At 35.5% G+C, this 144,179-nt stretch overlaps 3 protein-coding genes across 15 annotated transcripts in view; 1 reads left to right on the top strand and 2 right to left on the bottom strand.

Moving 5' to 3' along the window:
- Positions 1-5,273, top strand: part of LOC131438488 (probable cytochrome P450 49a1) — a 33,164-nt gene extending 27,891 nt beyond the window's left edge. For all 5 annotated transcript variants that reach the window (XM_058608555.1, XM_058608553.1, XM_058608552.1 and 2 more), the window contains exons 3-11: positions 1,267-1,513; positions 1,826-1,942; positions 2,285-2,361; positions 2,464-2,659; positions 2,935-3,100; positions 3,419-3,588; positions 4,478-4,556; positions 4,654-4,887; positions 4,950-5,273. In XM_058608555.1, coding sequence (XP_058464538.1) covers positions 1,267-1,513; positions 1,826-1,942; positions 2,285-2,361; positions 2,464-2,659; positions 2,935-3,100; positions 3,419-3,588; positions 4,478-4,556; positions 4,654-4,887; positions 4,950-5,063 — 1,400 coding nt within the window. In that variant the 3' untranslated portion in view covers positions 5,064-5,273. The remainder of the gene's footprint in view (positions 1-1,266; positions 1,514-1,825; positions 1,943-2,284; positions 2,362-2,463; positions 2,660-2,934; positions 3,101-3,418; positions 3,589-4,477; positions 4,557-4,653; positions 4,888-4,949) is intronic.
- LOC131438489 (G protein alpha o subunit) overlaps positions 1-74,585 on the bottom strand; it is a 146,905-nt gene extending 72,320 nt beyond the window's left edge. The window contains exons 1-5 of one of the 9 annotated variants that reach the window (XM_058608561.1): positions 74,302-74,585; positions 73,111-73,641; positions 24,318-24,360; positions 13,437-13,578; positions 5,383-5,543 (exon numbers count right to left, since the gene is read on the bottom strand). In XM_058608561.1, the coding sequence (XP_058464544.1) occupies positions 5,383-5,543; positions 13,437-13,578; positions 24,318-24,360; positions 73,111-73,228 (464 nt within the window). In that variant the 5' untranslated portion in view covers positions 73,229-73,641; positions 74,302-74,585. The other 8 variants (XM_058608562.1, XM_058608564.1, XM_058608558.1 and 5 more) reach the window with 8 other exon arrangements.
- An 11,724-nt stretch (positions 74,586-86,309) lies between these two features.
- Positions 86,310-142,286, bottom strand: LOC131434063 (ran-binding protein 9). The gene is made up of 9 exons (XM_058600713.1): positions 141,406-142,286; positions 101,672-102,030; positions 101,304-101,601; positions 98,888-99,042; positions 98,694-98,821; positions 98,451-98,632; positions 98,229-98,392; positions 88,310-88,421; positions 86,310-88,226 (listed from the first exon to the last, which is right to left on the bottom strand). Exons 1-9 carry the CDS (start codon positions 141,701-141,703, stop codon positions 88,081-88,083), a joined length of 1,842 nt encoding a protein of 613 aa, XP_058456696.1. The 5' UTR covers positions 141,704-142,286; the 3' UTR covers positions 86,310-88,080.
- Positions 142,287-144,179: the final 1,893 nt, after the last annotated feature.

Here is a 144,179-nt window from a genome sequence, read left to right as displayed (position 1 = left end):
AAAAATACTGAACATAGGCGATTTGGGCTTGTTCTAAAAACCGGGAATTTTTTGTTTCGCGCACCGGGAAAACCGGGAAAAAACCGGGAAATTGAAATCGGCAATTCACTTGCCACCCTGTGATTTTCATATGAGAATTTTATAAGATTATGTGCAATATATAATATGCAATATATAATATGGGACAATTATGCGTAGAGCGGTTATGCGACCGTCCAAAACAGTATACACACACTAAGATTTAATTCCTTTGTTCGGTAATATTTTTGACGAGATCTTTCGGTAATCTATAGAAATAACCGATATTTCGGTACATGGGTTTTATTTTACAACAATTATGCAAATTTTCACCGAACGATCAGTTTAACGTAAATTTTCATTACAGAATTCTGTATTAGATATACAATTGATACGGTAAACCTGAATAGTCGCCGAATACGGTAAAAATCGTACTGTCCGTTTGGTAAAGTTATCTTCCAATAACCGAACTTCTGTGAAAACTGATTGTCATGAAACTAACTGTCAAACAGTTATTAAAATATTCAGTGAGTGTCTTTTTATTAACCAAACGGAAAAAATGTTGAAGGGTTCATCGAATGGATTGAGGTACAGGTGATAAAAGTTTTTAAGACATTAGAGCCACTAACAGCTTTTTGTTTACTTATAGGCAGAAACTAATTTTGTATCACTTGTTCACTTGCTGCCAACACAAATCGTTCAAGGGTAATTTTTGTTGAACTCGACGGATTGTGCAGTGTTTTGGAAGGCGCTAATAATTCCGGACATCTGACACTTTTGAAATTTCTCGTGGAATAAAACCATTTTCTCCATTCGTTTTTGTGAATATGTGTTGTTTTTTGAAATCCGAAAATCCAGAATTTTAACCAAAGGAAATCAAACAAGCAAAAATTACCGAACAATCTGTTAGATTGATTTGGTTTACAGTTTACGGTAGTTGTTTGACAGTTCAGCAATTACCGAACGATCGGTAATCAATTCAATTACCGAACTGATTACCGAACGTTCAGCTGTTGAAAATTCGGTAAAAAATTACCGAATACTGCGAAATTTTCTATGTGTGTAGAGTCCATTATTATGAAAATGATTATTATGAAAGAAAATTTTACATATTTTTTACATCAGTGCACTATTTCATAATCTTTCTCTGAACGAAATAAGTAAAGTGTAGTGCTTTGGTTCCTATGAAGTAATGTTTTTTTTTATCAACTTTCTTTAATATTTCCTCTTTCCGTGACTCTTTTTCAGGCCAGTACCGCATCGAAGACCTGGACAAGGTGATGTGTGATCTTCATCGACACTTTGGTAAAATCGCTAAAGTCGGCGGTCTGATCGGACACCCGGATTTGCTGTTTGTATTCGACGCCGATCTGATTCGCGACACCTTCAAGAAGGAGGAAATTCAACCGCATCGTCCGGCCATGCCATCGCTGCGGAACTACAAATCGAAACTGCGGAAAGATTTTTTTGGCGACAACATGGGACTGATCGGAGTGTGAGAAGTTTCGAAATGTTAATGTATCTTTTTATATCGTTGAAGCAAGAAACGGCTCTTAAACTGGTTTTGTTGAATGTGTTTTGCTTTGTTTTGTTTCTGTCGTTCGCCACGAATGGCCTGAGATAGTCAAAAACTTGTATCGGTTACGTTGCGAACTTTCAGTCTCGGCCTTGAACTTCATTCACTATGGACATCACGCGTGTCTTACTTCAACAATTGATTCTCTAACCGTTTACGACCAAGTGACGGCTATTATTTAATGTTACGGCATTCAAAAAAGATTTTTTTTTCATTTCTCTATTCTCATAGCCATGGCGAGAAGTGGGACGCTTTTCGTGCTCAGGTACAACAGGTGATGCTGCAGCCGTCGACAGCAAAAAAATACATTACCCCACTAGATGAAATCTCCACAGACTTTATGGCCAGGTAGCTGCAATCGCATTCGTCACCTCATCATGTTTCACAACCCAGCACTCATTTCATCGACATTATTATGCGATTACGGAGAGGAGGGTTGTTGTAGTGTGTAAGCGCTGTAATTCGCCGATTTTCATCTCGTATTCCTAGTAGAACTAAAATCAGAACGTGGTTGGCGTCAGTACTACGATCTTTTCTCAAAACGTTATTGGCTATAGCGCAACCCATCCTCGCACAATCATCCACTCCATACTGCACTAACCAATTCAACTCTCACCAACTAACATAAATCGGTTTAATTAATCTTTTTCTCCTTTCATTTGTGTATTTCCTTCCGATTGCACTATCTAGAATACATGATATGCGGGACGAGAACAATGAACTGCCGGGCGATTTTCTTCATGAACTCTACAAATGGGCGCTCGAGTGTAAATAGCCTGCGAAAAGCATACCATTTTGATTAAACGTTACCCAATTTTTGACCATACCGATTTTCCTTTATACCATTGCATGCTTTACCAAAACTACAGCTATAGGACGTGTGGCGCTCGACACCCGATTGGGATGTGTGTCGGAAACGGGCAACGAGGAATCGAAGCGAATCATTGATTCAATCAACACTTTCTTTTGGACTGTTGCCGAGGTGGAGCTTCGGATGCCCATATGGAGGATATACCAGACGAGTGCTTATAAAAAGTATATTGGAGCACTGGACACATTTCGCGAGTATGTATATTCGATAAACTTCTGTCGTTCGAATGTTTTTGTTAAATTTTTGTATTGGAATTTTACTGAAATCTCAGCGAGTTGTTATGTCCGATTGAGAGGATAACTCTTCTCTTTGAAATTTAGGGATAAAGTACTGTTCAGAAATTTTTTCAAAAATTTCAATGCGCAATTTCAGATTCAATTTTATGTTTCTGTTGAGACATGATACCTATATTAATCTTTTTTGGTTTTACATTATGTATAGGCTGTTTTAACAATTTTTCTCCTTACAGTCTTTGCATGCGTCATATCAACATTGCGATGGATAAAATGAATAATAGCACTGAAGTGAAAAGCGAGGAACATATTTCGATAGTCGAGCGTATCCTGCAGAAAACTAACAACCCGAAGATAGCGGCTGTGTTGGCGTTGGATTTGATTATGGTTGGCGTTGATACGGTATGAATCAACTAACATTGTAGTGTTGTGTACATGTTCTCCACTAGTTATTTTCTCCTAATTTTGTTGCATCAAAAGGCTCGGCACAGATCGCATGTTGCAGGTTTGCGCCGTCGCTATATTGATTTTTACTGTTTGTGATCACGTGTCGCGTCGCTTAGATGTGTAGTCTTCATGTCACTATGATAATATGATAGATTGATTCATTTTGAATATTGGGTTTAAATGCTACATTTTTAAATAAATAAAATAAATTAATTAGTGAAAGCAACAAAATCTTTGTCATTTGTAGTAATGTTTCTTTTTTTCATTTTCCAGACGTCAGTTGCTGCCACCTCGACTATTTACCAACTTAGTCAGAATCCAGACAAACAGGAAATTTTATTCAATGAAATCAAGCGCAGTCTTCCATCTACAGACACGAAATTCACCATTTCCATGCTAGAAACGATGCCATATTTACGAGCTTGTATAAAAGAAACGTTGAGGTGAGTTAGAGTTCGCTATACACGCAAATAGTTGAGAGTTGTATCATTGAGTTGGTTTCTCAATTCGTGACATCCCAGAGTGGTTTATTGGCCGAACAATTATACGGATTTGTGAAGGCGGCATGTTCGACTCCAGTTTATGCAGTGATACTGCTTCGTAAATGCTAATGTTCACTATTCCATAGCTTATATTATCTGGCTTCTAGCGATTGTCTCTTGTTGGATTACGATTTTCATTGAAACTCCTTAATTGTTCGAAAAATTTATTGAAGTGAATTGCGCTCTGTTAGAAAAATGATCGTGGAGACTTCAACCCTCACATGCAGTTTTTATTGCAAAACATCTAGTGTCAGATATCATTTCGTGAAGAGTGGTTGTTTGGCTATTTTAAGAGCAAACTTGATGAACACATAGTTTGTTATACGGACGGTTCTCTGTCGGATGTGTGAAGTGAAGTGACATAAAAACAGTCTCATTCAATAGCTGGATACTGTACAGTTTTCCAAGCAGAAATTTCCGCGATTTGGTGTGGTATACAATCAGCTTTTCAGTAGAGAATCTGTAGTAAACTTTTTTTCCCGCCAGTTTCCAGACACTCAAATCGAAGTTTTCTGCATTATAAATGCTGCTTACTCGTTATGGGTACCCAGTCATTCTTGCATTTTACCAAGCATTATTGCACTATGAGCTGGTCGATACCAAACTGCTTCACATTGCTCATATAATCACCACTATAACCGAAACAAAAAAGTTCATAGAACAACAATACCATAGAGCATTGAGTGATTTACGGCTCTATTTGGTTTAAAACTTTAATTTAATAAGCATTTCTCATTAAAAACATCTCTGGAAAATTGCAAATTCACCGCAATTTTTTTTTTTTTTACAGAATGTATCCGGTAGTAATCGGTAACGGAAGGAGTCTCCAGTCAGACGCTGTTATCGGAGGATACCACATTCCCAAAGGGGTAATACACCGAACCGTGCCTACTCGTTGGCCACGAGCTCGGAAAACGGAAACGCTTCTCTATTCCATCCATTATTCATACCGACTTTTGCTTTCAGACCCATGTCATATTCCCACATTTGGTCGTTTCCAATTTGGAAGAGTACTTCCCAGAACCGGATCGATTCTTACCAGAGCGATGGCTCAAACGGGGTGAGCTGAAAGAGTACGCCGGATGTCCACACGCGGGTCAAAAAATTCATCCTTATGTCAGCTTACCATTCGGATATGGTCGACGTACTTGCATTGGGCGGCGATTCGCCGAGTGTGAGCTACAAATCCTATTGTCAAAAGTAAGTACAGTGCTGTCAATTAATTATTTTGGTTTACCTCCATTTTTTGTTTATCTTTACAGCTTTTCCGACGGTACCATGTCGAGTATAATTATGACAAACTAACCTACAAAGTCAACCCAACTTATATTCCTGACAATCCACTAAAATTTAAACTAACAGAACGCAGGAACTGACTGCAGTGGTTATCCGAACGTAACCGTTCCTTAGATACAAGAATAGCGGTGATAAAAATAGTGTAACGTAGAAAGATGCGCACTCTAATAGGAAATAGAAGTTGTTACCGCTAGGCGAAGGAAATTCGCTTACTGAGAATATACGGGAGATGTAATAAAGTATTTATGTAAATAACTGTATGGAATAAAATAAGATAACATTATTTAGTAGATGAGATTTTGACGTCATGTTGCCCTGAAATATATACAATGTGGAATCCTCGTTTGTATTTCTTGTTATGTATCCCTACTGGGATTCTAGTGAAAGTTGTTTACTCACTATTTAGCAGAATCGTTTAGCTGGTACTCATTGCTGCGGCAAAAGCATTCTTGCACACCGGAGTCCGACCACAGTCTTTTCATTGCTAACAGTAGATCTTCCGAAAATGGTTCTGTATCGTGCATTCGCTGTACCACGTCGAACACCATTTTTGCGTCGCACTGGAAATTATTTAAAGGTATATCAGAACTATAACAATCATCAGTGAATTATAAGTTTCTTAAAAGTCTAGGCTTCGATTGGTTGTTAGTATTAATACGCGATTTTGAAATTATTGCAACTCAGCGTGTGTACGCGGCTCTTGATTTTCTCAAACATAAATGAATTGACTTTTACAAAGCTGAATTTAAATAAAAGGTCTTAAGATTTAAAAAAAATGCAATTTCGTCAGGATATGACTTCCGATTCCGGCATATAGTGATACTTGTTAAACATTGAAAATAATGTCACTCAATTTACTCCAAGATGGCTAAAATTCAAATGAATGGAATGGAATTAACATTGGTTTTTCAGAGATGGATGAACTGATTGTCCCAAACTCAGATTTAAAGACTCTACAATCATCTTGACTATAATGGAATTTTCAAATCGTCATAGAAGAGAAGGCATAAAAAAGGTACGAAACGTTAAAAAATTGATCTCAAAGTTATTCAAATGGGATCATTTCGGCGAATACCTTTTCGCTGAAAGTTTTTGAGCCGATTGACTTGTCACTGAAAGTCGTTTCGCCGAAAAGGTAATTTCGACGAAAGGGTTATTTCGCAGAAAGGATCGTTTCGTCGAAAAGGTAATTCCGCAAAAAGCGGCGGCCTCCCGCATACAAACCTGCAATAGTCTCGTTTGCCTGGTCTATTCAAAATTAGGTTTCTTTACTTCAGTTAGGTCCGAACAAGGGATAGCAAGGTTGGACAAACCATGAACAAGCACACGAGTGAAGCCGCATTAGATATTTTTCATTTGCACTCAGTTATCGGAAAATACCGCAAACATATGCCTGGTAGAGACACTAAAGCAAATGCGTTGATGTTTAGTAACTAATAAAGTCAACAAGTTTTCTTGGGAAGTCCGCTCTGACGATCATGAATCAATCTATAAAATTATAAGTCTTTATGGATTATTTCAGGAGTAGGATTGCAGGTCATCAAAATGACCATATACCAATCGATTCAGCTCGACGAACAGAGCAAATGTCCGTGTGTGTATGTGTGTTGTCAACTAAGAGGTCGAGATCTCAGAGATGGCTGGACCGATTTTGATCAAACAAGTCGCAAATGAAAGGTCTTCCCGTCACCCAGAACGCTATTGAATGGTTTTGAGATCGGATATTTACTTTTTGAGTTATGCGAAGTTTTATGTCAAAATTTTTAGTTTTTTGACAGTATCTGTCACACTTGACCTTGAAAACAGAATATATTTTCAGACTTAGATTTCGCACGGTAATACCTATCCAACAAGCCATAGATTGTTAAAATCCGTCCATTTTTAACGGAGATATCGAAATTTTGGTGTAAGCGACTTTCATCCCTATTCCAGCAGTTGGAGTTTTGTGCATAGTATGAAAAAGCAATGCTTGGTAGCAACGTGAAACACGAATTTTTACACTGTTACATACAATTGTTTCTAAGTTTAAAAAAGACTGTGTACAGCATCCTTTGTCATGATATTTTGCTTCGGTCAGATTTTAGCAAGCTTCGTTTTTGGCAACATAATCGTTCGAATATATCATATGATGAACCAGATGATGTCAGCATTTTCGAGTTGAAAGCAATTACATAATTATATTGTTTTAAACTACTTACAGCAATAAATGCTGGAAGAACATAACACCCATATACCATTTGAATCAGTTCGTCGAGATCAGCAGATGCGTGTGTGACAAATAATTTCACTCAATTTTCTCGGAGATGGCTCAACCGTTTTCTACAAATTCAGATTCATATGAAAAGTCGCATGTTCCTAAACAAGGTTTCTGAATTATGTTTGGTTCCGACCTCTGGTTCCGGAACTACAGGATTATATGTGAAACGATTAACGATTAAAACTGTGTAATTCATTTTTATCGTAGATGGCTGAACCGATCTAAGATTCATATAAAATCTAAGAATCATCTAGGATTAAAATGAAAAGTTCTAAGATCCCATAAAACATTTTGCTTTTCAGTCAGGTCCAATTTCCGGTTTCGGGGATACAGGGTGATTAGTATAAAAATGTCCATTTCACATAAATTAATCAGGATTATCGGATTAGCAGATTTGGATAATCGATAACCAAATGAACTTATTTTAGTTTTAGTGGTATTCAGTTTTCGATTCGGAAGGCACCCAAAAATTTTATTCGCACTACGATTTCTCAAAGATGTCTACACTGATTTGCAAACATTTTGAAACAAATGTAAACTATACAGCTACTCAGGTGAATTTGTCTGACTTCGGCTACACCGAAACCAATCAAAAAAATCAAATTTTATCCAATTCTGACTTCCGATTCTGGAATTGTAGGATAATGAATTTTTAAAATTCAAAGCGATATAGAAGATGACAATCCCGAAAAGCTTTAAAGTTGGACTCAAAAATATTGCAATTTATTCGTCATATGGCCATACGAATCGGTTTGGGTTATGCTGGTTCCTGAATACCGGCTCTGGGAGTACTTTAAATTACCCTAAACTCTAAAGTGGAAATCACTTCGACATATCATGGAATGTTTAATCGATTGTTACACTTTTAGATTCAAATTCGATCTGATTTGCAGTTTCGACATTGCAGAGTAATGAGTGAATAAAAACTCAAATTGCCACTTAAAACGACGGACATAAGAATAATGTCATGAAAACTGAAACAGCGAAGAATATTCATGCAAAGAACACATGCGTATTGATAAAAAAATCTTCTTACTGCTAGGTGGATTAAGCACGTTTTTTTTTAAATTAATTCATTCGGCGAACTGACCCTTTGGCGAAATGTCATACGGTGAAATGATGGCTTTCGGCGAAATAACCCTGACGCATTCAAATTTATTTATTTATTTTATTGAGTTCACTACAGTCATCACGATCTTCCTTTTTCGGTTTTGGCATAGTCGATTTCTTATAAATGAGACAGGCATCGTTACTCCACTAGCAGTTTCTTTGTGTCTAAGAGTGTGTATTAAGTTCAATTTACATACATTACATCAATCACTGGAGGTTGTTGGGTGAAAATTTCGATACTTTTGCTGGTCGTATCCGGTATCTTTTAATATTTTGCCTTTTGCTGAGTTCATGCTTCATCATGATCCAGTAAGTTTCGATTGAACTTAGTTCAGGACAGTTCCATGTATTTATATTCTTGGGGATAACATACATGGAATTAGTCGCATATTGTTCCACCACGCTTAGAGAATACTGGCATGAATGCCAAGCGTCTTTATTTAACTCACTAGCATCTTGGCTGCTACCAATCCCACAAAAATAATTTATTTTAAATCATTAACTATAGCACTAATATTGTGCGCGTTTCTTTTGTGTAAGTAGGAATTTTCCATTCTATCACAGGGGCTAAAGCAAGAATGCAAAGTAGATGAAATATATAAATTTTTTGGACGCTCCACCATTATTAGTTGCTTCCGTTTAACCACAATACGGTTCAAAAGCTGTAAACAGATATTCAATCACGGTATTGTACTACTATATCCAGTGTCTGATAGCTACTGTAAAATCTCAATTGGCCAGGCACGCTTGTGATTGTGGTTTGTGGGTTGATTTCATGTTGTTGACAGACCCAGCAACCGTTAAAGGCTTTACTAATTGTGATTAGTGAATTCAACTCGAGCACATCTTGTGGTGAATAATTTTATGTATTAATTGATAAAGTACATATCATCTCGATACGAATCGAAACAATACGATCGAAACCCCGCACATGGAGTCAGACAGTTTTTCTGTTCCGAATTTTTTTATTTGGCTCAAATTTTGCATATGCATTCTTTATGATCAAAAGAGGCAACTTGTATCATAAGTTTACCATTTTTACTCTAACCTAACTTTTGCGAAGGAACTTAAAAAAAATCCCTAGACATTTTTCAATAATATACACCCCAGAATCTGTGGGTCCGATCGATTTGGTAATGTTTTAGGTAATTATAAAAACTATATAAAAAAATTAGTACTGATGAAAAATTTGTCTTCTTTTTTTATTTTTAAAATAACACTTGAAATTCAATTATCTCAAAACAAGTATTTTTGTTTTGAATTAATATGCTGTAGCTGAAGTCCAAAATAAAGAACTGTCAAATTTTCAGAATGGAGAAAAAAAAATTGAAAAAGTTACATAGTTTTGAAATATTGTGAATTTTTGAAGATCATGATAAAATTTTTTATTACTCTTTATTCTGTTGTTTTGTTTATATATTGCATCTATCACTTGTGACCCATTGTTCAAAAACATTGGTGATATTTACGTTTTCGTGAATGGTACATACACACACGTTGTGAACTTGAGCCTGTTTGCAGTGTTAGGCCAGAGTTGAGCAAAGGATGAAAATTCAATTTGTATTTCAGTGTTCAATCCCTAAATCGCCTAAGCCTTTTTTAACAGCTTGGCGTTTTCAATCATTCTTAATTGTTATACGGCCAGGCATTGGCCAGCTGGTTTCATCACCCACGTAAAATTGAATAAAAGTGTTATTCATATTTTTATCTAGTCTACTCCCTCAATCCAATAGTAGAATGCACACCGCTCTCATTCAGTAATCTTTTTGTTTCCGTTGCCGTATATATCGTCATATTAAAAAGTTTCTTTATTTTGTCGGCATTACAGTTAAAAGACTTGAAATTGTGCAGCCCTTGTCGTTACTTCACTGGAAAACTATCCTTTGAGCTGCTCAGTTATTTCATACAACGCGTCGAATTCATCAGAACTAACTTCTTTGTTTAGAGCAAATATATGTCATCTAATGCTGTTTATGATCTCGTGATATTTCTCCATAATATATTTAACAGAACAAATTTTTATTTTGGTCACGGCAATAATCGAGATTAATTCATTGATAATATTAATATTAACTTTTTGGATGTTTTCTGGAATGAAACCGTTTTTTTGTTTTCATAAATACGTTTATTTCTTAAGGCAGTTTACATAAGTTTTTCTTCGCCGTAGCATCACTTTTACATAAAATTCTTATCCTAATTTAATTCAAACATAGTCACAACGTTTTGAATTTATTAAAACATATTCTCTTATAGCTTAAATATCATCTTAGGTAACTCGTCATTAATTATAAAATCTACTCGGAAATATTATTTGAACCAAACGATTAACTTCTATAAATTATAAAATAAGCTGTTATTTTCAGACATTTTGTTGATAATTTCATAAACTGTTTCGAGTTTGTTTGTATCATTACATAATTTTTATTCTAATTTAGCTATTGGTTGAACTCATGGACGCAGCTGGAATCAGAACTAAGTCTTAAAAGGGGCCTTTATTAAATTGAAATTCCACTTTTCTTTATGAAATGATAAATAAGTTTCATGTATGAAAGGTCACGACAAGCAAGGGAATGAAACCGTTGTCTCTATTGATGTTACTGACGTCGCTTCTAATGTTTTCTGACTGAGAACAATCAAATTGGAGTTTTTTTGATTCTATTGGTGTTTCTGTTGTTGGTTTTATTGTTTCCTGACTCTGAACATCCATACAAGCATCTTCCTCTTCACTACTCGATAAGTCATCGGTACTAGATACCTTATGATAAAAAAGAACCGGAATTTTCATTTTAAAATTCCCGCGCTTTTCCAATCGGTAAACTTTTATTCTCTCAACGTTGGCAACACTTTTATACACATTCTGTCAAATTTTGACGCATATCGCACGATTATTTTTTGTTTGGCGTCTATACAAAGAAGTTGAAAAATTTTCGTGTGGCGATTTTTATAATGGTAGAAAATTTAGAACTACGTGCGCGCATCAAATTTTGTGTTGCAAATGGATTTAAGTGTTCCGAAACGTTGAAAATGTTATAAAAGGCATACGAGGGGTATAAACGCTTCAAAGGTGGTCGTACAAGCTTGGATCATGATGAGATCCCTGGCCGCCTAACAACATCTGTTACTGAAGAAAACATTGAATCGGCGAAGCAAATCGTGTTGCAAAATGGTTCTATACCGATTAGAGAGATTGCTGTGTTGTTGGGTATCTCTTATGGATCAGCCGAACACATTTAACTGATGTTTTGGGTTTGAAACGCGTCGCTTCTCGGCTGGTGCAAAAAATGCTGAATTTCATTCAAAAACAGCGTTGGTTGTGTCGCAGTTTTTGGCCAAAAACTCAACCAATATCATCAACCAAGCACCGTACTCTCCAGATATGCCCCCTGTTACTTTTTCCTCTTCCCCAGACTCAAATTGCCATTGCGGGGAACGCGTTTTGAGACCATAGAGACCATAAAAGAGAATTCGCTGCGTGAACTAAATGCCATACCTTCGGCGGCCTATAAAACCTGTATGGAAAATTGTATCAAGCGTTGGCATGCATGTATTGCCGCAGGAGGAGATTCCTTTGAAGGCGATGATAACGAAAATATATTAAAAATTGAAACTTTACGTTTTTTAATAAAATTCCGGTTCTTTTTTGATCATAACCATTTGGTTTGTTCAACTCAAAACGACACGAATAGCAAATTTTAAATGTTTTTGATGAATTCTGATTCTTTACAAAAAATATATATTGCTTTTCTAATATATTATATATATTCTAATGTTATGAAAAAAAACATCATAGAATAGATACTAGCTTTTGCTTAATAATTTATCTACTATTTCAAGAAAATCTGTTCCTTTGTTAACAAGATTCAAAGAATATGCAAAATCGTAACAAACATACAAATTTCCCAATTTTTTTTTCAAACCACGCTATCTCAAGAACTGTAGTATATAGAAAAGTTTTGATTAACATCATTCTTATAGAAAATTCAGCGTTCATATATAAAATTTTGTTGAAAAATATACAAAAAAATATCGATTCATGATCTTTAAAAATTTACATTATTTGGAACATATATAACTTTTTCCAATATTATTTCTTCATTCTAATAACTCGACAATATTTTATTTCGAATTTAGGTAAACTAAAAAAACACATTTCTTGGGATATTTGGACTTTAAGTGTTGTTTTGAAAATATGTTTTTTTCAACAGTAATAAATATTTTTGCATAGTCCTTACAATTACCTGAAACATTGCAGAGAATACCAAATCGATCGAACCCACAGATTCTTGTTGTTTCTTATATTATTGAAAATTATTGAAAGTTTTAAACGGGGACGGGTATAGCGTGATGGGTAAGTCGATGCCTTTCACGCAGCCCGTCTGGGTTAGATTCCCAACCCCGCACATAGGGTCAGAATGTTTTTCTGGCCCGAAGAGGTTAAAACCTCTATAATCGAAACAAAGAAATACAAAGAAGAAAGTTTTAAAAGTATTTATTCTCAGCTAGAGAATTGGGTTCCGCAATAAGTGTCCCGGGTAAGCGATTTAATGAATAAGGCGCTTGTCTTACAACCAGTTCCGTACACAGAGGCTACGAAGTCTGTTGAAACAGAATGGTCAAATTATGCAAAATACCACCACTAATAAGAGTCGCAGTGCATTTTTCAATTTAAAAAAAAAAACAAATAAATCGGTTTCTTCACGTTTCACCTTCACATTTATCAGAACAAATTGAACTGGTATAAGAATTTGAACCGCTAAGCAGACGCAAAGCTTACACTATTTATGTAATACTGCAATGATACAAATATAGTGCAAACTTTGCGTCGGCTTGGCGATTTAAATTAAACTGCTAGGTGGACATGACAGTTGAATTTGAATTGCCAAAGCATTGATGAGTCGAAGACGAAACGTAAAGAAAATGAAATGAAATAAATGTTTTTTTACATAAACCGATTACTTTACAACCAAAATCTCCTGATTGTTCAATAGTTTTAATAATACAGTTTAGCAACTCTAGTTAACCGGAATATTTCTGAATCGTTTGGGTATTTGGTTTAAAATCAATGAATCACTCATTCAGAACTTACCTCTCGCTCATTATTTCCAAAGGCGATACTAAGATTTGGCATTGCTCGTAATATTGCAACTAATGATTGTATTGTGTTGCTATACACTACGGGTCGGTACTGTTTGAAGTCTTCTGACGTGAAGCCACTTTCGTGAATAATTCTGGAAAAAGGACGAAATTATGTATTATTAAACTGATAATGATTCAAATTCTGTTAATACTCATTGTTTGATGATTGGATCTAAGGATGTATAAAAGGTTCAATATACTAAAGATTATTGGTTTAAAAGTTGGATTAATCTTTCTAGTTCCTATGGATTGTAGCTTCGCAATAATACCTTTTCACCCACGCGATCAGGAAAAAGGGACAATATGAAGGGTATCAATTTATCAGGAACTCTATCATTCCATCATTAGCTCAAACAGCTTTATACCAACGATCAATCTATTGTCATCCTTTATTCTACTCGCTGGAAAGCAACAGTTATCAGAACTATACTATGCAGATAACTGAACAAAACAAAAACAAAAGGAACATTGTATTCTTCACCCCAGGTAAGCTTTCCACTCAACTCAGATATGCCCGTTGACATACGAACACATTTCCGCCTGTTACTAACTTCCGAAAGAAGAGGACAGCGACAAGATTCACAAAAGAACACTCGTGTGCTACTGGTTACAGTTTTCATTGCATGGCAGGGACAATCTATACGTATCCAAATGGTGATGGAAACTACAAAAGAAAGTTGCATGTTCCAAAGTGAATATCAAAAAGCTGTTAGCGACGAGAGAGGCCACTTCTCAGAAAAGAAAAAGTGGACAAGTTGATAATGCTTTGTCTCGATAGCGCAAAGTATTTATGCTATTCGAAACGAATTGGTTTGTTGCTAAGAAAAACTCCATACTTTTTGCACATAGATTATTTTTCGTTTGTATTCTTTAACCTAATTTAGGTAAGTGAAGTAATTGTAGTATGTGAACATTTAAAAACGCGAGTTGTTTTGAAGCCACAAATATGTAGATACATTTCGCCGATAGAGAAAATTATAAGTAAGCAACATGTTGCCGTTGAGAGGCGAGTAGGGTCTAACACTTTTGAAAAATCATTTATTTTTTTCTTTGTATTTTCTTATAGTAAAACATTTCAAGAATATTCTGTGAAATTTTCATGCCTACCGGAACAAAACTCAGCAAGTTATGGGCCTTTATCTTCGTTTATCTCATATTGCGAATAAATAAGAACTCGGCGCATAGACCCACACCTTCTGCTTTGATTGACTTCAAAACTTGACAAAACATTCTCAAAATGTTTCGTTATAATAAATTATAAAAGAAAAAATATGATTTTTTGAAAATGTTAGACCCTACGGGTTCCCTTGTGTAGGAAATTGTTTCCATTTATTTAATAGACAATAAACTTGAAACGCGTTTTTCTCGAAAGCAGGTTTTTAAAGTCCGTATCCATCGTCATTAAAAAACTACTGCACCAATTTTGTTCAAATTTTGCACACACTTTCTACATATAAAAAACCAGACCCCTACGATTTCCTTTTTGTTGTTTGTTACTTTGGGGAGATTTTACATCTACAAAATAAAGGATTTTTTCGTGAAAAATCGTAGTTTTCACTTTGAACAACCACCAAAAATTCAAAAATAAAAAAAATCAAACTGAAACGTTGGGGTCTAGAAAAACTTCTACTTTAACTATGCTGCTTTGATTTGTTCATTTCTGATTAGTCTGCGCTGAGATACAGTGGACACAGCAAATCTTGATTTTTAAGAAGTGTCCTCAAAAATACCTCTTCACCGACTTATTTCCCAATATTTTTCCACGAAAATATCACAAAATGTTTTCGAATGATGCTTTTTAACATGCAAATCATTTGAATTTATTTTGTTGAACGATAATTCTGAAAAAATATCGCAAAAATGATGATTTTTTTCATCATTTAGACCCTACCCCTCCCTTAAGAACAAGGCATAAAGACTGCCCCAGAAAGTATGAACGCACTTTGATTTCGCTGTAAATAATTCACAAGTGTTAGATATTCAAATTTTATTCGATATACTGATAATATTAGACTACAACAACAGAATATTATTGTCAACATTTGCTACTTAGCCATTGTAGACTAGTTGGTGCACCTTCTTGCGAACGTTCCTCATTAAATTTCGTACAGACTTCTTGGCGACAAGTTTTGAAATTTTTTTCAAATCTTTTTCGAACTGTTGAATGGTTTCGGCTGCCGAGACATGTTTCCTAAGATGTGCCTTCGTTAATGCTCAAAATTCCTCAATTGGTCGAAGTTGTGGGCAATTTGGTGGGTTCACGTCTTTTGGGACGAAGGTGACATTTTTGGTAGTATACCATTCTACCGTTGATTTCAAGTAGCAGCAAGAAGCAAGATCTGGCCAGAAGACAACAGGATCCTTGTGGCTTCGAATCATGGGTGAAAGTCGTTTTTGTAAACATTCCTTGATGTATATTTCGCTGTTCATTGAAGCAGTGGTGATGAAGGGTTTCGAAATCTTATCGCAGCTACAAATTGCTTGTATGACCATAGCTTTTTTACCAAATTTTTCGACTTCAATCGTTTAACACTTGCCCTTCTCGCACCGTATAATATTGTGGTCCCGGCAAGGATTTGTAATCGAGTTTAACGTAGGTTTCGTCGTCCATGATTATGCAGTTCAAATTTCCAGCTAGAATCGTATTGTACAGCTTTCGAACCCTCGGCCTGATCGATGCTTCTTGTTTCGTACTACGTTTTGGTTGTTTCTGCTTCTTATAGGTTCGAAGATTCAAACGTTTGATTTCGAAGTGCCCTTTGATTTCGAATTGCCCTTTGATTTCGAAGAACATTTGATTTCGAAGTGTCCATTTTTTTGGCCACATCCCGAACTGAAACCTCCTTCTTTTGCTCGAACGCCTTCAGTATACGTTTATCCAACTGAGGGTTAGCAGGACCTTTTTTTCAACCCGTTTTCGGTTTATCCTCAAAGGTGTTATCCTCACCGAACTTCCTGATTGCATTTCGCACGGCTTTCTCACTTGCTCCTTCCATTTTTGCTATCTTTCTCAGTGACAGTTTGCGTTCTGTGCACCATTTGTACACATTTTTTTTACGTTGTTTTGCTGAAAGTTATTTTCGAATTTCGCATTTCGAAACAAACTAATGAAAACGAATAAACAACTGCACAAGTCTTTATAAATAGCTATGCATCGTAGAACAGATATCAGTTTATAACAAATCTCTTTCGAAACAGTTACAATACTACAATATGGTTATCCCAAAGTGTTGTTGAGAACGAAACTTGTTTATCTTGTTAGAAATTTTCGTAACACCATAAAGTGTAGTGAAGTTTGCGAAAAAATGTCCCTCAGAGAGAGGACTCGAACCTACATCGTTTTCCTAATCACAAAGTTTCTTTGCAAACTGATTTACACTAGTATACATCTGTAGGGGCCTCTCAGTTACTTGAACTCAAGTATTTCAGACCGAGTGGCATAAGTTGATCATCAACTTCTCAAAAACTTTGATACTGTGAGATTCGGGAAAATTTTTCTAAGCTAAATTTGTTGGTTTTGAGTTGCGATAAGCCATAAACTTCAAACTTTCACCCAATGTTGCCTAAACATCTATTGCCTTCACTCGGAAGTCTCTCTGATATTCGGACATGTTCGTGCATTCGGGTGCTAACGAAGCCGATGCTGCTGGTGTGAATGTCTCTCCTATACAGTTGAGATTCACTTTAAAACAAACCATCGAATGACTTTAAGTGAACTGAGAACGAATATTCATGCAGTGATAATCGTTCAAACTTAAATCGTTCGTGCTGTCTTCGAAGGGACTTGTATGGAATATTGAAGTAATATTTGAAGCTAGCAAAATAAAACGTTTTCATCCATATTATTACCATAGTTTTGTGTGTGTGCACACTCAACAAAGGACCAGATCGGATGAAAAAATAACAACAATTTTGCGAATTTTTCTAGAGTTATCGTTAAAAAACATTAAAAAAAAAGCATAAAAGGTCTTGAAAGGCTTTAATAAGTCCCCGGAAAGTTGATCCAGATCCGACTTCCGGTTCCGGTATTACAGTGCGATTAGTAAAAATTTTCAATTTCATGAGCATTTTTTCATTAGCGATGGTGAAACGAGGTGCACATTTTTATAAAACTTATTTCTAAATTCATCTAGTTTGCAAACTTCTTTGGGACTACTAGTCCTCGGTTTTCAGTTCCGAAAGCATTATCGATGAAGAAATGATTCGAAAACGAAACTCATTTCGATTTCTCAGCAACGTCTAACGTTTTTTTACGAATCATCATTCGGATTAAAGCTCTCATTGTCTTAAAAGATATTCTGCAAGTTCATCCAGATTCGACTTCCGGTTCCGAAATTATAGGGTAATGATTGTCAAAACATTCAAATCGTCATTCAAAATGACGATGCAAAACTGGTACGTGTTGGTACGGAAGAAGAAAACATCACCGGCTTTTATCCGTTCGCAGCGTGGTTTGTTCGATTTCGTATTACGTGCAGGATTGCCACATTTAAAAATATGTAAATCTGTAATACTTTTATTCAATTTGTATCTACTTGTTAGTATTATCACGAAATTATGATAACGATGCTTTTCTATAAAACTATACTGATTGCCTTTCTCATATAGAAAGTTTATGCAATCACTTGAAAAATAATATTCTATACCATTCGACACAGTTCATCGAATTGAGCAATGTCTGTGTGTGTATGTATATGTGGGAGTATGTGTCAAATAATGTCACTCATAAAATAAAATCATGCTTTCATAGGGTGAAGTGTGTTTAAAATTGCACACCGTTATTTAGAGCGACGATTCAAAAAGGGCAAAATTCTTCTAGATTCGGCTCAAAACTGATTTTGTAGACTATATTAGTTACTTACTAAAAGAATCGACTTTGCTTTACCGGTTCCCAGTTCCCGGTTCCAGACGTTCCGGGAATAGTGGTCAAAAATTCTAAAACGACACTCACTAAACTTTCTCAGATATGATTTGATCGATTTCCACAAACTTATGATCAAAAGCTCCTATAGTCCCATAAGATGCTGTTTAATTTCATCCGGATCCGACTTCCAGTTCCGGAACTAAAACAGAGTGTGTCATTTAGTGCGACGATCCAAATTAAAAAAAATCTTATTAACTTGACATAACTTTTTAAAAATTCAAAAGCTTATGTTAGTTCATACCCAAAAAAAATTTTCTTATTTTATTCAAGATTGAAAAAAAAATTTTTTTGACAGAATCTTCTAGTGATATTTTAAAAAATATAAGTAATATGAGAAAGGCATCAGTATACTACTAGGTGCGGGCACGTACCCAGAGGGGGGGCCCGAGGGGCCCTGGCCCCTCCCGAAATCAGAAACAGAAATAAAAAAAAAATGTTTGATTCGAAGCGAACAGTGTCAAAACTAAATAAAATGAAAATTAAATACGGGGCAAAATGAACGACAATAATAAAAATACACTTTATTCTTCTGGATGACTGGAATATGAAATTGCGCGAGCTTACCATAGTTGAGCAAGATTCTGCAAGGGGACGGGTATTGCGTGATGGGTAAGTCGATGTCTTTCACGCAGCCCGCCTGGGTTCGATTCCCAACCCCGAACATAGGATCAGAAAGTTTTCCTACCCCGAAGAGACGAATGACCATAAGGTTAAAACATCTATAATTGAAAAAAAAAAGATTCTGCAAATTAGAAAGATATCCTGTCGCTGGATCTCGCACATACTTATTCAGGACTAAAAAGACAAGCGCAAGTACACTTCGAGTACAAGTTTGGCTGGATCCATTATTATACGCCAGAGAAATAAATGATTAAACGACAATGGACTGAAGTCGTCGCGGCATGAGTGTCTGGAAGGGAGGCTTAATGAGTCGGAAAGATTATGATGCCTGTTTTCTGGGATTGTCATAGTATAGTTTTGGAGTACTAAATTGATCACTTGATACTAAATCAACGATTTAGTGCTCCAATTAATTGCCCATTCACCTTGTTCACCTGATTTGGTCTACTCGAACTGTTATCTATTCCCAAACCTAAAGTCATCTCTGAGAAATCGATGTGAATTTCGTTTTGGAATTTTAGACCGCTACTTCCGGAACCTGATACCGAAACCTGTATAGCGAAAGTAAGTTTGTATGGCCATCAACCAATATGACCTACAAATTCAGAAGATGCTTTCTGTTCTCCACAAATCGAAGTAAGGGATCTATCTCGGACCACTTCTCAAAATTCATCACAAGTCTTGGGGATTTTTGTGCTCTAGAAATGGACATTTAGGTTGTGAACCATTTAGTGGTTAATTTTAACTTTTGGTTAACACTCGAGTGGTTATTTTGATGTTGTCAAAAATAAACCTGCTCGAAAGCATGGTTATTTTTGACAGATCGATGGTTATTTTCCGACACTGAAAAAGATCTTGCAAAGAAAATTCTAATATCAATTCTTTAGTCAAAATTATTTTCGGTACAAAATAAACCCAAATAACATTCCATCCGTCAAACTTTGAAATGGGCCGCAGTTTCAAATAAACTTAACTACTAGACACAAAATAACCACTCAAGTGTCAGATTTTAACCAACAGTTAAAAATAACCGCGAAATGGTTCACAGCCTTAGAATGTCTTAAACATGTGGGATTGAAATGGCATAACATTAAACGTTAAGAAATGTAATATAATAACTTTCTCTCGGTCATAGTCACAAATACAAATTTTATTTAAATATCTAATAATGATAGTTTCAGTGTAAATGTTTAAGGTGTCAGTTAAAAACGCCAGTAAATGGCGCACCGGAAATTATCTACTTAAGCAATTTTCAGTAGCATTATTTTTTCATTCTGGGCCCCTCCCGAAACCAAATCCTGGGTACGGTCCTGACTAGGTGGATAAAAAAGTGTTTTTTCCTGTATAAAACCTGATTGTTATTTGAAAGTTTAATATTTGGTTCGTGCTTTAGTTAACGTTTGTTTTTTTTACCATTTTTTATATATATAAAAAATAGGTATAGAATTTGCTCAAACTTTAGAAATTTTTTCCGAGGCCCGGAGGGCCGAATGACATATACCAATCGATTCAGCTCGACGAACTGAGCAAATGTCCGTGTGTGTATGTGTGTGTGTCTGTATGTGTGTTGTCAACTAAGAGGTCGAGATCTCAGAGATGGCTGGACCGATTTTGATCAAACTAGTCTCAAATGAAAGGTCTCCCGTCACCAAAAACGCTATTGAATGATTTTGAGATCGGATGTTTACTTATTAGGTTATACAAAGTTTTATGTCAAAATGTTTTTTGACAACATCTGTCACAATTGACCTTGAAAACAGAATATATTTTCAGAATTAGATTCCGCACGGTAATAGCTATCCAACAAGCTATAGATTGTTAAAATCCGTCCATTTTTAACGGAGATATCGAAATTTTTGTGTAAACGACTTTTCCCCTTATTCCAGCAGTAGAAGTTTTGAGCGCTGTATGACAAAGAAATGCTTGGGAGCAACGGAAAATACGATTTTTTATACTGTGACATACAATTGTTTCTAAGTACCAAAAAGACTGTGTACAGCATCCTTTTTCATGACAATTTGCCTTGGACCGATTTTAGCACGGTTCGTTTTTGGCAACATAATCTTTCGAATATGGCATATGTAAACCAAATGATGGCAGCATTTTCGAGTTGAAAGTAATTCCATAATTATATTGATTTAAACTACTTACAGCAATAAATGCTGGAAGAACATAACTTCCATATACCATACGACTCAGTTCGTCGAGATCCGCAAATGCGTGTGTGACAAATAATTTCACTCAATTTTCTCGGAGATGGATAAACCGTTTTCTACAAACTCAGATTCATATGAAAAGTAGTATACTCCCGAACAAGATTCCTGAATTACGTTTGGATCCGACTTCTGATTGCAGAACCACAGGATGGTATATGAAACGAAATTAAAATAATGCAATTCATTTTTCTCGTGGATGGCTGAACCGATCTAAGATTCAAATGAAATCTAAGAATCATCTATGATTCAAATGAGAGGTCTTAAAATCCTATAAAATTTAGTCAGATTCATGTTTATCTGGTTTGCTGATTTGGATAGTCGATTACGAAATAAATTTATTTCAGTTTAAGCGGTATTAAGTTTTCGATTCGAGAGGTACCTAAAAATTTAATTCGCACTACAATTTCTCAAAGATGTCTACACACTCAGGTGAATTTAACTGATTTCGGCTACACCTATTTGAGAGCTCCGGTTCCAGTATCGAATCGTTTCTCAAAGCTCAATCATTTTTTCAAAAAGGCCAAATCGAACTTCAAGAACAAAAATTCAAATTAAAGGACTAAAATTTATACCGATATAGAAGATGTAAATTGTTTGGCGTATTAATTTATAGCCATTCGAATCATTTTGGGTTATGCTAGTTCCTAAATACCGGCTCTGGAAGTACCATAAATAATGACGAAAAACTCTAAAGTGGAACTTACTTCGACATTTCATGGAATGTTCAATCGATTGTCTCACGTTAAGATTGAAATTCGATACGATTTGCAGTTTCGAAATTACAGGGTAATGAGTGATTAAAATCTCAAATTACCGTTTAAAACGACGATAATTAAAATAATGTCGTGAGAACTAAAACACCGAAGAATATCCATGCAAAATAACACATGCGGATTGACAAAAAAAGGTATCATCTCACTGCTAGGTGGATTAATCACGTTTTTATCTGAGATTTCGTGTTCATCGTCATTTAGATTAAAATACAGTGCACTAGTTTATCCTACCGAATACCTGTTTGACATATATAAACGCCAAGCATGCAGTCATTAGCATTCCAGTTTGTAAGTTTTGTACGGTCTAGTGTATTACTCCCTCAGATTCCATAAGAATGAAGGATAATAGATTCCGTCTGCTAAAATCAATAATTTTCCGTGATAAAACCTTCGTGAGCATTAGTAGCGAAACAAACAAAGTACGGATAACGCGACCAAAACAATAAATTTTACACGCCATTCAAGCCTGTTTAACTGAAAATTGACGACATTGCATGTTTCGCTCACTTTACCGACTACCAAGACAATGGAAAGTGGGACAGTTACCGGCAGGATGTAGTCGACTGAGGACGAGAGCGGTATAATGTTATGATAAATTGGACTATGTTGAAACTCAACGCTTTGTTGGGACGTTAATGTTTCATTACATTATGGCTGAACAAACAGTAGAACTCATGTGTATGAATTCCACCAACAGTGCTTCAAAATTGACTTTTATCAGAAGGTATTTAACATCTTGGAAAAGTCGGTTAATGGCAACTGATTCAGAAGGTGGATCAATCGAAACATTCGCGATCTGTGGTCATCCTATCCTACAGCATCGATGTTATTAATATTTCTCTGAATAACAAAATTACGCTTTTACCGATGCTAATAAAATGTAACCATTTTTTTATTTCACAACTAATATTTGATAGTTCTTATTTCTTGTTTGTTTTGCCGTCTCCTAAATACATACTTTTTTCTTTTTTGGCATTCTATTCGTTTCAGTTTGTTTGAAGTTTCTTCCGATTATCTGTGGTTTGCTGTCGCGACCTTTTACCAAATTTAACTTTTTGTCCTTTCTTTGTATTTTTAACTGGCCGGTGTACTTCCAATTGATTTCAGTTTTTTCTAATAAAATACATATATTGCAATAGAACTGTTGTAGTTGTTTCAATCAAAATATTCTTCATCGCTTTCTATGCATGTTTGCCATCTTTCTGTCATTTCGTGAATACCTTGCCCAAAAAATTAACGGTGTTGAACTACTGAATGAATCATTATCGCAAATTTTCAAAATAATCGATGCGCTGCTTAGAAAGTGCATGGTCAAACGAGGCAAAGAGGGGGTAGACGGATGGGCCCAATTCTGGTGAATAAGCCGCATGGTCTAACACTTCCAACAGGAAACTTCCTAGCGTGCCGTTAACGCCTTTCGACTTGTGCGATAATGCAGTTTAATGGAAAAAAATCAATCTTTATATTCAGGTTGATTTTTCGCAATTGCTCGGTTCAAATAGTTCCTTCGTTGTTACTAGCGAACGCCATTGAAAGTTTCAGAAGCTTGAAGTAGATCACGCCAGTCTGGTCCTACCACACACACACACACAACATGAACTTCAGACCGTATCCATTCCATGCCGATGCTGTACCTGGGTTCACTCACGACTCCCTTTGTCTCTTTGAAATGTTAGAGCTGTTCCACAACATCATGGACAGTTATTCAATGTTGAAATAGGACACATCTAGATGTCGCACCCTGTACACAGGGCGCCGCGAAGGAGGGGAATCCTTACGGTTCTGGACTTTTTCAGGGGGGACGGAAATTCAAAGATTCTTTATAATAGAATAATATTAAAAGTGAAAGAACAATTAGGAAATGAATTATTTTGTTAATGTATTTAAAAATGTCTTAATTCGGAGGTATTCCTATGTAGACGAAGATTAGTTTAATACTTTCGACATGTACACTTATATTCTCACTGTGTATGAATAATAGTTGCGTATAATCCAAGTTTGGACGTTTGGTTACCGTTCGGTACTAGTGACTGTAGCCTGACGGAAAGAATGAATCGTTTCTCATCCACTCTAGCACAGCTAACAATAATCTGAAGATAAGATCATCAAATCTAGACGGTTTAACCGTATAAACAAACATAATATGAAAATGTCTGTGCAGTAGAACCAAATCGCTTTCATCGATTCAGCTTCAATGAACTTAATCAAATAAAACTGGATGAAAGAAGGTAATAAAATTTAATAACCACGAATGATTTTGCCTGCAATACATAAAATGAAAATCAATCAGTACTTACTTCATCTGTTTTACGATTGTGCTCTTTCCGGATTCACCAGCACCTGAAATGAAGATGAAAATTATGGATTAGTTCGATTTGTTGACAACATTCAAAAACGACCACTAATGTAAAAGATGGCAATCAGTATTCTTTTTTACATTATAATTATATGTGAAATATTTTACTAACACTTATTTTGTATTTTGTTGTTCATAATAGGATATTGAAAAAACACGATTATTGTAATATTGTGTAGAACGAACTCTGATAAAACTACGATAGTAAAAAGGAATATTTGCAGACGGAAAATAAATTTCACTCGCTATCGTCACACATCTACAATATTAGTTGTTTTTCTGAATTCGATTGGATTAAATATGGTGCGACTAATTGATGGTAGTTTTTTATAAACCGTCATTTTTGTTTTCGAAGCAACATATCTATCACTCAAAACGACTAACAATATAATCATGTTTCCCATACCTACTGGCAGCTTAGTGATTGTAATAAAATTAACAATCGACTGGATTGAAACAATTAATGTAGACACTGGTACTACTTACTTCGTGATTTTATTTACAATTTTCCAATGTCTGAAAACAAATTTCGTAATTCGTCGGCACTTATTTGAAATTTTTCATTGAATTGATTTGCAAATAACTCAATGGTTTCTGATGTTGCTTAATCATTAAAAATCGATATGGGGTCCAATTTCGGTGTGTTCAACTTGATGCATTTACGAAAACAAAAATCAAAAATCATTTTACTTTAAGGGGCTGTCCATAAAAGACGTCACGCTTTTTTTTAACGATTTTTGACTTCCCATCCCACCTTTGTCACAAATTGTCACAGAAGCAAAGAGAATCAAATTACTAAAAAAATTGTCAGTGCATAAATTAAATTAAACCGTTTGAAGGCATCTTTTTCTTTTTAACTCATATTAGGCAAAATTTATTAATTTCGCTAATTTACTCGCTCCTCCGTACACTTTTGCTGATCACAACAGAAATGATTTCCTGCATCACTCATTTCCGAATTTACAAGAAGAAGCTTTTACAACAAATACACGTTTTCCTATACAATGTAAACGTTTATAGTGGAGATTTTTTCAGGAAATAGGGCAAAGCAGTAATATAATTAGGTATTTCAAAAATGCGCTCATTGAAAATATTGGACGTCATATTCCAAAAACCTCCCCCCCTTCCCCCTGTCACAAAAGGTCACGTTTTATGAAAAAAACCCTCCCCCTTGCGGTGTGACGTCTTTTATGGACAGCCCCTTATAAGAAATCGAACGTGAAGTTATTTAATTCGTAGGTTGACCTAATTCACCATAGTTGAATTTTAGTAGACCTTGTCAGCTTGGAGCGAAATCAATCTTCAGTTCAGCAACGCCATCGCACGGCATCACATTCAACAATTGTATGGGTGCGCAGTGCTGCTATTTTGACGTTCATGATATTGACATTTCTCTTCTCTACTTCTATGTACGAGATTCGATGCGGACTCGCCTGAGAGCGCCATGGTCGCAAAAAAATACGTTGCCAATGATTTGTTCTGGAAAAGTGAGTGCTGGGTATCTTGTTAATATGATGTCTTTGGTCAAACGCAATATGCCCGATAAATTCGAACATCGGATCCCAGTAAATCCGAACATCGGACACGTAAGCTTTTGATTGCGTTCCAAACAATGTTAAACCTTACGTTGTGTATCTCTAGAACAAAAGAGTGAAGATTTTATTTATATATTTATTTGGATCAGGGAAAAGCCCACTGGAGATAAGCTATTATCAATCTATTGCTATGTCTCTACTAGGCATAAAACCTCCTCATCTTTTGTACCAACTGATTACAGAATATCCAAATGATACATTTCATATTATTAACTATTATAACTAGATAACTAAATTTTTCAAACTAACATGGTGACAAATGACTTGTTGTGGCCATAGTTTGTTCTAGCGGATGGAATGCGTAAGAAAGGATGAGCTATACCAAAGTAAAGAGCACGACGAATGCCTGATACTCAGGGGACGGGATATATCGGTGTTGAATTTCCAATCCCGAACATAGGGACAGAGTTTTTCTGGCTCTTTTGCTCTGGAGATACATAATGAAACCGTAAAGCTTGTTCGGGTTGACGCGGTTGATGCAAATGGTGCAGAATTGTTTGATGACGACCCGATTGCAGCACTACGATTGGACCGATATCGTGCTCAATCGGTCCGATGATCAGACCGAGGCGGGTCGACAAACAGGGTTGCCACATATACAGATTAATCTGCATTTTACAGATTTTTCAGATAAATTTGTGATCAAGATTCTGTATATGCAGATTACAGATTTTTGGCAATAAATACAGATTTGTACAGATTTTTGATAGCGTGGATTAACAATTGAATAAAGATCAAGTTAAAATATATTAAATAATAGTATTGATTATTTTTTCAAAGTGAAAACATTATCCTGATTGTGTGTTAATTCTAAAAAGACGATAAAACTAAATGTAAAAGAGTATGTTAAAGACAGTAAACACAGATGTTCTATCTGCTAATAAAGATTTGTTTATGCTTACTTTTATTTACAACTAGTGTAGCGTAATTGCTTATGCTTTTTAAAATTGCTTCTGATAAGATGAAAAGATGATGGTAAAGAAAAAAGATTGCCAATTAATCAATCAGATTAAGTTTCACTTTCAGATTGGATTTTGAAAGTTTTTCGTCAAATCAGTATTTCGAGAGGCTCCAACGCAAAAACAACTTCCAGCGTTTTTTCAACTACAAAATCATAAAATTCAGACTAAGAAAAGTTTTGATTTCATTAAATTTGGGTTCTAAAGACTTTTTCATTCCATTGTGCTTCGATTTCTTATCACTTCTATATACAGATTTTCAATACAGGGTTTGAGCTCCCGATACAGATTTACAGATTTTTCTTCTGAAAAATGCAGATTTAAATGTGACAACCCTGTCGACAAACCCAAAGAGTGAAGAAAATAGCAAAACAAGAAGTACGACAGCTGGCCCATGTGCTTTTGTTCGCTATCGTTGCGATATCGGTCCGATAATCAGGCCATTGCACTATGGTCCGAAACGGGAAATTAGCGTGACAAAAATATTTTCACTATTAAATATTTTCACTATTATTATATTAGTCCATTTCTCAAATGGAAAATGTATGGAACACTTGTAGAACTAATTTGATACTATCATTTTGCCGAAGGAAGTATGTTGATACGTTAAGGTGTTTAAGAGTTATGCAATGTTTTTGAGTTTCTTGAAGGTGTTTTTGAAACTAATTTAAATAAGTTAAAAAAAATAACGTCCTCCCAATTTTCTCTTAATTTTTTACTTATATTATCACCTTTCAGGAACCGCATAGGATACATTTTTATCGATCTTGCATCTAATGAATATTGATAATGTTTTCTGTTGGATAGTATTGAAAAGTTAATGAAAAAGATATTTTTTTTTCAATAACTATTTATTGGAATATGAGTTAAAATTAAATTATTAAGATTTAAATTGGTTGTTCAGCCACAAGTGGTGACTTTTCAGCCCTATTATATATATGATTTGGTTATTACCATGAGAACATTATTTGCTTCCGCAATTCTGAGATTTTTGTGTAGGGAAAATTCTAAACCTACTTGTATTGTGTAATGGGGAAAAGGAACTTATATACTAACTTACTAACTAATACAGAGAGCGAATCGATTCAATTGAAGATTGCATCGATTTTTGTCGGAATTTGCTTATAATATTATGTGACATTACATCTAACGGTTCTATATTGGTGAGTCTGTGTAACTCATTTGTACTAAACCAGGGAGGACGCTTCAAAATCATTTTCAGAATTTTATTCTGAATCCTTTGAAGCGTTTTCTTCCTGGTGGAACAACAACTTGACCAAATTGGTACTGCATAAAGCATGGCTGGTCTGAACATGAAAAAGATATTCTAATTAATATAATGCTGTAGTTTAGAGAGATGCTTAAGCAATAATTATTGAAGTTAAAGTTGAGTTGCGTTCAGAAAAGTAAAAGGGGCAGAAATCTATGGAACAATATTTAACCATACACACATACGGAGTGACCTTGAGCCGATTATGAAGCCTGCAGGCCTACTTAAGTCATTTTTCATAATCAGCAATATTCAATAAACTAATTAATATTTGTTCTCCATATAAACGAACTTTCTATATGTAGATGTTACTACAACAAAACCCAATGATGCAATTACGTGCTTTCATTTAAATAGTAACAACCTTCTTGCAAATTCATCACTAGTGATTACTGGATTAGCATTCGATTCTCTCGATCTGACGTCATATTAAGTGAATTTAAACAATAGTACAACGATTGAAGCTCGATGCATATTTAATGCATTTATGTACGGTCAATGAAATTGATTCAAGGACAGAAGCAGAACAGCAATAAACATTTCTTCATAGAGTGGGCACCTATAGGGATTTCCCATTCGTATAAGCATTTGAAGCAGCCGACCGAAGGCCGATGTTCTATAAATATATAAAGCTCCACTGACAAAACACGTCGTTACATTGTTAGGAGCTAAACCTTGTGAGAGGATGTTGTGGACTCTCCATTGGCTGGCGGAGAAATGACCATTGATTCTGTTTTGCACTGTGAAACGAACTTTCTGCTGCATCGCCTTTTATCAAATTAGTGGATGGTGAAACGAATGACGACAGCCAACTGGAGAGAAGAGTCGTACCGTTCAGCAAAATTTCTAGTCCGAGATCCGGATTCCAGCCGAGCGCGTATTGGGACGTGTGGAAGAAATTGCTGTGACTTGTAATTCAAACAGTTTGTCTAAATTTAGTTCGGAACTGTTTATTCTTCCACTTGCGTGTGTGGCTGCATTTGAATGTATTTAGTGATGCCAGATCGTTTCGGGGCACCAACTGCTCCCTTGTTAGTTTATCCATTGGCAAAAAGTGAAATGAGTTGTGGTACCACACCCCCTAGAAATGACCAAAGAGTTGAAAACGGATTGAATAACAATAGTAGTAGTTCTAACAATAGTGACGGTAATAATAACAATAATAGCGCTGTTTGATAAAACTTCAACCGTTTGTGTTCAACAACCGACAATGTTGCAATTAAAAGCGTTATGCTTTTTTCGAAATTATCTTACCTAGCAGTAGTAGTTTGATGTCCTTTGCTGCCTGTATGCCGTCTTCCTTGAGGTTCCGTTCGATAAGACGGCTTCGTGCTGCTGCCGCGCGCTCCTCGGCCGACTGTGCGCACCCCATAATACGGATCGCTTCCGTGCAGAACGTTTTGAACGATTTAGTTTGTTCGGCCAAACAACTTGGCCGAAATCACAGATCGAAGAAAAAGTGGCAGAAAGCACGCGACCGTTCTCACGGTGGTGTGTTATTTGTTTTCCGGTATCCGATGAGACCGGCTACACTATTCACTAAACCGACTTTAACTTCGTGTGAAGAAGACACTTCTTTTAATGCAGTGAGCAATTTGTTGAGATTTGAGCCTTTTCCTCAGTCACACAGCTGTGGAGCACTGCAGATGTTGGGCGATTTGAGCATCACTGCACTTTGCTAGCCAAGAAACTTGGCATGTTTAGCTGTTATTCTATCTACGCCTGCAATTTCCAAACCAGCTAGTAATCATCACTTTAAATTTTTATGGTAGGCCTGTTATATACGTATAAGAGCACCATAAAATATTGATCAGATTTTTTTACTATCAAAGATGCATTGAACGAGAAAGCACTACTTCAACCTACTCACGTAATTTATCGAAAAAAATTCAAGAGTTCCTAATTCAAATTATGACTTTTTTCGTAAGTACCGAAATGTGGACCATTATGAGGTGGGCTCAGTATATAGCAATTCAATCTCCAATTCGATTCATAATTCATGTGTTTTTTTTAAATCACTGTTTCGGAATAGCTTTACTTATCCATGTTTTCCCGTAGTTGAAATTTTATCTAGAAAGCTTGGATAAGTTGAATAGGATAGAAGGAAAGCGTTATCTTGTACGCAAATATTTATTTTAACTATGTTAAGCAAGGCATGAATCATCATATTCTCTATCGTACAACATGTACATGGGATTTGATATTCGAAGTAAAATGCCTCTTCAGATTTGAATGATTTTAATGCGATGGTGGGTCCCATTCGTCATTTTTCGTATGAAAGCTTTTACGCTTCAAGTTGAAGAGTAAAACGGGGCCAAAACATCTGTCGTAGTGAAAGATATCTATATTTGTATTTTTCAACCTTTCTAACCATACACTGTTACGCTCAAACGAAGCAAATGTCAGAACAATCCGTCAAGCAAAGTTTTATGCTTTGGATTCATAAGACTTTTTTATTTTCTCTGTAGAAATATGGCAATACATAAATTATATTAATCATTGAAGAATCAAAGTAACCAGTACCGATTAGAATTGGAATTGTTCACTCGTTTTGAGTAATGATAGTTACTGTTTTAAGTTGCGCCATAACCCCAATTCTCCCTTGACCGAATTACGTTTGCTGTTGTCATGTCGATAAAATGGGCTTTCCTTAAATAAATCTTGGAGTGGGAGACGTTATGATATAATGTGAGCGAGCTCGAATGATGTAGGTAGAAATAATTATGAAATCTTGATTACTTTTTCAACGTTTTGATGCGAGAATACTTTGCACTTTATTTTTAAATAGTCATGAACGATTGAAGTAATGTAAGATTCTTCATGATGCGGGACCCTCATTCACGAAAAGAGCGGTTCCACCGAAAATGATTATTCAAAATCAACTTTTGTATTATTCTATCTGATTCAAATTTTGCATACATCGAATAAAATTTTCATCATCAGTTAGACATTTTGACTGAAGCCTTACGTTTAAAAAGGGCCTAAGCCAAAAGGTGTCTTCAGCAAAAACTTTGGTAATTATTGGGGTTGCATTAAGAAAGGATACATTGTGAAAATAGTTGTATTTTTATTTTATGAAAGGAATTAAAACATATAACTCAATTTTCTCAAAAACGGTAGTTTTTGTTGTTTTTAATTTTTATCAGATGTAGCTGAATTTTGAGTGCGATCTGAAAATTACACGGTTTAAAATGTTATGAAATGTAAAGGAAAAAATAGTCGCGTCTGAAGACTTGAACCGAGGCTCATTAGATCATAAATTACGCTCGCTTATCGTTCATATGAGAATAAATGTTTATATATTCATAATGAAGAGAATAGAAAATTATGTCCATTAAATGTTTTCGTTTTCAATAGGCATGTCAGCATAAGAATTTCAGTATAATACATTTTGAAATATTTTTACGGCGTAGTTAAGACAATTATTCACTGCTTTTCAGTTTCGTAAGGTATGAAGCATTTATTCATATTTTTGGTTGTTACTCCAAAATGTGTTTATATGAAGTCTGATCGAAGTGAAAATATTGATGGCGGCGATTTGCATCACTAACCGCGGTTTTTTATTATTATTTTTTTTTCATTTTATTTCTTTAGGTAATTTTAAACCTTAATTGGTCTGAATCAATTAAGAAGTTGAAACACATCGGTAGTGTTGTACTAATGCTAATGTCTAATTTCAGAGTTGCTATTTTTTTCGAGAAACATCGGCGGTACTCTGTACAACGATTCATTTTCAAGTAGGGTCGAGTCTTGCAAAATTGTAAAAGAATCGGTATATGAATCGAGACGTCTGTCAAACTTCAACAGAAACGGGTAGATGTAATCAATCCATCAATAAAACAAATAAATTATGCAGAGAAAAATGGCAAAACATGCGTTTAGCAGGAATCGTTTCAGTTTTATATCTTACCAACGACTCTTAAATACTAATCATAGAGTTTTCAAATTACGGTTAATCGTACGCAATACCAGAAGGCTAACGCCCCAAATTGGCTTTAATCGAAATTCTTTGCACTTTACGAGTCTTGACTGTGTGTGAGCCGGCAGCAATCTGGAATACCACGCAATAAAAGCAAAGCTGTAAAAGTTGTGTAATGAGTTTGGACTAGCGTCGTTATGAGTTAGGAAAGTAACCTTGATAGCATTCCAAGGAGTATCATCGACAACTAATTGACACCGGATCAGTTGTGTTCCATATCGTGCTTCTAGGCGAATTAGGAAAGAATGGGAATATTGAATGTAGTCAACATCCGATTAACGAATAAATCAATCTATAAAATATTAATCCCTTTTTATGTTGCCACGAAAGTAAATTAGTGATTCATATTCTTTAAGTCCATGCTTTTATTGTTTCATAACTTATGTTAATATCAAAAGTAACGATAGCTCCTTGACATAGTATGCAGAAAACTTTGAAGAACAGTAAAGTTCGGTGACCATGCGTATTTTGCGTATGAAATTATTTTTATCTTGCCATTTTAGTTGCAATCGATTTTGTTGTAAAATGTATAAACTCTTAGAAAAAATTAAATTTACGCTTGACGTAAATGCCAAGCATTCCGTAATTTCTTCGGTGATGATACAATATTACATCTATTAACATGTAAACATAATTTTTGTGTCTGTATAGATGTAAACTTCAGCAAAATCAACTGTGAAGTTAATGATATGACTTATCTTTACATGCTTCGAATTGTAAATTTAAGTAAATGACGACGCTCCTTTTATATGCATCTATAAAGACATAAATTTATACGATTTTTTCTAAGTGTGCAGAGTAGCGATTTGTATTCAAAGATTATGTTGCCAAAAACGAACCGTGATAAACACGAATCGAACGAATAAACCCTGTTTAAGGATATTATACTCCATTAGAAGAAATTGTCAAACTGAGAAAAAAAAACATGTGATCATTACTGTTCTATATAAGTGTTTTGCAAGTAGCAATAGCTTTACGTCTGCTTAGCGGTTCAAGTTGAACTGTTTAAGTTTGCAATAAGCAGTTCAGTTTCACCAGAGTGATACACGCTGGTGTAGGATTCTTGTCTACACAGGGGATGTAAGAAGCGAACATCACACAAAAGGGAAAGCGCACTTCTTCTCAGTGTCGAATAGACAGAATTTGAGTGTTTGCTTGTGGTTTAGGACAGCTTTCGCGAATGGAACACATTCTCTTCGCACGAATCGCTCTCACGCGTTCTCGCCTACATACACCCAAGTGACCACTGGTGCGTGCAAGTGAGCGAACACTTCTGTGATTTAATTTTTACATTTACAGAAGGTAACAATGGCCTTGCTATGACAATCTTTTTCGCAACAAGAAAAATACTTAATTTTAACGATAAATTGCGCTTTTTCTGAATATTCGTGCCACACGCTTCTCTTATGCGACCCGTACACCAGAGTCCACACCGGCGTGCACACTTCGGAGAAAATTTCTTCATCCACCTCAGAGAATTTCAGAGCTCTGATCTAGCAATTTGGTGTGATATAGTGCTAGAGTTGAAAGAGAATAAACACTCGCTCTCATGATGCGTGATGTTGTCAGTGCGAAGGGAGAAATTATACTTGCTCTTCGTCACACAGAGGAGATGGACATCTCTGCTCTGCACTGACGAGTCTAAGACAAAACGTTAAAGAACAGTAAAACCGGTTATGTGACATTGGACAATGTCATGTTTAAGGCGAGATTGTTCAGATGAAAACATTATCCGGCCGCTGGAAGCTAGTATAGAGAAGTATAGTGCATTATTAGAGCGGTTGAAGTTGGAGAATTTTGTTCTTACTAAACAAGGTACCGGTACTCAAATTTTCGATTTAGGACCAATTGCTTTTCCATCCACCCTATTCGGCCGATTTGGCTCCCTCGGACTATTAATATCCGATTTCTAATTTCAAAATATCATAAAAAATCAGCCCGAGCGTGGAAATCATCAACGCCGCAAAAGATTATTGCAGAATTTTCGAAAAAAAAATTTTCAGACGAGATCAAAAAGCAGGAAAATCCCAGATATAACTATATCGACCCAAACAAGACTATTTTAATAAAATAAATCAACATTGATTATATTTCTAGTAATTTTTCTGATGGTGTTTTAAAAACACAATTTAAAAACACAATTCTCCATTTCATTTCAATGTAAATAGTAGTATTATTTTTTTCTTGTGTTTGGAGCTTGAAAATTACATTAGAAACTTTCTTAGTTCGATTTAAACACGTATCAGATAATTGAGTAGCTTCAAATAATACCGCATTAGCTTTTCAAATATTCAAGTCAACTACAAATGTTTTTTAACATTCATGAATGGCAAAGTAGATATTTCATTCAAAATACGATTAAGAATTATCGGTTCTGTAGTTATACGAACAAATTGGGAATTACGAGAAAAAATATTTTTTTAGTTAGATGAACAAATTGGAATTTACGATTGAAATTATAAAACGATGCTTCCGCAATCAGATAAAACCATCGGTTTGACCTTGAGTAACACCGAGCAGTGGGAGAGTGAGAATCTAAAGTAAATAAAGTACGGTGCCATCCTCGGAACCGGGTGACTAATCTAATGAGAATAGAACAGCTCAGCCGTAGAATAGCACACTAGCAAATGGGTGAGTGAGACCTTTTATCTCATTATGGAATCAGAGGCCAAATGTAATATAATCGCTTTTCTACTTTATCTACCCTCATCTAGTTACAGGGCAAACAGTTTACAACCTTGATCAAACACTTGCACGTATACAGTCATTCACATACACAATCGAAAGCTCTCAAAACACTCTCACGCTGTTGGCATACAACAGTCAGTACTTCATTAGTGGGATAGATGCTGAAAGACATGGACGCATGAATACCGGGTAAATTCAACCATTGCAACACTTTGATAAACAAATAAATAAAAATCAAACTTAATCGCACAACGCTAGACCGATTTGTAATCTGTTGATTATCATGGGGCCTCACGGTACTTAGGGGAAAGTCTTATAAAGCGCCCCTACTAGCCAAAATGCCCCCTCTCCTTTCTTAATCATTGAAGACTTTTCTGAACCAAATTTTCATCACTAACACTATCTTTTCGTAGGATCTTTCTGCTATGCAAGTTTGGTGGTTGTCGTTTGCAGGAAAGTATGAAAAAACTAAAAATTTCATTTGGCAGCTTTTCGATGTAAGGTTTTGCTTCGACTAAATAGATGTTTTATCCGCCATCTTTTGACATACTGATTATCTCAAAACAGTAACTTTATGGACATTTCAAGAAGCATAATGCATCATTGTTGTGGGATAAAATGTCTTTTGTTGTGTGTCATGCCACTGGTTTGTTGTGAGACACATTTTACGGCTGCTGGGGCATTATGTCTGAGGCGAGCGAAAAAAAACTATGAATGTGGCCGTTTTAGAAAATGTGTTTATATCAATCAATTCTCATCTTTTCTATTGGAGTCATTGAAAGTTATGTTCCTCATCCGTATTGCAATGAAATACTTACATTCTCGAGGAAAATATATCAATACACATGGAAATATCTCAATGTTTTCTTAAGGGGGGCATATTATAACACTTTACCCTAGTAGTGAGCGTTACGGCTAGGTAAAAGCTGTTGCTCCAAAAGGGTGGTCTTACAAAGCTGCAAACCACCCACCGTTCAATCAGAAAATTGGACGATGTAGATATCGTCGATACCAACACGGAGCGCGATTTTCAGTCAAGAGCACGAGTGAATGCTCTTCGCGAATGTATCTATGTATGTATATAGGTTATTACAAGGAAAATTGTTCCCGTGTGACGTACAGGCACCCCAAAAATAACGTTCACTGTTTACACCGTAAATTCCGTGCCTGCACTTGTCATGGTATGGACAGCGCGTGGAGGAAACCTCAAATAATGGGAAGTGATTCATCAGTAGTTCGCTCAGCGTGCGTTCCCGACATTTTGGGGCCATTAATGAACAGTGCAGCCAGATCGGAGCCTAATCGGCGAATAGACGTTAATGTGACAAATGCGAGTGCACTGACATTCTGCTTCATTATAACGGTTAATGACCCGTTTTGCAGGCAATATACTGAACGATATTTACACAACTGCTGAGGAAAGTTCGTTGTACCATTTGGGTTGTCATTCATTTATTCTTAGATTGTATTGTCTGGTAATAGAAGCATTTGCAAAGTTGCAAATATCTAAATAATTTTAGTTTCTTGTTCGATAATTGCTTACCATCGGTTAGATTGATCCATTACAAAATTTGATTGGCAATATACTATATACACATTCATTTCATCATTTGGCTTGAGGATCTTAAATGCAGTAACATCTATTCATTGCAAATGCTTATCCTTCCAACAGTAATAATTATTTTCACAATATCAGTATGTTGGTTCGTTTGTTCAAAATAAGACACGTCTCGATATCGACCCCAGCTCGTGGCGCACATTTACCAGCCGCTACCTAATTTTGGATCGAAACCTACCCAAAATCAACTAAAGTGCATCTCCCCAATTTTAGGTAACGAGTGATGACCTTAAAAGGTAACGAGGGATGACCTTAAAATATAGATAAATGTAAGTTTACAAAAAGTCTTATGCCATGACAAAGCACGCTACCCATTGTTTACGATCAAGTTAAAGTTTGAGTAGATAACGACCTAATTTTGGGTAGCTTATAGAAGAGCTCGACAATGAGGGATTTCTCCTCAAAAAATAGGTGAACTTGATTTTCAGTGCAGCTCACGGTACACGCTTGAATACAATTATGTATTTGTTTCAGTCACACAAAGTTGTGTTTAACCACAAAATTGGGTAGAGTCCTAGTAAATTGACTGATACGTTATCTGATCAAAGTGTCACTGACTTTAATATCGTTTCCGCTTGATGCCAAACCTAACCCAGTTTCCACCCTACATCGTTTGTTTGAAGCTAGTTTCAACATTGTTGAACTGAAAATCGAGTCTGTTTCGAACCTGGTTTGTATATCAGGTTTTCTCAGATCTCCGTTCTGTTAAAAGTGTTTGTTTAATGAAACTTTCTTGGGTCAGTTTCAGTTTTCTCATGCGAAAACGACATAAGTGACATCCGTAGCATATCGGCCAACTTTTCCTGTTTTAAAACTACTCAATTTTTGAGTAGGTATGGTTTTTGTCTACCTGATGTGCGACGGATGTCACTTAAAGTCAGTGACATCAATTTTGTGCCAGTGAGTAGCTATAAGTAATCATGTAGCGCCTCAGACAGCTCGCAGAGTTTGGGAACCACTGATGTATCGTTTGTTTTCGCCAATTGGTTAAGAACCGGGAATCTACACCTTTGTATAATCTTACATCCGACATGAGACCTCAGACCTCACCCCCTATCGAGATGATCAATGCTTCTGGAACCGAAAATCAGGGAGTTTATTTACCTTCAACTAAGCAACTCTGTAACCTAGCAGTACTGAATAAGTAAGTAATTCGAAGGAATGTGCTTTTTTATTGTCATTTATATAAATACTATCAAGAAATTTAAGTTATCACTTATCTTTCTATGATTCCGGGATCGGATCATAACTCAATGTTGCTTGAATATCAAAAATGCAACGAACGCCAATGATCATCGTTTGCTTCCCTTCGCCTTTGTTCGATAATCGCTCTGATATTCGGACTTGTCCGTATATTCGGGTGCGAACGAAGCCGACGCTGCTTCGTTGCTCGCATGAAGATCTATTCCTTGCAGTTGTTATTCGCATTGAACATATCCCCGACATAACGCGAATGTGGAACGAATGTTCATGCAGCGATCATCGTCAAAACCTAATTCACGCAGAACGTTCGTGCTGTCTTTGAAACGAGCAAATTAAGACGTTTTCCTCTGGATTAGTACCATAGTCTTATGTGTGTGTGTGATGAACCATATCCCAGCACTCCCCCATTGCTGCTACCTCACGAGATATGATGAATTTATTAGATGGAGAACGCTTCGCGAAGAATGAAATCCAACGATCATCGCAGTGACGCTATTCGAACCAATTCGAAGAGTAAAGTAAATGAACGAATGACAAACGAATGGATGTAAACCAGCAGTGAAGAATATATTAGTAGATTCGGGTTCTCTACGATTATTGCTTATTATTGCAGTGAATAGTTCAGCGATGTTCGAGGCGGGCATGAGTAATATAAGAAAGGTCTCACCGAAGATGGATGAATGAATTAGTTACACGCCCAAGTAGCAATCCGCAACTAGTTCTGATACGACAAAGTCCAAACTATGTTGCAACAAGAACACGAATATGTTTTTATGTTATACTGGTTAAAACATGGTAACAGTAATGTTTCATCATAACATAACTAGTTACGAAATAGTTATTTAGGTTTCCAATCATAACATCTTTGTGTCATATTGAAATAAATATAATTTATAAGCTATCGTTACTTTATCCAAACATATCTTTAATCACAACAATGCTTCTAGCCACTAGTTGAAAATAAGTTTAGGTTAGATGTTAGTAACAATAACTCAAATTTCTGGTTGCAAACTAGTCACAAAAAGCTAGCATAACATAAATTGTTACTTGGGTTGAATAGGGCGAACACAATATGGAGTTTCAAGAAGTGTATGAAACGTAAATAAAACCAGGATATTACTTTTTTCAAAACTACTTTTGGCGAAAATATTGAAAGGCAGAATAGTCATTTTTGTTTTATGCACTGTCATAAATACGAAGAAAATAATATAGGGATTGAACATCGATTGTGATAATATTATAGTTCTCATGATATATGAATTAAAAATGATGAGAAATCACTCTACTTGGAATTATTTTGAGCATTTTGAACATAGGATTATTTTGTTGTTTATTTTGTGTGTCTTCATAAACAGATTTTGATTGAAGGCGCATGAAAAACAGTTAGGTAAAATTGAATTCCGCTCGATAGTTTTAAAATCGTTGTGAAATTTGTACCTTGTATCAAGTTTGTGATTTGAAGTACTCTTCTGCCTTTTTATTTGTGATAGAAAAGTATTCTGGATTCAATCAATGTTTATAATGTCGATGGTGACTAAGTTTCAACTAGTTTACTTGAAAACAAGTTATTTTCACGTTATGAAAAGATAATTTATTTCAGTATGGCATTACGACGTAACGACAACTTATTTTTAGCTGACTTGACAACTAGTAGAAACTGCGCTTTTTGAGTCTTGCAAATGGTTATATGTTAGTCACAATCACTCAAATATCTGGTTGCAAACTAGTCACAAACAAGCTAGCGTAACAAAAATTGTAACTTGGGTAGCGTAACAAAAATTGTTACTTGGGCGAAGAATATGTGCAACATTGATCAAAACAAAATTAAATGGCAATTTATGAGATCATAAAAGCTTTAATCGAAATGATTTTTTTTTGAAAATTGATGTTCTACCATCGCTAAGAAAATTAATTCCGCTTTTATAAAGATATTACCCAGATATATTGTTAGACATAAAACTTTTGTCTAACAAAGTCTTGAATGCTTAAAAATGGAGGGGGTGTTATTAAATAAATCGAGATTATAGGAGTACTTTAGCTTACAATGGAAATAATTGAAACCAATGGACAAAATTTTAGTTCATTTTCACGTGAAGGTGACATCAAGGTGAAGGTGAGAGGGTGTTTACATAGATTTTTTTTGTTTGAAACAAGTATTGTACACATAGTATACACACAAAACTCTTTCAAGTATGTAGTATAATGGAAAAAATCCTCATTTCTAGTAAGAACCAGCAAAACAATTTACGTCGTTCGGAATTTAGCTTGAATGTACCGAATGTTTAATTCATATCTGAAATTGTACATCGAACATGCGTAGGTATTAAGTATCAAATTTTCTTTGAAACGGTGCTGAATATCTAATGATTTGCCGGATAGTTTCTTTGAAGTTTAGTTGAAAATATTTTGTAAAATTTTCAGAATAATTAATTGAGTATAGGTATTTCAGTTTAGATACGATTAGTACATAAAAACAAATATGTTGTCGGGATGAAAATTAAGTCTATTATTTTTCTATGAAGAACAGTCAGTTTCAATGCGTCTGCTTTTTTCCGATTTAAGTTCCTGGATTTTATCCGGATCTAACTTCTGGTTCCGAAATTATGGGGTAAAATGTGCAAACAAAATATGAAAATATGTGCATTAATTTTTCTCGGCGATGGCTTTACAAATTTTCAAAAAACTAGATTCAAATAAAAGGACAGAAAGTTAGATCTATTTGAGATGGTTTTTTATGTTCAGATCACAGTATGCTGTGCGTTTGGCTGTCAGCTTTCGTTTGTTTACTTGTTTGTGCGGTTGAAATGCGCGTTTTCAAAATGTCGCATATTGAATAGGAAGTGAAAATTAAGGTTCTGGACACATGGCTAAGTGAGAAGGGTACTACTATGCGAAAATTGACGAAGCGGTTTGGAATTTATCATGCCAGTGTTAAAACCATCATTAATAAGTTGGGGGAACACTATTCTTTGGATGAGCTACCACGAAGAGGCAGAAAACCCGGTTCTTCCAACCCGAAACTGGACCAGAAAGTGGTATCTCTAATCACAAAGAACAAATCAATGTCAATAAGTGATTTGGCCAAAAAAGCAGGAACGAGTGTCGGAATGATCCAGCGTATCAAGAGACGAAATCACCTAAAGACCTGCAAGAAGCAGAAAATATCGAAACAAAGTGTAGAACAGAAGAAACGAGCAGCAACAAGGGCCCGGAAATTGTATTCGTGTCTTTTACAGTGTCCCGGTGCATGTGTTTTGATGGACGATGAGACCTATGTAAAGGAGGACTCAAAAACCCTTCCAGGTCCACAATATTTTACTGTCGTCGTTGGGAAGGATGTGAGCGATGCGAACAGGTTGATTCAAGTGGAGAAATTCGGTTGAAGAATACTGGTATGGCAAGGAATATGTTCCTGTGATTTGAAGTCAACCATTTTTGACACTATGAAATGTAGAAATCTATCGATCTAAGTATCTCTAGAAAAGATTGCTGCCTTTATATAAGAAGCATAGTACACCTCCACTGTTTTGGCCGGATTTAGCGTCGGCTCCACACTCAATTGGCCAAAACCACACTCAATTGGCTTACGGAAAAGGGTATAAATTTCGTTGAGAAAAATATAAATCCACCAAATTGCAAATTTCATCCGGTTTTCATTATGCTCAAGTTTAACCTCGTACAATAAAGGATAAATTTTTAGTTTGTATAAAATATCGTTTTTTATCATAATTTGAAAGAAAAATTTGTAGATAGCTTATTTCAGATACACTCCTTACTTAAGAAATGCAGTTGAGTTTCACCTGGATCCGACATCCAAGGTGATGAAAGTTAACAATGGCGACACAAAAAGTACGAAATTTTCAAAAAAGATAATAAAACTATTTGAATTTGTAGGCCTAGTCATATGATGGCCGTAAAAACTTACTGAAGCTGCGACAGTCTCCGGATTCCGGAAACAGTTATTCAAAATGCACAATATGAAATTTGCATCGATTTCTCGTGAAATGTAAACGAGAAAGTCATCAGTATACCACTAGGTTGAAACAGGATATTCTTTTATCAATAATGTTAGATGGCGATTGAATCTTAGGCAAAAATGAGGCAATAAGCAAAGATAAGGCTCTACATTGGGCTATTTGTTTATAACCATAATAGTAGACAGAAACATCATCATCATCGTTATATGTCATAGTTTTTGTCATAAAATAAAAGAGTTCGAATTTGTTTAATCGTGTAATACACGGAAGCCCTTCAAATGATATTTTCCGACGATTTCAAACAAATTTTTCTTTCGTCACTCTAATAGAAAATATTTGACCGATTGTTTATTTATTTTTCATATCCTGAAAGCTTTTAATGAAACTGATGAATAGTTGTTTCCAATAGTATTCAGATGTTTTTTAAATCACGTTTGGTAAGTGTTTTTTTATTTCAAGCTCAGTTTTTGAATTTGCTCACATGAAGCTAATTTTTGGAATTGTTCTTATGAAGAAATTGGCATAAAGATTTTGTGTTACATTGATCGAAATGATATTCTTTGAAGTATACAATACATTAATCTTACAACCTTTACCATTTGTTCACCTTCTCTTCGAATTTTAACAGACTACCTAATTTCCATGATCTGGACTACAAGTAGAACTGATTGTTAAAGGTCACAAATAAATTCACAAATGAGTCGTATTTATGACCAGTTGCTGGTGAAAAAGTAAAGTTATTTGTAAGGTTTTTATCACGATTGAATGAAACAAGTACTGAAATTCCAGGACGTAAATAATTTTTGGTCTACTGTAAACAAATGAAAGCGAAAAATGAATTCGTTGAAAACTTGATAAAACATTTCAGATATCATCCACAACCGCGATAAATGCTACCTTCACTTGGTATTATTTGTATATTTTTAGATAAAGAAGCTTATCCGTAGTTGAACCTTTTGGCACTGAGTAAGGCTAATGGATAAAAATAACTTCTTTTTTCAGATTGCTCCTACCTTGTCGAAATAGAACGACAAACCAGCCGATGCACTAGTTGTTGATAATTGATTTTTCCAGCGCGGTTTCCAACAAGTAAGCACCGTGCAGTGATGCTTATCAATGGCGAGAAATTGAATCGACACGCCAAAAGAGCCGAATAAAAACAGAGGTAACGTTCTCTGTTTCTCGTATGGAAAGGCTATGCAATCGCAAAGAAAACCGAATTTTCAATCGATGCTGAACGTGGATGCGGAGGTTTGCGAGAGTGTGTAAGTGTGAAGATTTTCAAGCTTAGCCTTGGTCGGTGGTTCAAACCATACGCCGCTGTTCGAATCCCGACTAGAAATGATTCTAAGAATTTAATCGGAACTAGTTCAAAACAAAAGATCTACCTGCAAAACGGAATATAGAGCCAAGATCTAGCAATAATACGTTGTGTTTCATTAATGTGTTGCATTGATTTTCATTCTAAGTACGATTTTGGATCAGCAAATAGTCGGCGAAATAGCCTTTGGTGAAATGACATTCGTCAAAATGGCTTTCAGCTAAATAGCCCTGACCTATAAAAGATGTAGACTTTCAAATCCGTTTTGTGATCTCAAAGTTTTACTTTAATCGGAGACATAAATGCAATATAATTGAACACTCAATCACATCTCAAATTTAATTTGTTGACAATCTTTTGTAATAATGGATAAAGTAATTTCGTCCTGATTTTTACTGTAGAAACAGCAATATAATTTAGCGCCCAGTTGCACTAATATCGGGAAATGTGAATGTAGGCTAACCTCACGTCGTAAGTTACACTTACACAGTGCGGTGGGGATTTCAGGGAGGGAGGGAGGTTCAAAAGGAGGTGAAGGCGTAAAAATTTGTAAGAAAAAGCAAGTTATTTGTACTTTTATATAATAAGTACTCTATTTTTCATGGAAATCTTTCCATGGGATGGGGGGGGGGGGTGAGAAACCCCCAAAAACTTACATACCTTATGATAAAAAAACCGGAATTTTCATTTTAAAATTCCCGCGCTTGTCCAATCGGTAAACTTTTATTCTCTTAACGTTGGCAATACTTTATATACATTCTGTCAAATTTTGACGCATATCGTAAGATTAGTTTTTGTTTGGCGTCTATACAAAGAAGTTGAAAAATTTTCGTGTGGCGATTTTTTATAATGGATGAAAATTTAGAACAACGTGCGCGCATTAAATTTTGTGTTGCAAATGGATTTAAGTGTTCCGAAACATTGAAAATGTTAGAAAAGGCCTTTGGTGAATCGTGTCTAGGAAAAACACAGGCATATGAGTGGTATAAACGCTTCAAAGGTGGTCGTACAAGCTTGGATCATGATGAGATCCCTGGCCGCCCAACAACATCTGTTACTGAAGAAAACATTGAATCGGCGAAGCAAATCGTGTTGCAAAATCGTTCTGTACCGATTAGAGAGATTGCTGTGTTGGTGGGCATCTCTTATGGATCAGCCGAACGCATTTTAACTGATGTTTTGAGTTTGAAACGCGTCGCTTCTCGGCTGGTGCCAAAAAAGCTGAATTTCATTCAAAAATAGCGTTGTGTTGATGTGGCCAAAGAGATGATTTCCAACGCAGATAGTGACCCCACATTCATCGAATGCATCATAACTGGTGATGAGGTGTAGATCTATGAATATGACGTCGAAACCGCACAACAATCGACCAAATGGCGCTTCGAAGGCGAGCCTTTGTTCGAAATTTTCATCCATTATAAAAATCGCCACACGAAAATTTTTCAACTTTTTTGTATAGACGCCAAACAAAAACTAATCGTACGATATGCGTCAAAATTTGACAGAATGTGTATAAAAGTGTTGCCAACGTTGAGAGAATAAAAGTTTACCGATTGGACAAGTGCGGGAATTTTAAAATGAAAATTCCGGTTCTTTTTTGATCATAAGGTATATGCATATCCATCAACTCCTCAGTTGTAATGATGTACCGAATATAACCATTTAAGGGAAAATTAACAATCTTAGTCAAACAGATATTGCTGCTAAACGCAAAAGCAGTTTCCTTTATTGTAGTTGATGGGAAATTCAAAAGAGAAAAATCAGTTTTTTTGCTAAATATTTCTTAATAAACAGCTAACGTGCTGATGAGTCGAAGACGAAATTTAGATAAATCAAAAAAGTTATGTGCACCTAATGACAAAATTAGCGCTAATTTTTACCTCAATTCAAGTACAGTTTAAATCCTCAGAATATTTTATCGTACAGTAATCGTATAACTTGTTTTCGTCTTAGAGCACAACTTCTAGCAACTGAATTTGCAAATTCAGCAGCTAGAAGTTCTATATGGAAGATCTATAATAGAGCAGAAACTGGAACAAACGTATCCCCAGCAAGCCATTTTAGTTCTATTTATTCGACCAGTTCCTTGCCAAATTTAAAAGTGGTCTACGATGCCGTTCTATTTTTTGTATATTTGAAACACGAGTAAAACACTACTGGGGCTGCCAGTTTTTCTTGTTATAAAATCCAGATTTAAATTTTTTAACTGGCATAAATTATGCATCTAGAACTAAAACACTACTGAATATGCCCTTAGCATTTTATGTTGATCTGTTAGGTAGTGTTAACCATGCAATAGAAAAAAAACTACTAACGCACTGAAAGGCCGAAATCAAAACGTTAATAAATTCTCTATTACTATTTATTCAATTGAAAATATTTATATATTATAATAGATGACTCATAAGCATGATCTGATGTCTGAAAATAAAACTTTCTGTTTTTTAAGATCAATTTAAAAAATCAGAAAGTCTGATTTGAAAAAAAATTATGCCTATCTCATATCCCTCATATTCTCATACATAATATTGAGGTTCTCTTTAACATCATTTATATTGATTTATGAAAAAAAAAGTTTGCTTATCAACTAGCAAAACCTGCAAAATGAAACAGCGCTCAATTCGGTTAGACCCTCCCGGAGAAAGCGAAGTGAGTTTCACTAATGCAGGCACATTCGAAACCGACATTCGGGAGCCGGTATAACCGAAGTCGTTTCGTATGGCCTTCAACTAACATGGCCTACAAAGTCTATAAATTTTTAGTGAAATTTAGAAAATTCTGTAAGATTTTGCAACGTACTTCAAACTACACACATACATAATTTCATACACTTATCATCGTGTAATTCAGGAAGAAAGCAAGAGTCATCCGAATATAATTTAGAAGTTTCGCATGGGATCCTAAGACCGTATGGAACCACAAGATGTTTTATTTGAATCTAAGTTTGTGAAAATCGGTCAAGCCAACTTTGAGAAAACCTAATGAGATTATTTGACAGATACACACACATATATACACGCGCAGTAATTGCTCCACAGTGATTGCATAACCTTTCTATATGAGAAAGGCAAATATTCATTATTGCGTTACTTTATTTCCTACAATATTTGTAAATTCATTTTCTTATCTTATTTCGCCGAATACCATTTTACCGAAAGTACTCTACTTCTACATCTGAAGTATTCACACCGGCTTAGTAAAAACCGAAAAAAATGGAATCGAGGTCTGATAAACTTTACTCCGATTGTTTTCCTATTACGTCCCACTTCTCTCGTCTTAGTTTCTCGTTGTCGTTTGATAAGAACATAGAAACCATAAGAAATTGATTTTATATAGAGCAGATTCGTAGAAAACACAGAATTTCATTAGGGGGACGGGTGTAGCGTAATGGGTAAGTCGATGCCTTTCACGCAGCCCACCTGGGTTCGATTCCCAACCCCGCACATAGGGTCAGAAAGTTTTTCTGGCCCGAAGAGGCGAATGACCTAAAGGTTAAAACCTCTATAATCGAAACAAAAAAAAAAGAATTTCATTAGAATATATTATTACTATTCAAACTAATAATATTATTTCACGGAATTAGTGATCTTGCAAGCTTGCAAGTCATCTGATAAATTAGTTTCGAAAAATTAAGGACAAATTGATATTAATCAAATGTTATTTAATATTAAGTGAATCAAAAGTTTGTTTCTATTTCTAATGAGTAAAACTGTCATTAACTTGAAATTTTTGTATAAGAGAATATAATGTTTGTTTGAAAAATAACCAATGCAAATTTTGTTCTGATTCAAGTTCAAATTTCAGGGTTTACTCTTTGAATTCCACGATTTTCTAAGTTTTTTTTCTGAATCGATATCAGGTAGCGAAAATATTTGTATTTTTCCAGAACAATGTTTTTTATTTTTCGAGGTCTATCAAAAGTTGTCTTCGAAACATTGTGACCATTTAACATTCCTTTGAAATACTACGGACAACTGAAACTATTAAATGAAAATACACTAGTGAATTTCGAAAACTCTTTCTGTACTGTGAATCACTTGTGTTTTAACAATATAAATCAACAAACGGATAGAATTTCATTATTTATTGTAGACTGCAATTCTACTGAAAAATGACATTCAACCAGATATTATTTCGATCAGATTTTCAACGCTAAGTTATCTCTAGATCTGCTATATTTGCGTGTCATAATTCTGAATGACAAGAAACACCATGCTTCTCAGCATCAACCTGATCGAACAAATATTTGCACATACACACACATAAACGAATTCGGTTTTCTCAGTCAACATCGATTTCGACACGTCATTTTCGCGCACTATGCGAAACCGAACCGAACGAGGCGTCTTTGAGATGACGACGGTGAAGCGTGAAACGAAAAAAAAATCAATACACACGTGTGTGAGTCAGTCAATTTGGGAATGGAAAAAGAGGCCGTATTTGCCAAGCAAATCGAGTGTCACGGAAAATTCTGTGATTATGTTCCATGGAAAAATAGGCACATGGCCGCAACAGTTCCCTATACGAGAATGGTTGAAGTAGTGTACGTCGGTGACTGTCTCCCACGATGTGTCCTTCTTTAGTTCATGCCACAATATGGGAACGAAAGCTGTATCCTAGCAATAATTATTCTGGCAAAGACTTTTCCACTTCTCGCCAAAAGCAATCTGTTTTATCCAACCACTCGTTATAAAACACCGTATGATTCTTCGAGGCACTATCCTTTCATCATGTCAAGCTTTTCCAGAAACAAATTTTGTTGCTGAAGGTGAAAACACTTTTCTTCCTACTTCGTCTTTTATTTGCTCACACACAATTACAATTTCTGTATCCGGGGCGAAATCGATCCTAGACGAATGCCATTCTATTTAGGAAATTCCACTTTTTGCTAGCAATAACACGCGGTAATTTAACTGCAAACTATTTTCACCTGTTTGAATGACCAATTGTTGCAAAAATTAACAATTTTCCCTTGCTGATAGCCTTAAATTTCAAAAATTTTCCTCGAACATGCAGGATTTTTCCCAATATCATAAGCCACGAGAGAGAACTAAAACAAAACTGGAGCCGCCCTAAAAGCTCGGCTATATCGAACGAGTAAATCGTTCCGAAAGTCCGAGCGAATACGAACACACGCAAGCAAGCGGATTCACCGTGAGAGTGAGAGTGAAAATTGGTTGCGGGACCGGGCGAATCCGGTAGAACAGTAACTGTGTGATGGGCGGTTGTCGAATCTGCGTGGCATTGGGACATCACGCGGCTCTGCGAGCGCCGATGAGAACATGTTTTGGGAAAATGAGAACGACAGAGAGTGATATGTTCGATTTTCGCGTGCACATTTTCGGAGTACAAAGCCATCGAACAAGTTTGAGAGATTTTCCACCCAACCACCCATTGATGGGTGATTTGAGTGGTCTGTTTCATGCGGCGTTGACAGAACTGTTACCTTATGTGAACCGTGGTATTGAAGGTGACTGTTTACTGGCTACTAGTTCAAATTTATTCAGTGAATATAATATATAAGTGAATATATAAAATATAAGTGAAATGTAATTATTTTCTCTTCAGTCTTCACGGCATCGCTGCCGCTGAAATGGGAACTGATTTTATAGTTCTGTTCATGATGCATATTATAAGTAGAACACTTTTTTTTAAATACGAATTTTGCCAGACTTAATCTACTTGTCCACCTGATCTAAATATTCTTGTCAATGGAAGTGGACCCCAGTCTAGCCAAACGTAGAAACTTGCTTGTTGTAAGGGCCGTACTCTAAAAATGCAACAACAAAATTGATCACCAAAAATCATTTCAAGTCGGATGTTTTTAGAACTCTTAGAAAATAAATGAACACTTACTAACTATGACTTTGTAAATATGGTTTGTTCAACCTCATCTCCGAGACTACGTTTTCACCTCTTGTACTTAACGCTATTCATCGATTCCTGTCCTAAGCTTGCACCTTCTTCCTTACACACTTTCATCGACGTTTTTGAAAACATTGCCCTTCAAGTTGCCCAGAATTGTATTGGGTGAAGTTTTGGCGAGTTTGGTGGATTTAAAACCACTGGTTTCGTGTAAAGTCACGATCCGGCTGAAACGGAGTGTCACCTTCATGGGACCGGTTGGTGGGTAACAGATGCTTCTGGAGGTATGGTTCTTTCACAGATCCTGCTATATCACGTACTTCTTTGCCAATTTGTCGGTCTACTTCTTTCGGAACTTCTCCGGAACATCAAGGCAGGGTATCGAAATTTCATCAATTTTTACCCATGTAATTAAAGGTATCTTGAGTTTGGTACAACAATAGACGGTAAGTAACCAGCTCATATCCACTGTAAATAAAGCATAGTTACCCAAAGACTAAGCCAGAATTTTCAGTACAAATTATCAATTTACCAGGAGCACGTTTCACTTGAGCCAATTTATTCTGATTATTGCTGGATATTGATAGTAAATAGACGACAGCTAATTAGAACATGGATGTGAAATATTATTACCGTCATTTTTGATCAAGTAAACAATTGTGATAGATTTCGTTTGTTGCGTAATGAGAACAGTTATAACTTTTATTATTACTTGTTGAATCTATTAGACAAACGTTTAAATAAATTAATCAACAGTTGCATTGAATATTCGAATCATTAAAGGCATCGGTTCATTATGCCTAAATGACAGTTCAATGACATGGTTATTCCAGGAATTTGCTGTCTTATGTCCATGAGTCTACGATGACATATATCAATAGAACCGCGTTAACTGGGTGTTAGTAGCAGAATGAGAGAGTGCGAATTGGTTAAAATATAATAACTGATTTGAAATGCAAAAATAACCCTTAAAATAGTATAAATATTTCGGCTTGACATTCTATTACTGAAGTGTGTTTAAAACTCTTTGATGTGATTTTAAATTGGTTTCAATTTATCGTAACTTCTTGGCAACTGATTTTAGACTGATCGATGTAACGGCGGCCTCTGTATACGAAATAGATTATCGGGATTCGGCTGAGCTAACACTTCCCAGAGTCCTGGACTAAAGTTATTGGCATGTATATACGAAACAGACTGAAACTTCGGAACACACACACATGTACCTTCCGATTCGAGGTAAGCCCTTATCTTTCAATTTATCTAAGAAATGTGACAACGACGATTTTATTTCAATGAATCAAATACTCTCGGATAATACTTGTTTTGTAATCTGGTTTAATATTTTGTCGTAATAGGTAGAAAACTGAATTTTCTATGACATCCCGCCGTAGAAACCTAGAAAAAGCATTTTCGAGAAGGAGTTATACAATCTACAATTTTTCACATTTTTTGTACATACATTACAATTACATACATTACATAAATTACATACATTGTAGTATTGCAATTGTTGACTCTTACCCTCAAACATATCTGTTGACTATCGCATAACCAACTAAGTAAAGAAAATTGATGTTTTCGAATACAATCAGCTGACAGAGAATGCAGACAACAAAACGCTCAAATAAAATTCCTCTTTATTGCATCAAAAATGCCACTTATTTAAGTGAAGTATTTGCCATTTCATGTAAGTAACAAAAAATAACACTAGAGTTTATCGTAAATCGATATTTCGGCAATATTATTAACTGTTTTAAATGGTAATGGTAATAAAAAATACTTAACGCTCAGAAATAGCTACTGACGTGAAATGCTAATATTCATACTTTCTTGAAAGCGCTACCAAACCATTAGATTCATCAGCAGCGTACTGAGAAGTTGCTTATTGCCCTGTAAATATTTTGCCATTTCCCCATCTCAGGAATTACAATTTAGCGTTGCATTTCTACATCATCGGTGGGTTTAATGTTTAGCTGGTTAGGCAAAGTTAAATATTGCATTTTACTGCTTTTTGAGGCTAAAATTGTGTTGATTTGATTTCGAAAAAATGTATCGATCCCTTAAGGGGCGGGTAGGGTCTAACACTTTTGAAAAATCATTTATTATTTTCTTCATATTTTCTTATAGTAAAACTTTTGAAGAATTTTCTGTGAATTTTTCAAGCCTATTGGAACGAAACTCTGGAAGTTATGGACCTTTATCTATGGCCATCTCACTCTGCGAAGAAGCAAGAGCTCGGCGCACAGGCCCAAGATTTCTACTTTGATTGACATCAAAACTCGACAAAACATTCTTGAAATGTTTCATTATAATAAATTATAAAAGAAAAAATATGATTTTTTGAAAATGTTAGACCCTACGGGCTCCTTGGAGCAATTAAATGTTTCCATTGATTGTATAGACAAAAATCTTTAAACGCGTTTTGCTCGAAAGCAGGTTTTGAATGTCCGTGTCACTCAAAAACTACTGCACCAATGTTTTTCAAATTTTGCACACACTTTTTACATATAAAAAACCAGACCCCAACGTTTTCCTTCTCGTTGTTTGTTACTTTGGGGAGGTTTAACAGCTACAAAATGGCGGAATTTTTCGTGAAAAATCGTAGTTTTCACTTTGAACAACCACCAAAAATTAAAAAAAAAAATCAAACAGAAACGTTGGGGTCTAGAAAAACTTCTACTCTAACTATGCTGCGTTCATTTGTTCACTTCTGATTAGTCTGCGCTGAGATACAGTGGACACCGCAAATCATGATTATTAAGAAGCGTCCTCAAAAATACCTCTTCACCGACTTATTTCTCAATATTTTTCCACGAAAAAACTACAAAATGTTGTCCGAATGGTGCGTTTTATCATGCAAAACATTGGAATTTATTTTGTTGAACGAGAGTTCTGGGAAACATTCGCAAAAATGATGATTTTTTTCATCGTTTAGACCCTACCCCCTCCTTAATAAAAAAACATATTCAATTATATTACGAAACGTGATTTTGACCTATTTCAAATAAACTATCAGGAAAAAAATTTATTGCAGCAGGTATTTAAATTCAGTTGGTTAATACTACTGATCCACTTTTTACTTTCATGCAGTCAAGTTTCAAATTAAACAGTTGTAAAATACCCCTTTCTGGCGTATGTCATTGCTTGAATGAAGAGCATGTCATTGTTAAACTGCAAGCATGCTAAATAAGATATGAGAGTTTAGAAAAAAAACAAGAATCGATTAGTTGTATTAAATTAAAATCCATATAATCCAGAAAAAACAACTAATTTTTTAGTTAATTTGCGATCGTCATCTTTTCCGTGTATTCAATATTTTTCAATTCATTAAATCAAAATCATTGTTCGGTTTCCTATACTAATTAAACGATTCAGGCTTCTTTTCTAGACCCGGAAGCTATATAACTTTCGATCTTGAGAACTGAGCTGCTAAGTTTCATTTTGTTACTAGCTTCCCGAGTAGAGTATGTGATTAAAAAGAAAACTCAATTTTATGATGTGCTGTTCGTATATATCGATTACTTAATTTGCTATCGTTTTGGTCGTTTTAACGGTTAAAAGATCAAAATTGAAAGCAAAAAAACGCTGTGTGACATCAAACTGGAAACTAGTTTTGCTCTCAGTGAAAGCACGTTGAAAACTTAATATGATGTAGATTTTATCGAAATGACACGTCACGAGCATAATCTAAAAATAGAACAGCCAACAAAGGTCCGGGATAGTATACATTTAGGCGAAATTACTCACAAGCAAGAAAAAAGATTTTATGCAATCTCCATATTAGTCGCATGCAAAAAAAAGATTTCATACAATCTTCAACACTACCGCGGAGAGAATCCGGTTTCGAACTTAGTTGTTTTGGAATGTGAACTTTTTGCGGTTGCTATGGACTGTAAGTGCTAGCTATCCGGAGATGGAAAATGTTCTGTTGTTTCACAAAGTTGTATGCAGGTAGTTTCTGTCAATGCACACTCGTTGCGTCGCTTCCATCCTGCATCCACCGTGAATAGCAGTGTGGATATTTGAGCACAGTATAAAAATGTTCTCTTTGTCCCTCTCATATCCAAAGATGTAGCATTCAAACATTATAACATTAAATTGAGTTATCTACTTGATTGCACACAATTCGCAGATATAATCACTTTGAAATACGAATTTAGAGGCTCTGAAGACCGAACGTTTTACAGTGAAGTCTTCTACAACACAAGGAACGTGAATTAGGAATCCGGCAATAAGGTATCCCAGATCATTTGTTTTTTCGACTAATTGGGACAATGAACGATTACCTCGCTTCTGACCACAGATAGAACCAGAATCTCTTCAGTAAATTTTTAGTTCGTGTGTAGACTTATAATTTACGATCATTTGATGCAGAGTTAGTCGCGTGACTCAAAATTATAAAGATTTAGTTAGACGGTTTCTTAAGAAAAGAGTATTAAAGATTCAAGATCTATTATATGATTGATGAAATACTTCTCATAGTATCTAACGTTAGTGAGAATATGAAGTTCTAAGCATTTATAACTAGGAATGAGAATTGTTTTGAAGAGGTTCTTCGACATAGTTTGTGGACTACTTAGGAATATACAAATTCAACATATATTTTCTTTGTGGCTCCTCTAAGCCATTAAAGTATTATTAAGAATTAGCTCTAGGTTCTGAAATCTGAGACATTCAATTTTCGATGTTCGAACTTCGTAAACAATGAATTTTTCCATACTGTTGCATGGATATAAAGTTATGGATATTTTCAGAACGGGTTTGGCGAGTAAATTATATTCGCCATCCAGGTCCCCGATTTCTGGATGCTCTGAAAATAATGGTCTAAAAACTTTGGAATGAACTTCGCGACGTCGTATGATTACAAATATGGAAACTTTTTTTTAACTAAACGCAAAAATTGTTACATGATCGGATACTTAACGTATCTAGAAGGAAATCGATGACGTGAAATATATTTCTCATATCAAATTCTGAAATAAGCTTCTACGGCAGACGATCAGCGAGATGGGAATGCCAAAGCCACTATTCAGATTGACCTACATCAGACAAACGTGGTACCGATGATAGCCAACTTATCTAATGCCTCACAGATGTGTGGTTTGACACCAATATTCTCGTGGTTCTTTTTAACCATTATTTGCGTAAAAAATGAAAAAATGTTTAAAAAATCGTTTCTTCGCGGTTATGGTTGCGGTCAACTGCAGGATCTCGGCAGGATGTCAAAGCATTTATGTAAAAGGCAACAAAGGATTGAAGGAATAATTCTTCCATTGAAACTTAACTTTGTACTTTTGTGCTGCCATTTGAAATTTGCTCTATTTCAATGGATTCGCTAAGTGGTTGATTTTAATATTTTCATTTTTTGAGTTTCACAAAACTTTTGCTTTAAACAGCAAAATGATAACACAATGTGATATTAATTGAAAATTTGATGAGTCGATATCATATTAGGATTTCAATCTGATGTTGCTATCATAATCAAATATCAATTTGTTCTAACTTTGATGTTAGACTTTACTAGGGTTTGTAAATAAACGATTATACACATTAGAAAAAGTCAAGATTTTATCTTAAGTGAAATAATGCAGAGTTGATAGCAAAAAAAGCGATAACGGATTACGATCATGTACTGCACTGAAAAAGGAGTTATCACTAAAAAAATCATCGATACAAGCAGGATTTGGAGTAGTATTTGCGTGGTCCAAAATATCTTTATACGGTTTGGTATTTAGGATACATTGAACGATTCATCCGGTCATGGTCGAAGAAAGGGTACATCTAAGAACCAGAAAAAACAAATTTACGGAGTTTTAAGAAAAAATCTGTTCTAATCCACCTAGTGGTGTAATGGTACCTATCTCACGTGACTCAGGTACTCATATATAATACCGTCGTATTCTTCAAAATACTTTTCTTTGATTCTCGAATGAAAACAAAAAAGGTCGTAAAAACTAGTATAACCTAGAAATTCTTAATCATATTATATTAATGATCATAATGATAATGATAATTATACTGATGATCATGAATTGGATTAGTTTTAAGCCCAATTTGGAAGATCTTTGACGATTTTTGCATCGTTTCTCTAAGCAACGATTTGAAAGTATAAGCACTAATCACCCTATAATTCCGGAAGTAAGAAGCGTCCTCAAAAATACCTCTTCACCGACTTATTTCTCAATATTTTTCCACGAAAAAACTACAAAATGTTGTCCGAATGGTGCGTTTTATCATGCAAAACATTGGAATTTATTTTGTTGAACGAGAGTTCTGGGAAACATTCGCAAAAATGATGATTTTTTTCATCGTTTAGACCCTACCCCCTCCTTAATAAAAAAACATATTCAATTATATTACGAAACGTGATTTTGACCTATTTCAAATAAACTATCAGGAAAAAAATTTATTGCAGCAGGTATTTAAATTCAGTTGGTTAATACTACTGATCCACTTTTTACTTTCATGCAGTCAAGTTTCAAATTAAACAGTTGTAAAATACCCCTTTCTGGCGTATGTCATTGCTTGAATGAAGAGCATGTCATTGTTAAACTGCAAGCATGCTAAATAAGATATGAGAGTTTAGAAAAAAAACAAGAATCGATTAGTTGTATTAAATTAAAATCCATATAATCCAGAAAAAACAACTAATTTTTTAGTTAATTTGCGATCGTCATCTTTTCCGTGTATTCAATATTTTTCAATTCATTAAATCAAAATCATTGTTCGGTTTCCTATACTAATTAAACGATTCAGGCTTCTTTTCTAGACCCGGAAGCTATATAACTTTCGATCTTGAGAACTGAGCTGCTAAGTTTCATTTTGTTACTAGCTTCCCGAGTAGAGTATGTGATTAAAAAGAAAACTCAATTTTATTATGTGCTGTTCGTATATATCGATTACTTAATTTGCTATCGTTTTGGTCGTTTTAACGGTTAAAAGATCAAAATTGAAAGCAAAAAAACGCTGTGTGACATCAAACTGGAAACTAGTTTTGCTCTCAGTGAAAGCACGTTGAAAACTTAATATGATGTAGATTTTATCGAAATGACACGTCACGAGCATAATCTAAAAATAGAACAGCCAACAAAGGTCCGGGATAGTATACATTTAGGCGAAATTACTCACAAGCAAGAAAAAATATTTTATGCAATCTCCATATTAGTCGCATGCAAAAAAAAAGATTTCATACAATCTTCAACACTACCGCGGAGAGAATCCGGTTTCGAACTTAGTTGTTTTGGAATGTGAACTTTTTGCGGTTGCTATGGACTGTAAGTGCTAGCTATCGGGAGATGGAAAATGTTCTGTTGTTTCACAAAGTTGTATGCAGGTAGTTTCTGTCAATGCACACTCGTTGCGTCGCTTCCATCCTGCATCCACCGTGAATAGCAGTGTGGATATTTGAGCACAGTATAAAAATGTTCTCTTTGTCCCTCTCATATCCAAAGATGTAGCATTCAAACATTATAACATTAAATTGAGTTATCTACTTGATTGCACACAATTCGCAGATATAATCACTTTGAAATACGAATTTAGAGGCTCTGAAGACCGAACGTTTTACAGTGAAGTCTTCTACAACACAAGGAACGTGAATTAGGAATCCGGCAATAAGGTATCCCAGATCATTTGTTTTTTCGACTAATTGGGACAATGAACGATTACCTCGCTTCTGACCACAGATAGAACCAGAATCTCTTCAGTAAATTTTTAGTTCGTGTGTAGACTTATAATTTACGATCATTTGATGCAGAGTTAGTCGCGTGACTCAAAATTATAAAGATTTAGTTAGACGGTTTCTTAAGAAAAGAGTATTAAAGATTCAAGATCTATTATATGATTGATGAAATACTTCTCATAGTATCTAGCGTTAGTGAGAATATGAAGTTCTAAGCATTTATAACTAGGAATGAGAATTGTTTTGAAGAGGTTCTTCGACATAGTTTGTGGACTACTTAGGAATATACAAATTCAACATATATTTTCTTTGTGGCTCCTCTAAGCCATTAAAGTATTATTAAGAATTAGCTCTAGGTTCTGAAATCTGAGACATTCAATTTTCGATGTTCGAACTTCGTAAACAATGAATTTTTCCATACTGTTGCATGGATATAAAGTTATGGATATTTTCAGAACGGGTTTGGCGAGTAAATTATATTCGCCATCCAGGTCCCCGATTTCTGGATGCTCTGAAAATAATGGTCTAAAAACTTTGGAATGAACTTCGCGACGTCGTATGATTACAAATATGGAAACTTTTTTTTAACTAAACGCAAAAATTGTTACATGATCGGATACTTAACGTATCTAGAAGGAAATCGATGACGTGAAATATATTTCTCATATCAAATTCTGAAATAAGCTTCTACGGCAGACGATCAGCGAGATGGGAATGCCAAAGCCACTATTCAGATTGACCTACATCAGACAAACGTGGTACCGATGATAGCCAACTTATCTAATGCCTCACAGATGTGTGGTTTGACACCAATATTCTCGTGGTTCTTTTTAACCATTATTTGCGTAAAAAATGAAAAAATGTTTAAAAAATCGTTTCTTCGCGGTTATGGTTGCGGTCAACTGCAGGATCTCGGCAGGATGTCAAAGCATTTATGTAAAAGGCAACAAAGGATTGAAGGAATAATTCTTCCATTGAAACTTAACTTTGTACTTTTGTGCTGCCATTTGAAATTTGCTCTATTTCAATGGATTCGCTAAGTTGTTGATTTTAATATTTTCATTTTTTGAGTTTCACAAAACTTTTGCTTTAAACAGCAAAATGATAACACAATGTGATATTAATTGAAAATTTGATGAGTCGATATCATATTAGGATTTCAATCTGATGTTGCTATCATAATCAAATATCAATTTGTTCTAACTTTGATGTTAGACTTTACTAGGGTTTGTAAATAAACGATTATACACATTAGAAAAAGTCAAGATTTTATCTTAAGTGAAATAATGCAGAGTTGATAGCAAAAAAAGCGATAACGGATTACGATCATGTACTGCACTGAAAAAGGAGTTATCACTAAAAAAATCATCGATACAAGCAGGATTTGGAGTAGTATTTGCGTGGTCCAAAATATCTTTATACGGTTTGGTATTTACGATACATTGAACGATTCATCCGGTCATGGTCGAAGAAAGGGTACATCTAAGAACCAGAAAAAACAAATTTACGGAGTTTTAAGAAAAAATCTGTTCTAATCCACCTAGTGGTGTAATGGTACCTATCTCACGTGACTCAGGTTCTCATATATAATACCGTCGTATTCTTCAAAATACTTTTCTTTGATTCTCGAATGAAAAAAAAAGGTCGTAAAAACTAGTATAACCTAGAAATTCTTAATCATATTATATTAATGATCATAATGATAATGATAATTATACTGATGATCATGAATTGGATTAGTTTTAAGCCCAATTTGGAAGATCTTTGACGATTTTTGCATCGTTTCTCTAAGCAACGATTTGAAAGTATAAGCACTAATCACCCTATAATTCCGGAAGTTGGATCCGAATAAAATTCGGGAATTTTGTATGATACCATGAAACCTTCCATTTGAATCTAATAACATGTTTTAACGATAGTAATATAAAGTTAAAACCGCACTGTTCACACTATGAAAAATGGTTGTACCTATCTGCGTTGCCAGGTCATTTTTCCAAAATTATGTATTCAGCGCAAAAATCTATCTGTATCATATCGGTATCAATATCTCTTCTACATAAGTAGTAGGAAAGGTGAGCGAAAAAAAAGGTCCCACGACAACCTTTTCTAATGTTTATTCAAGCTAAAAACCAAAATCGGTACTTATCTGTGTGATCCGTGAATTATCGGTATTTTGGGAGAACATATCTGTATTGTGGTATAAAGGTCAAAAATCTGTATAAATACCGAGAAACCGGTATACCTGGCAACGTTGGTACCAGTTTTCAGTTTTGTTTTATTATGATTACATGGCTACTTTGATGGAAAACTGCTGTTGTTGAACAGCTTGTCAATTGACATAGTCGAAAAGTGAAGGAAAATGCTAGCAGGGTTGTGCTTTACTGACAACTATATCGTGTTATTTCGGAAAAATATGTTTTATACTATGTTCACACTATCAAAAAATAACACGTTTTAACGAAAGTAATATAAAGTTAAAACCGAACTGTTCACACTCGGATTACGTGTTATACACATGACATACTGTTTGTTATTGAAATTGATTAGAAACAAAGTGCAAACATGTCTATGTCACAGAAATAATGTTGTGCTGCGTTTTCTTTATTAATAAACGACTCAGTGCTCCAACTTTCCTGCTGTTCGATCCGTGATCTGATGCGAAAAAGATAACGTACATTGGCAACATTCGAAAAATGAGATATGAACCGTTTCTTTTTCTAGCTATGGAGGACATTACCTATGACAGACTTGGACATCAGTAGGTAAAAATGAGTGTTTTTCTTTCAGTATCGCATTGTAATGGGCAAACTAAACTATGGAAGCTTTCACTACTAGTTCTCAATGGTCAGCATAATTCTACTGATACTAAGAATTTATGAACGTCGAAACTTGAAGCCTTATTTTTAAAACAACGATCAATCCCTAGACACACATTATAAAGTAATAAATAACATGTGTCGAACATTTAATTCAATAAAATGATTTTTTTTACAAAACCGAACTCTTTAATCGTAATAAAAATAAGAAATAAGCCAGGTACTTCTCCTAGCTATGGATGATGCTACCTTTTCACGCTAATTGGCAACGTTTCGAAGGTTTATTGCTTCAAAACGTTGGCCATTTAAGAGAAATAAATATTTTTGAGCAACAAATGACCAAAAAAGTCATCTCTTAATACAAAAAACAAAAATGGTTGTACCAGTTTCCAGTTTTGTTTTATTATGATTTCATGGCTACTATGATGAAAAACTGCTGTTGTTGAACAGCTTGTCAATTGACATAGTCGAAAAGTGAAGGAAAATGCTAGCAGGGTTGCGCTTTACTGACGATTATATCATGTTATTTCGGGAAAACATGTTTTAATGTGACGTTCATGAATATGAAATAACGCAAAAGTAAAACATGTTATTTCGCTTAAAACATGATATCGGAGTTAAAACACGTTTTAACTCATAGTGTGAACATAGTATTAATGTGACATTTCTGAATATGAAATAACGCAAAAGTAAAACATGTTATTTCGCTTAAAACATGAAATCAGAGTTAAAACATGTTTTAACTCATAGTGTGAACATAGTATAAGTTTGTGAAAATCGGTTCAGCCATCTCTGATACTATGTTCACACCTGCAGAAAATAACATGTTTTAACAATAGTAATATAAAGTTAAAACCGCACTTTTCACACTAAGATTATGTTATACTCATGACATATTACTTGGTATTTAGTTTGTTTATAAACAAACTGCAAAAATGCTTACGTCGCAGGTAGGAAAGAAAAAGTATGTTGACAACATCCGAAAATTAAGCAATAAGCCAGGTACTTCTTCTAGCTATGAAGGATATTATCGTTTCACGCTTATTGCCAACGTTTCGAATATTTTTGAGCAGCAAATGACCAAAAAAGTCATCTTTTAATTTAAAAACACCACCTGACAACGTTGGTACCAGTTTCCAGTTTTGTTTTATTATGATTACATGGCTACTTTGATGGAAAACTGCCGTTGTTGAACAGCTTGTCATTTGACATAGTCGAAAAGTGAAGGAAAATGCTAGCCGGGTTGTGCTTTACTGACAATTATATCATGTTATTTCGGGAAAACATGTTTTAATGTGACGTTTCTGAATATGAAATAACGCAAAAGTAAAACATGTTATTTCGCTTAAAACATGAAATCAGAGTTAAAACTTGTTTTAACTCATAGTGTGAACATAGTATAAGACAGGTAAGTGCACATATGTTTATTCGTTTTTCAGAAAAATACAGAAATATCAGACTAATACTGTAGGACCGGTAGTCGGATCGAAATATAATTCGGGAATTTTGTTTAGGATCACTAGACCTTTTATTTGAATCTAAGTTTATTGAAATAGATCCAACCATCTTCTAAAAAAGTGAGCACACAAAAATGTAACATACACATACATATATTTTGCGATCTCGACGAACTGATTCGAATGGTATATGTAACTCAGCGCTACGGGTCTCGGTTCAAAAGTCAGTTTTGTTTAGCCTTTCTTCATAAGAAAGGCGAAAAAGAGGTATTATTACGACAACATTGTATTTCAGAGCTTCAACCTGACAGCATTCTTAGTGCAATTGTTCTGCACACTTATATAAGTTGAAATAGAAGGTCAAGTTTTGCATTTTTATGTATCCTGATATTCTTTTAAAACGTTTGCTATTGATTCATCATTTGGAACAAAATATCTGGGAAATATAAATTATTACAAAGAGCCATCCTTATTGAACAGTTTTATGCTATACTGCCTTCACGTAGCATACCTGAGTACGATTCTAGACCCCGCACATACGATCAAAACGTTTTCTGGTCCAAGTGTCGAATGACATCAAGCTAAAAACTTCTATTGCATAACGAAATGAAGAACGAATACTAAACAAGAAATGACAAACCATTTGATAAGTATAAAAATTATTAATATTTCCTAGTATTGATATTAAATGCATTAGTGATAACATGAAGTCGGCAATGTGTTTCGAATTACTTGTCATATGTCAGTGCATTTTTCTAACACATAAATGGCAGATGTTGGAAATAAATCCATATGAATTTGTACAAAAGGTCTCATTGTTCTTGTCAGGCCAGGGCAAATCTATCGCGAACATCTCTCATACTTCCAAGTAGCCTCAATCGCTGTCAACGCTGTCGTTTCTCTGTTAGCAAATTTGTCCGTTCCGTTCCGGTTAGCCAGTCAGCCACCCCAATAACTATTCTGCATACCGGAAACCGGACGAGGGGAACATCGCTCTGTGACGTTGCCTCTTTGCGACAACCATAATCAGTACCTAGTAGCATGAATGTACTGATAGACAACCGTCGCTCTTTCAATGAAATCGATTCGAGCGATGATGATGATGATGATGACGATAACGATGATTATAATGATGGTGTTAGCGATGACTGTGATTCGATTCGTTTGTCTCTCAAGAGTTATGTTCTCCGAAAATACATGAATGAAAATCGTCATTTTTGGCTACAAATCATTCCGGTTCCCTGTGACATGCGCTGGTAATCTAAATCGTTTACTCAGTAAAGGTAAGCAACTTCGATGGTGTCACGGAAGAATCGTGGAGCGGATCGAGTTACATTTTAATTCTACAGTGGTTGCGGTTGCCGTGGTTTAAATCGAGATGCTGCTCGCACGTCCATTCAATTACGCTTTGAGTTCGTTTACTTAGAGTAGAAATATCTTGTTGCAATTCATCTAAATGAAAGAAATGAGTATATATTCTTATCAATCGATACTGGTACTCATGTTTTTTATTTCCAGCACGAAAAATATGACATGTTTTCATTGGAGACTTTCTTTAAAATATAGATTAGAAACGTAAATACTTCCGTGATAAATCGGATTTATTTATCAACTGCTTGATGTCACAATATCAACATCAAAGGTGAATTTAGAAATGGATTTTCGGTTTCACCTAGGTCGAATAATATCTTCTAATACATAGTAGAGTTCGCCAACTTTCATCACTTAATAGTCCCATGGATATCATATATGACACATGAATCGAATGAAAGACAGGTGGAAAACCTAAAAATCACTAGTAAAATTTTGCTACACGAAAGAACTCATTAGTTTTGCATCGAATTGTTACCGGCGAAGAAAACTGGATTCATTTCAAGAATCCTACACAAAAAAACTCATGGGTTTATCCGGAACAGCCATTAACATCGACTACAGAACCACATCGATTCAGAAAGAAGGCAATGCTCTGTGTTTGGTGCGATCGGAAGGATGGGGTGTATCACGAGCTTCTCAAACCTGATGAAATTCAGTTTTTGCAATGACTGTGTGGAAACATATATTGGAGAAACCAAATGAATGAGAAACTCAGAGAAAAGATGATTTTTTGAAAAAGATACGCTCAGAAACAGGACTCGAACCTGCGTTTTTATGCAATCCCTGCATACGCGTTACCATTTCGCCACCCTAATCCTGTGATAGACATGATTCTACCACACGACTGGGTCTGGTAAGCGTACATCAAACATGGTCTAAATCCTATCCGCCTCACGACCGGTATCATATATCCACACACTAGTCTTCTCGCTCTATACCTATTCTTCCGCTCAAGCGCTGGGTAGGAGAGTTTATTTATAATCACTTGCTGATCATCTTTTCTGAGAGCTTCTCATTCATTTGGCTTCTCCAATATATGTTTCCACTCAGTCATTGCAAAAACTGAACTTAGCTATGGCCACTTTACGTCAAACCAGTTAAAATTATAAATCGCTGATGAAACTGTTAACACTATTCGGAACAGACAACAAAACTTTAAAAATTGGTATTTTTAATGAAATTTTATTACTTTAGAATTTGTGATTGTTATATCGAGGTATGCCATAAATGCTACAAAATCAAATTTAATATATTGATTTACACATATGTCATCGGTTGGAGTTTGAAGAAATGTAACAAATTAAAACCTGAGCTCGTAAGATTTTTCATTTGAAGCTATGTCTGTAAAAATCGGTTCAGCTACCGCTGAGAAAACTTGGTTGATATTCTTGTCACATGATCACCCTTGAATCTCCGGATAGCATTTTAGCAGATATTAGCTGAACTCTGAAGACCCGACAGAGTCATACGACTCATATTCCGAAATAATCATTCCATCGAGCAACCTCGTCTCAAAGCAATGTTTGCATCGGATGAATTTAAATAGTTCAGAGATCTTATCAATAATACAGATTTCAAATAATCGTATCCAATCCTTCAAGGTGCAAAATCAGCTAATTATAACCTCTAAATATAGTATGACATATCACACATCGCAGCTCCGATGACGCAGAACTGTGATCAACCTAACCAAATACCAATAATAGACATTTGGCGTTCTGATGGCTTTAACACTATTGGAAACACGTACTCATTTGTGCTTGGTGCCGATGAATTGGGTTGTGTTTTGAAAACGGTGCAAGTTTTCGTTCTCCCGTACACGCTATACGAAATTGAAGAAAGGTTACAATTACCTTATAATTTCGGAAGCGGAACTCAGATCTGGATGAAATTGCACAGTATCTTTTAAGGCTATGAGAGTTTTAACTTCAAGATTTGTGAAAATCGGTTTAACCTGCTACTGAGAAATCGAAGTGAGTTCCCTTTTTTTGGAAGTTTTCTTCACTATTATCGGTGCTTCCGGAGCTGGAAACCGGCGACTAGTAGTCTCGAAGTAGGTTTATAAGTCCACCAACTAACAAGATCTGCCAACGAGATGAACTTACCAGTAAATGTAATAAAAAATTTAACCTCGTATCGCCAAAAATAATAAAAACATCCTCATAAAATATTTCACTTATCGCGCTGTAATATCGGAACCGGAAGTCGGATCCTGATCGACTTTTCGAAGACTTTTTAAAGAATTTGCATCTTAGTTTGTGAAATTCGGTTAAGAAATTTCCGAAAATTAAGAGCGTATTTTAATATAAATTTGCACATATCACCTTATTTAAAAAAAAACCTAGCTCAAGATAACAATGATTAAAAACATATAAAAAGTTTTCCATTATTTGTGCTTCAATTTTAGCTCACATTTTCCATTAGAACTTCCATTCGCTATGCGTAGTTTAATAACACTTCACCTTATTTATTTTGTGACAGATGACTGATCTTCTAATTATTGTAATATTTTCAAAATCGGACCATTACCGGCTGAGATATTATTAGTCAATATGAGTATTCCAACTTTTTTTTAAACGACTTTGGTTGAACCTTTTTATAATAACTTTGGGTAGTCATTTTACTTATTATTCATCTTTCTAATGTTGATAAAACTTCGAAATCGGTCGGTTTTTTACCCTCTTGGTATTCGGAAGAGTCAAGAGCTCGGCGCATAGCCACAAGAGATCTGCTTCGATTGCCTTGAAAATTTGGCTAAGTATTCCAAAAGTGTTTTATTACAACAAGATACAAAGAAAAGATACGAATTTTTGGAACTGTTAGACCCTATCTACTCCCTAGAAAAATAAATTGTTTCTTAAGATTTTATCGACAATAAACTTTAAACGCGTTTTAAAAGTCCGTGTCCATCGTCATTTAAAAACTACTTTACCAATTATTCTCAAATTTTGCACACACTTTCTACATATAAAATACCCAACCCCAACGTTTCCTTTTCGTTTATTGTTACAGCTACAAAATGACGGTTTTTTCGTTGAAAATCGCCATGTTGACTTTAAACAACCACCAGGAATTGAAAAAAAATCAAAAAATATCAAATATAAACCTAGGGGTCTAGAAAAACATCTACTACAACTATGCTACTTGGATTTTTTAGCTTCTGATAATTTTGCGATGAGATACAGTGGACACCGCAACTTCTAAAACGCGTTATCGAAAATATTTCTTCACCGACTTATGTCTTTTTTTGCCACGAAAAAATTACAAAATGGTGTCCGAATGATTGTTTGTAATATGCAAAACATTTAAATTTATTTTTTAAACGATACCTCTATAAAACTTCGCTAAAAATGTGTTTTTTTTTCATCCGTTTGCGAATTGCACGAACTGTTAAAAACATCGGGCATCCAGCTACTTATTGTAGTAATAAGTCTAAATGTATCAAATGTCAAGGGCCCCATAAGGATAATCTTTGCGATACAGATATTGAAAAATGTGTTTATTGTGGGGAGAGTCCTCATGATCTCTCAGCATGCGCTGCATTTAAGTTGCGTTAAGACCAAATTAAGCTTTCTTTAAAAGCACGGGCTAAGCGCACACATGCAGAAATGCTTAAAGTATTTTTTGATGTCCCCCACTCGAAACAGAAAACGGTTTTTCAAAACTAGAGCCAGAGGAATCTGATTCTGATGAAAATTGTGAAGGTACTTCGTTTGTCACTCCTCCAAAAAAACACCTAAAATTACACCTTCAAAAAAAGATCCCCGTGTTAAATCTAAAAAGCCCAATTCAAAACTAAAAACTGTGCCTCCTGGTTTGTCAAATTCACAAACCAATCCAAGAACTAGCACAAGAAAAGACAATAATCCAGTGGGCTCCGTTGCACATTCACCAGCAGGATTACAGCAGGAAGTTGGAAATTGTAGAATGGATTTTCGCAGTATTGAATATTTCTGAACCTCTAAAGACCATCATAACGGCATTCCTTCCAATAGCTAGAACTTTTTTGAAACAGTTATCAGCTCTCTCAGGTTTTGTATCATTTGATGGATAACTTATCATCCGCCGCAAATGATTCAATCACTGTCCTGCAGTGGAATTGTCGAATCATCATGCCAAAACTCGATTCATTTAAAGTTTTGTTGCATAGTCAAAAATGTGATGTATTTGCTTTGTGTGAAACATGGCTTACACATAGCTTTAAATTTCAATGACAATGAGACGTATAATGTCGTCTCGATAGAGACTCTCCGTATGGTGGAGTGCTTTTGGGTATTAAGAAATGTTATTCCTTTTATAGATTAAACATTCCTTCTACTTCTAGTACAGAAGATGTTACTTGTCAAATAAACATTAAAGGAAAAGACATTTGCATTGCTTCGGTATATATTCCTCCAAGAGCACAAGTTGGACAGCGACAGCTTAATGAAATGGTCGAAGCCCTCTCTGCTCCACGATTGATTCTGGGAGATTTCAATTCGCACGGAATTATGTGGGGTTCCGTTTACAATGATAGCAGATCATCTTTAATATATAATATTAGCGATAATTTTAGCATGACGGTATTAAATATGGGTAGCATGACACGGATCCCAAGACCTCCTGCACGCCCAAGTGCATTAGAGGCTCATGCCTCAGTCCGCTCCTGTATAATTTTTCCGTAAATGACATTGACAGCTGTCTAGTAACCCCATATACAATAAGACAATTGGCAGATGATGGCGTGGTATCAGTTACTGGACCCAAAGCTGTTAACCTGCAAAAACCTTTGCAAGGTACCTTAGATAACTTGTCCGTTTGGGTTGATCATCTGGGTATCGAATTCTCTGCGGAGAAAACAGAGCTGGTCATCTTTTCAAGAAAGCATGATCCCGCGCAACTTCAACTAATGTCATATTTAAAAATGATATACGCTGTAGTTTATTTTTCTCAATTTTATCAATTCACATCAATGCGTTTAAATTTTTCTGAGCAGCAGTTGAAATGATATATAGCTAATATGAATCGAATCGAATCTGCTGAGTGATGTTTATAGTCAAAACGTAAACTTTCGTTACATTTCTCTAAAAATAAATTCGACTTAATGACACTAGATAAATGAATACCTTGCTAGCGTGATGAAGCAAATTATTATTTTTGTGCATATATAGATCCATTTTATATCCATAATTAGATCGCAAGATTGAAACGATTGGTCCTCTGAACTCAGGTGTATACGGAAGATAAATTATCATAGAACATATAAATATACGTGTTGCGCCTGACCTTTACTGAAGAAAGTAGCTGTTATAGATCGGAACTACTTGTTTCGGTTCACTCGAAATGTTGAAACGGTATGTGATTCCTGTTGCGACGATGTATACTTACTGAACAAGCGCCAGAGTCAGGAACATATTAGCTTTATGCGATCTTTGGTAAAGTGCCATCCATTTAGCCTTCAGTGTTGTAGTTTCAGAACTGTGGTTTTTTATTAACTGTTTCTTGAATTCGTATTCTCAATGTACAAATTCTAGAAACAGGCCATCCTCGGAAATAAAAAACAGGCTCTACAGGTTCATTCAAATAATAATTTCTATTGTGACAACCCTGTTTTATAGAAAGCATCGCGTTCTAGCAGCGGGGTATTGTTTGGTGTGAACAGTACTGCCCCTTAGAATTATACAGAATACTTACTTCAGACTCATATGCTTTTATACGTTTGGTTCCATAGTGCTTCGATTGTTCAAACTAGCTCGAAAACCTATATCTATATCACGTTGATTCTATTTTATCCATTCGGTGCTGTTGCTATTGGCAGTCTTCCATAACGATTTTCAGCACCTGATATGCCTTTCCTGCTTTTATCCATGCATTATTGGCATCGTAAAAATTCACCAGTTGCAAAAGAAACCAACTAGCCAAAACCAACTTACCATCCCATAAACAGCCAAGCTCTGTTGCATTTTACCGATGATAAAAAAAACAGAGATTTTGTCATGTTTATCCAGGTTTTCTATGGCGAATCGTTGAATACTGCAGCTCTTTTAGCTGTTGGTTGCAGTAAACAGATTTATAGCATTCCGAAACAATTCAAACATAATTGACACAGGATCAACAAGCCGACACACCCGAGCTCGGAAGCTTAAACCGCTCAATGGTAAAACCACTACAAAGCATTAGAGCTAGAGCTCAATGTAATAAAATAAGATCAAAACGATAGCACAAAACCGATGGGACTTTGTCTGGAAAACATATGTGGTACGCTGATAACAGTCGTGCATAAGGGAGTTAAATTATATGTAATTAGATTGGTTTTATCTACACTGTTCAATCATTATTACCTATACCAAATAGCATGCAGTGTTATTACTAAAGTAAATTGGCGTTAATCTATAAAGCGGAAACGGGGTGTCGAATGCGAACAGTTGTCGTTTTTACTAGGCGTGTTTTGTTCGGTTCGAAATAATGGAAAGGCTTTTTAGATGCTATACTGCTATACTTGCACGTTACTGAAACCGATGACCGTTTTTTATCAGTATCCGCAAAAGTTCGTAAGAGAAACATATTCGAAATCATTGTTGCGGTGTTTTGCAAAAATATGTTTCAGAACAAGTTTCTTGAAAAGATAGAAAGAAATTCCATCACGATTAAAGAGCATTATATAATGACGAATTATTTATTTACTTCACGTAAACGTCTCATAACGTAGATGTTTCGTAGTTATGCTGAAAGTGTATGTAACTCGCGTCCATAGGCAAATGAAGATTATTTTCTCTTCGTTTCTTGAATTACCGGCAAAATGGACCTTGAAATTCTAGCCCCTCTTTTGTTTAACAAAAAATGGGAGCTGAAAATTGATTTTAAAAAACCCCCTCCTTCGAGTTGTTTCGGAGTTATTTTCGATCATATAAACAATTTGAACTTTGCATTCCCTTTGGATGAAACCCTTACTTTATCCACTCCCCCCTTCCCTCTTAAAAACACTCTTAAGATCATCTGAAGTGCAAATAAGATCTGTACTTAGTAAGAAGTATCGTTTTTGGAAAACTCTATAAACTTCACATTAAACTTCCTTTTTTAGAGGCACTCATTATGTCCATCCCCCACAAATGCCATATTCGAGTTTTTCAAAAAGTATGAATGGTTTTCAAGAAGTATCGATTCTTGTTAAATTAGATTAATTTCGTCAATGTGCCTCTGCCCGTTAAGGACACTTGTTACAAAATCTCTTCCCTGAAAATGTCCTAATAATCATCTCTGATAAGCACGAAGTACCTGTACCAAGTTTGATAGCAATCCGTTCAGTTGTTTCGGAGTTATGTCGTTACAAACATTACATCCCTCTTTGAAAGGTACTTGCCACATCCACCCCCATATAATCATATCTAAGGAATGCAAAATGTATCTATGGTCTTCAGAAAGTATCGATTCTCGTCAAATTGGATAAATTTTTCATTTTTCTTTTTCGCTCCCGTCTGTCTATCTTTTTCGCGACCCTTAAACGTTCAGAAGAATCTGGAACGGAATTCTAATTCTGGAACTAGATTTTGGAACTGAAATTATATTTTTAATTTTTTTGAATCCAGATTTCTGATTTAGGAATCAAACTTCAAAATAATGGAACAAAATACGAATTTTAGATATGGATTCTGGAACCAAATTTTGGATGTAAACTCAGAACCTGAATTTTCTAACTGACTTCTGAACCAGAATTTATTTCCTAAATTTCCTATTTCAGTTTCAGAATTCATTTCCAGACTTCATGTGCAGAATTCACAATTCGCATGCTGGAACTCAATTCAGGTTCAGAATTCAGATCTAGAACTAAAATCAGAAGATTATGAAAATGAGTTCAGTTCCAGAATTCTAGAACTAAATTCTTGATCTAAACTAAATTCCAGATCAATAGATCTGGATTACGAATCAAAAATTTCAAACTGAATTCTGAGTCTGTTCCAGGTTACAAATTAAGTTCTTGAATTCAGTTTTAGCTCCTGAATCCTGGTTCTGATGGTAAAAAGTACTCAAATCCCTAATTATATTGGAATAATTGAAATCATTGGAATCATTGAAATATACTCACAAAACTGTGCAGTTTTCCTCCACTGAGTGTGTGAATCTGCAAAAAACTACTATAAAATTGTATGTTGTAATATGTTACTCCCATTTGTTCCGCATTATTTAATTGTGTAGCAGAATATGTTTGTCGTCAAAATGTTACACTTCAGTATACACCGTTACGATTCTTGAACCGAAGCAGTAAAATTGGCAAAATTCACATAACCAATCAACTAATACGAATTCTTATCGAGATTTGGAAGTGAAAATAGTATGGTAGCTTTATTCTTATTCACGTCTTCAAGTTATGTCTGTGACATTACCCATCCGCCTTTTTTGGTTTTCCGAGGGTGAGAAAATTGCTCTGGTTTGTAAGAAATAAAACTGATACGATTCATTTAAATAATAAACTAACACAAATAAGATCATAGATAAATAGAACCAAATTACTTTTTGATGCATAGATGAAGCCGGGTGGAATCCACAAAGGCTTTATCAATAACATCAAGTAAACTTTTTTTGTCATGTGATAAATAGTTTATATATTTCACAATAAAATCAGCCGCAACAAATATTTTTTCCGTTTGGCTGGACTAAAATTTTGATTCAAATCAAACAGCGATCATTGTTGCTTCAAATCATAATAAATCATATTTAAAAATCTACTAACTGTTGTTTTTTTACCTTTTTTTATATATATATATATATATATATATATATATATATATATATATATATATATATATATATATATATATATATATATATATAAAATAAGAATACAATTCGCTCAAACTTTCGAAAAATTTTCCGAGGGCCAAATGTCATATACCAATCGATTCAGCTCGACGAACTGAGCAAATGTTCGTGTGTGTGTGTATGTATGCGTGTCTGTATGTGTGTTGTCAACTAAGAGGTCGAGATCTCAGAGATGGCTGGACCGATTTTGATCAAACTAGTCGAAAATAAAAGGTCTCCCCATCACCCAGAACGCTAACGAATGGTTTTGAGATAGGATGATTACTTTTTGAGTTATACGAAGTTTTATGCCGAAATTTCAGTTTTTTGACAGTATCTGTCACACTTGACCTTGAAAACAGAATATGTTTCCAGACTTAGATTCCGCACGGTAATAGCTATCCAACAACAGATTGTTAAAATCCGTCCATTTCTAACGAAGATATCGACATTTTTGTGTAAGCGACTTTTCCCCCTATTTCAGCAACCGGAGTTTTGAGCGCTGTATGGAAGCAATGCTTGGGAGCAACGTGAAACACGATTTTTTATACTGTTACATACAATTGTTTTTAAGTACCAAAGAAAATGTGTACACCATCCCTTTTCAAGACATTTTACCTCGGACCAATTTCAGCACGGCTCGTTTTTGGCAACATAATCGTTCGAGTATGACATATAAACTAGATGATGGCAGCATTTTCAAGTTAAAAGTAATTCCATAATTATTTTGATTTAAACTACTTACAGTAGTAAGTGCTGGAAGAACATACCACTTATATACCATTCGACTCAGTTCATCGAGATTAGCAAATGCGTGTGTGACAGATAATTTCACTTAATTTTTTACAAACTCAGATTCATATGGAAAGTAGTATACTCTTAAACAAGGTTCCTGAATTACGTTTGGATCCGACTTCTGATTGCAGAACCACAGGATGATATGTGAAACGAAATTAAAATAATGCAACTCATTTTTCTCGTAGATGGCTGAATCGATCTAAGATTCAAATGAAATCTAAGAATCATCCATGAGAGGTCTTAAAATCCTATAAAACATCTTACTTTTGAGTCAGATCCGATTTCTGGTTTAGGAGATACAGGGTGATTAGTATAAAAATGTCCATTTCACATAAATTAATCAGGTTTATCGGGTTGACAGATTTGGATAGTCGATTACCAAAATAATTTAGTTCAGTTTAAGCAGTATTTAATTTTCGATTCGGATTTAATTCGCACTACGATTTTTCAAAGATCTACACTGATTTTCAAACATTTTGAAACAAATGTAAACTATACAACTACTCAAGTGAATTTATCTGACTTCGGCTACAGCGATTTTCGGATTCCGGTTGCAGTATCGAATCATTCCTCAAAGCTCAATCATTTTCTCAAAAAAGCCATATTGAACTTCAAAAACAAAAAATCAATAAAAAGGTCCCATACAAAATTGGTGAATTTAATCCGTTTCTGGAATTACAGGATGGTGAGTTTTTCAAATTCATACCGATATAGGAGATGTAAATTGTTTGGCGTATTAATTTATTGCCATACGAATCATTTTGGGTTATGCTAGTTCCTAAATATCGGCTCTGGAAATATTATAGATAATGACGAAAAAATTTAAAGTGGAACTTACTTCGACATCTCATGGAATGTTCAATCGATTGTCACACGTTAAGATTAAAATTCGATACGATTTGTAGTTTCGACATTACAGGGTAATGAGTGATTAAAATCTCAATTTGCCGTTTAAAACGACGATAATTAAAATAATGTCAAGAAACACCGAAGAATATCCATGCAAAAAACACATGCGGATTGATAAAAAAAAAGGTATCATCTCACTGCTAGGTGGATTAAACACGATTTTTTTTGATAAATGAATATCATGTTCTATTTCTCTGCGTGTACATATTTTGTCTTGTTCCATATCAATAGATTGAACATCCACAAAACGCTGTTCCTTGTTCGTTTTTTTTGGAATGGAAGAACAGATCGTAACCCAAGATATTGCCGTCAACAAATTTTTGGGATTCATAGAAAACTTCATACAACCCGTTTTTAATATTACTCTAGTTACCAAGCTCGTTAAATTTTTTTCTAAGACATCAAGACATTATACCAGAAACATAACCGAAATTCAATTCACTTACCAAGCAGTAGTAGTTTGATATCCTTTGCAGCCTGAATTCCATCCTCTTTGAGATTGCGCTCAATCTGTTTCGAGCGAGCGATTGCAGCGCGTTCTTCGGCAGATGATGTGCATCCCATTTCGATACGGTATCTTTAGATGCCGCCCTGTGTCTAAGTAAGGTATTCGCCTTACCCCCGTTCCCTTCTACTGTTAACTATACGCAAATATTCTGCCAAGATTACCTATTGTTAGCAGTGCGTTTTGAGCTGAAATTGAATGCTGCCAAGAGAGAATTTACAGACTTGTTTGACACGGCTCTTATCTCGCCATACAGTGTTTGTATCCGTTCTTACAACTAGCAACACCGTTTCTCTTGTTTATATTAGATGATCTTATTTTCAGCTTTTTCGTTACACGCCTCCGTGTTATATTTCCAAACGCGAGCTGTATTAGCAGCGTCTCTATATTTATTTAAAAGACTTCACTAAGTAAACGGATATTTCTCTTTTTCTTAACTTCCAACACTTGATGATTGTGGGTGAACGATTATCTTCATTAAAAAAATATATCACATATATCAACACTAAAAGCACACTTTTGAATGGAACATAATCAGCATTCACCAACGCAGTTATTATATCTGTATGAATTTTCTCAAGCCCGAACAATATATTTTACAATATAATAAACAGCTTTACTATACTGACTTAATACTACAATTTTCTATGCCCTTTTCAGCCTATGCTACTAAATCATAGCCGCTTAGAGTGCTTCAAAACAGATTTTCTGCTTGCATTTCCCACGACAATTAAGTGAAACAGACACAATTGATTCAATCATTCCCGCACGTATCGAACAAATTGCTTCGTACTACACCTAGCCAGCGGTTATCTGAAACAGTAGGATGATTTGCCCTACACTGTTATCAACACAGACTTGTTCTGGACTTGAGGCAAAGGTTTTCCGCTAATGTCAAACCGGATGCTGCTTTAAATGCAGACGTTTTGGATTGTCTGCTATACCCCACTTGCATGTTCCATTCAAAATTAACGCTTCTAACAAATCTAATCAGCTTTTGTTTTCAACAATAAACTGTTTAATTTGAAATATTTTCACAGGTTAGCATTGAAATATGTTGCAAAGAAGATATTCCATAAAGAATCCTCCCAATGTGCCAATTTTTCACTTTTCCTGGTTTTCAACCACTCACACAAACGATTTTCCTCCTCCCGAAAAACTATCAATGGGTAGAAAAAATGGGAGTCTCACTTCATTTGAACCGAGAGCACTTTTCCGATCGGAGCAGTCCCAGGTCAGACAGTGGTGTTTTTGAGAAAAGTATTCACTCAATCAAACTCTTCACTTGCAGTAGCCGTGACGAAGCTAATTTCATTGATGATTTTCTCAAGTTTCGAAGGTGATTTTGCACAAATTAGTTCGCACAAATCGCGCCCGTCCTGCTGCTGGAAAACCTGCCACTCTTCTTTTGACTTTTTGCCTCTTTCCTTCTTTCCCAATCTATGCTAGTTTGACACCCTCTCAACGCTTTGCAAAGGCCGTAAAACTTGCTGGATAACACGCACACTAAGAGCTACTCATGTGGAGGGTTGACGTTTATTTTGCATCATGTTGCATGTCAGTGGAAAGTAGTCGAACAGTCTATATTCAGTGATGAAAGATTTGCTCGAAACTCTGTTCACGAATTGCGATGCAGTGGCTGCGTCCTGAAAGTTGTTGGTTGCAATAACTTGGATGCAAGCCGATAGGCGATCTTTTACTAAATAGATGAATAAATACATGGATTTTGTTGAGATCGTAATATAAACCATGGGCTTCTGAAAAGCAAAATCAGAATAAAAAGTGTCTTGAACTTGTTCCTGCCAAAACCAACATGCTCTTCATTGTGCTACCTTGTGTCCTCCGGGCGCAATAATCAGAATATGCTATTGGCATATTATGTTAAAGGGTAGAAACAAATATGCTGTTATTGAAAAAGTATATGAAAGTGACGACATTTGTTAGAAAATGAGATTAATAAACAGCTTTAAGAGAGGGTATTCTTTAGACCCTAAAGTTTTTATTGCCAGAAAACGATGTAATGAAGGGAGTAACGTTCTAAAATTGGTCAACTTAAAATTGACGCATCTTTTATTCATCATGCATAGAAAAATCTTTCCACACTTAAATATAAAGATGTTTGTCAGCCCGTTTTGGCGGTTAAATGCACAGGGCGCTGGTCTTACAAACCAGTTATCGTATGACCGAACCCTGACGTAGGAAGGATTCTTTGCGTCAGTAGGATCATAGTACTAGCCATGCAATGATTCTGTACATTAAGAATCGGCTGCAAAATCTGTTGAATCAGGAAGACCAAATTCCACGTAGTACAGATATTCGGTGAATGATTGTCAATAGCTAGCGGGGTAAATCGAAATCCACAAATACTTCGAAAAGAGGTTGTTTGCTTGGTAAGAAATGATGAAACCTATGCCAAGACTGACTGAAAACAACTTCCTGGACAGAAATATGGTAGCTGGAAGAGGAGCGAGGAAATATCTTGTGTGTGAAGTCATCTGTTTATGTGACTCTACGAGTGACATTTACATCGCGACCAGTACCATTAACCAGGACATTTATGTTCTGGAGTATCGTTGTTTTTTTTTAAACAACGTAAAAGGTTCGTTCTTGCCATTACGGGCAAAGGACAAGGAGTGGTAATTGTATATTAGCGACGCCATGGAATATTTTCAATGCACACTTAATTCATTGCAATTTATGGTAAAGGATGAAATTTGAAGGTCCACCTTTCCAATAAATATCTCACTTTGTCAGATTTCGATTGATTCTGAGTTCCTTTCTCATAATAAATAAACGGTGATTTTTTAGGAGGTATAGGATTTGTTTTTTTTTAAAACTAGACAAAAAATTTGAGAAAATTGATGAAATTGGAATCGATATATACAATATTCAATATAACTTAATGTTTAAAGATGATTTCGTGCAAATGTTGGCCGCGGCTCCGGTTTAGATAGCCTATGCGCAAGGTCCAATTTTGGAACACTCTCTTCAACATATCGACCGTTTTTCACGACTAATACCACTGGCCCATAATCCACACCAAACAGTAACTTTTTTGAGATACATTGGTAGCTCTTGCAATGCTTCTGGCTGGTCTTCACATGTTTTTTTTTATAATAAAATTTTTATTTGGCTCATTTGCTTTAGCTTAACGTGGCCGATTGTCTTGTTGTTATAGGAGAAGAAGGGACGCCGTATTAAGGGGGCGGCATACTCCCCTAGAGTTAGTAAAGGAATGTGAGGAGGGTGGAGTCTTCACTTGTTGACGTATCCATTCAACCACAAATGAGCTTCGTCCCTGAACACAATTTTTTTCGATAAAAAAGAGGATCTTCCTCCAAATTTTCCAGCGTCTATTCAAGTTTAAATTATAGACTAAACGACGATTCATGATTGAATTATAGACCAAACTGAATAAGTTTGACAAAGACACGATTCACGCGTGATCTGTCAAATACAGTGTTGCCAAAAAGATTAGCAACAATCACCCTTTATATCATTTATGTTCTCAGTCTATAAGAAAAGTAACAAAAAAGTTGTAAACAACTATCACATATCTGTTCCTAAGTTATTCGAAAAGGCTATTCTGACACCGATTTTCAACCACTGATATGTGGTCCGAATCAGGGAAATTACGTAGCAAAAATATGTTCACTATTAAATATTAGTTTTTTGTACTTGTTGTCTTCACAAAAGTTGTTTGTAATCAAATAGTGCACCTTTTGATGTAAAAAGTTACTAGGGTGGTCCTTATTTAGATTAAAATCTGAAATCTAACTTTCTTAATTGAACTCAAACACGATTTCATTGTACAATAAAGTTGTGGGAAATTTTATTTTGAGCAACTTTGCTGAAAAAAGCACCTAGAAAGGCTTTTGATTTGATTGAGTTACATCAATTTTCCCGAGTAAAAATAGGGTGGCTTATTTTGTTCTAACTTTTTTGTGAAACATTCTATGGAAGAGTTGTCTTCAGACAAGTTGTTGAACTAATTGTTGCGCATAATTTTAATTAAACAAAGCTTTTTTATATGAGCTCTACTAGTAAAAAGTTGTGAATGCAAACTTGTTAACCTTCAAATATAAATATTCATTAGATGCCAGATCGATAAAAATGTAACCTATGCTTCGAGAGAAAATAAAGCAAAGTCTTGGCATTACATTCCTTTTGTGGAATTTGGCTTTTCTGTTTCAACAGACTTCGCAGCCGATTCTTAGTGTACAGAATCATTGCATGGCTAGTACTATGGATCCTACTGACACTAAGAATCCGTCGGGGCTCGAGCATACGACAACTGGCTTGTAAGACCAGCGGCCTATGCATTGAACCGCCAACCCGGGACAAAAATAGGAAGGGTATTAATTTTTTAGCCCATTTAAATTAGTCTTAAATATACCTTCAAAAAATTCAAAAACATTGCATAACTTTTAAACGCCTTACCGTGTCAACATACTTCCTTTACCAAAATAATAGTTTTATTAACTTGCATCTGTTTGTTTGAATGGCTGTCAAGATAATGAAAATTTCTGTTCATGGATTTATCATGGCCAACTAGTTCGGAATAATTATATAACACAGTATCTCTAATTCTCAGTTGCTCAAACTCAATTGAATCAGTTATTTTGGTAATAAATTTGTCAAAATTGTTCAGCAAAAAATCTATTTTCGGGTGTAGTTTTCGTGTGCCTCATTTCTCGAACGAACAATGGATGTAATGCTTAATTAGAAACTATTATTTTTCTGAAGGAAGTATGTTGATACGTTAAGGGGTTAAAGAGCTCTGCAATGTTTTTAAGTTTTTTAATGTATTTTTAAGACTAATTTAAATGAGTTAAAAAATAACACCCTTCCAATTTTCTCTCACAGTTTTACTTATATTATGACCTTTCGGGAACCGCATAGGATACATTTTTATCGATCTGGTACTAATGAATATTGATATTTGAAGGTTGACAACTTTTTACTGGTATCTCATACGAAAAAGCTTTGTTTAGCAAAATAATTAGTTCAACAACTCTTCCGAAGACAACTTTTTCATAGATTGTTGTACAACTGTACAATGAAATGGTTTTTGAGTTCAATCAAGAAAGTTAGATTTCAGATTTTAATCTAAATAAGGACCAACTACAGTGTCGACACACAACATGGCTTTATGCCCAAGCGATCCCCACCCACCAACCTATTGTCATTTATGCCCTACGTGGCTGATAATATGTCAAAAAGTTACACTACTTACACTAATCTTTCCTCTGCTTTGATATGATAAACCACGATATCACGATTATTAAAATGGAATGACTTCAATTCGGTTCGAGAATGAATGCAGTCATACCTTCAAGCAACATATCAGCTATATTGTGAGGATGATGATGGCCAAACATTTTACACGTCTTTAAAAAAAATAAAAAATGCTTCAAATCACTTTACTGTTCAGTTGTTCTTTCAATACTTGAGTACTGCTCATAGAATCGAATCGATACAACGCAAATTTATTCGCTTCCCCTTCGGCGTTTACCGTGGAACAATCCTCACCAGCTACCGAACTAAGAAAGTCGTGGGTTACTAATCGGTCTCGATACACTACTAGTTCGACAAAATTCTCTGCGTGCTTCATGAATAGCAGATGATTTGAATGACAAGACTGACTTCCCCGCTTTGCTTCGCGAAAGTAATAAAAACGTCCGATCCCGTGCTTTTCGCAACAATGCATTTCTTTAACTTCCTTAACGACGTACTATGATGCTCACAATGCTGTTAATGGCTTGCAAAGATGATTCAATCGCGTATCATTAGGATTTGACTTTAATGTATCACGCACTAGGATACTTGAAAATTGTTTGTATATAGTAAAAAAATTGCGTCTGTTGCTTACAGCTAAATAAATAAATAAATAAATAAATAAATAAAAAATGAATGCATAACAAGGAAAACGAAAATTGAAAAAAAAAGGCAAAGAAGTCTTGAAGTGAAAAGAAAAGGAATACTAACATAGAATTGCGTAATACGAAAAGTAAACTCAAAACTTGCAATTAGTCACATAAAACACGCACATTCAATCACGTAGGGTAACGGCGGTAACGTAGTAGCCATCTTAGCTCCAGTAGTCTTCTCATATACGAAAACCATTGATTAGAGTATTCGCGTCGCTGTGGCAGCAGTATTAAAAAAATTTCGAACTATTTTTTCTTTGGTATTGCTTCTTAGAGCCGAAGCAAAGATATTGTATTCGATTTTATCACAACTCGTTTATTGAAAGTCGAGTAATCGACAAAATAATATTGCGATTCTACTAATGAGATGACTATTGGTACAATAGTCTTACATATTGTCATATAATTTCCCGCACTATGGTGAAAGCACAATGCACATTTCTTGTGCGTATAATCTATCATTTCAATGATAGGATGGTTCTGCATTGCACCGATGTTCATTTAATCGACATAGACTAGTTAGTTGGGTATGGAATTAGTGTAATCTGGAGATGAGTGCGGTTCAGACTTTTGCATTTTGCAGCTGCCTGACCAGTAAACTCTTTATCAAGCTCTGAAGGCTTGAATATACCATTTGAATCAATTCAAGATCGAGAAATGTGTATCTGGTTTAGTAGTAAAAGTTTACCACATTTTATATAGTAGATAAAGGGCAAATTATGGCCCTTATTACGGGTATCACTACACGGTGCAAACCAATTGAAGTGATTTTTACCTTATTGTCGGTATCACTTCACGGTGAAAACCAAGTAAAGTGAATATAGGTCTTTATCACGAAAGTCACTTCAAAGAAAAAAGTTATTAGTTAGATGAGTTTGTTATTATCACGAACATCAAATCACCAAAATTTTGTTGGCAAAAAACTACTTTTTTCACTACAGTGATTACTTCACTGAGCGTCATACTTTTTTTTTTTTTTTCATAAATACGTTTATTTCATAGGCAATATACATAAGTTTTTCTTCGCCGTGGCATCCACAATACATAGTAGTTTAAACCTAATACATTTCGAATATCATATTAGTATGTTGGTACTCATTAGTTAATCTAAACACTGTTTTTATCAAGCGAGTTGCTTTTTTAATTACATTAAATAAAATACATTTATTTTGTACATGATCTTATAACTATTTCAGGATTGTTTGTATCAGTTCACCACTTATATTCAATATCCTATAGTTGGCTATTGGTTGAACTCATGGAAGAGAAAACAGTTTAACATAAAATAAAATTTAAATTGGAACTCCAATGGATTTAATGAAATGATAAAGAAGTTTCATGTATGGAAGGTCACGACAAGCAAGAATGTCGCGAACTGGGACATTGGATAGTCTACCTTGGGTACGCAAGGAATTTATTAGTTGAGATCTGACATCACGAAACTCCACGCATGTCCAAACAACATGGTCAATATCGCGGTAACCTTCGCCGCAAGCACAATGATTAGTCTCGGAAAGTCCAATTCGAAGGAGATGTGCATCTAACGTGTAGTGATTGGACATGAGTCTGGACATCACACGAATGAAATCTCTACTCACATCCAGTCCCCTGAACCATGCCTTTGTCGATATTTTAGGAATAATTGAGTGCATCCACCGACCCAGATCATCTTTATCCCAAGAAGCTTGCCAGCTGGCAAGTGTTCTTTGGCGAGACGCGCTATAGAATTCGTTGAAAGCAATCGGTCTCTCATAAATTTCACCCTCAATAGCACCACGTTTGGCTAAAATATCGGCTCTTTCATTGCCTGGAATGGAGCAATGAGCCGGAACCCAAACTATTGTGATTAGATAATTATTATTCAATATGTCGTTCAGACACTGTTTTATTTTACCCAAGAAAAACGGTTCATTTTTGCCAGCAGCGTTTGAGCGAATGGCTTCAATTGCACTCAGACTATCTGTGAAGAGGAAATAATGGTTTGGAGATAATGTGACGATTACATTCAAGCTATAATGAACTGCTGCTAACTCTGCTATATAAACAGATGCAGGTTCTTGAAGCTTGAATGAGGCCGAAACATTATTGTTGAACATACCAAACCCTGTCGCTTCTTCCATTCGCGATCCGTCCGTGTAAAACATTTTCTCAGAGTTAATATGCCTGAACTTACTTGAAAATATTTTTGGGATTTCCATAGAGCGTAGGTGGTCCGGGATTCCACGCACTTCGCGCTGCATGGATGTGTCGAAAAATAAAGTTGAGTCAGGTACATTTAGGAGGCTGACACGGATAGGAATATATCTTGAAGGGTTGATTTCCTGTGACATATGTTTAAAATATACTGTCATGAATTTTGTTTGAGATCGAAGCTCGACTAGTCGTTCGAAATTATTAATTACCATGGGATTCAGCACATCACATCTTATTAGCAGGCGTGATGAAAGCTCCCAAAATCGATCTTTTAATGGAAGAACTCCCGCCAGAACTTCAAGACTCATTGTATGTGTCGAATGCATGCAGCCTAAAGCAATTCGCAAACAACGGTACTGAATTCGCTCAAGTTTGATAATATGAGAATTTGCAGCGGAACGAAAACAAACGCATCCATATTCCATCACTGAAAGTATCGTTGTCTGATACAATTTTATTAGATCTTGCGGATGAGCACCCCACCAAGACCCTGTTATTGTTCGAAGAAAATTTACTCTTTGTTGGCATTTCGTTATCAGATACCTAATGTGTCCTCCCCACGTGCATTTGGAATCAAACCACACCCCGAGGTATTTGAAAGTCAAAACCTGTTCGATTATTCTTCCCATCATATGAAGCTGAAGTTGCGCGGGATCATGCTTTTTTGAAAAGACGACCAGCTCTGTTTTCTCCGCAGAGAATTCGATACCAAGATGAACAGCCCAAACGGACAATTTATCTAAGGTATCTTGCAATGGTTTTTGCAGATCAATAGCTTTGGATCCAGTAACTGAAACCACGCCATCATCTGCCAATTGTCTTAGTGTACATGGGGTTACTAGACAGCTGTCAATGTCATTCACGTAAAAATTATAGAGGAGCGGACTGAGGCATGAGCCTTGTGGGAGACCCATGTAGCTAATTCTGATTGTTGCCAAATCGCCATGTGAAAAATGCATGCGTTTCTCTGACAAAAGGTTGTGCAAATAATTATTTATAACCGCTGGGAGTCCATGTTGGTGGAGCTTGTCTGAAAGAACATCAATGGAAACTGAATCAAATGCTCCTTTAATGTCTAAAAATACAGATGCCATTTGTTGCTTTTGAGCGAAGGCAATTTGGATGTCAGACGAAAGTAATGCAAGGCAATCATTCGTCCCTTTATTTCTACGGAAGCCAAACTGAGTATCTGACAACAAACCGTTCGTCTCGACCCAAGTGTCGAGACGTCGTAGAATAATTTTTTCGAACAATTTTCTGATGCAGGACAACATCGCAATGGGTCTATATGAGTTGTGATTGGAAGCTGGTTTCCCCGGCTTTTGAATGGCGATAACTTTCACTTGTCTCCAGTCAGGTGGAACAATATTTTGCTCAAGAAACTTGTTGAACAATTCCAACAAACGTCTTTTTGCGAGGTCGGGCAGATTCTTCACCAAGTTGAATTTAATTCTGTCCAATCCAGGAGCGTTATTGTTACAAGACATGAGTGCTATGGAAAATTCCATCATTGAAAAGGGGCTATCAATGGAATCATCATTTGAAGAAGACTCCCTAACAATGCTATGCGTAGGAACGGAATCTGGACAAACTTTCCTCGCAAAATCAAATATCCATCGATTCGAGTACTCCTCACTCTCATTTCCTACGTTACGATTCCTCATTCGTCTGGCCGTATTCCAAAGAGTGCTCATTGAGGTTTCTCTTGACAAACCTTCCACAAAATGTCTCCAATAGCTGCATTTCTTAACCCGAAGTATGTTCTTGTACTTGGTTTCTAAAACCAAGAATTTTTCAAAATTCTGAGGAGTTCCTCCTCCTCGTTTTAAAAACGTCTTGAAAGCATTTTGTTTCGCGTGTTTAGCATCTGAGCACTCTTTGTCCCACCAAGGATTTGGAGGTCTTCTGTTAGACGATGGACCAAGAAATCGTTTGGTTTGGGCTTGTTCTGCGGCCTCCAGAATCGAACAAACGAGGAAGTCATATTCTTCAAGTGGGGGAAGCTCTTCCATTGAAGTTAAGACACTTGAAATATTACTTTGGTATTTAATCCAGTCAATATTTTTTGTCAAATCATATGGAATATTAACTGAATTAGCAATGCCTTTGTTACTGCTAATTGAGATGATGATTGGTAAATGATCGCTACCATGTAAATCAGGAAATACTTTCCAGGTGCAATCTAGTCGAATTGAAGTCGAACAAAGAGATAAATCTAATGCACTTGGACGTGCAGGAGGTCTTGGGATCCGTGTCATGCTACCCATATTTAGTACCGTCATGCTAAAATTGTCGCAAATATTATATATTAGAGATGATCTGCTATCATTGTAAACGGAACCCCACATCATTCCGTGCGAATTGAAATCTCCTAAAATCAAACGTGGAGCAGGAAGGGCTTCGACAATTTCATTAAGCTGTCGTTGTCCAACTTGAGCTCTTGGAGGAATATATACCGAAGCAATGCAAATGTCCTTTCCTTTAATGTTTATTTGACAAGCAACAACTTCTATACTAGAAGTCGAAGGAATGTTTAATCTATAAAAGGAATAACATTTCTTAATTCCTAAAAGCACTCCACCATACGGGGAGTCTCTGTCGAGACGTATAATGTTAAAGTCATTAAAATTTAAGGCTATGTTTGATGTAAGCCATGTTTCGCACAAAGCAAATACATCACATTTTTGACTATGCAACAAAACTTTAAATGAATCAAGTTTTGGCATGATGCTTCGACAATTCCACTGCAGGACAGTGATTGAATCATTTGCGGCGGATGATAAATTATCCATCAAATGATACAAAACCTGAAAGAGCTGGCCATTGAGCTGATAACTGTTTCAAAAAAGTTCTAGCTATTGGAAGGAATGCTGTTATGATGGTCTTTAGAGGTTCAGAAATATTGAATGCAGCGAAAATCCATTCTACAATTTCCGAAAATTTCAGTAATCCTGTTGGTGAATGTGAAATGGAGCCCACTGGATTATTGTCTTTTCTTGAGCTAGTTCCTGGATTGGTTTGTGAATTTGACAAACCAGGAGGCACAGTTTTTGGTTTTAAATTTGGCTTTTTAGCTTTAACACGGGGATCTTTTTTTGAAGGTATAATTTTAGGTGTCTTTTTTGGTATTTTGTGGTTTGTTAATCTCCTCTTAACAGACCCTTGAGGAGTGACAAACGAGGTATCTTCACTATTTCCGTCAGAGTCAGATTCCTCTGGCTCCGCAAGATTTGAAAAACCGTTTTCGGTTTCCAAAGGGGAGACATGTATGACCGTTTTGAGCATTTCTGCATATGTGCGCTTAGACCGTGCTTTTAAAGAAAGCTTCATTTTGTCTTTACGCAGCTTAAATGCAGCGCACACTGAAAGATCATCATGAGGGCTTTCCCCACAATAAACACATTTTTCAACATCTTTATCGCAAAGATTATCCTTATGAGGCCCTTGACATTTGATACATTTGGACTTATTACTACAGTAAGTAGCTGTATGTCCGAATTTTTTACAGTTCGTGCAATTCATAACATGCGGTACGAAAAGCCGAACAGGAAGACGAATTTTATCGATATAGACATGGCTAGGCAATGCAGATCCGGCAAATGTTACGCGAAACGAATCTGAGGGACGATAAGACTTTTTTCCATCGACAATAGATGCTGAGTACAATTGTTTGCACTCGAGTATCTTAACTCCCTCAAGCATGGAGTTTTTAAAACGGCCAACTCCATTTTTAAGTAAATCATCTGCTGTCAGACTTGCTTCAGTCACAACACCGTCAATTTCTACCTCCTTCGATGGAATGTAAACTCGATATTCAATAGCAAATAATTTACAGGTTACAATATCGTTTGCCTGTTTCAAGTCGTTAACTACAACTCGAATTTTATCTCTATTAACCTTACAGATTTCTTTAACTTCAGAGAAATGTGATGTCAAATCCTTTGTAATTTGCATCAAGTTTAAAATCTTTTCTTTTTTTCGAAGATAGACTATCCATGGCCCAGTGGTACCCTGTGGATAATGTTTAGCCCTCGGAGTATTTAAACTTTTACTAGTATCCGGAATCGGATTCGGATGATCTTCCATGAGATCATCCATCACATTAATTTTTTTTTGTAAATTAATAATACCAAAATAAAAACTTATGTTTAGTAAAATTTCAGATATAAGAAATAAAAAATAAATTAAATTAAATCTACCTTGTAGCTGATGTCTCTGTTCCTTTATCGTGAAGAACGACGTGAAGCTCTTCCAACGATTTCCAATTGGCAGTCTTTTGCTGTTTCCAATTGGCAGTCTTCTGTCGTTTACTGCTATCTCAGTTGCTCTGCCGTCGTTGTGAACACCACTGCACTTGCTGTACCTGACCCCAGGTACAGTGCTTTTGCTCTTGGTGGCGATCAAATGCGATGCTTGCAGTGTAGCACCTCGCGATATATGCCGTCTCTTTTGATCCTACGCAGCGTACAAATTCTGGTACCTGGTAGATCAGCACTGGGTTGCTTTAGCACCTCTGTGCCTTTGCACCCCTTCGTCTTCGCACCTTTATGCGATGGCACCTCTGTGACTCGTCACTTCTATGCTCTCGCACCTCTGTGTCTCTACACCTCTGTGCGTATGAACGGGATGGCCTTCGTTGCTAGCTTTCCAGTCGGGAAACGCCCCGAATATTGCGTTTGCTATGGGCAGTTTAACTACCTGAAGCTTAGAATTGTCTCGGTAGCAGCCGTTAACTCACGAGCCAGTACAATCGAAACACAACCTCTTCGCTTGAATGGTTTTTACTGAATGAGCGTCATACTGGTAATAGGTAAAATCAAGTGAAGTGATATGTGAGTGATGTGAAAGTGGATGTGGAAGTGAGAACGGTAATAAGGGCCTATATGAATACTTCTTCCTAGAGTTTGTTTAAAAGTCAAGTAATCCGCAAAATAACATGACAACTCTACTGATAAGACGACTATTGGTACAACAATCCTAAAACATTTATTTAACGTCATCATAAATATTAAACTAGTTTATAGATTTTAAAATTAAAACTTTTATTACTTCTTATCATCTGTTTGCTTCTTTTTTTCTGTTTTAGCTTCGATATTCACAGTTATTTCACAAAACTCATCTCTTAAATATATAGTTTTCGAACTTAATTTCAAATTAATTATCGTTAATGCTTTACTTGTATTGTTTCATTATACGTGTGTGAACTCTCTTTCTCTACTTAGTTATTGATTACTTGCTTACCGCTACACTCAATAACGTTATCTTGCTCACCTTCTTTGCTGTATACTTTTATTCAAATTTTCATTTACAATATGCTCTGAGCACTAACAGAACAGTTTTCCCGTCTGTCTAAATAGACGAATTGTTTGCATACGAGTAAAGTGCATACGTTGGATGAAGCCACTACAAATGGACAAAACTGATTTTTACAAAGCAGTACTAAATAAGATCTGATAACAATATCTAATAAACTGTCACAGAATGGGAATTTGGTCATTTCAAAGAGAAGGAAAGTTATGAAAATCAATTTAAGATTATGCGGAGAGAATTTCGTTTGTTCTTTGGAAGACGCACTTTATTTAAATAACTGGAAACACAGCAAACTCTAACTTCCAAGCATTTCATAAAATATACACTGCGAGTTGTACACGTGTGTTGATTTTTTTGTAAGCCAAAAAACATTTAACTAAATTTAGATCGAGAGTGTTTGAAATATTCATTCAGTTCTTCTATATCGGACGATAACAATGAGTACTTTAAGTTGAAGCTTGAAAGATACGTAAACGCGCTTTTATTCAATTCGATCGAGTCTTCGGTTCCAAGATGGGATGCTGTGAAAATCGAAATCTTTTAAGATTTTCTACTTCTGACCTGATTACGAGTTAAAACACAATGTTTGAGAACGACTAAGCCAACAATGGAGAAGGGCTAATTTCACAAAGATATTAAGAAACCTTAAGCTATTAGAGGAAATCAAAAACAAAAATTAAACTAAAACTTGGCTAACAAGTACTCGCAACATGCATATGATCAACTGTGTCATCCTTTACTTGTAAATGTTTTGTTATTTATAGTTACCAGAGCGATTTTCACTTATCTTTGTCATCGCCTTATCGCATAATCTTAACTAGTTGCTTTTGTAAAATTATCCTCCTTAATAAAAATGTTTCTACGCGCCGATGCATGGAAATATGGATGTTGCTGCAGTATTCAAAATGTTTTCTCTTTTTGTTTATTCATTTTTACATCCTTCATAGAATGCTAGTGTATTGTGTTGCTTAGATTTACCAAAAATTCAAATAAACTCAAAATGTAACTAAAATAAAAAAACAAGAAGCTTTTTGTGATAAAATATTAGGCAACCCATAATTAATACAATCTAACGTTTCAATTTGTGTTTGTTTTATACACCATTTCGATTAGTGGATCACGATGTCACTACTATTTCTACTGTCCTCAAGGGAAAGAGGCATATTTTTTTGTGGGAAGGCTTTTTGCAACAACATAAATTGGAAGCGACAATAATAACGCATAGCAAAAATAAATTAAAATATACAATCATCTATCGGGCATCGGCACCGAAATTTTCACCCAACACTCGATAGTTCTATTAGAACAGTTTATACACCAGAAACCACAGGCTAATATGACAAGTCGGGTGTGTGAGAATAGAACGGGAGCAGTAGAAATAGTTCATGCGACGCAGCGTATTATGCATGGGATGGAGTAATGGCGCAACCGACAGTTTAGGCATTGAAATAAGAGGACAGCGTAAGAAACAGTTGCAGTCAATGTTGCTGCTGTTGCCTGAGAACATCTTCCACGCTGACGAACGCGCAGGCGCCGAGGGATGAGCTTGACATTAGACGGAGCAGTTCACATGCATGCGCTATACACACCTCCAGCGGTGGTCGCCATGAATAGCTGAGTGATTCTTTGAAAAGAAATGATCAAAAAAGAAAAGAAATACGTAAGCAACGTAGCGTGTTGACACATTTGGTGGATCAGTCCACTCACCTAGTATGGCAGAATTGAGGGCAGCACAAACGGACTCTCGACGCGATGGACACAGTTGCCAACCTAGCGGGCTTGACCACGGGTTAGAATACGCTAATAAACTAAATGCATCCTGAAAAAAAAAAGAAAATATTATTAGCTTACATTTTAAATGTTGCTAGCTATCATACGAAACTTGAGAATGTACACGAATATTGCGAGCAGTACTTCTTAATAAGTTCAGACTTACAATGTGACTGTTCAGAACAGGTATATCGCCTTATATAAATACGAAATTTCATTATTTATATAATAGATATATTATATGTCATCTTAAGAAATGAAAGGATGCAGAGTTAGAGCAAGACAAGAGTGCAATTAAACCATTATGTTCTAGCGTATGGAATTTCGAACGCAAAAATACGAAATTTAATTATAAGGCACTTCCAGGCACTGAGCACCATAAGATCAAAAGTTCGCTTCTTCGCGTACAAATAAATGGATCTCGGTAATATCAGTAAAGTAGAGTTTAGAGTATAATGGAGAATTGAAATAAACATTTAATTTGCTTACAAACTAAGCTCGTATTATTTTCATTTCGTGTGATATTGCCTTTCTCTTTCTGCAGGCGAGATATGTTCTTTCCAAATATCCTTGTCCTTGACATTTGCAATGATAAGGTTCACTTCATGTCATATCAGATTTCAGTATATATTCATTACTATGGTACTGGTACTGAAATATGACATGAAGTGAACCTTATCATTGCAAATGTCAAGGACAAGGATATTTGAAAAGAACATATCTCGCCTGCAGACGATCGCAGACGAGTAATTCAACCACGGTATGAAAGCTCTTGTCAAGTAGTTTAATATGTAAGTAGTCTCATCTGCACCTTTCTGCGCCTTTTGATGATAGACAAGTTGAGATTTCGTGATAAAAAAACATGAAAATGGCTCTATTTCATTCAACTGAAATGATAGCAGCATAGTATGTTTGAAAAAGTTGTGTAGTTTTTAATGATGAAAAACTTTGTAAAACATGAAAAACTCATATAAATTGAAAATATATGTGTTTTCATGCAAAAACTGGTTTTAGAACACTCTTTTCAGAAAATACATTATATCATAAATTACACTCAAGTTATGGGAATAGTATCTTCAGCAAATTTGTTTGAAATAACTTTCTGAACAACTTTGTCGAAGTAACTTAGCCCCTATGTTGGCCCTGAACTAAAATAATATTTTTATCTCACTTTTAGGGGGATCAATCACATAAATCAAATTTGCCAAAAGATGGCGTCTATCATTCTGAGTAACTCTGCTGAAGATATTCTACCTCAAAAACCACGTTCCTATCAGTTATCAATTAAGAGCGTGAAATTGTGCTTTTGAACCACTGTGCTGTGGTGATTTTTCAAGATAGAAAATTTTCAAACTTTAATCGCTGGGCAGTACTCCTTAGCCTTTTTTCGAGGTGCTTAAACTTTTGAACAACAGCGCTTTACGAAATTAGAGGTGATCCCAAAATATTGGCACCCTTATATACATTAGAGCGATAAAAAACAACGCGTTTTGTCGGTTACGTCACTTATACAATCATATCTCCGGAAACGAAAGTCACAGCCATTTGATCTTTGAACTTGATCAATGGCCTAATAGTAGCTGTCAAACGAGCATTAGTTTGTTAAAATCGGTTCAGCCATCTCTGAGAAAATTGAGCGCGAAAAAAACATCTTCGAAAAGTACACACACACACACGCGCGCGCGGGCACACACACAAACATTTTTCGATATCGTCGAACTGAGTCGAATGGTATATAACACTATGTCTCCGAGGCTCTGTTCAAAAGTCGGTTTTTCCAGCAATTCTAATACCTTTCTAGATGTATTTTGTAGATGTTTGTTTGCTTATTTCACAAAATTAGAGAATGTCAGAAGATTGGAGCTACTTTCGTGGCATACATTATTGTACAATATGAATTGATTGGAACACGAAGTTAAACGTCTAATAAAATTTTGAAAATAAAAAAATCACATAAAATATGAGACTACGAAACTTAACTCCCCCGTCGACTACAAACGAAGACTTCTAAGAAATTCCTTCCTCCCGGTGAGTCTATGTGGTTTATGAGTGGCCCCTAAGTATAATTTGCAGTTAGATTGTAGCACGAGCCATGTTGTTGTTTTGATTCGACTGCAAAGTCAATGGAATAAAGAAAGCTACCTTCAGAAATGTTTAACTCTGACCAAGACTCTGCATTTTGATTAAACACTCAGTATAATTTCAATGTATATGTTTTTACGTTTTGAAAGCGACCCGAAACAGCTTGTTATACAACCGGAACTGAGTGCACTTGATTCCAGACAATATTCCAAATCACATCAGCCTCATCATTCCACCAACACCAATGAGAAAATTTATAATATTAGGATAAGAATTACTCAAGTGGGCCTTCTTTGAACCTTAGCATCGTAAATTGCAATGACATGTTGTTATTTTGACAGTGGTTTATGTAAAAACATGATATGTCAAACAATTTTAATCAGATTTTTTGTTGTTATTATAATACTTTTGCTCTTTGTACGAAATTTCGTAAATTTCGAATAAAATATTTAATTTTAGTAATCCAACGCTGTTTTGTTTGCATTGCAATGTACTATTGATGAGATCTTTTTTGAATGTTTTGAAAGTCTCCACCATTGTAAAATCGTTGTTTATTTAACATTTATAAGTGCTCTTATCTCCAGACGCTACGAGCATTGTCGAATCGTACCTGTAACACGTTATTTCTCATGTTCTCCTATTAGTCTTCTGGTCATGTAGTAATGGGCAATATGGTTTATTTCAATGAGCGGCTCTGAACCGAAAACTTTTCTATAAAAGCCGGTTCAATTGAACGGCCGCATTACAAAAAAAATCATGCTCAAGATTTTCAAAAAATTCCAAAAAATATTATCAATAGTTTACTGTCTTGCATACAAAATAGCGTCGGATTTACTTAAATTGAATATTTTGTAATGAAGTTATGTTTTTGAATAAATGTCATACGAAAAGTTTGATTGTTTATAACAACTTCTACAGAGGATATTGTTAACAAGCACCTGGAAAATCAGTCGAGTGCCCAAAACCTACAAAGAAATCCTGAATGTGGAAAGGAATCAGAGATCGTCAGCTGTGAAGAAAGGTATTAAGGTGTGTTAAAGCCAGCCCCAGTCTTTCGATCTGAGATGTTACAACGTTAATTTTCAAACGGTACGGATGTTTACCAGGGAAGGATACAGGCTGTACGATGTTACACATCTGAAACGACACATGAAGCAGAATGCCGTGATCAAAATGCGTGCAAGTCTCCGTACGACCGTGAAAACACAATGTATGCACTTTAATCAATGACGTCAAACTCGACTTTAAGCAGCTTCCCGGTCAACTCAAGTTTTCCGTGATGGTCATGATTTCGCAAGTGATTTGCAGTTATGGACTGAAAATGGTACCATTCGTCACATCTTCGACGATGACATGCATTACCGTTCATCCGCAAGCATAGGCTCATTTTTTAGCCCGATTTGACCAGTTGCCACTACTCTATGGCGGTTTTGGAATGGTATACCGCCAACAAAATAGTTTTTGTCCCCATTCGGACTGATCGGAACATACTGGGTAATTTCTTTTCAGCGACTACGACGAAGCGACGGGGTAGTCAAGGACATCAAGCAAATGCGAGAAAAATGGAAGAGATACATTGATTCCGTGTCCGTTTGCACTATGCGGTTTGGCCCGGATTGGTGGTTCAATGCATAGGGCGCTGGTCTTACAAGCCAGTTGTCGTATGTTCGAGCCCCGACCTGGAAGGATTCTTAGTGTCAGTAGGATCCATAGTACTAGCCATGCAATGATTCTGTACACTAAGAATCGGCTGCAAAGTCTGTTGAAACAGAAAGGCCAAATTCCACAAAAGGAAATGTAATGCCAGGACTTTGCTTTGCACTATGCGGTTGCTGATGGGCTCCATCAAGAGAAACGTTCGAAATGAAACAAATGTAATCATCTAATGCTGTAACTTTGAAGTTTCAATAAAATTGATGTGAAGCAATCATCAGAGGACTTTTTAAATTTATTGAATCACGCTTTACGAATCTTTTTGTGTGTACTAATTAACTTTTAGAAGCCTTTATGAACTCTAAAAATCCTTACAGGTTTGGGCTCGAACATACGAAAATCTGCATAAGTTTATCATATAAACATTTTTACTTCAACATCTTCTTGATCAGCAAACTTTTCTTTCAGGACGATCTGATATACTTTTTTTTAATTTCAGGTTCAATTATTTATCGCCTCCTGTTAAGCTTATGTTTTCTGAGACAGCTTCTTCTCCTGTTGTCGGATTTCTCTCTTTCTTTTCCTCCTTATCTTTTATTCTTTCATTCTTTTATTTGGAGCAGTGAAAAGCCCACTGGAGTTAGTGTCTGTCAAACATACTCTCCAGCAGGCATAAAACCACCTCATCTTCTCCATCAACAAATTTCAATCATCCATATGATACATTTCCTTTAATCTTGTGCTTCTATAGTAACTAAATCTAATGAGACAATAACATGCGGAACGAGGAAAATAAATCCTAATAGCTTCGAGGCTTTGGAGATAGTAAACTCTATGTGCTTCTTAAAATTTTACTTGGAATCCAGAAGAACACCCAGGTCCTTAACAGACGATGCGCGTTCGAGAACAGATTGTTAAATATTATAGTCGAACTTGAATACAGACTTTTTGCGATTAAAAGAGATAACGAAGCATTTTGTAGCATTAACAACCATTTTGTTGATGTTATACCAATTAGTTAAATTTTCCAACTGTTCTTGTAGGAACTCTGAGTCAGCTGCAGATTTAATTATATGAAATATTTTAAAGTCATCGGCGTATGATAGTTTCACACACTTGATCGAAAAATTTAGTTAGAGCAACTATGTGTTATAAAATCCAGAACTATAATTTCGAACAGCTTCGATACAGCGCATAAAGCAGCAATTCCACAGAAATCCGCGCCACCGCATCAAAATCTGAGCAGAAACCGCGCCAAATCCGCGAAAATCGCGCAACCGTTACAACCATACACGTCAGAAAAGATATAGCACTTCGGTGCACATGATTGTTTTGTAAATAGTAAAAACTTCACGTCTGCTTAGCGGTTTATGTTGAACCGCGAGGTGGCATTAGCTGTGTTTCAACATAAACTGATATTGCACTGATAAGTCGAAGACTAAACGGAAAATAAGAAAAACAAACTAATCAATGCATTTGAAGATATTTCGTTCATACAACTTCGACGAATATGCTATTTAAAATATAGAAATCAATTTAAATGACTCGTATGTCGTATAAATATTTCATTCGTGGGACTGAAAAGTACTGTAGATGCAAAACAGGATAAATTACCCGGCGAACGACCAAAATTAGGTTAAAGCCGGGTATAAATAAACGATATAAAAAAAAAGGATAAATTAGGACAAAGTGGTCGTGTTGTCCCTCGTCTTAGGCCGCACAGGTCAAACGCCGAAGAAGTACAGTAGATCTAAAAACGACGAAGCGCGACATCGTGTTCCTAAGGATGCCGTAACCTACTTGACACTGAACGACATCGACTGGTAGATTACCAGGAACCTTAAGTCCCTCACCAGATAGGTAAGCGGTCTTCAAATATATCTGTCACACCAACTTCCTCAAGAAGGTCATTTCGTGATTGAAGATAAACAAGAAATAAATATAGAAGAATAGCTACCCACGCAACGTGACCATGTCTCGAAAATTGTTCGAAATGCTGCTGTTATAGAGACGCGAAAATTTGAAGCGAACGCATTTTTTTATCTTACCTTTGAGGACTGGAGCCGTTACTCCATTTCTTCGAAATTATTCATGAGACAGCCAAGTCTACAATTATACGTTAATTGTATATATTTTAGTCTCTCATAGAGAAGGAAAATGCAATCACTGTGAAAACCGACTAGACTAGAATAGAGGTCTGGAGGGCCAAGAGTCATTTACCATTCGAATCAGTTCGCTGTGGTGGTAAAATATATGTGCGTATGTATGCATGTATCTGTGTGTATGTAATATTTCTGTACACTTATTACTCTCGAAGATGGTGTAGTCATTTTTCAAATTAGATTCAAATAAAAGGTCTTGCAGTCCTCTGCAGAATTTCTGAATTTTATCTGGATCTGACTCGTAGTTCCGGAATTACAGGGTAATACAATTCATTTTCTCAGAGATGACTGAACCAATTCTCACAAATTTAGAAAAACTTTGGAATCCCAAATAAAACTTTAGAATACTGTTCAAATCCGGAACTCGAGTAGTTCGAACAAAAATTCGATTCCAGGTTTAATTATAAGTGACCATGTAACCCATGGCCCGGGTTGGTGGTTCAATGCATAGGGCGCTGGTCTTACAAGCCAGTTGTCGTATGTTCGAGCCCCGATCTGGAAGGATTCTTAGTGTCAGTAGGATCCATAGTACTAGCCATGCAATGATTCTGTACACTAAGAATCGGCTGCGACGAAGTCTGTTAAAACAGAAAGGCCAAATTCCAGAAAAGGAATGTAATGCCAGGACTTTGATTTGACTATGTAAAAAGTTGCAAATTCTTTAAAACTGGTACAAATCTACCGGTTATTACTACCATATATAGGGTTGTAAGACTTTCTCACGAAAACCATTTTCCAGAAAATAAAGCAACGAAGTATTTTCCCCAGAATATACCGTTTTCCAGAAAACCATATTCATGAAGGTACTAATTAGTAGACATACAACAGAATGTACCATTCTCCAAAATGCCATTTCCCAGAATAAGTAAATACCTAGAAACAGTTTCCCCATAATGGAAAATAATACAGAAACAACATAGGAACAGATCTTTTGCCAGAAACTCAAGAATTATTAGTGGAGATAGGGGCTAGACCGGACACGTGGTTAAACTGGACAGTTTAAATATTTTATAAACCTGCTATTATTTCGATTCATAGATTGACTTTGTAAACGCGCTTGGAGATGACGCGCTAGAGATACTTTGGGTAAAACCCCAGTTTTAATGTTTTTTTTTTCAATTTCTTAAAAGTGTCCGATTTAGCCTTGGTCTCCTTTATATTAGAAAACACCCCATGAATTTTTTTTTTTTGGTACGCGCCTGACTAGAATGAACCAGTCGAACGAAAATAATTTTTCAGGAAACTTCGGGAATGCTCATTAGCTGTAATTTCTAAGGCAACTATGCTTATTTCAAGCTTTGTTAGTCTGAAAAAGAGGGTTCTGAGAATAACGAGTTTGATAAAAAATAATCAAATTATATAACGGGTGTGCAATCATTTAGCTACATTTATTTAAATTCAAACATAGCTTCTTCAAATTGGGTATTTGTTTATGCATATAGTATATAGTAACAAGCTAACCTTTTGTCGTTACTTCGGACTATTGTAGCGTAGCCGCATTAGACCTTTCAAAATCGCAATAAATTCTATTAAGCAGCATGTTGATTTGTTATGCCAAATTATCATTATGCCAAATAACCATTATGCAAACGGTATTATACCAATAATAATATTCTAACGATTAATGCCTTCGGGTGTATGGTTTTCTGGACTTTAGTACAATCTGGGATTTTTTTCTTGATTTTATTACTTTCTAGAGTTTGTATTTCTGGAGATTGGTACTTTCTGGGCAATGAATTTCTGGGGAAAAAGCTTTTATGTTCTGCAGAGGCGTATCGTCCTCATGTGCACCGCACAACCGGTCAAATTGAAGGAATTAACTGCAGATTTTCAATTTGTTCGATGAAAGCAGGTAGGAAGGTACCGAATATAAAACAATGAGCGATTTTGTCCACAGCACAATGTGCAAAAATTAACCCTTAACTTCTTGTGCTTGTTGGTCAATGACAGCCAAACAATCTTTTCAAATCGCATTGCCGTGGCGCTTTGAACTTGAGCACATTGCCTTGTGCACCAAAATTGCATATATTTACAGACATCCAACTTAAAATTTCAAGTATCTGTGAGCGAACAATTCCACCACTCACAAAGAGGATGCCTTGCCATCCAAAAGAACCACACAAACAAAAAGCTTGTGGAAGCAATTATGTTCCACATATACACAGATGGTGCTGGTATTAGAGTCTTCATGAAGCAGAGAAGTCATGAATATAATTTTCTCTCGTGATCTGAACGTCGTATTTCTAACAAAATATTTTATAGCAAGCAATTATCTTCACGAAGTTGGATAGTGTTGAAGATTAAATGTTCACTTTTCGCCAATAGACTGATGACTGACTCTTTACTGTTGAATGTTTCTGCGAACTCCGATCGCAAACTGCTGCATATCACTTATTTAATTTGGGCCTAGTTAATAGAGGGTTAGAATTCTTAGTTATACTTGAAAATTATAAACAGAAATAGCTGAAGCGCAGGATTAGCGATGGTGATCTGACGATCTGAGTAAATATGTACTGCGAACAAACAAACTCTTCCTCTGCTAAATCTTCATTCAAATGCGACTTTACATCTAAACCTTCATTCAAATAGCATTCGACAGTTAAGAGCCAGTCATCAATCTGTCAGCGAAAACTGAATATGTAATCTTCAGCTTTATCTAGTCCAGTGAAGATAGTTACTTGCTATGAATTATGGGGTTAGACATTCTCTCTTATCGAGAGAAGAAGAAACAGAGGTTTTTCGCTCTCTTCCATTCTCGTGCAAGGACAGCTATTCCTATGAAACAACAAGGCTCACGCTTCCTCAAAAGCGACATAGTTCATAAAGCAGGTACATTCATGAATATCACATGCCGTAAAGCATGTACTGCACAGATTTAAGAAGAGAAGGAATTACTCAGCTCAGCTCTGAGATTTGTTGTTTTCTCTACCACGTTTGGCTGTGTGAGAAATTGTATGCACACCTTCAGGAGAAGCTTCAGTGGCTTATGCTTATGATCAGAGATGCCAGGTTCACAGATGTGTGTTTCACAGATTCTCAATATCCTGCACTGAGTTTATAAATGACACAGATTTTCACAGATTTCCGAAATCGATAACAGACTGGCAATTATCCTCAAACTTCCAATCAGTCTTCAATTTTCATTTAAAGAGGACTGTTACATTTGATTTCATACCATATGTGCAATGTACAACCCGAAAATTGTATCACGAGACGCCACTGATGTTCTGGAGAATAGTTTTCGGGGAAATGTTATAGAATCCATATATAGTAATCAAAATCACCTAAATGGTACTCATTTTGATTTCTTAGAGATGGCTGACCCGATTTCCATTACATTTAGATTTTACCAAAAGGTTTTGCTGTCCATGAATGTATGTTGAATTGTATCCGACTTCCGGTTTCGGTAGAATACGGTAACAAACACATAGAAAACACATATTTTCCAACTTATAAATCTTGTTAGGTGTTTGCAATAGAAATTTACTTCTGCTACACCCGTTCAGGGCTCCAATTCCGGAAATAGTGGCCAAAAGTTCTAAATTTGAGTTTGCCTCAATTTCCCACATTAAAGATAATACGAAAAGTATCATCAAACTACTAGGAGAATTGGCAGATTTTTCTTCATACAAATTATAAAAAACACGATTGTTAAACGATAAGGCATATTCCTTCGATTTGCAATTTTCATCACATCAAGATGTTGGAATCGCTATTAGAAACTGTTTTGGAAGATAGGAATGCAACGACGTGCCAGAGAAACTATAGATAGAAGGGATATACAGATTTTTTCTGTGAATCGAGAATGCATGGAGTGTTTGGGTGAATAAGTTTGAAGCTTTTTTTGGTAGGGAGATTGGAACTGCAAACTCCCCTAGTTATCAGATAGTGTATTTCGATTTTTTAGTATCGATTGGATGCCGTTCTAAAAGCAAGAAAATGTTAGAATATCGCTTTACCTCTAACATTTTCTGATTGGTTTCATTCACTCCTTGTTCCTTCTCCAACCGTTGGCTCATTTGGAATAGTTCTCTTCCGAATGCCAACATTCGTTCGACACCGGATCGGGCGGATCCAGCGCTGGCAGCGGACTTGCAGTTTGGCGATAGTGATGAATCAACATCTGAAGAGTAATAGACATTGACGATCGTGAGAAAAAAAGTAGATATTTTAGCTGATACCCATATCTTCATCCCGGGCTTCGTCGTCGTCGTCGTCGTCCTCGTCGTCTTCCTCGAGCGAATCGTTCAAGGTGTTGTTGGAGGTTCCATTCTTGTAGCCGTTCGAGTTAACATTATTCGTATGGCCATTCTCCATCTCCACGTCGTTGGAGTAGTCGTCTTCAATACACGTGCCATTATTACTGCAAAAGTAAAACAGTTTAAACTGAGGAAAAATTGGAATGAATTGTATTATGCATTTACCTAAGGACATTGTTTTTACTAAAACCCTGATTGTCTGTATTATCCGGGAGAATTGAGTTTCCATTTTGAAAACTTTTTGTCGATTGTATCACCGACGTTTGCACTGGACTCGTGTGAGTTGAACCTCCCTACGATAGAAGGACAGGCAGTTAAACAAAGTTTTCAAAGTAAAAACTAATTACTTCAATACTAACCAGGTCGAAATCAGATCCATTCACCATTTCGATGAACTGCCTGCATTTCAGCATAAATAGCAAGTTTTGATTGGACTCTAGTAAGCCAGGATATAGGCGTACCGTTTGCTCGATTGCTTGTCCCATGCGCCCCGATAGCACTAGTTTGATTATTTCTGAAACAATATGTAGATATAATTGGAAAAACGATCTACAAGCGTAGGTATTCGATAAACGATGTATCTATACTTTGCGCTAATATAATACTGACATGGTATTCGTTCGAAATACAAAAAACTATATATTTTCGAAACCAATACTTTCTATCATAAACTTTATCGTTTTTTTTTTCATATATTACTCAATAATGTATTTTGAAAACGATCCTTTTTTGTGTGAGATATACTATAACATGGAGACAATTTTATTATTGCCAATTGTTAGGAATATACAAAGAATCCTGTCACAGGCAATGCAGGAAAAAATGGCACCGATACTATAGGTTATATGTATTCTCGTTTAATTGGTAGATTGCACCAAGCTATATGATCACCATTTAGGTAGTGAGATTGATTCGATATAACATCTAAATCTGCGAGAAGCCGTTTAAAGCGCAGATAATAGACTTAGTGAACACAAGTCTACCAATCAATTCAAAATCTTTCAAAAAGATGTTTCCTATGAACATAATGACAAATATACGGGGTTTCCTGACTAAGATTCACTTGTCCGATTTTTGCATTCAGCCATTCATATAACATCTTGTAACTGGTAGAATAAAACAGAATTTGATTGACCGTTGCCATGTTTCCGAGTGGTTTCTCTGCACATCTAGGATAGTTCAATGGCAGAGTACTTCCACGCATTGAAGATGCTGTAAGTATTTCTGGCCGATGCAGGTTTGGTCATTTAGGGGTTAGTCGAAAACACGTTTTCGTTCGGCACGTCAGAAAAGACAATGCACTCTTTACGAAACTTTACGTCTGCTTAGCGGTTCAAATTGAACTGCCGAGTTTAGCACTAAGCAGTTCAATTTGAACTGCTCTGCACTGATGAGTCAAAGACGAAACGTAAACATAATAAAAAAAGGTTATGTGCCCTAGCACAAAATTTGGCTAACCCCTAAATGACCAAGCCTGTTTCGGTCAGTATTAGTCGAAACTTGTTTTCGTTCGGCACGTCAGGAAAGACTTAGCAGTTCGGTGCTTATTACAAGTGTGATGCAAATAGCAATAACTTCACGTCTGCTTAGCGGTTCAAATTGAACTGTTTAAGTTCGCAGTAAGCAGTTCAATTTGAACTGCTCTGCACTGACGAGTCTAAGACGAACCGTAAAGATTGAAATTTGTTATGTGCCCTAGCACAAAATAAGGTTAACCCCTAAATGATATTATCAGTGGCTTCATAGGCAACTTATCGTTTTGTTTTTTTAAACAACCAGTATTTATCTGCGTATTAAATGAATTGTTTGAAATATACAATGTATTTCAAAATGGCAAACATGAAACATTACAATGTATTTCAAAATGGAGGAATATTTTTATAGCAATTAATTATCCAACGATCAATAAGGAAGCATTTTTTTCTTAATTGTTAAAGAAATATTCACATGTCGAGGCAAATACGCCCACCTAAGGTTACTGCCTGAAGATTATAGATGATAGTTTCAAATCAACGTACAGGGTGGTCTGGAAGCCACGAACCTAATCCTATCAAAATTATTGCTGTGTTCAAACATTCTTTGTCACTTTCCTTGAATTCAAAGAAAATATTCGACTAAGAAGATTTAATTAATACTTCGTGTTCATTTTGGCAAGAAGTGCCAAATGTTCAGTTTTTGCAATGACTGAGCGGAAATATATATTGGAGAAGCCAAGTGAAAGAAAAACTAACAGAAAAGATGAATTTTTGAAGAAGTGCCAAATGACTTCTCAATTCAATGAAATCTACGCCTTGTTGAAAAAGCGCATTGACTGGTGAAACATCCGAACATTTTGTTTTATTTTTAATAAAAAGTGTTTAACTCAGAAAAATGTGGGTAAATTTATTTAATAACATTATTTTTTGGATTTTTTGAATATTATCCGTACATAAACAATCTTGTTCAAATAATAATAACCAAACTATTAGACTTGAATAAAAACAGGCGTATTTTCCCGGGGTTTTCCGAACGGTTAATTCGATACTACTTCAAACATTTAGTTGGAATATGAAAATTAATAGAGATGTTGTTCCTTAGGAAAAACACTAACGAGTGACATCGTTGTTATTCGAGAATCGTTACTATTTTAAGGAAAACTAAATTTTCTAAAAAGTGTGCGTTAACGCCCCCATCTTCCCTATTCACTATTATACTTTATGGACACGTTAAATTGTTGGTGAATTTCCAGATCAATTGAACTACCCAAATCTTTAGATGACCAGGTAAAACTCTTACTTTGTCGATTCTTTATCGACACCATGTCCTCCTGCAGCGACTGTCCGGTAGTCCGAACAAAGGTGTCCGCCGTCGAACTGTAACCGTGATGAACTAAATACGAGGAGACCATTTTGTGCAAGATCAGAGTCCAGTCGCCCTGATCGTCTGGCAGGGGGAAATTGTAGATGGTCGCTTTGGTCGCCGCTCGCAGTTCCTTCAGCATATCTTCGATGTCAAACTTGAATGGCTCCTGGCCAAAATTGGCGTCTACTATTTCACCGGGTGTTTGTAGTCCCACTGTGGGATATAATCGTGGCTAAAATGAAATACAGATAATGCAATTAGTGATTTGAAAGTAATGATTTGCTGCAGAAGTGTTTTCTTACCGGCAAGTCTCTAAAAGCTATTCCTAAATGGTGGCCGTTTTTAGTGTAGAAACAGTTATTATCGACTAAATTTACACCACAACCAATAATATCAGCGGTGGTAAAGGTGGGTCCGTATGGTTGCCCATTGCCAGACGAGCAGAATGAGTTTCCGTCGTCTCCGTGATATCCGTACGATTGCTTATCCCATCCCGGTAACCGATTCATCTTAAAGTGGGGATGTGCAGTCAATCCGATACCCATGTAACCATCCCGTCCCTTGGAGATTATCTTCACTTCGAAGTAATACAGCCCACATGCGGCAGGAATTGGATATGGCGTGCGAACCGATGCCGCATCTGTGTGTGATTTGCCTACTCCTGAAACACAAAAAAAAAATAAATTTGGGACAAGTCAGTAGGCAGTATTTGATGTAGTTATTTGCGTGATTGGATTCACACAGTCGGAATCATAACATAACAATTGCTGTAAATCACAATCGGTAGCATTCATCAATAGTATGCTGAGGTTATTTGAACGCTCACAAAAACCTGGTGCGATGATACGAAAAAGAAGAAGAAGGTCACCTCATATGATCGATGACGTTGCGAGAATGGTGCCATAACAGAAAATGATAGAACTGAATGTAGTAAATATGAACGACATTGGTACACCGTTTGTTTTGTTGGTAGTGGTAGTAGGAGTAGAACAACTAGCAACACGCGATTATTTAGTAGTCAGCAGTGATTTTTGTAAGCACGCAGAACATGCCTCCACATATTGAGCGGAACCCTTCGCATTTTACACTTCAGTGCATATCACAAACAGTTACCTTGCTTCTATACTGAAACCGATTCGAACCCTAATCAGTGATCAGTTGAAATGAAAAAAAAAAAAACGGAATGTTCAGTAACATCACAACATGCTGACGGGTTGCACTGTTAATACAATGCCTCACTCAATGCAGTTCTAATTTCCCGTCATGGTCTTAACAGTGTTTTTTTTTTGCTGGTTAGAATAATACTACTACAACCTTATTTCCAACTAAATTCAATGACAAAATTTAGTGTCAACTCAACAGAAAGAAAACAGATAGTTTTAAGATATTAAAGTTACCGCTCATTTGTTATTATATGTAAAACTGAACCGAACTTAACTGAAAACATGCCTAAAATTATTCAATACGAAGAACAATGACCGTATATTTTGATTGCTCTTTTTTATTGCTTTGGCCAGCGTTCTGAACCTGACAAAATATAAATCGGTACATCCCGTTTCATGGTTCATATTTGTATTGGGTAGACCTCACACAACGGAAAATTATTTTTACAACTCTCTGATCGTTTTGTGTCGCGGCGGGTGTTGCTAACTTGGAAGTTATTTATTTTTTTTGCATTTCATTATTATAGTAAATAATAAGAGTTCAAGTTGTTTTCAATAGTTCAAACTAGTTTTGCATTTAGGATAGGTAAAGGATGTATGACGCCTACGAGGAGCAATCGCAATGGCAAACCCAATTATCCTAGGAATTCCAAAAAAATAAAATTTATAAAGAGTACACTCAAAAAAATACACACGCTAATCTTATGTAAAAAAAACCATGTAGATGGCTTTGTCATCGGAGTTTACGTGATGTTTCAACAACTATCGGATCATGATTGAATATGAAATGGATTGTATGTCAGAATCATTACTGTTGTCACATATTTTTTATGTGTCACCTCAATTAAAATAAACCTAGATTCCCCAGTGTAATAGTACTGTAGTTGAGCAACCCGTGACACCAGAAGCACCGTCTGGTGGAGAATAGATTCGTAAATGCTCCCAAAATGCATGTACAAAGTTACCTGTGCATTTAACACAACCACAGTAGCTGATGGAACTCGCATGCAAACGCAATATGGCGTCTGTTGACGAAACTAGAACAAACTACATAGACGAAATCCTTTTTTTTATCCTTCTACGGTATTTATCACAGTGATTTTAAGGTAAAATGATATTCATTAGTTTAATCAACAGTTATGAAGTCTAGCAGATTTCTATTATACTTTCAGATCTAATATTAGTACCTAGCAGAAGTATAGTATAGTTTTTCAAATCATATATTATACGTTACATTCTAGCATTATTGATTTCACTTTTTTTTAATAAAATACATACATTTTCTGCTTATTTATTCATATTATTGCGCAGTCGTTCGAACACTTTTTCAAACCCTCAAATGTTTAATTTATTTTGGTGAAGGGATCCTCACAACGAGGTAAAATCATTGCCAATGAAAAATAAACGTTACATAGAAGCACTTCTGAAATGTTTCTAACACCAATAAATCAAGTACTCGGCACCACCTGTTTATCCCTTACTGGGTCTTCATATACCAACAAAATTGACTAAATTTGATCCTCGATTAGTATTATAGAACTGCGAATTTAGCAAGTTACCGACATTTTGAAACAATGATTACGATTTACCTGCAGAAATTCCAGGTTCATCGAACTCTGCTATTCAAACCGACTTCAGTTACAGAGATTCAAACGAATAACTTTAAATTGCTTTAACATTCAACATTCCAATGTTTCTTATATACCTATTTCTACCCTATACGGTCAAATGACCGGACTTAGTTTTTCTGGTTAAAGTAAGAAAAATGAATGTTTGGAAATCAAAGTAGAAACAAAAATTGCATTTATTACTTAAAAAAAGTATATGAACCATTTCTATTCTCAACTCACCTAGTAGCGTGATGATGCCTTATGTTCATCAAACAATCCCAAATACAAAAAAACATTTCTCCATATGCAGTGTACAAGAAAATAAGCTGTAAATACGATTTGACTAACATGATGCAATTATTTTGCAAGCTTTTACTAAATCCGGAGAGAATACATTGTTATATAAAAATCCCTAATGATATAAATGTATGTGAAATTTATTTTTCATCTATGTGAAACTATAAATGGAAAAAGTGGAACTAAACGAGTTCGTATTAATGCTAATTCCAGAATTTCGCCAAGATTTTTCAATTAAGTATTATAATTTCTTGATCAATGCACTTGTATTTAGATTTTGTATATTGTTTTCGATGATGACGATATCCGATTCGAGTGGTATAAATAAACAATATCAGGTCGCTTTAATTTCAACAAAGTTGAACCCCATATTGTTTGAATGTGAAGACAATAAGTTCAATTCTAATTTTACACAGAACTTTGAACGGTTTGTTGTTTTGATTGTCGTATTGTTTATATTGGCGATATTTTATTTTATCAGAAATATACAAAACTTAAAATATAGACAAATTCATACTGCTCAATTAGTTTTAACATTTCAGATTCTGGTGCATGCTAAACGCAAACTATTAACCAATATTGAATTATTAGCCGTTTCCATTACTAGATGGTGCCACTGTGATGTCGTTTTCGATTTGTATTGCATTCCTTAGAGTGATTAATATTGATATATAATATATTTGGTAATTCACAAAAGTGTACTTTATCCGGACTCTGTTCCATCAAAAAGAACCATTTTTTTATTGATTTACAGAATTTAAACGTGGTCGTACATACACCGATGATAGTGAAAGTTTTGATCGCCCAGTTGAGGTGGATACATTAGAAAACATAAACTGGTTATATCTCATCCTGTGGCGTCTCTTGACGAAATTTACGGGTTGTGCACTGATTTTGGTATAATATTAGATATGACAGATCATTGTAAGTGAAAACTGAGGATTGTGGAATGGATATTCACGCTTTTGTTTTTCAATACAACAAAATAACAATATATTTTTTGGATGGGATTTTTTTATTAAACTTATTTTGTATCGTCGATACAATAGAAGAATTCGGTACTCTCGTCGAGAAAATCTGTCAATAACTTCATCAATAAAGCCGACGTTGCAACAAAGACTGCAATTCGTTTTAAACTATCATAAGTATATGCCACTGAAGCCTCTCCTGAAGGCGTGCATACAAGTTCTCACAGAGCCAAACGTGCCGGAGAGAACAACAAACTTCAGAGCTGAACTGAGTGATTCCTTTTCTTTTGGAATCTGTGCAGTATCTCATGTGCACAGAAAACACACTAACACAGCAACAAGAGATACTTGAAATTTTAAGTTTGATGTATATGGAGAAATACACGCAATTTCGGTGCACAAGCAAAGTACTTGAGTTCAGAACGACAATGCGATATGAAAAGATCGTTTGGCGGTTGTTGACCAGCAAGCGCAAGCACTTTTGGGAGAATTTGTGCATATTGTCCTGTGGACAAAACCGCGCATTTGTTCAAATTCGGTACCAACGGACATGCTTTCATCGAATAAATAGAGAATATATAAAAAAAAGAATTGTATGCGGATGGGGATGCACAGTTAATTCCTTCAATTTGACCGGTTGTGCAGTGAACGAGGTGCACATGAGGACAAGACGCCACTGATCTAATCGTAAATTGAAATTAGTGAGATAGCTGATAGGTAAAGATATCAGAAGACAGTGTGTTTACAATTATGCATGAGTATTAGACCACACAGAAAAAATAATGGAATTTTAACGACATGTAAATCAAAAGTAATATCAAATAGACATTAGTTGAAGTTGAAAACCATTATCAAAATAAAACTAAATTGGGATGCATTGATATTTCAACGAAAAAGACTGTATTTTTGAATTAACGGTTAGTACCGTATATTGAAAAATAAAGAACTGTGAAGAAATTTTAATATGTGCATAAAAATGATGTAAATTCACAAAATATTTCTAGCTGTACATAAGAAAGCTCTTTTCAAAGTGGGTGCCGCGTTTACTCACAGTCGATCAAAACCAACAACATGTTGATGATTTAGAGCAGCATTTGGCCATGTGTACAAGAATTAAATCATACTTTTTGCGTCAATATGTGACAAATGATGAAATGTGGATCCATCATTTCGCTCCGGAATCAAAACGATCATCATCTGGGTGGATTTCAGCAGGTGAACCACGTCTGAAGCTTCCAAAGGCACAACAGTCAGCTAGGAAGGTTATGACTGCAGTATTGTGGGATGCACATGGTATAAACGTCGTCGACTATCTTGAGAAAGGAAAAACAATCAATAGCAAATACTACATAACCTAGCAAAGTCTTGGCATATTGGCCTTTCTTTTACTCGGATCGAATTTCCGATTCGGGAGTAACGAGCAAAAAAATTAAAAAAAGTGCACTCGATTTGCTCAAAGACCACTCAACCGATTTTCTTCAACTTAGATTCAAATTGAAGGTCTTACAGTCGCATAAGTTACTATTGCATTTTATCTGAATCCGACTTCCGGTTACGGAGTAAAATGTGCATAAAGAACTAAAAAAAATGCACTCGATTTGCTCAGAAACCTCTCTTCCAATATTCACAAGCTTAGGTTCTAATGAAAGGTCTTACAACACCAAATAACCCTATTGAATTTTATCCGGATACGACTTTCGGTTTCGGAATTCCGGAATTCAATTTATAGGTTATGCTATTTGCTGGCCAAACAAATCGATTTTAGCTATAACGGTTCCGGAAGTACCGGAAATTGTGGTCGAAAATCAAAAAAGGAACTCTTCATTTTCTCAGAAACAGCTGAGTTGATTTCACAAGCTTAGACTCAAATGAAAGGGTCAACGTCTATAAAAACAGACTGTTTTGACCTTTTTTAAATCTTACTTCCGGTTCCGGTTCCGACAACAGAGTGAGATGTGTTTAATATGTTAAACTGTCATTTAGAGCGAAAAGCGAAAAAAACGAAGAATTCATATTAACTTGGGTCAAAACTGTTCAACATTGGGCCGTATGAATAAAATGTAGTAAAGTCTGTTGTTTGTACACGGAGAACCCTGTGATCATAAAATTGCGATATCGCAGTTTTTGATTTTTGCGATAGTTGATTTAACTAATTTCTTTTTGATTCAACCAATATGGTTTTTGATTTGCATATATTCAAGTAGTTGAAAAATATGTTGTTTTGAATGCTGTCAAATGCCGGAGACAGTTGAAAGCAAAACAATAATCGCAATGCAAAATCAACAACTTTTTTAGTTGAAATCTGTTCGCGTCGCTTCAAAATGTCAATGAAAACAACATCGATGGTTAAAGCGTTTGGTGAAATTGTGTTTATTCGATTTGAGAAATTTATGATAACAAGTGTTTATCTAACAGCGGTGTTGTGATAAAGTTAACCTTGTTTAAGATGAAAAAGATTTGGTGACAAATTAGAAAATGTTAATGAATGATCATCTCGTAATCTTTCAGGTAAGCGCAAAAATTTTTTGCTTAAAATTCGATCATTGATTTACTTCCAGCAGACTGTTTTACTTACAGGTTTTTGATACCGATGATGATGTTCATGCATTAGCAACAAAACGCTTTTTGACATGAATTTAATTTATAAAGGTAACAGGAGCGAAGGGTTTCAAACACACAGAACGCGCTGCGATTGAATGGCGCGTTTGAATTGCGTCGCAAAATTCCAATTTCCAGCGGTTGATGCACCCAAGCTCATATAAATTGACTAAAATTATAAGTGCATAACTTAAGTTCAACCGTTTGAAGGCATCATCTTTCAAAACTCATTTTTTTCATGTCTAAAACAAATAAAATCGATTTATTTTTCAACTAACAGAATTTTGTTTCAATAACAACACCAGTTATTTCAACTAAAATATTTGTTGAAATTGAAAGGTATGTGTCCTCACTAATTTACAGCATTTTTTTTCAAACAGTTAAATTAGTTGTTTCAACCATCGTTTCTGCTAATCGAAAAACAAAAATGATAGTTTAGTTAAAACAACATTCGATTAGTTGTACCAAATTTTAACCAATCGAATTCAGAAAATCAACTAATATTCTGGTTGAAATGGGATCGCGGGTGGTTCCGTGTAGTATCTTCTCAAAAACATAGTCCACAGAGTAAAACACATTTGGTTTGGTTTTAATTTCTCTACTTCACTTCATCAGCAAACACACGAGTAGCAACCTCTGGAGCTACCTACCGAAAAATTGTAGTAAATACTACATGTTCGAACGTTGTTGTGTAGTAAAGTCTCTGCTTTTGACAGGAACGTGATCCACATGTAGCATTTACTACCAAAATTCAAGCATGCTACGTTTTATTCATACGGCCCATTGAGAAGGTTGTTGCTAATGTCTACCCAAACAATTATTTTATCCTTATTCAATATTCAAAAAAAAGTTTTTTGAAGAATCCCTTAGTAATACCAATGAAAACATTAAATATATCAGAAAGACATCACAACATGTTTCAGACTCGTCTTGCTTAATCGAGTAGTATATATGATTTGGGATCTCCGCAGCTTCGACCAAAAGTTCGTTTTGACGTAGGACTGCGTGTTTCTTTTCTCACCTGACTGCAGTTTCCAGACTTCGAGAGAGAGAGCGTTACATTTTTTTCAAAATTCTGTTTATTGTTATTTTTGCGGTCGTTGAAAATAATATTGACAATATTATCAATTGATATAATAAATAGTTCTTTTCACATCTTCAAAGCCTCAAATGAACCTTTTCATAATCTCAAAAATATGATATAGAACATATTCTTAAAACTCGAAATATCAGCTGCAGGAGCGTGAGAAGCACGTATCAAGACACAGAATGTATGTGCCTTACAGTACCCTATACCTTGTTTTATTGGGACTGGAAAGATTCAATGGTCGGGTTTCCTACAACATTCTTAGGTCATTGTGCATACTTCCAAAGAACACTACACACGAAATAGTTAAAAGAACTTATTACTTGACTATAATAAAAATAACACAAATCATGAAATATCTAGGAAGGATCATAGAACAATAATGATGTTCTAAATGTCAACAAAGATTTGAAAGCTTAACACAGTATCCATTAGTTTTTTATTTGAAAACGATTTCGTAATGCTTTCCAACCATGTCTTTCATTTATGGGAACAATTGCACTGTTTATCATATCAATGATAAAAGTATAGTGACCCAGTTTTTCAAAACCCACACCTCTACGGTTTGATCATTTTGTGGGACTGTGCCTCTATCTCAGTTTCCTCTCCCCACGGCCAAGGCCTCAAGGCAATACCATGATCGTCAACCACTTTGCTTTTCTATTCATTTCTGTTTCATAAAGCTCTGATTTTGTTTCGTCAACTGACCTTCGAGTACGACTTTCGAGTGTTACATACTAATAGCGATTTTCCTCTTCTTCACTTCAACGTGATTGTAACGGGCTGTTGGGCACCTCAAGTACCGTCATGGGTAGCGCATTCGGTCTGGTCTTATTTTTGTACAAGTAACATTGAAACCCGTTTTTTTTTAATTTTTTGCAAGGTTAGAAATTTTCTACAATTTGATGGCAGCAAATTCACAAATACAAATGGAAAAAGTGGAACACATACTTAAAATACTAACAATATTGAATGTCTAAACCAGCCGGTCAGCACGGTCAGCTACGGCTCGAGTGACTCAACTTCGGTTTGCTTTTGGCCGATGTGGCCTGGGCATGCGTTGTGTGCTTTGTATAAGCTTTGTGAGCTTCAGACAGACAACGTTCAAACGCGGTCACCAGACCCATAAGTAGGTCAACCTTTTGTCGTACGATAGAGCAGCTAACAGGGGTTGATGTTGGATACGCACTCTATTTCACTCTGTCTCTTTCTTCCTTTAAGTAACCAGTTTTTGGTTTAGTATTTTAGCACCGGCAGCATAGCTATGCTAAGTTTTGTTTGAAATTTATACTATCACTAAAAAACGACTTTCGATGGATGAAATGTGTTAAACTTTGCCAAAATTTTATTAATTGTGAATTTTGGCTTCGTTGTTTGTAAGACAATATTTGTAGATGGTTGGAATAGATAATGCATTGTAGCTGTACTGAGCTCTATAAAAACATCCTTTGTTTAGATTTGTTGATATAAAAGTAAAAAAAAATAAACAAACAGTATTCATCAATCTGTTTATTGTACTGTAACTTAAATTCTGTTCGGGGTTGGGACTCGAACCCAGGATGGGCTGCGTAAAGAGACATCGACTTACCCATCTCACTATACCCGTCCCTCTACTTCATTTTTTTAACGAACTACGAAGATTATTTCCGTAGAAAATTCATTTTTTTATCTGATTTTTTGTTATTCCATTGAATTACTTGAAATATGCCATAAAATGCTTACTACATTGTGGGTCAAGTAAGATCTATGTTTTAGGGAAATTATAAATGGATTCTAAAATCTGACAAATGTTCATCCTTTTCCTGGATACAGAGATCGGTTCTTTTTAAAGCGTTTCTCATTACAACACCTAATGTTTTGGGCATGATGTACAGTTTATTGATATGTGTATAAAAAGGTTGTGCCTCATTCTAACAGATGGCGCAACTCGATTTTTACTCCAGTGTTTAAGTATGAGTTGGAAAGTTAATGCCGTACAATTTTAGAATCAGTATGTGTCATTTAGCTGAAACGTAAACAACAATGCTATTTTGTGGGGAGCTCTGTTTCCCTTCCGTCCCGGGTTGACGGTTCAATACATAGGGCACTGGTCTGACAAGCCAGTTGTCGTATGTTCGAGTCCCGACCTGGAAGGATTCTTATGTCGTTTTCGTTTTTAAATTGCACTACACTGGTGTAGCGAAAGCTGCACTGAAACCGTTCGTTTTTACCAATTGCACCACACCAGTGCTACACTTTTTCTGCACCGATACCACTGGTGTAGCACTCATCAAAAGTTTGGTGTAGCTCTGTGCAATGGAATCGTTTATTGTAGTCAATGGTTACTGTTTATGTTTTCGTCATTTTTGTTCGTTTATTCATGCCTCAGTGTAGCACTGCACCGGTGTAGTGCAAATTAAAAACGAAAACGCCATTAGTGTCAATAGGATCGTAGTACTAGGCATGCAATGATTCTGTACGCTAAGAATCGACTGCGAAGTCTGTTGAAACTTTGTTGCTTTGTTCTTCTTCGTTATTTCAATATGAAGAATACAGCCACCGAAATCGCCGGAAGTATATTGTGCGGTTGTACGGTTTGAAAGTGACAGTTTCGATTTGCAAGACCAGAAAGCCCCCATCCTACCCTACCTTGCGTATAGTACAAACATTGCTCCTTCCGATTACTATTTGTTACGGTCGATGCAGCTTGGCTTGTCTCTCAAATTATGATGAAGTAGGAAACTGGATCGATTCGTGGATTACGGCCAAACCAGTCGAATTCCGTGAATTTCCAGAAAGATGGGAAATTGTAGTGACTAGGGATGAACAATACTTGGAATATGACTTTCATTGACTCAAAATAGACGAAAATGACAAAAAATAAATGTCACTCTCAGCTCCGCTTGCAAACTCAGAACAAAATCCATGTCCATTCACCGACATAAGCGGTAAAATAGTTTCAAAATTGTGTTCTTTCTTTCATTGGCCCTTTTAGTCATTTTCGGTTTTCAGTGAAAATCGCATACAATGCAGTGTCGATATTGAACCGAAGCTTTGAGAATCGATAGTGTCAGAAAACGATTCACAATGATTTTTATCTGTTGGAGCTCGAATATGTAGTAGTTTTGGTTTCCAAAGAGGTTCTTCGATTTATCATACTTTATACACTCTTTATAGCCAAACGTCACATATTTTCAATACATCAATCTAAATGAGAATTTCAATTCTACTGATTCACCCTGCAGACGTTGGTTTTAGAGTTGGTCATAGAGGAAAGAGTGATGTTGGCAATTATACTATACGAATGAATCAGTAAAAAACGAATATGAAGCTATTGGATGGGATTTTTCCATTGAGAATGGGTGACAATTTTAAGCTCTGGTTCCGACAATCATTACATCGAGGTTCAACTTTCAGAGCAATCTATTAGTGATTGTAAAATTTTAAAAAACTAAAACCATATCAAAGTAACTCATTTACCAACGCCATCTGGAAGACTCGTGCAATACTCAATTCATCGACCACTGCTGATCGCCAACTGAAAGCTGGATTTACGAGAACCCGAGATGACATAGTCTAATGATACTATTCTAGTTTTAAGTTAGTCGTTAATTAGGATTAGAAAATACCCTTGGCATCTTAGAGCAGTGTGCCTAAAATTATATTACATTATTGAATAAAATAAAATATCAAAGTAACTTTTGTAATTAGGTGGTTTTGACAAAGAGGAGCTTGAGCTTGAGGTGGTTTGGCAAAGAGGAGCTTGAGTGACCACCCCTGGTTGCTACCTCGATACGGATCGGGATTGGCAGAGATTGAACAGAGAATTTCTAGATGATCAGACTTGGAACTGGCAAATCATCCTTGAATTTGTTGCCCATACATGTTGAGTTTTCCGGACAGTTCAAATGAAACTTGGACGGAATAAATAACTAAACGATTATCTGAACTGAGAATGTGTGGCGTCAGGTCAGTTTTGTCATCATGTCAGTTTCATCACTTTTTTCCATCGAGGCATATTATTCTGATTAAAAGAAAACTGACGGACTGAACGATTAACTGAAGAACTATCAGTTAATCGGATGAAACTGAGCTCAAGAGCTTCTGTCAAAACTTTAGTTAATCGTTCAGTCACACGAAAAACTGTCCGGAAAACTGAACGTCTATGGGCCGCTTTAGTATAAATTTCAGTTGTGGTAACATTCGCGCGCGATCCTTTTAGACAAAACAGTTGATTCATTATAGTGAAATATTTAAATCATCCGGAAACTCTATTTAATAGATAAAGAGCTTGTATTAAGTATTCTATACATTATATCGAACCATGTCCCAACATTACATTATTACTATTTACCACGAAAACTGGTTAATTGGTTTTATTGGTTGATCTGGGCAGCCGGTTGCCGATATTAGGTTATCATATTAGGTATTTCGTCAGTTATTATTATATCTACTCAAGAATTATATTTGAAACAAACGATTGACTGCTATACATTATGAAATAAGCTGTTATTTTTATACATTTTGTTGATAATTTCATAAACTATTTCGAGTTTGTTTGTATCATTACATCATTTTCATTCAAATTTAGCTATTGGTTGAACTAATGGACGCAATTGGAATCAGAACTAAGTCTTAAAAGGGTCAATTAATAAATTGAAACTCCAATTGTCTTTATGAAATGATGTATGTTTCATGTATAGAAAGAAACGAATCTTAACAGTTCGGCTGAAAAGTTTGTATCGTTTAATAGAAACACACATTTTTTTGCCAAAATTCGTTTTTATTATTCAACATAATTGCCATCAGAGGCGATACAGCGATTATAGCGATCTTCCAACTTTTCGATACCATTTTTGTAGTACGATTTGTCCTTTGCCTCAAAATAGGCCTCAGTTTCAGCGATTACCTCTTCATTGCTTCTAATTTTTTTCACCAGCGAGCATTCTCTTGAGGTCTGAGAACAGGAAAAAGTCACTGGGGCCAAATCTGGAGAATACGGTGGATGAGGGAGCAATTCGTTCAATTTCAGCATGGTTTCATCGACTTGTGACACGGTGCATTGTCTTGATGAAACAAATTTTTTTTCTTCTTCAAATGAGGCCGTTTTTTTAAATTTCGTCCTTCAAACGCTCTAATAACGCTATATAATAGTCACTGGTGATGGTTTTTCCCTTTTCAAGGTAGTCGATGAAAATTATACCATGCGAATCCCAAAATACAGACGCCATAACCTTACCGGCCGATTGTTGAGTCTTTCCACGCTTTGGGTTCGGTTCATCGCGTGCAGTCCAGTCAGCTGACTGTCGATTGGACTCCGAAGTGAAGTGATGGAGCCATGTTTCGTCCATTGTTATATATCGACGAAAAAAATCGGTTTTATTTCGATATAACAGCTCCAAACACTGCTCAGAATCATCAATTCGTTGTTGTTTTTGATCGATTGTCAGCTCACGCGACACCCATTTTGCACAAAGATTTCTCATATCCAAATATTCTATCTCGATCAACTTCACTTTACGGTCATTGAAAATCATTTTGTGGATTTTTTTCACGTTTTCATCGGTAACAGCCTCTTTTGGACGTCCACTGCGTTCATCGTCTTTGGTGCTCATATGACCAGTACGAAATTTTGCAAACCACTTACGAATTGTTGCTTCGCCCGGTGCAGAGTCTGGATAACACTCATCAAGCCATTTTTTGGTATCGGCGGCACTTTTTTTCATTAAAAAGTAGTGTTTCATCAACACACGAAATTCCTTTTTTTCCATTTTTTTACAATAACAAAAGTAGATTCACTCAAAATGCAATATCTCACAAACTAATAATCAGACAGCTGTAAAATTTATACACGTATCTTTTGAAGGTTGGTACTAACTGAAAATGGTATGGATTTAATTCTAGTGGTGCCCTCTCATAGAAACAATACGAACTTTTCAGCCGATCTGTTATCACTGTTATTAACATTTTGTTTGTAAGTAGTCCCTTGCTTCAGTTCTACATTGGACCCTTGATAAGATTTGTTTCTATGAGCTTCTATTTTAAATTAACACACAGACGTTCCTAGGCTATGGTGCCCACTTGGTCACTTTTTTTTGTGCTGATTCAAAAAGTTTACATAAAATTGTCCTTATAATGTATGTTCATTGTTCAGAACGCAGTTAGTAAATTACATATGCACATATGAAATTTACACTTTTTCTATTCTAATAGATTCTAACAACTGAAACGGTGGCCTTTATTATTTTTTTAAATAAATTTTTTATTAGAATTATTAAGATTTAAATTGGAATTATTAAAATTCAAATTTAAATTTAATTTAAAGCCACAAGTGGTGACTTTTCAACCACTACATGATTTGGTTATTACCATTAAGACGTCATTTGCTTTCGCAATTCTGTGATTTTTGTGTAGGGAAAATTGTAAACCTACTTGTATTGTGTAATGGGAAAAAGGAACTTATATACTAACTAATACAGAGAGCGAATCGATTCAACTGAAGATTGCATCGTTTTCTGTCGGAATTTGCTTATAATATTATGTGACATTACATCTAATGGTTCTATATTTGTGAGTCTGTGTAACTCATTTGTACTCAACCAGGGAGGACGCTTTTCAAAATCATTTTCAGAATTTTATTCTGAATCTTTTGAAGCGTTTTCTTCCTGGTGGAACAACAACTTGACCAAATTGGTACTGCATAAAGCATGGCTGGTGGAAAATTTGTTTATAAATTGATAATTTGTACTTTAAACAGAGCTTACAATTTCTGTTTATAAAAGGATATAAACATTTAACATTTTTATTACACTTTGTCTGGATTCCTTCAATGTGATCCTTAAAAGTGAGATTTTTGTCATACTTTAAACCTAAGTATTTTGCTTGAACAGACCATGTCAATACCAAGCTATTCAATTTGATAATGTGATTATTGTTTGGTTTGAGAAAAGAAGCTCTTAGCTTATGAGGAAAAATAATTAATTGCGTTTTTGCTGCATTTGGTTTAATTTTCCATTTTGACAGATATTCACTGAAAATATTTAAGCTTCTTGAAACGGTGGCCTTTATTAATGTTCTTGCATGCTCTTCCACATATACTCCACTTACATATATTCTCATCCATCAGGTCCGACACAAATACGGTACAAAATAAATTGGATGAACATCGTTTCGCAGCTATCAGTACCGGTATTCTAAACTATTTTATTCCATTCCACAATTTTCTATCTCATTCCACAGTATTCCATGATACACAAACCAACAATAAACATCGAAGATGAATTTGATTCATTGTTCATGTGTTGTTATCGTGTAAAACCCAATAGGAATATGTTCATTTAATTTAATTTCCACTTCATACTGGTATCTCCAACCCCGGATGTTGGAGTATAATGCAATCAACATCTTATTTAAGGGGCGGGTAGGGTCTAAAACTTTTGAAACATCATTAATTATTTTCTTTATATTTTCTTATATTAAAACATTTGAAGAATTTTCTGTGAAATTTTCAAGCCTATTGAAACGAAACTCTGGAAGTTATGGACCTTTATCTATGGCTATCTCATTCTACGAAAAAGCAAGAGCTCGGCGCGCAGGGCCAATATTTTTACTTCGATTGACTTCAAAACTTGACAAAACATTCTTGAAATGTTTCGTTATAATAGATTATAAGATAAAAAATATGATTTTTTGAAAATGTTAGACCCTACGGGCGCCATGGAGTAATTAATTGTTTCCATTGATTTTAAAGACAAAAGCTTCAAACGCGTTTTCTTCGAAAGCAGGTTTTGAAAGTCCGGGTCCATCGTCATTCAAAAACTACAAAAAATGTTTGGAGTGTAATGCAATCAACATCTTATTCAAGTCGTTCCGTATTTCATTCATTAAATTCAATAATTATGCTAAAGCTGTAACATATTTCTATATTGAATTGAAAAAGTAATTGAATGTATCTGATGATTTTTGCAATGCCGTCAAGCCCACCAACCACGGGAGGGACAAACCCCTTGTTTATTAAAAAATAAATGTTTCAAAACAAAACAATTTAGTATATAAATAACCCGTAATTCACCTCAACGAGAGCTATCAATTGAAGTAAAAGTAATAAATATAACTTGTTCTTTTGCTTACTGTATTGCACTTATCATACTATTTATTTACATTTTTTCAGTGCTAAACCAACTTTCTATTTGTCGAATTTTGGAATGGTTCGTCTGTTGAATGAAATTCAACTACTTTTTAGAAAAAAAATATCGAAATTCCAAATTTTGACTAAAAGACTAACTATTCGCAAAACAGTTCACAGCAAGGGGCAGATCGCTTAGTATATGCATTTTTAATTCATAGACAATTTATTACAAACTGGGGTGTGGTTCGATTCCAAATGCACGTGGGGAGGACACATTAGGTATCTGATAACGAAATGCCAACAAAGAGTAAATTTTCTTCGAACAATAACAGGATCTTGGTGGGGTTCTCATCCGCAAGATCTAATATAATTGTATCAAACAACGATACTTTCAGTGATGGAATATGGATGCGTTTGTTTTCGTTCCGCTGCAAACTCTCATTTTATCAAACTTGAGCGAATTCAGTACCGTTGTTTGCGAATTGCCTTAGGCTGCATGCACTCGACACATACAATGAGTCTTGAAGTTCTGGCGGGAGTTCTTCCATTAAAAGATCGATTTTGGGAGCTTTCATCACGCCTACTAATAAGATGTGAGGTGCTGAATCCCATGGTAATTAATAATTTCGAACGACTAGTCGAGCTTCGATCTCAAACAAAATTTATGACAGTATATTTTAACCATATGTCACAGGAAATCAACCCTTCAAGATATGTTCCTATCCGTGTCAGCATCCTAAGTGCCCCTGACTCAACTTTATTTTTCGATACATCCATGCAGCGTGAAGTGCGTGGAATCCCGGATCATCTACGCTCGACGGAAATCCCAAAAATATTTTTAAGTAAGTTCAGGCATATTGACTCTGAGAAAATGTTTTACACAGACGGATCGCGAATTGAAGAAGCGACAGGGTTTGGTATGTTCAACAATAATGTTTCGGCCTCATTTAGGCTTCAAGAACCTGCATCTGTTTATATAGCAGAGCTAGCAGCAGTTCATTATAGTTTGAGTGTAATCGTCACATTATCTCCAAACCATTGTTTCCTCTTCACAGATAGTCTGAGTGCAATTGAAGCCATTCGCTCAATCGCTGCTGGCAAAAATGAACCGTTTTTCTTGGGTAAAATAAAACAGTGTCTGAACGACATATTGAATAATAATTATCTAATCACTATAGTCTGGGTCCCGGCTCATTGCTCCATTCCAGGCAATGAAAGAGCCGATAATTTAGCCAAACGTGGTGCTATTGAGGGTGAAATTTATGAGCGACCGATTGCTTTCAACGAATTCTATAGTTCGTCTCGCCAAAGAACACTTGCCAGCTGGCAAGCATCTTGGGATAGAGATGATCTGGGTCGGTGGATGCACTCAATTATTCCGAAAATATCGACAAAGGCATGGTTCAGGGGACTGGATGTGAGTAGGGATTTCATTCGTGTGATGTCCAGACTCATGTCCAATCACTACACGTTAGATGCACATCTCCTTCGAATTGGGCTCTCCGAGACTAATCATTGTGCTTGCGGAGAAGGTTATCGGGATATTGATCATGTCGTTTGGACATGCGTGGAGTATCGTGATGTCAGATCTCAACTAATAAATTCTTTGCGTACCCAAGGTAAACTATCCAATATCCCAGTTCGAGACATTCTTGCTTGTCGTGACCTTTCATACATGAAACTTATTTATCATTTCATAAAGAAAATTGGAGTTTCAATTTAATAAAGGCCCCTTTTAAGACTTAGTTCTGATCCCAGCTGCGTCCATGAGTTCAACCAATAGCTAAATTAGAATAAAAATTATGTAATGATACAAACAAACTCGAAACATTTTATGAAATTATCAACAAAATGTCTGAAAATAACAGCTTATTTTATAATTTATAGAAGTTAATCGTTTGGTTCAAATAATATTTCCGAGTAGATTTCATAATTATGACGAGTTACCTAAGATGATATTTAAGCTATAAGAGAATATGTTTTAATAAATTCAAAACGTTGTGACTATGTTAGAATTAAATTAGGATAACAATGTTATGTAAAAGTGATGCTACGGCGAAGAAAAACTTATGTAAACTGCCTTAAGAAATAAACGTATTTATGGAAAAAAAAAATTATTACAAAGGACAATTTTATTTTACATTCTAACTTTCCCTGAGAGAATAGATAATGTGCAGCAAATGTAAATGCAATGTCATGAACGCAATGGAAAAAATATCGCAATCAAAGTAACTTGTAAGACACCGTTCATTTCATTTTATTTTTTGTTCTATATGCCAGAAGTGATCTGCCAAACATTGCCTTCACAGCCTATAGGTTTCGTCTTTTCAGCACTATTCATAACATTCATAAGCAAAGTTAAATATTACTTTTTTTTGTTTCGATTATAGAGGTTTTAACCTTGAGGTCATTCACCTCTTCGGACCAGAAAAACCTTCTGACCCTATGTTCGGGGTTGGGAATCGAACCCAAGTGGGCTGCGTGAAAGGCATCGACTTACCTATCACGCTATACCCGTCCCCCCCGTTAAATATTACTTCATAACTCTTAAAAGTGGAGACGATAGGTCTAAAAGAGCGTAATTCTACATTATTTATAGGCGATATTTACTTTCGTCAGAAAAAAAACACACTTAAATATGAAAATGTTCACACCTCTATGTGGGCATCACGCTCAATTATTTTTGACATTTAACTTCTGGGTGCACGCTAAACGCAAACTATTAGCATTTCCGTCACAAGATGGTGTTACTGTGATGTCTTTTTCGATTTGTATTGAATTCGTTAAAGTGATCCATACTGATATATAATATATTTGGTTAAAGCCGGGGCTAAATAAATAGATATAAATAATTAGAGTGACCAGATGTAAAATAGTTGAAAAATCAGATAACACAAGGGAAATGAAATTCACGCAATCGATACTTTCTACGACATGGATGTAGGAACCCAGTGGAATAAGTTTATTATCGCCGGATTCCACATGGCCTCTAGGCTGGTCCTGTCCGGGGAAAGATACTAGATACTATCAATTTTCTAGTGGACCCTAGCCCTTCTTAAACGATACACGAATCTCCACATAATCAGATAAACGCTTGAAATTCAACTTATTCTCAGAATTGAATATTCTACAAGAAGACTAAATCTATGTAAACATAACTCTGAAAAATGTAATTTTAGTTGCATTTTCGCTCACATATTCAAATTCAAGGAAACCGTACACAGAGTTACGACTATTTGTTGTTAACTATTAAATCATTCTGTACCCACCCCTTCTACAACCGTTGCAACCAATATAATGAACACACGGTGCGTATCGTTGCCCATGAAACCGAGCACTTGATTTGGCCAGTCGCGTGCGGGCCACCAAGCCAACACCACGGACTCACAACTATCTTCACATTCATATTTGAAAAATAAATTTCATTTCAATCGGTGCTGGTTTTTTTCCTAACATTTTCAACGTTACACCACTTGCATAACTACCGATGAGCACTTCGCTGACGATGACGGAAAGCAAACGATGTGGCAGTGAATGTGAAAAAAACGAATCGTTTGCCAATTGCAACTCGCTTTCTTTATCAATGTTGTTTTACTACACCTATTAGATGTTTAAACATACCTTTCATGCACAATACCACACATGGGAAAAATTGAATGAATGAAGATGCATATGTATGGTCACTTCAAATTGCAGTCTTACATAACCAATGTGTAGCCCAAAAACAATGTCATTAAATTGCTTTAAGCCGAGCAGGATCTGAAACTGGATCATTCCGTTCGAAGTTAGTCGGTCCCGTTCACTCAATAATACTTTTGGTTGTACAATTTCCTCGATTGCGCAAGATACACATATGTGTTCATTCTACTTATAACTACAAAACATGAATAAATATTACTCTTAAATTATAAAAACCCAAATTTCGGTTATGCATTAGTTTTAATATTGGTACTAGTAGTAATAGTAGCTCATTGGTAGTTGATTTCCGAAGTATTCATCACATTAGTAACGTTTTAAGTAACAAACCAGCACTAGTTCGAAAAGTTAACAAATATATTTATCAAGTATTATTCCATGAATTTAACGTTCATAAAATTTTCTAATGTTTTTATCAGTGTATTAAGAAGAATCGTAATTTGTAATATTTAAAGCATATGCTACTGGTGTCGTAAAATGATACTGAATAAATATTTAGAACAAAACATTGTTTTAGCATCATTTATGTTGATTAGTTGAAACAGCTGTTTGTTTTTGATAACTTTTTGGTCATAGTTTTTTTTTAATTTCTCATAAGTACGTGACATTCTTACTGTCCTTCGTAATTCCTACTATGAAGAATAGCTTGTTTGATTCCGAAGAAGTTAAAATATTGTGAATTCCGCTATCCTAGCTACCTTTCAGCACAATAACTGCGTCTATTTGGAGGTATTATACCGTATGCGTGATCATGTTCGAGCCATCGGTTTCAGTTTCACCTGTGCATACAATGCTTTGATTTTCATTACATGCACGCTATAACTCATACCATGGTAGGCTGTGTATAAATGAAAACGATTTTCTTAGCATGACAGTTGCACCAAATTGATTTGTACCACGCACAAATTTCGCAAAACTACATTTCTATCCCCGTGGAAGCGTTCCGGTGGACAGTGAAAAGGCTCTTAGACCGGCAAGTCGTCTCAGGTCAGCTCGGATTCCGAGAATTATCGCTGCAATCAAAAGGAAGATTCGGGAGATACAAGTGTGTTTAATGAGGAAAATGGAGAAGGAACAAAGCATCGACTACTTTACGCAGGGTGGCAAGTGAATTGCCGATTTCAATTTCCCGGTTTTTTGAGATAAAAATTCCCGGTTTTTGGAATAGGCTCAAATCGCTCCTGTTTAGTTTTTTTAAATATTTTTTAATTCAAACTTTAAACAGATATCCCATGTCCAAAAAGGATCATTGTAAAAGGTCCGCTAATTGAGGTTTCTCATACTTTCCAGGCATTTCGATGTATAAATAAAAAATATTCATTATAACATGTGCATATATGAAAAGTATAAAGCCTTTTTCAAGTCATTCAGGGGTTTTGGTTACACGTAACCGATTTCTTCCGAGTGCACATGACTGTTTTTATTATTTTTTTGGTATACATATGACTGGAAATAAATCAATAAAGAACAACAATCCCAAAAACGAACGCTTGCCACTCAGAAAAAAACAACAACAATCTATGCTTGCAACTTCAAATCATTTTGTACATTTTTTTTCTTCGCTCCTTCCGGAAGTGAAAGTGAAATCTCAGTTCCATCGTATCAAAGAACGCTCGCTAGCAACTCTTCACACGATTCAATCAGTGCCATCAAAGAGAGACGGATATCATCTCAGCAACAAAACAACGTCATGGTTCATATAACATAGAATGGACACCAGTGCTAAAGCGAATTTCTCTCGATGACCTGTCTGAGAATCTAAGGTTAGCTCGCTGCTGTGGGGATTCTCTCTGAAGCAACAAACGGTCGCTTATTCTCGTTTTGCGATCCGATTCTATACGGGCAGTGGATAATTGCGATAGAATAATTTTACTAATGCCGCTTGTTCTAACTATGTGCATATAACCTTTGTATAAGTTGTATCTATGAAAATAGCTGCGAATGCTCCAGACCAGGGTTTTGAAATATTGTATATTGTGACCTAGTATGAGAATCAAGTCGAATTATCTGCGATAATTATCAACTTGCGATTCTCTCTTGGTAAATTCCTCACCGCGCCGATCGTTGCCGGACTGTACATATTTTGTTAAGGGCTGCGAAATACTCAGAGTATGAAGTGGAGTGAATTCTCTCACGGTTCATGCATTGAGAGACATCGAGTTCTTGTAGCATCTTCTACCAGATTGAAAATGTTGTGTACAATGTAGAGCAATATCGAGCCACTTTCTGCCAAATTATCGGCAATAACAAACACTTATGATGGCACAGCGAATCTAACATAATATCATCATTGCCAGGGCTTCGGTCATGGTACAATAAATTGTTATATGGACATATACTGTTTCAAGTATGTCGCTTGCAAGCACATCTGTTCAATGAACGATACCATCAGATGAATTATCATGCTGTGATTGTGATGAAAACCATAAAACCAATTATTAACAAAGTCGTGTCAGACCAAAAATTTTAAATTTTCTTGTAATAGAATTGAAATTAAAATCATTAGATGTATTAGATGTGTGTATTAGAAGATTTCGCAATACCGTTCGATTGACACGACTTGCTCTTTTAAAACACCAATTTTTTGTAATGTATCTGTTAGTCAATAAACAATGTTTACGATTTCAATGCGTTGATGGGCAAATAAATCAAATGATATCAGTTAAAATGCACAATATATCGATCTGTTTTTTTCCTAATAGGATTCTAAATGCTTGTAGAGTAATCAGAAAGAACGAGTTCTTCATGCTAAACTCTCCGCTGGTTTTAAACCAGTTTTATTTCCAATAGTTTAACTAATTTATCTTCTATGAGAAATCTTCCTACAATTGATCTGATTCTAGCAGATCAATCAATAACATTCAGGGTCTCAAATTAAGCAATGATTAGCTCAATTAGTTATACATTCTACCAGCTTAGAACTAATCGACTAGAATACTATCGAATGTAAACCCTTAAATTGTTTTGGGAAAAATAGATATGGCCGTATATAATTTAAATCATTACCTTATTGAAGTTCCAAAAGCTAAAACTAAATTAAATTCACCTTCATCTACATCAATATCAACGTTCTTGTGATACTACTATGGAATAGTTGAGGATCTTTAAAAGAAAATTAAACATAGACTCACTGAACAAATCAATCCATTTTCTAAATCTTTCTAAGATTCTATAGTAGTCCTCAGAAACCAGTTTCGACTCTCAAAAAGGAACTCAAATACTTCCTGTAAACGGTGAATAAGATCACAGTCGACAACTCTTCCAATCTTTCGAATCCTTTTGACATCTCACAGAAATATAAGCATAACACAGCATATTGCCTAAACATGACATTACTGAGACAAATTATGATGAAACTTAAAAACATGAAGGCTCCTAAAAATGTTCAATAATTTTATTAAAAATTTTCCCTGAGATTTTGCCATAAATTTTGCAAGTGTGTTGAATACTTATTCAAAAATTTAATAAAAATCCAACAGAAGCATCCAAATTATCCTTTTTTTCAAAATGAGCTTTCATTATGCTGTTATTGATAACAATTTAAAAAAAATCTGATGCTTCCTGTTTGATTTAAAACTGCCTGCAAGCCTCTAAAAATCGTTGGACGAGACATGGGATGTTGGCCCAATTTCCAATGGACAATAAGTTATTTCAACACTTGTACTGAACATTTCGCTCAAACGCAAACTTGGGTATTGTCTCCTACTTTTCAATTGTTAAAAAAATCATTATGCTAACAACTGTTACTCATAGGTGAGCTAGTAATATTTTTCCCGGTTTTTCACTAAAATTCTCGATTTTTTCCCGGTTTTTCCCGGTGAAATCAAATTCCCAACTTTTTCCCGGTTTTCCCGATTTTTCCGCTCACTTGCCACCCTGTTTACGGCATGGATGATCTCAAAGGAAGATTGCTAAACGAAGTTGAAGGTATGGAAATACATTCACATGATTAGCGTTCGCATCCGGGAGCTACGAATCGAGTGATGTAAGATAATCTTGAACATTATCAAGCGTAAAAATCCGGTAATCCTGTTCATCGACGAGAGCAGGTTCACTAGAGGTAATATGGTAAAAGTTGCATACATTCGATGTTTAGAAATGTTCACAAAAGCGAATAATTATAGGAAAAAATTCCAAAATGCTCAAACTATAATTGAATTTATTGACAGAAATATATAATTTATCGCTCTCATTTTTATGGAGAACCATAAATAAAATCAGAAGAATGACAAAACGGTTCAGTAGAGCTAGTTCTTTTTATAGAATTGTTAAGCTCTGAGCGGTTCTTCAAAACGAACGGTTTTGTCCATCTCTATTGTTTACCATCGATCCCGTAACAAATTCCAAAACCTATAGCTATATTAGTTCTCTCGTGGTAAAAGACGTGACCGACGATCATACTAACGTGTATCTGACCAAGCATCCTGCTAACGTTATGGTGTTTGTTTTGTCGGCTTCCGATGGACTCGATTTTCAATTCAGGTGGCGAACCTTGACCCGTACATGGAGAGACATGGACTTAGAGTTAGGACCTGTAGTGCGTTCCGGAAGCGTGTTGAGGCCGTAATTGCAGATTAACAACTCGATCGATGATTACCAAAGTTTACCATGCTATCTTTATAGAAAATCGAAAAAGGGAATTTGCAAGAAGATAACTGACATCGTAAAGATATCAAGAAGAAGAATATACACGATTTGGAATGATAATTTTAATACGAAAAAAAATGTTTGCAAAGCTGGCATTGCGTTTCCTCACAGCAGTTACGATGGCTAAATTCTATGAAATGAAATTCGAATTGCTACCGCATCCACTTCATTCGTCAGATTTAGCACCCAACGACCATGTCCTGTTCTCATATTAAAAAAAAAGAAGCTGACTGAGAAAAGAATTGCGTCGAAAGATAAGTTCATCGCTGAAACTGAAACGTTCTGTGAGGCTATGAAAAGATCGTGGTATAAAAGTGGTGTAGAAATGTTGGAACGTTGTAGGAACAATGGTATTAATCGTCAAAAAGAACAACAACAACAAATTTGAAGAAAACAGTGTCGTTTTTTTCTGTTAGGCCGTAGACTTGTTGAGTCACTATGTTCGAAATAAATATCAATCAATTCCGAACTGATGTATTCGTTTGGAATTCATCCCAGCTAATTATAAATATATTGTACAGTATATTAATTATTTCTACATGTGTAAAAGCACACATAATGTCATTAATGTCACCGGTAGCATAATAATTTCGACAGGAAATAGAACAATTAACAATCAATCAACATTTCTACAGCCACAAATTTTCGTCTAATTGACGTCATAAATATAATCATCCTGTGAATACGTTGCATTGTTTCAAATTCATTAATTCATAGACAGATCGATTGACTAATTCATTTATTAGTTCAGGGGTATTACGCAGCTATTAGATTTGTTCAGCCATTGATCGGGATAAATTTTGCTACATAGCCATAGCTATACCGTTGGATAAGTTAATAAGCAATAACGTCAGCCTGGGAGTTTATTCAACCGTCTGGGATGGTTTGACTACAGAAGAAAAATAATAAAACAAGATTTCGTCTGACGCCAGAGGACGACGGCATCGGGCATAGACAACAAAGCGACAGACCAAAGCGTATAAATGGGAACAACCGTTTCGATGTCAAGAGGTTCCTCTTCTAAAAAGAAGCAAACTTGCACCATTTCCTGACACAACCGACTAACCTTAGAGTGAACTGCAGGAAAATGTGAACTGACAAGCATTGGCTGGTCTTGTCTACATGGTGTCTCCTTCTTCACTTTGCAAATCCAACAAAGGTTCCAGATACGACACTTGCGATGTTTGTCAATAATCCGTCGCTAGTGGATAGTTAGATAAGAGCACCCATTCGTCACAATCTCGTTGAGGCTTGTTAAACAGCTGATACCACGGGACTAGTAATGCGGTTCTTACAGAGTGAAACAGATTTTCAAACATATGTAAGGCTGGAAATCATTACGTGCAGAACATGTTTCAATAAATTCTCTAACACGTCAACTGAAGAACTGCTGATTGTCCCATTACTCTCCGGGTCATAATGAATTATTGTAGTAGCGCTCAAAAGTCTTTTGTAGGTGGTGTCCCTGTTAACGACAAAGGAGTGCATCAAAGTCTAACAACAAAATATGTTTAAACAAAAGGTTTGAAAAGGATAAACATTCAAACGTCTTAAAACAGGTTTGTCATTAATTTCTTTAAGTTTTTTTTTCAAGTTGTCACGTGTACTTGTTGAACTGAAACAGCCATTCGTTTCACTCAAAATTATATTTACTTACTGATATTTGACCATTACTACACGCGAAGAATACCCATTAAACTTAAAAACCAGCCGTTTCGTACGCATTTGGGTCAAGCAAAATCTTAATCGTGCGTTGCAATAGAGTTCAAGCTTTCTCAAGTTGTGAGCACGTGGGAGACAAAAAAGCAAACTCTATGCTTTTCAAACAATTTTTCAAGTCACAAAAACAAACAGTTCTAAACTGGCCTAACCAAAGTCCAGACCTAAATCTCATAGAACATCTGTGGGAGGAGTTGGAACGACGCTTCAGAACACGTTATTACTCTAACAAAAAGGTTATACTTACTGCTTTGCAAAATTAATGGTTTGCAATTCCCAAAAGATTAGTACAAAGTACAAAGTATTTGTTTAGAGGTTTTAACCTAAAGATCATTCACCTCTTCGGGACAGAATAGCTTTCTGACCCTATGTGCGGGGTTGGGGAACGAACCCAGATGGGCTGCGTGAAAGGCATCGACTAACTCATCGCGCTATATATGTCTACAAAGTATTGACTTTAAATTTATTTTACTCTTTGATGATAATATTCAAACTATGTTTCTGATTTTTATTAGTTGCAATTTCACCTGTGAACATTAACTTAGAAAGACAATAGGATTACATGAAAATGTAAATAAGGACATTTGTACTTATCGGCTTTATAATATAGTAGATCTAAACATAAGTTATAAAACTTTGTAATTTAAGGTTGTTATATACTTAGTGCGACATTTCCCAAAAAATGCACAAAATGAAGTACATACGAAAGACTTTTAAGCGCTACTGTTAAATCTGAATTTATTCATTGAACAAAAACATTATTAAAACATTTCATTATTTAATTTACCTGGTGATGTGAGAATGCCTTGCTTTTGTCATTCAAATAGTTTCATAGAAATATTTTTCATTGTGCTAATTTGTGATCCAATAATTTTCAGATTGATTCGGTTAATTCATACAAGTGTGCTATAACGTGAGTGCAATTTGTCGGTTGTGATCCTTATTCGATTATACTCGTAACTAAACAAGTTTACAAACCTCATATTGCTGTTGTGGCCGAAAAATTTATATGTAAAACCAGCAACCCTAGTTATATTATTTATTGATTTGACAGAATACTGGAATGGGGGTTGCAGTCTCGGTTTTTGTGCATCGTCAAATCCAACAGCGAATCTCATCTTCCTTCAAAACAAAAGTTCCGGAATTGAAATAGAAACCATTCATGGAATCCGTCTTATTGCTGCGAATGTGAGCAACTAAATTTTCTTTGAAGACGATTTGCAAAAACTCACAAGAAATTGATCTATATTTTTTTTCGTAATAGGTAATCTAAAGGCAAAGCATACCGCGGAGAATAACCGGTAAAGTAGCTGAAATGGCCATTTACTTCACAATTAACTCTCTGCTAATTACTATTCAGTTTAATTTACAAATCAATCCCACTTGTGTTTTCTGTGTGAGAAAAAGTTTTCAAATCGATTTGGTTTTGACAAATCCAAGTTACATTTGAGGTGAACTGATTTCTTATGTAAATTTTGAATCAGATCATCTCCAAACAACAAATAAAGAAAACTCGATTCTATAATTAACTACTCTAAAACTAATTGGTTAGAATAAAGATATCACATTGAACATAATGCGGACCATAAAATTGTTTTGAAAAATCCTGCTGATAAAATCCTCCTTTAGATGATTATACAGTTAAAGCTAAGAAGTATCTTCCAAAAGCTCAAACTAAATTCATTTCTTCACTCACTGATGACAATTTCCAACTTCTCATTTGGTTCAAGATTGTGTGTCGATTACAATATTAATGTTCTCGTGATCTTGTCTTGTGGTCCCATACAATCTTGTCTTGTCTTGTGGTCCCATACAAAATTCCTGAATATTATTTTGATCCGACTTCCGGTTCCGGAATTATGGGGAAAAATTCGCAAAAATCATAAAAATAAGTGCACCAACCGATTTTCACAAACCTAGATTCAAGTGAAAGCACTTTAGGTCCCATAGTATATTCTTGCATTTCGTTTGGATCTGACTTTCGGTTCCGGAGTTATGGGGAAAATGCGCAAAAAAATAAAATGTGCGTTCTAATGTGTTGTTCGATTTTTACAAACTTAGATTCAAAGGAAAAGTCCTGTGGTTCCATACGGAATTCTTAAATTTCATGCGGATCCGACTTCCGGATCCGGTAATATAGGGTAGAGTGTGTTAAAAATTTCATACCATCACTGAAAAGGGTGAAAAAACGTGCAAATTTTTCTAAATCGACCTCAAATCTTGTCCAATTGATAGTTTTTACCAGCAGACGGTCAAACAAACCGATTTCGGTTATTCTTTTAAGAATCGAAGAAAATTATTTCGGAGAGTATCACAGTATTCTATATAATAGTATGATTTATATGAGAAAGGCATCATACACCACTAGGTGGATTAAAACAGGTTTTTATCTTTGAACTTGATCAACGATCCAACAGTACCTTTCAACAGAGCCTATGTTGGCTGAATCAGTTCAGTCATCTACGAGAAATTTTAGCTGCAGGGAAATTGTTGGAAAGGTTCACACAGACATTTAACACACGGGAAGGACCATTGCCTTTCACGCAGCCTACCTGAGTTTAATTTCTAACCCGGCACATAGGGTCAGGAAGTTTTTCTGATCCGAGAGGCGAATAAATGTTCGGGAAATTTTTGATTGTCTCATAAACCCTTGAAATGAATCATTTGTTTGTAAATACAAATATTTTGTTCATGATTTTCAGGAAGCATGGAAGAATCCTTCTTTGAAGTTTTCTACAAAGCGTTTGATCCATAAAAATGAATAGTATATCGCATGGAAACTTGATAAATAAGTAAAATACACTGAACGAATAAAAACTTTTGTGAACATGCATATATTTCTGGAAATGTGTGAGTAGGATGGCCTTTTGTGTTACTTTCCGTTTCAACAGACTTCGCAACCGATTTTGGATTGATGCATTACATGGCTAGTGCTACGATGCTTTTCGCACTGTCGTTCCAGAAGGATGAATGTAAATAAATAGCTGCTCTTTAGTAGCTCAGAAACAAAAATGACTGAAATATCTAGACATGATCTCAACACCAATATTTTTCATATATTTTCTCATAACTAGGTCTACCGGATATTTTTGACAGGTTGATTTTGGTCTGGCAGTATCCGGATAAATTATAAATAAAATTAATTTTATTGCGCCATAAACGCACAAGCATCGAATATACACACATCATTTTAGACTCGCTGTGTAAGTCAAACAACTTGTAGGATTTTAAGCGTGTGCGTTTGATGAATTTCACATACACATCACCACACACGTGTATGTAACGACACCCAACTATTATTAAATCTAATCGTTTTTTCGTCGACTTCAAGACAGCTAACATCAGCTGCTTAGACGTTCTCCTCCTATCCACACTTCCAGAGTACTCTTCGGCTCTATATTTTTTTCCATATTCGCCAGTAAGTGGGAAGAAAATTTGAGATTGTACGAAATGCGTCAAAGACGACAGTGACTATTTATCCGATCGGTAGTTAGTATATGTTCTGATCTGAATTATTGATGCACGGCGGTTCGTTTGGTCGTGATCCATTTGAAAGTAGTAAAATAAAGTCCACCTAGTGGTGTGATAACACCTTTCTCATGCTCTCATGCATCATCAAAACATTTATACGATTATACCTACGGAATAATGTAGCTTTCAAAGGCATCTAACGTATTGAAAAATACTGCGATTTGTCAATGACGTCACCTATAAGATTACATCTCCAGAACCGGAAAAATACACCGCAACTTTGCCGAATGACCCGCAGAATAGCTTTCAATAAAGCCTAAGCTAATAGAAAAAAATGCGGGTTATGTCGGACAAAATCGGAAGCACGACATCAACTCCAGTGAACGACAAATAGAAGTTAAAAATTTGGGCTTAATAAGACATACTAATAATAATACCAATATCAAATATGATAACACCCAACGAAAATAGGTTTTATGTACAAGAAATAACAAATAAAATCGTTCGAATTTTGACTCGGAACTCATTGTGATTTCCAAATGAATTCCAAATCTGATGAAACAATCGATTCCAGGTAGAACTTCACAATGAATTCCGATTCACATTCCGGACAACTTAACTGCGCAGCGATATTTTCAAACACAGCGCCGCTCCCATCTAGCTCTGACGACTCTGGCTATATTAAGGAACTGACTATTTGATACTGGATTCTGACACTGAGCTCACCAAATTGAAATGAGGTGCTTAAGGAGAAAGACACCTTGCAAGCGCATAGGTAATATCAATAATGTGTGCGTAAAAAAAGTTCCATAAACTTTCTGCGGATTTGATCAGATTAAACAATCATATAGTTGAAAATAAAACAAATCAGTCGTTTCTGCTTAGAATGACAATTCAAGAAAAGTAGAAACTTTGAACGAAACCATTTCCGTTTTGCTGAAAACTGCTAGTGAAATATAATTTGGTTTCAGTTTCCTGGCACTACCACACACTCCATCAGCAACTAACACATTTTTATATGTATTATCTCTCGCAAATTTGGCTTCCAAATAGAGATTTACATACCTTTTTATGAAAAATTTCAGAGAAATAGAAACCTTTGCTAGAAGAAGCCAAAGGCAATAAACACGGCATGTTGTTGAAAATATCTTTGTTCTTTTGGAAAACTGCTTTTTCTAAAAATAGGTTATGAATTTTGTTTGTTTTGTATAGTCCAATCCAATACAGATTCACTGAAGCAGTGTAGCTAAATTTTCTTATATGTAACAACAAATCAAAAACTAAGAATGTATGCAATTTTCTATAAAACATCGACGGAATATTGATCAAAATTATGTTTCAATATGTAATTATGCTTTACATTTGTTTGAGCATATATTATTGAAAAAATAGAATGTTTGACATTAAATTGTAAATGCGCCTTTGATAAACTGGTTGTACTGAATATATAAATTCGATGGAATTAGAAGGTGTAGTACCGGCTGCATCATATGAGTGTTAGTGTCCCATGTTGTAATGGAAAAAAAGTATCATAACACCAAAGTTGTCAGCTGGTAGCTGCACCTTTATTGTCAAATTATTCTGAACGCTTTTCTGCAGGTGTAAGATCATACATGACCCTGTTTATATATAAATTTAGCGATGAAAAAACTGACTGCGCTTGTGATAGAGTAAAATGAATAGTGTGGAACGGGAATGATTTTTAAAGGTATTTCGTATATCATATATTCAAAGCATGTAAGGCCAAGGTAAACATTGCAAAATTTATCAATGTTAACTATTGAACTAGTTGCTCGAAACCATAAGGTAGTAATATATCTAAGCTCTTTTTGAGAAATGTACTTGGCATGGTCTCCAGCCAAGTACTGGCCTATGTGTCTGTGATAACTCTCGTGTGTACGTTGCTCGGAACATTCGAATACAGCGGGATAATTATTTGATCGTTCATTCGTTCAGATTTGTGCGTCTGTGTTATCACGATCGTTCGGGCGAGTGTGAGTGACCTGAGGTAACATGTAATTCGAAAAAGAATTTACGAGTTCGTATGTTACATGTTACTGCTCACGCGTTCATTTATTCACTTATGATTCGGTTGTGAAGTATGTTGAAACATAATGTCAAATTGCATACCGGGAAGTAGTACCCTAAATTTGTTTTCCAAAACAAACTTTATTGCAAATTTTCGACAAATTTGTTTTTATCACCTAAACAAGAGCAATTTATAATCCAAACAAAGCAAAATAATATTATTCCTAGAAACTCAAAGAATTAAAAAAGAAAGAGTTCTGTCGAGAAATTGAGAATACAAATCATTGAGCAAAGGATTTTTGTATGAAGAAATAGTGAAATAAAGTAACAAGATGAAAAATACTAAACATGACACATGGGCTGAAAAGTCCCGGGCCGAACACATAGATTGCGCTAGTTTTATTGCAATCACATATTTTTTCAACTCTTAAAATTTCATAATTTTCTATTCATTAGTTCATGAGTTATTGTGTTAAGAGGGACACTACTTTTGTTATTTCCAGAACAATGGATCAAAACAAATTTCGTGTTTTAAACAATGGCAAAACTACATGAAATGTACTTCGAATTGTTCCTACATACACCGTATTCGCCAGATTTGACTCCTAGCGACTATTGGCTGTTCGCAGAGCTGGCTCCCAGGTAAGAAATTTCGCACGAATAAAGAGGTTATCGCTGAAACTGAGGAATATTTTGAGGCAATAAATCGTTCTACAAAAGTGGTATTGAAATGTAAGAGCGGCGCTGGAATGGTTCCGTTGCCTCTTGATGGAGATTACGTTGATGGATAAAGTAAATTTGAACCTAAAAAATCGTGTTCACTTTGTTAGGCCCGGGACTTTTCAACCCATGTGTTAATTAGATTCCAGAGAAACTCTTACATTTTTTGTCCCTTTCGACATGAAAACTAGTATCTAGTAAAACTATTCTTGACTATTTTTTGCAGCAGAATGTCACTCGGTTTCTAGCCAGGCTCTGTTCGGAGAACAATAATGGGTAATTTCAATCTCCTCAGTGGATCCCACCCTATATGAATCAGTGGCGGCATCATTAACCCATGTATGAAGAAGAAAGATATCCAGATTGCCGACAGTTTTTAAACTAATTTAATCTTGCTACATCCAGCCATTCAAAGATGTCACTTATACAGATATATTTGTATTGTTCAGATGTTGAACAAAATACAACCTTCAAAAATTGAATACAGATTTTTAAATTTTACAAAAATAAAACAAAGGTAATTCATTTTTGTAGTTCCAAGAATTTTTACGTTTAACACAAACAAAACATAAAACGTTGTTGTCTAAGCACTCGTCTATAATTTTGTATCGTTGATGTGCCAATACACCCGTCATTGAATAATGATTATATTCGAAAATTGTTATAACATTGTTTAGATACAGCACGATCAGCATGGAAAAATATATACGTATGTATTAGAACCATAGACTAATTCAAATTAATGCCAAGCGACAAATCACTCTGAATTCATTTCATTCCGAATCAATCTCATCTAAATTATTTTAATGAATGGACATGACTTTCAATGCAGATCGCAAACTTAGGGCTGAAATTCTACTCTAATAACAACCAAGTTCAGCGAATGAAGGGCAATGGAGTCTTATATCTGCACTTGGATATATCAACTTGTTAAGCTATTATTTTTAAAACTGACATGAAATGAAAAGTACAGTTCAATGATTCGGATTGATGATAATAATGATTATGATTATAATTCAACATGACATTGTAAAGATCTAAGTTGAGTGTTAAGTCACAAGTGGAAACTTTTCAGTCCTATTATATGCGTGATTTACTTATTACCATTAGGACATTAATTGCTTTCGTGATTCTGTGGTTTGCCGTTGCAGTTGTACTACTTGTCATAAGACCCAGAACAGTGATCGGTTCAATCGAAGATTACTCCGATTTTTGTCGGAATTTACTTACAATTTAACGTGACATCACATCTATTTGTGAGTCTGTACTACTCATTTGTACTCAACATGGAAGGAAACTTGAAGATAATTTCTACTTCGATTTCATTGGAGCATTTTCTTCCTGTTTTGTTGCATTTTTTCGGACGATCACTTATGTAAAAAATTTTTTATCGAAAGTCCAGTCAGAAAACTTGATGTGTTCGAATGCTAATCTATATTTTAAAATCCAATAAATATTTCACGTTGCTAATAGTGTGATTCTTCTCAAAACAAATACTCACCCACTCATTTCGACAACTGTTCGAGCAATGTTCTGGGGAGCAGCACACCTTCCGTTTCGATAAATTGCGCTGCCAATTATTTGTGTACGATTCTACTGTTGCTGAGGCCTGAGAAGCGTCACTATTCGGTCGACCTACGAAGTCAGTTATAACAGTTGACTTTATGGTTCGAACCATAAGATTCGCATGATTTGTTCGGGTGGTGCATAAAAATAGAAATATCAACGAACCAGTCACAGCTTTGAGATAATTAATGTCCTTCTGAGTAAAACCATTGCAGGTTTCAGGTCGCTTCTTGCTGGCATAGAAAAAAACGTCTCAACACCAAAAACAATCAAAAAGTGTGTGTCGTCATTTCAGACGAATGCGTCTTTATTTTACCTTAAATGGCAAAGGAAACCACTTTTCCAACGCGAGAAAGAGAACATCTGAGAATGACGAAAATTCGACAATTTCAAACATCAACCCTCATTGAATGTATTCGTGAGCTCGACGGATCATATAAACGTTAAAGACATAAATGTTTCGGGAGAATTTTGGGCAGTATACAGGAAACAGTAGTACTGCAAATCCTAAACAAAGGCGAAACAATTTGCTTTACATTGTCGTAATTTCATGTCGGAAATCTAAAAATTACTACTACCTTTTTCAATTCGTTCAGTCTTCGAAACAAACGTCATTTCTACTGATATGTATGGGTGTGTGTGTTATGAATACTAGCTTAAAACAAAACTATAAACACATTATTTTGCGCAGAACTGTATTGCACTGCCTTTCCCTTTGGTAAATCATTCGTACGACGACATCACACGCATCGAAACATAACAGCAACTCGATTAATTTCAGTACATGTTTGCGTTAGTATGAATTCGAATACACTGCATCAAAAGATCCCAACTAATGTAACAAGAGTTGGATTTTATTCACATTAATGAAAATTATTCACAGAAATATGAATGGAATGTACCTATAGGATTTTAATTTAATTCCATGTAATTCTATTTTACTGTTTGAACCATAATACCAATACACACGCAGTGTGAATCGCACCGTGCGTGTGAACACTAGCAAACAAATAAAACAAAATACAAATACCAGGGTGCAAGACCATGTTGAAGGGGGAAGAACCACCCGAATGGGAGGAAAATAAAGGAAAACACTCAACTGTGCAGACACAGCAACAAAACAAACCTGGCAGGGTTAGCAGAATTCCGTTTATATCAGCTGACTGATGTTTGCAAACTAGAGATGAGCAGTTATGGGAACTTTTATTCAATTTTTACACTATTAAACGAATCGAAATTCTTGTATTGTATACAATTAGTTGCTTGTGCTTAATTCGATTAGAGCTTAGGGAGGCTTTTCCGATTGTTGGATGTATATCGTACTAAGAGTCCAATTTGAAAAAATATTGAAAATATTGCACGTCGTGCAAATTGTTATTTTGTTCGAACATTCTTTCGTAAATTTCATCGAATCGATATATTTGGATTTAAACGAAATTCGTCTTATCGGAAATACTTGAAAAAATGGTTTATAAAATTTCACTTTCCAACAAAATTAGTCTGCACGAACGGAACAATAGACCATTTGTGTAGATAATTCTGGCAAAACGGCAATTTTAACAGAAGATTAACAGATTAACAGATTATTCTATTATTATTATATTAGGTTATTTAATTTGTATGTTCGAGCCCCGATCTGGAGGGATTCGTAGTGTCAATTGGATTCTGTACACTCTGAATCGGCTGCGCAGTCTGTTGAAACAGAAGGGCAAATTCCACTACAGGAATATTCTGGCTGGGTAGGTTGAATTTCGATGTTAATTTTTTGAATAAATAAAATTATGAGACAACGTGGACATTGAACTAACCTAGTAGAAAATTCAAAAATTTTCTTCTTACCCTTCAAGCTAATGCATCGAATAGAGATAACTGAACTCATTCTAATTGGCCTGCAAACAGGTAATAATCGCTGGGGGCCAAATCCGGTGATTACGTTGGGTGCGGAAGCAATTCGAAGCCCAATTCATGCAATTTCGCCATGATGGTCATTTTTGGTCCACGTTTTTGAGTAAACCGCGACACCCACTTTGACAACAACTACTTTATAGATAAATGTTCATGCAAAATAAACAGTGTACACACTGCCGTATGACATCTTTTAGATGGCAGCTTTTCAGTACATTTCTCAAGCCGTAGCTGAGCTTGCACTGAGCTTTTTCACATAAGCAATGATAAATCAATGAAATATCGAATATATTATGTTGAGAATATCAAGACAAGCGTCTTGTGTTAAACTTGTTTCGACTTTTTTGAGACAATTGAATAATTAAAAAAAATTGTTCGTTGCTACAAATTATTGCACATTAGAAGTTAAACAGATCCTTCCAGAATAATTTAATAAAAGCGTCAATAATAAGTCACTAATTTGAAAATAATCAAACATATACAAACGAGTTATGAACACCTAAAGGACAGCTATTCATGCGATTACTGAAACTGAGTGTTATATCTCTATAATAGAAGAACTTAGATTGTGATTTTTCACAGCAGGATATAATTGGTGTATAAATAAGTCCGTGCCGTTTTCTAACAGATGTCATGAGTTGATTTTTTTTGCAATCATTTACCTTTCCAAATATGCGTTGGATAGCTACTGTCATACAGTTTCAGAACAATGTGTTATTTAACTAAAGCGTAAATAACAATACTTTTTCTACTATTAAAATGTTGAATTATGTCGCGAATAAAGTGTTTTGCGTGGAATTGTTCTTCATTATTTCGGTATAATAAAAACAACCACCAAAAGCTACCGTATTTTGGTAGAAGTGTATGGTGAGAATGCTCTAGCTGAGCTAACGTGTCGAATTCTTTTTTGCACGGTTAACAAGTGGCAATTTTGATTTGGAAAACGAAGAACGAGCCGGAGCGTCACCAAAGTTTAAAGATGAAGAATTGTAGGTATTACTCGATCAAGGCCCGTTGCACACGCAAGAGGAACTTAAAAATCGCTCGGGGTTACTCAGGCAGCCATTTGCCATCGTTTAAAAGCAATGGGAATGATCCGAAAGGTAGGCAATTGGCTGTCGCATGAACTGAAATTAATGGACGTCGAACTCCGTTCCGAACAACTGTTGCAACGACACCAAGGAAAAGATTTTCTTGCATCGAATTGCTACCGGTGATGAAAAGTGGGTCTATTACAATAATCCAAAACTTTGAGTAACGTATGAAAACCCCAGCCATGCATCATAATCGACGACCGTATTATGCGCTACTGCAAGATCACTGCGAAGGTCTACGGATAACAATTGATACGTTTGAGCCGAGCATTGCAAGAAAAGTGGCAATACACAATACACCGATAGACACAACAAAGTAACTTTGAAATATGACAATGCTCGCCCACAAAACATACTTAGAAACGCTTGATAAAATATATTTAGAAGCGCTCAAATGGGAAGTCTAACCACAACTGTCGTATATCCTAGACATTGCTCCTTCCGATTAATGTTTGTTTCGGTCGATGCAACATGGTCTGGCTGACCAGCACTCCGTCAATTATGAGAATTCAATTTTTGGTTTTTTTCGCGTCAATCGTATTCATGTCAAAACGTGTATGTTTTTTTACAGAAATTTCAACACAAATTGAATTTATTGCAAAAATTTGTTGTTTATATAATTAGTAAGTGAATTTTTACGCTTCCCTATTTTGGCTCAAAAATATGCCTATAACAAAACTGGTAACTTTGGGAAAACAAATGATATCCTCATCTGCCGTTCTACGTATAACTGTTCTATACTATTTTAGATCAATTTTAACATTCTGCAACTAAACAGTTCACATTACAATACATTATTTTAAACCATTGAAAGAAGAGTAATGAAAATTAATTCTTTTTTTATTTCAATATATCTTAGCGAACAACCATGTTCAAAATCAATATTAACGGCTGTTTCCGTTTTTGGCCTCGAGCTGAACTTTACCTTATAATATGTTGAGACTTTTTAAATTTTTTTATCAGTGATTGTTTTTTGAGAACATGTTATGAATAATTCAAATTGTTGCCGTCTACGCAATCCTTATAACTGATCTCGAATCGTTCGTTCAACATACGGTGGTTGTCTAATCTGATTCAGAGTGTATTCGCAATTTCCAAAAGAGATAGATGACAGCCCTAGGGAATTGTTCCAACTATAATCACGAAACAATATTTTTCATAATTTTTATACAATAAAATGAAGTTTATTGTATTTTCTATATGTCAATTTGTTTCTTTCGGCAAGTCACTTTAATTATCAAATAGAACCAAATTATAAACAGTTGAACGAAAAATTATGTCATATTTTCTACGCGATTTTGCAAATTATGGCCCATAAGAAAATGAAAAATTCTTTAGGAGTCATGAAATATTTAAAATATTCTGTGTTTATCCTTAAATGTGAATTTTTTTTTCTTCTATTTTTTATATCGATAAAGATTTGATTGAAACACCTAAATATGGAACTAACAGTTGCCCGTTCAAGAGTTAAGCAATGAATGTTTAATACCTTATGATCAAAAAAGAACCGGAATTTTCATTTTAAAATTCTCGCGCTTGTCCAATCGGTAAACTTTTATTCTCTCAACGTTGGCAACACTTTTATACACATTCTGTCAAATTTTGACGCATATCGTACGATTAGTTTTTATTTGGCGTCTATACAAAGCTGAAAAATTTTCGTGTGGCGATTTTTATAATGGATGAAAATTTAGAACAACGTGCGTGTATCAAATTTTGTGTTGCAAATGGATTTAAGTGTTCCGAAACGTTGAAAATGTAAGAAAAGGCTTTTGGTGAATCGTGTCTAGGAAAAACACAGGCATACGATTGGTATAAACGCTTCAAAGGTGGTCGTACAAGCTTGGATCATGATGAGATCCCAGGCCGCTCAACAACATCTGTTACTGAAGAAAACTTCGAATCGGCGAAGCAAATCGTGTTGCAAAATCGTTCTGTACCGATTAGAGAGATTGTTGTAGTGCAGGGCATCTCTTATGGATCAGCCGAACACATTTTAACTGATGTTTTGGGTTTCAAACGCATCGCTTCTCGGCTGGTGCCTAAAAAGCTGAATTTCACGATAATGCGCCTACTCACACAGCGTTGGTTGTGTCGCAGTTTTTGGCCAAAAACTCAACCAATATCATCAACCAAGCACCGTACTCTCCCGATATGGCCCCGTGTGACTTTTTTCTCTTCCCCAGATCAAATTGCCATTGCGGGGAACACGTTTTGAGACCATACAGACCATAAAAGAGAATTCGCTGCGTGAACTAAAGGCCGTACCTTCGGCGGCCTATAAAACTATGGAAAATTGGATCAAGCGTTGGCATGCATGTATTGCCGCAGAAGAGTACTTTGAAGGCGATAATAAATAAATTTATTAAAAATTGAAATTTTGCGTTTTTTAATAAAATTGCGGTTCATTTTTGATCATAAGTTATTAACTATAATTAACTTCAAAGTATGATCTTGAACTCATAATGATATTATATCAAAGTTTCGTTTTTATTTTATTTCGTTTTTTTTCTATGAGCCTTCGATTTTCGGGAGGCTTCAAGAATCAAAATTATTGGTCAATGAGATAGCGAGAGATTAATCTATTAATAGTTAATAGAGTCGTTCGTACTACGTTTATTCCGCATTTAGAAAAGTTCTGAAGTTACTAGATTGAAAAAAGAAATAGAAGTGGATAGTTATTTTCAATAGCATTATTAAATTTAGATTACAAATCCTAAAGCCAAACATGAAAAGCATATCACACAGTAAATAAGTCTCAAAACTAATACTCTATTACAATGACCAGCTGTCATCAAAAAACAGCAACAATAACAGCTTAATACACTGTAGCAGTACAAAAACACATAAAACGAATGATACTGTGATATTCAGCATGGAAGCAATCGATTTGTGTAACTTGCTAACATGCACGATTGCAAGTACACATGGCAACATTGTTGGACGGACAACTATATAAGTAGCAGAAAATTATGGCTGCTTTTGCTTGTGGCAATATTCGAATGGGTAATTGCTCAAAACTTAAATAGTTTTTTTTATGTAAGCGACTTTTAAAAACATGAAACTGGTATCATTACGCCAAATGACACATTTTCAATGTATTGGATTTTTTGTTGCTTCCATTGAGACGCAAAAATAGCTGTCACACAGTGTTTTTTCTACTGCGAACATTTAGACTTTTACTATTGTAATTGTAACTTGTAAAAGCAATAATTGAGGTGATCAATACTGACGAGACAAGGCTCCTTCGGAAAAGGTTGTGAATCATTACGACTGTGAAATCTTGAAAATTATAATATGAAAATTGGCTATGGGCAATGGCAAAAAGTACGATTCAAAAAATAAAACATAAAAAATCACCTTTGTAATGAACACGTAAATTATTCTGGGTCAGTCCGATGGTGGTGCACTTGTCTTGGGAGCTCCAGAAACGAGGTAACGGATCGACAGCCTCGTTAACGTTCGGATACAGTAGCTTCAAACGATCGACCATCACCGTCTGGCCACCGGAAGTGCCTGCACCAGCTCCTCCAGTGGATCCACTGGCCGATGACGAGCTATTTGACGGATTATTGTGTAAAGTCATTTTTTCCTTCACTGAGCTATCAAAATACGAAACACCATCACTACACTTTGCATTCACACTGCTGTCAGCCATTTGATGATGAAAAAGCAAAAGAGAACTCGCCTCTTTGCTTCCACCTATCCCTCTTACTTCAGCTACTGCTAGCAGCTTGAGATCTTCGACACTTTCCTTTGTTGAACTTTTTCCGTTTCCACTCCTCTCGCTCACACATACGCAAAACTCACAGCCTGATTACCCCTCTCACCCCACAACTTTACCTTGTCTAATACATACAAGATAATTTTTACTGAGGAAAATAATTGAAATGACGACGAAAAAATGATGACTTGCCCAATGCGTAACGATTAAAATCCTTCCCCCGAATCGACCTCATTAATAAATTCAATTAATCACCAGACGTATTCAATAGGAGATACAATTTTTTCACCAATTTCTACGTCAGCCCTAGCTCTGTTTTTTCTATTCTTACGAAATATCCTTTTTTTTGCACTTCTGTTTCACCACACTTTACTGCCTACTACCACTGCTGATATATTTTCTTGATGCCAGTCGAACAGGAACTGCTTTAACTGATTTTCTGCTATTTCTACAGCGAAGACAAAAACGACGACGTCTGCCAAAATCTCCAACGTAGTAGTTTTTGTTGACGATGAGTAGCAAACACAACCACAAATTAACACAAAGAATATCGATTGGAAATGATCGGATGAGTTGTATGCGAAAATTAGTGGTACCCGATGAAAACATCAAACCAAGGGACCCAAAGAATCAAAGAATCAATCATGTATCACGATGTTGTAGTAATGGTAACTACACTAAAAATTTATTTTTTTATTTTTTTTTTGAGGAGAAATCGGCCATTGTTGAGCCAAAGATAAATAATAAAGACATCCCGAATAAAAAATATTGTAGAAAAACAATACGATTTGCTGTTACAAAACCATCCACAATTTTGCTTTGACCATTGAAAAATATTTAAATGTATTGTTATACACTATTCAATTAATTGTGAACATGCTTTTTACAATGGAATGTATAGGTTGTTAAGTATCGTAACAATTCAAATCATAAAATTTTCTCATACATGTTTTCTTGAAAAACAATCAAATGTACAGTTTGCATATTGTTTGAAACACCACCACCACAATAAATTCAATTGTAGAATCGTCGAAACAATACATTGAATGGTTGGAAATGACAACAGTCTTGTCAAGATACAATAAAATGTATTGTAACCAATAGATTTAATTGTGAATCAATTGTTTATGATGTAAAATCAATGGTTTATTTTTTACGGGATGTATGTGCCTACAATAATTTAAAAAAATTTGGTTCGTACCCAGTACTTTCTAAAATGACCGCACTCACCGCTTGGTGGAGCGCGAGATTGCATTGTTATCATTTCGATTAAAGTGTGCCATGAGTAGGGCAGAATCAAATGTCAACATTGTCACTCATTTCGATACCATAATATAAAAAGACAATTGTTAAAAATAACCAACAAGATAAGCAAAACGTTTCGCAAAACGAAAAAAACGGAAAAGCACGAAAAATGGGCATCCAAAGCCAGGTCATCATGCTCATTTCTTCCATATACTCGTCAACCGTAGATTTTGATTTTTAACATTTATGCAATCTACTCTGACTTTTTCGTAATACATAATGGAACGTCGGAAGCTTTCCGAGCTACCTTTATTTCCAACGTGAAAAGTATACAATGTAACTCCCATTTAACTGCTATAATTCTTATCTGCTACAATACACGAGAGAGTGTTAACTGATTACATCAAAACAAACAAAATATTAAGTGTACCATAAAATCTCAATATATAAGCGGCCCTTACACGAGTCATTAAAAATGTCATTACTAAAAAATAATATCATTTTAATGATCGTGTAATGGTGCACTAATGACGAAATTTCTAACAAATTTGAAATACATCGTTACTTAGTCATCATTTAAAATGACATTTTTAATGCTCGTGTAAGGGCCGTTATACAAATGAGCTAACGAATCGAAAGGTTCTCACGGTTTGACATTTGTGTTATAAAAGTGATGATGGGAACTCAACAGTGCAACCAGTTTATCTCCATTGTTGCCAGTTTGATGGAGGACCGTAGATGTGCGCTAGAGATGGTCGGGTATAGAAATTCTTATACCCGAACCCGACCCGTACCCGAGTGATCAGCAAAAAAATTTACCCATACCCGATTAAAAATTTAAAAAATTACCCGTACCCGATCAACAATAAAAAAAATTACTCGTACCCTATAAAAAATTAAAAAATCTACCCGTACCCGATTAAAAATTATAGTATTCAATTTTGGGTAGGTATGGTTTTTACGAAACAGTGCTATTTTTTATTCTATTCTTTAGAACTACAAGTAACCGTCATTATCTTGACACACAAATAAAAATTCACATTCGAATCACTTTAAAAATCACGTGAAATGGTTCCAAATGTCAAATTGAATATTATACGTGACGAAAATGAATGTTATGCGAACATCCCCTAAAATGAATAGAGTATCATCAGTTCGTTTACGT

Source organism: Malaya genurostris, chromosome 3, assembly GCF_030247185.1.
Source record: "Malaya genurostris strain Urasoe2022 chromosome 3, Malgen_1.1, whole genome shotgun sequence".
Classification (NCBI taxonomy): Eukaryota; Metazoa; Arthropoda; class Insecta; order Diptera; family Culicidae; genus Malaya; species Malaya genurostris.
Note: the sequence above shows the minus strand (reverse complement) of the source record. Positions and strands in the feature narration are given on the sequence as shown.

Bases quoted from the DNA above. Each gene is read 5' to 3' on its own strand.
- LOC131434063 (XM_058600713.1), bottom strand. From the start codon at position 141,703: ATGGCTGACAGCAGTGTGAATGCAAAGTGTAGTGATGGTGTTTCGTAT. The intron at 101,602-101,671 runs GTAAGAAAACAC...ATTTCATTTTAG, and splicing joins TAGCTTTTAGAGACTTGCCG to CCACGATTATATCCCACAGT. The intron at 98,633-98,693 runs GTAAATGCATAA...TTACTTTTGCAG, and splicing joins AGTAAAAACAATGTCCTTAG to TAATAATGGCACGTGTATTG.